Here is a 109654-nt window from a genome sequence, read left to right as displayed (position 1 = left end):
GCTTTTATCCAAAGCGACTTACATACTCAATACTGTAGACCAGGGGCGTCGCCTGGACCTGAAAACATTCGGGGCTTAGCGCACAGTGGTGGCGGCCGCGGCACTACAGTGGAATTTTCTACTGCAACACTCCCCACACACACACACACACGGTACACTCGCGACTGTTACAATGAAGGCTTGATAATCAGCTCACGGCATATAGGCAGGGGTAAAGTGTTATTTGTTATGAGTGTGGGGCGGACCTCACCTCCTCTAGGGGGGTCCGGGGGCATGCTCCCCCAAGAAGATTTTTTTTAAATATTGAAGTTAAAAGCATCAATCTGGTGCACTTTGAGTGCAACATGAAGAGATCTATGGATACATCTCTCAACACCCATATGAAACAGAACTGTTAACAGATTTTATTTGTCTTTATGGATATTTTACAAATCACTCCCCTTTCAAACTCTATTCTTGTTTTACTGCCATATAGACTATAATGATCATATGAAGGTGTGCCGCGGAAATAATCTTTTGAATAATTTGTGACCAAACCATTTGAGACTATTAGAGATTTGTAGGGATTACTAGTCCGCATTCCAAATCTCTGCACGTCCCTAACAAGCTGGTTATCATACAGGAAGGAATCCAGAGCATACAATTAACCGTTTAACAATAATCTATTTTAATGGTAATATAACAATGCAATACAATCAATACATTACCATACAAAACCATATCATATCATATGCGTAATGTCAGGAGTAGGCCTACTCCTGGCCCTTGTTCACAGGCCACCACGACCTTCCGGTCCGAGCGGCGCGAGAAGAGAGAGACAGAACAAAAGGCTGAATAGCCTTTCATACCCACAGAAACAGGAAGGGGTGGAGTTTAACTGATCGTCTTTTCCGGTCATCTCAAACAAACACCTCTGACATTCACTGTCTCCTATTTCTGCAGCCTCCACACATACACACATCCCCCACATTCCAGAGACTACAGTGGGGTCTTGCTCCACCTCCCCCACAGAGTAATAAAACCCCTGTTTACTCTAAACAGTTCTTGTTTATAGCCATTTTAGTCCCTCACATTTATGAAAGGATAAAACAGAGAAATCAATATAAACACAAACACAGGTATTTTTGAACAGTATTCACTTAACTGCTACTATTGATAATTACCAGAGGAACTCAAAGGACCTCTTTTAATATCTGGAAATTGCAACAAGACTGTCTGCCAATTTCAAATGTAACACACTTCTTAAATATCAGATGCTGCAATCCCCCTTTTGCACTCTTCTAAAAGAGTGCAACTTACACAAGGCACTTGAAACATAACTATTGTCATTCCTCTCCAATATCATCAGAAACTGAGATCCAAAGTATTTGAAATCGTGAAGGAACAGAACATCACTTCCCATGGCAGTGAAGGAACCATGAGGGGGCAGCTGAGTGCTAAGAAGCAGTCTCCTGGTGGTGAATCATCAGCCCGCCTTTCCGCCCCCCCCCCCCAAAGGAATAGCCCACACGACAGCTGATAGGGAGGGGGAGATGCGGCTTTCCCTTCACGGGTGGAACTGATCAGAGAGAAGTAGACTCCTCTGCTGCCTCGACAAGTCCCCCAGCCCACTGCCAGCCGCTTCCAAGTCGTCTGCTGCATGGATGTCCTCGAGGTCCTTCTCCTCCAGTCCGCTGATGACAGCATCCGTGTCGACCTCCATGACGAGACCCAGATCCGTCTTGATGTCGTCCCCTGGTCCTAGCAGGTGGTTTCCCCGCCGCACACTGGCTCCCGTGGTACGAGCTGTCCCCCTTTCCTCCTATGCCTGAGAGATCCGCTGGGTCACTCGGTCGGGGCCGGAGCACCTGGGGTTGATCCACCTTGTCCCGATGACCTTCAGCCTCCTGCGTCTCGGGTCCCCCTTTTGGCGTCAACAACCTGGTGGAGAAATCTGATACAAAATCCCTCAAGCCTACGCTCCGGGCTCTGGGGCCCTCAGCCGTTTGACCTACCACTGCGTAGGCAACTTGGAGCCTGTTGGTGGGGTGTCTTAAAACAACAGACGTCTGTGAACAGGTTTTCTAAATTAATTGTGCGGCTTCAGAATCTTAATACTTGGACTGTAATATGTTCTTTCTACATTTCAAACCTCAGTTACTTTAATACCTGTTGAAACATTACTCACAGGTCAGCTTCTTCAGTATTCCATTCTGGACTTACATCTCTCTGGTAGCCCCTTGGCCACTGATTCTTTATCTGTGTTACCTGCTATAACTCAATCAATATTAGAGACATGTCAACATTTATCATACAGCCTCTTATCCCCAGATAGGGAGCAGGTCAATTCTAAAACTGTCAATCAATGGTCAGATTGAACAATCGAATTGGGGCAGCCGGTTACTTTCAGTCCCTAAATGAAAAATGTACATTGTGAAGTTTACACTCCCCCTTTTTTACACATTATCTCATGTGTAAACAAAATCCTGTATGGGAAGAAAACCTTCAGGTCATAATGGATTATAAGACAATACCAAACATTTTTCCCAAATGTACATCCATCATTTCCACAGTAAACACTTCAGTGTAATGAAGTGTTTCTCTCCATCTTTCAGTCCTAAAAGAAACAGAATCTTCATGTTTTAGTTTGAGTTTCACATTCTGCAAACTGCCACCTCCTGTGGGAGTGAAATATCCTCAAGCAGATTTGAAACAGTTTCCCCTTTTGTGCAATGTTAGGAAACCTCTCATTTCAAACATTATTATCACACACAAATAATGTGTTAGTCCAAAACATGCTTGATTAGTCATTGTTTTAAATCATGCAGTTGCACTGATCAGATGCAGACATACACTCACTCACACTCACACTGTCAGGTTGTAAAGTCAGGTTTGGTCAGGTACACCTCAGAGTCAGTCATTGACAGTGCCTTCCCAAGTTACCCTGTCGGTCAGGGTCAAAGGTCGGTTGGTCTCAGTCTTTTTGGCCATGTGTCGTGCTCTGCAGAGATGTTCCAGCACAGGCCAGCATCCTCCGTCTATAAAACTCTGTATATATGGAGCGCCATCATTTATTAATTCACAATTACAACTATAATGTTCAAGATATCTCCAACCCCTCCTTGCTGTTTCCCACATTCCCTGAAAAGTGTCTAGCCAAAAAAAAAATGTCACTTCCTTAGAGTACTACTACTACTACTGCAATTCATTTACACCTAATCAGTATTAAAATGACTAATAGATCTATTTCAGAAACTTGTGTACATCACTATTATCTTGTGTCAAAACATTACTAGGATCTGTAAAGGTCTGCTATGTATTCCATAACTCATTCTATCAATTTATCTTCAATTCTGGTGCACTTAAAGAACAATGTTACCTTCTTTAACGATGCGTGGAACTCTGGGTGTCCGAACATGCAACAATTACTCCCTATTTCATCAAGGATTTAAAAACAGAAGTCATTTCGTATGTCCATCCGAACGCCCTCCTATGGTAATAACTATGCCACAATGGTGAAACCAGTACCTCAAATTGAAATACTATATTTTGGTTTCGAACCAGCTTTCCCTTCAACATGACCTATATAAATAAATATTTATCTGATCTTATAGAGCTGTTACTAAAACTCTCCCTTTGAACTGATCAATACTGTAACAAATTAAAACACTACCAAATTCACACACGAATAAAAAGTCCAGTGCATACTTCCTTCATGCCCCCCCCTTTCCTATCAGTGTGTTTTAGAATGATTTTCCACTTCACTTTAATAGTTCTCCTCTTTTCCGCTATTTTTTATTTACCAATTGACTAATTTATGGTCAATACATCTTCTTATCTTCACTTATTTATCAAGTCAATTCAAGTTCTTTACAATACATTAGTAGATACCTTGTGGAGTATTCACAATAACTAATCCCCTCTAGGATATGAAATCCATTCATCTTTACGCAGATACTATTTCCTTATTTATCTTTTGTTCATGATAACAATGGTATAACAACCACACGTTTTACCCATAGCTAGTTTCTATAACAAGATTATTATGTGTGACATAATAATCAGATGTCTTGTTTGCTAACCAAGAATATTAAACTTTAATATTTTCAGCATTCCAGACCATCATATAAACAAGCAGCCTCCTATCTAAACACTAAGCATTAAGGTTCCTACACCACCAACTGGGAAACTCTTGCACAATTATGCTGTAAAATCATTGCATCATTCCTCCAGAACAATCTGAGACAAGCATGTCTCAAGATCTTGTCATAATGAGCACAGTCAGTGATGCAGCTGTTCAATCAGGAGAGACATGATGTATGGAATACATATTTATTATCGGTCACATTATATCAATGAAACATAATGATGACAGTTCATCACAAATGAATGAAATGTTGTTTTGGCGATTAGGCCCAGGTTTTTGTAGGATATCAATCGGGAAGGGAAGAACCGTTTCCGATGAACCCCCAAAAGAATGAAGTATGAAGTACTGAATGTGAATAATCTTACCTTGTGGGATGCAGCGGAAATCTATGGATGGAAAGGAGAGGTTAATACATGTGAGGATTTAAGCGACTGATGCCTCCCGGGCATCCTTCCTGGACGTACAGGGCTTCCCGGACGTACGGGGCATCCCGGATGGGGCATCCTGGACGTGCAGGGCGTCCCGGACGTACGGGGCATCCCGGAGGGGACATCCTGGCCGTACAGGGCGTCCCGGACATACGGGGCATCCCGGGTGAGCGAGGACTACCCGGACGCACCGAGCGACCCGACCAGTGCCCTGGGGCACCCGGAACGTGCGAGGCTTCCCGAATGTGCGGGGTAACCTGACTTTAGCAGGGAAACAGTATACGGACCGGAGGTTTCACGACCCGGACATACGGGGTTTCCCGGACGTACGGGGCATCCTGGACGTACAGGGCAACCCGGACATACGGGGCATCCTGGCCGTACAGGGCATCCTGGACATACAGGGCATCCTGGCCGTACAGGGCGTCCCGGACGTACGGGGCATCCCGGGTGAGCGGGGACTACCCGGACGCACCGAGCGACCCGACCAGCACCCCGGGGCGCCCGGAACGTGCGAGGCTTCCCGAACCTTTTCTCTTGCGGGGCAACCTGCTTTAGCAGGGACACGTTATACAGACCCGAAGGTTTTACAGCCTGGACATACAGGTTTAGATATGCAGAAATAAACATGAGCCGCGAGGCGACATACGTGCTGACATGCTAAGAACCACCACCAGTTATATGCATACGTACCAATTTGTTAAGGTTTGGAGAGACCTTTGGATAGCCAGCACGGCATTGAGGTCGGGGCGAATGTAGGATGAGAAAGCGGAGGAGGACCACCGTCCGAGTTGTTGCAGGGATGAGGATGAGACACCTTGATTAGCAGCGGAAGTAGCTGCGCCTATTCTAAAGGAGTGCCCCGTGTATAGAAGAGGTGATAACCCGGATTTAATGAGGACTTGTTTTAAATAGACATTGAACTGTCGTTGCGTTAAAGGAAAATTCCCTGAGATAAGGAATAATGGTGAGAGAGGATTAGAGGTAGGTCTAAGCCGTAGGAACTTGATCATGGCCTTATAAGGGCAGAACTGGGAGTCGATGCAGGCGGCGATGACGGAGCAGGCGCCGCCGCATTTGGAGTGTTAAAGATATAAACTAAAGTGGCTAGCGTGAAAGGATATGTCAGAAAGCTGACGTCTCGATTGGAATCGAAAGTAAGGGAAGCTGTGGTAAATTCGCCTGGTCTGAGAAAGGCATAAAAGCTAGGAGAAATAGAGCATCGAGTAGTGCATCGATATAAGGGGAGAATAACCCACTTCTAAGTTTGGAGAGCATGAGGCATAAAGTGGAGAGTGTAATAGGGCGTCTCCGGTCTAAGACGGGGGAAAAGTTTTAATGAGACCTTTGAGGATGAGTTTGACTGACTGGTTTGTGAACAGGCTGGGAAAGCCGGGATCGGAACGCGAACGTTAAACTGAACTCGTGCTAAGAGGCCCCGGATGTATTGGGGTTTGAGGTGGCGATCAGTGGCGCAGTAGCACATGAAGGCACACACGGTGGAGATGAGAACAGGTTTAAGTGTGATGCCTACGGAAAAGCAAAACGTCGCAAATGTTCTCAAAGCGAATCATAAGTTTTGAGGGTGGACGCGCTAAGCCCTTCCTCATAAACCTGCTGATTCGAGGTGCCTTTCTAGGGGGCTTCTATTTAAGAGAGAGAGAGGAGATGCAGGGGAGGAATCCTGACGGGTTGAGCGCTGGCTCCTGGGCAGAGGTTCCGGAACGTCTTGTGGGCTGACTGCGGTGATCTATGGATGAAATGAGATATTAACATGTGGATTAAACAATCGGCCGGAATCACTGCCGGGCTTACTGTACATCATAAGATGCTGACCCGAAGGTCGACGGCCGGAATCAGCGCCAGACTTACGAGAACACTACCACTAAACAACGGCCGGAATCGCTGCCGGGCTTCCTGTTCTCTGCTGGGCTTACTGTACATCATAAGATGCTTGACCCGAGAGCCACCGGCCGGAATCAGGCCGGTCTTACGTACTACCACTGAACAACGGCCGGAATCGCTGCCGGGCTTACTGTACATCATAGGATGCTGACTCGGAAGTCGACGGCCGGAATCAGCGCCGGGCTTACGTGAACACTACCACTAAACCTTGCCGACACGATGGTCGATGACCTGCGATGCAGGGTTAAACATGCACAGATGAACACTACCACTAAATGTATATATACCAGGAAAGAGAGATCTTGGATGGCCGTCTGGTTGTTGTAGGGATGAGGAATAATTACCTTGATTGCGGCAGGGTTGCTGCACCTATCCTGGACGAAGCCCTGAAATGCTATTAAGACACCACCACCAGTTATATGCATGTTTACCATAGGTAAACTGAGAGATCTAGGATTGCCGGCACGAGTCGATGTCCGGGGGAAGAGGGAGATGTAGACAATGTAATGCAGCTGTTAGCTTGAGTACAGTGATACATGAATGTTATACCCTGGCTAATCGTAAGCCATGTGAGCATGAACCAATATAAATGAGACAATATGCGCAGCACAAAATGATGTATGCTTAGGTAAATACTGAAAGATGACCCATGATATGGGACTAGCTTAATTAGCAGTTTAATTATGCCACGGTGAGACATAGATGCACTTGATTGGGTGATTAGACTGTCTTCTATCATCTTACGTGAACTTCTCTTTCTCCCTGAAGAAACTCCCCAAAAACCCCACGGATGGGCAGCATCCGTGAATAAAAACGAAGACTCATTGAGTGTCTGAGTGAGTAGATACGGCCGCTGCTAATGTGTGGCGTTAATGGGGGTAGGGGGGGGGGGGTTTGAAAGATTATTTTCCATGTGGTTCCTGGCGCGAGGTAGCCTACTGGCAAAGCTGCGGTTGCGCCTGGGGCAGACAGACCTCGGATGAGCGTCCTTGCAGGACTGCAGATGTGGAGGAATGTACGATATGGGTGGTAGCAGACGTTTTCGTTAAAGTTATGACAAATCTTCTCCTCTTGCCTATGCTGCACCTGACGGCTTTGACTATTATTCCCGGAAAACAGCATGGGAAAGACTCTAGCCCAACAAAATAAAACACTCAGTTACCTCTATGTTAACCCATGTTTGTATAATTTAGTGAACTCTGTGTGTTGCTGCCAGCATACATGACACCTGACGTGGAAACGTTACTCGTGGATGGGGCTACAGAGCTGCTAGACAGTCGAAAACGGTGCATTCCTCTGTCTGAATGTGCTGCACTTTGATAAATGTTTAGACAAAAGCTAAACTCTTATTGCACTTTTGGCAACGAGCATTCTCCACGTCGAGACGGGTAAAGTTTAACTACACCTCGGAGCGCGTTCTCTCCGCCACCTCCGCAGAGTGCTCTGCTGCATGTAGCAGCTGCGTGTGTGTAAACTGCCCCGCCCCCTCGCACGCAGACCGGGGAGAGAGATCTCGTCTGATCGAAAATACATCATAGACGCATTTGTTTGTCTTTTGCATATTAGAAATGAGTTGGCGCCATTCATTTCAGGTAACGCTGTGTTGAAGCTTGAAACTGCGTTAGTTACTGAGCATTGTAATGGGTAGTAATTACCCAACTGCATTAGTAATGCAAGTAATACGTTACTGAAACTCCATACTGTAACGCGTTACACCCAACACTGCCTGGAACTCACCTTACCCCTCTTGCCAGCGCTACTCTGACGCCTATTTTAGAGTGAGGCGCAGGAGGAAGTAGCTTCAATGGGATGTAGCTTGAGCCCTGCCTGCCTGCAGGAGGGGTTGTGGTTTGAAGCCAGAATGGGTAAAGCTTCGCATGCGATGAGAACCCGTTCCGCGTGAAGCCGGAAGCGCCGCATTTGAGCGGCCCTGAAGCCAGTGATACCCTCTTGAGAGACTGAAGGCGTACGTCAATTGTTTGGGTAAAGTAGCCCGTTTCCATTAAGCCGGAGGAACTTCCGTGGAGCCCGATTTCCTTGTCTTTTCCTCCCGCGTCCGGGTTTGCGGGGCGGCCGGCTGGAACCGCTAGCCGACTGGGGAACGCCACCTGTAGCTTAATCCGCCAGACTGCGGAGCTGATGAATAATGCCTGGAGCTGGGACGAAGCTCTGCTGCTGGTTGCGCGTTGACACCTGGAAGACAGCTGATAGAACAGGGGAGAGCATATATAGAGGGATTAACAGGTGCGATCATTAGGCTTGTAAATGGAGGGGCGTGATAGGTTAGCTGAGGAGTGGCGCTCCCTGTCATTTAGATGCAGGGAGCAAGTATTGCCATGACGAGCAATACGGAGTGTTAGGTCTTCCTGTCTGAACTTGCGCTAAGCTTCATTAGTCAGTGGCAGGGTCCCCAAAAAAGCTAGGACCGGCCCTGGTCAGTGGGCTCCAAGGAAACTCTCCCTGGCTTTGAGATGAGGGAAGGAATCACTTGGCAGACACACGTTGTCCTCTATACGGCAGACATCCCCCAAAACCGCAGTACCTCTTCACACCACTGTTGCCTTGACAACGAGGCACAAGCATAATGTCAATATCTCCTCAGAGATGCATTCTTTGCAAACTTCTTCTGTTCGCAGTGAGCAACTCTTCACCAACACACTGATTCAGAGAACCCAAAAGGTGGTGCAGAACTATCCAATGCTGCTGTAATCACATTCAGCTACTGAGAAAAACTCAATTTAAATCTCTCTCCCAACGGGTTACAAAATAAAACGGCTGAGTGTCTATATGGTCAGGAATGCTGAAACATGTGAATGTTAAAACAAATCAATGGCAGTAGTCTACCCAGATTCTTTACTCCATTAAAAGTAGTAAAACCACATTTTAAAATCTCTTTTGGCTAGTTGAAGTCCTGCTTACTTCATCTTTAAAATCTTCTTTAATTTGAAACCAAAAAAGGTCTTCCTTCTCCACCATGATCCTGTCTCTATATCAAAGTCCATACAAACTGATGATTTATCTTTAGAAACCATGAGGAATGACAGTTCTCATAAAACACTATTCTTCCTTACTTCAGTTCTAAACCAAATGAGCCAAACAGGAAACCCCCTTTACCACTTGCTTATTCTATCTACTTGGTTAATTCTATTCATTTTCAAATTGTTTATCTAAGTTGTGTTACAAGCATGGTGAGGTTACAGAATACACAAATAACTGTATTCAATCCGCGCCGTATTTGAAAACTGTAATGAATTGAAATCAATATTTAAGGACGTAATATAAGTTAAATATATTGTTAAGCTAATTACTGTTTTATTGTGAAGGCATCTCTGGCGAACAGCGGCCTTTTGCTTTTATTGTGAAAGGCCGTTCCGGAACAGTGAGTTCGTTATCTAATGTTTAACAAATTCTCATCTTTCTATGTGTAGTAAAATGATCAGTTAATGACGAATAGTATGAAATTCACAATGCAATGTTTCTTATTTATTTAAATGTACAAGCCTTTTCTTTAGCTCCCTGTTTGATTCCACTTCAAATCAATCTCTTAATCTGTTCCCATTGCTCCCGGTAACTCCCTGGAATTTCAGAATTGTCTTAACCATTCTGACGTTCCATATTCACTTCGCTTTTATTTATCTGACTTAATTAATATGTGTTCACTTGTATTAATATACTGGGCTATTGTCGTCGTTAACGTGCTTCCCCCCCTTTCAGCCACTAGATGGCAGCAGCAGAGCACAAATGAGCTTCACTCTTCTGAGCGATTGTCTGAGTTCCACAGACAATCGCTCACACAGGTTTTTTAGGTAAAAATCACACAGATTTATTCCCCGTACAGTTTGTCCAGCTTGATAATGTGATGTGTATTTCAACAGACAAGCAAGACCGCGAATGATGAACCCAGGTCTTAGCGAGCCCTTTATCACACGTTAGCTTTTCAAATTAAGTTTACAGACAAAGGGAAATTGAGAGCCGGTCCCGTCACAATTTCGGTGAGGTTTGCGTTCTCTTTCCCCTCGATTCAACATATACCAAACCGCTGGCACTTAGCTTTTAGCCTTAGTCTGATATTTAACCCCAGTTTTAAACGGCGACCCAATCTAAAATATCGAGTTTCCAGGTTTTGTCGTGCAGGAATATAACCTCGCAACCCACAAACTGCACCGTTTCCACGCCACTCAGGAATAAGCATACCTGAGGTCCACGCCAAACTGCTCTACTTTTCGTTACGCCGGACTTTCTGTCTACCTTGCGATCAACGTTCACGTGTTTTATATAACTTTCCTAACATAGTAAAATATGCATTGTATATTCCATTTAAACTTCAAAAACACTGTGAAACGCCTACAGACAATCCTAAAGTTTTACCTTATTTGTAGTTGCAGGGCCCTGCTGATTGTCTGAGATGTCTAAAAGTGTTTGTTCCCGACCCATTCCGGTCGTCCGGATTCTTCCACAGCTCTGTTTATCAGGCACGTCGGGTCACCATTTATTAGAGATTTGTAGGGATTACTAGTCCGCATTCCAAATCTCTGCGCGTCCCTAACAAGCTGGTTATCATACAGGAAGGAATCCAGAGCATACAATTAACCGTTTAACAATAATCTATTTTAATGGTAATATAACAATGCAATACAATCAATACATTACCATACAAAACCATATCATATCATATGCGTAATGTCAGGAGTAGGCCTACTCCTGGCCCTTGTTCACAGGCCACCACGACCTTCCGGTCCGAGCGGCGCGAGAAGAGAGAGACAGAACAAAAGGCTGAATAGCCTTTCATACCCACAGAAACAGGAAGGGGTGGAGTTTAACTGGTCGTCTTTTCCGGTCATCTCAAACAAACACCTCTGACATTCACTGTCTCCTATTTCTGCAGCCTCCACACATACACACATCCCCCACATTCCAGAGACCACAGTGGGGTCTTGCTCCACCTCCCCCACAGAGTAATAAAACCCTGTTTACTCTAAACAGTTCTTGTTTATAGCCATTTTAGTCCTCACATCTATGAAAGGATAAAACAGAGAAATCAATATAAAACACAAACACAGGTATTGTTTGAACAGTATTCACTTAACTGCTACTATTGATAATTACCAGAGGAACTCAAAGGACCTCTTTTAATATCTGGAAATTGCAACAAGACTTTCTGCCATTTCAAATGTAACACACTTCTTAAATATCAGATGCTGCAAGACCCACTGAGATAACGGTGCATTCACACCAGCCTTTTATAGTCCGGTTGAATCTAACCCTGGTGCGTTTAGCCGCTTGGTGCGGTTCATTTGGGTCGGTGTGAACGCGGTCCGAGACCTCTGAAGTGAACTAAACAACCGGACTCTGGTCCGCTAAAATAGGTGGTCTCGGAACGCTTGCTTGCAAACTCTGGAGCGGTTCATTGCTGGTGTGAACGCAGTCCTCACCAAAACATAGGAAGCGTAGTATTTACGTGTCACAAGAACGCGGATGTCTTCAAAAATCTTTAGCGAAAGAGTCTTTCAACACATCCGCGGTTGTTAATTTTAAGAGTGAAGCAGAATGAAGTGTTGAACAGTGTCGTGTAAAGTAAAAATGCTCCGTCAACTCGGCCTACATAAAAGTAAGAACACCTGTCGTCGGTGAAACGCCCCTCCTTACTGCAGAACGTCTCTCATTATGTTATAATGTTTTTTAACGGACGTTGTCTGATTATATAATCATATGCACGGGCCGCTAGTGTCTGTTGATCTCCAGATTAACAGCAGCATGAGAATAACCTGCCGAAAGTGCCGATGCTCCATGGCGGAGGCTCCGGTAGAAATTGCCGGGATTTGCGTTTTTACCCCCTTAATATCTCACCAATTGTTGAACAGCATTTCCGTACACATGACTTGTGTTTAAAGATCAAATGCAAATATTTTTTTATAATTGCCAGTAAAATCAAAATCATATAGCTACAACATTATCTAAGATATTGCAGTATTAAAATCAATATTTATTTAGTTCAACCCCCAACACCAAGTCCGACGATTTATTTCTCAGCCGCTCGTCTCCGCAAGATGGCGTCGCGTGACGTCAGAGTGTACAAACATATTTCCACCTGGCTTATCGCTCACAGCTGCTTCCGCCGATAGTACAACTTAGTTTAGTTATCATGTCTGATTCTGAGTCGGAGGCCACCCAAGATCTGGAGTATGTTGAGTATGTCTGGAGTATGTTGTCCAAACTATGTTGTTCCAAACTATAACATATAATAAGTACCCTGTATCAAGATTGATGCAAAACAAGTGCAATGTGACCTTTTTAGAGAGGTTTAGGAAAATAAAGTCCAGGCGGACTCACCTCTGGGTAATTTGGGAACCATCAGTTCCATTTGAACTCTTTCACTGTAAAAATCATTGTATTGCTTTGAATTATCACTATAGGTATTCATTCCATCCAAATACAACTGTTGTGAAAAAAATAAAATAAGAATAAAACATACTCTGTTATCCTCTTAGGCCCCACGGGCAGGAAACGACGTCTAAGGAACCTTAATATTTAATAAACTATAAATATTTTATATCCATATAACGGGAAAAATTAATTTAACTGATCTTTTTCATTTATTTAAAAAAAAAAAACACAAGTGACAGTGAGCCTCTGAATTAGCACCGAGCGAAAATTGCTAACCTATTACTGCACCGAAAATCACTCCTAGCTCCCTTATTACTTATCCTAGCTCCACATCCAACACATTGTTTATGATCGTAAAGACCCAGAATCTAACGGTGCCCACCTGAACACTGAAAGATACAAACTCGCGAGGTTATCAACAAAAACGTACATCAAAACAAGTGGCGCTTGGTACTAACATGAGCTAGGCTAACATGGCTTACCTTCCTCTTTGTCTGGTCTAAAATGGCATTAAAACGATAAAAACGATGATGTAGTTAATCCACAGGTTAATATCCAATGTGAAATGTTCTGATAATCTATAAGCAATAAAACTGCAATTCCATTATCTGTTGTCCGCTCTGTGCTCCGTGCGCTTTGAAATCAAATCAAAATGTGTTTATCTCAATTCTTTGGCGCTTCTGCATTGCCCCGCTCTTTCGTTCTTTCAGTTGTTTTTTGTGCTCAAATATGGAGGGGACAGCAGATAGCTTACACACCTTCCGGCGCAGACTGAAAACTCATCTCTTTCGACTCCACTTCAAGCGATAGAACTATTAACAAAGCACTTATATACTAATAAAGGACTGGCTTATCTAAAGCCAGTTGAGTAGCACTTGAAATGTTGTTGCTCTATGAAACCTGATGTACTTGTATGATTCTGTTTTCTTCAAGTTTGTATTTTGTTGGTCGAACGCACTTATTGTAAGTCGCTTTGGATAAAAGCGTCAGCTAAATGCAATGTAATGTTGTTTGTGTATATATGATGTTTAAAACAAACAAGGTATCTACCACGACTGTTTAAATGGGCAAACTTTTTGGGGCTGCTAAGCCATTGACACAGTGCAGTGCTAACTGGGCTAACTAAGTTGCTAGCGTTTCCATATATCAACTCCAATACCAGCAGATGCCTTACATGTATCTCTACATGTAACAATGTTTTCCCTAGCATGTCTAGCTCTTGGAAACCTTCTTTTTTAGCTCGGTAGCATACACGCTAGGAACGCCAACTATAATGTAATTAAGTTTCGCAACTGACCGTACGCGTCGAAAGGAGCCAGTTGAGGTGGTTCGGGCACCTAGTTAGGATGCCACCTGGGCGCCTCCCTACCTAGGGAGGTGTTTCAGGCACGTCCAGCTGGGAAGAGACCAAGGGGTAGACCTAGGACCAGGTGGAGGGATTATATCTCTTCGCTGGCCTGGGAGCGCCTTGGGTCCCCCCAGTCAGAGCTGGTTGATGTGGCCAGGGAAATGAACGTTTGGGGCTCTCTGCTGGAACTGCTACCTCCGTGACCCGACCACGGATAAGCGGGAGAAGATGGATGGATAAAACATGATAAATAGTATAGCAATATCCTGTACAATTATGTAAAAACATGAATACATCTAAATATCTTCAGATGTTATACATACATAAGTGTCCTACACTAATAATACACAGTTATTATTTGTATGCTGTGTGTACCTTGTGTGCACCGCCTAGTGGTTAAAGCATGTTATTTAATTATTTTTATTGAATAATGTTATTTTTGTTGAATAATGTTATTTGATGAAAACATATGAAGAGTACATACTTTCATAGGGGGAAAGTAGAAGGTCTGTGATAGACATATAGAATATAAAAATTCAAGAAGATACTATAAGTGATCTCTACAATAAAACAGTTTAGTGCACGATGTACAAAGATATGAATAGGATGATGTGCAAAACAGACCAACTAATTAACCTTTATTTAAACATTAAATAATACTTTAGGTTAAGGTCTTCTTTCAAATAAGAAAAAAGCTTTGGGGGTATCTATCTACAGATAAATATTAAGCCTGACAAAGTACTTAACGTCTAATATATTGCTTTCCTGCAATGTTAACTATGTTGAAGCAATTATTTGAACTGATATTCTACACATTAATTATACTCTTATGTATGTAGATAGTATACGAAATGTGCAGAATTTGACAGCTTAATGGTGGAGGTACACACATATTGATAGATGTCTTGTAATGCACTGTTGAGGAACCTGTGACCCAAGTGTTGTATTCATTGCATAACTACACTGTAGTTGTGTATATGATATGTCAATAAACCTTTGAAATCTTGAAAGGGATGTGCAAAATACCAATTAGATACAGTCTTTAATGAACTATTAGTAGAGAATAACGAGTAATGAATATACTTTATAGAGATCTGCAGATAAATGTTTAGTCTTCTCAAGCACTAACTATCAAATATCTCTCCTGATTGTTGGCACTACACAATCACCTTTCCCTGAATTTTACTCAGGTGTAACTAAAGTCTGCTTTAAGGGTTGTTTATATTTCACATCATTAATCAGAATCTTCAAAATAACTAAAATAAATGTAGTGGAGTAAAAATATCATGTTAACCTCTGAATTGTAGTGGAGTAGAACAAAGTACATGCTGCTGTAACAAAAACATTTCCCAACTTGGGATCAATAAAGTATATCTTATCTTAAGATGTTTGATGGCTACTGCCATATTAGCAACATGTGCCTCTGAACCTTGACAGGTGCATGTTTCAGGCTTATCAATGAACAACGGGAGGGGTCACAGACATAAGACCAGCTGCTAAATAAAGCTATTCTGACCTTAGCTGTCATGTGGTATTAATGCTGCCCATTATGGACACAAGCAATTGTCACCCATTTATTAATTATATGTTTTAAATTTGATAACACCAATGTGTTTCGTATTCCCTAAACCTCCAGGGGTGTAAACAGTTTAATACTGACAACTTCTAATTGTGGGAAATACGAAAACGTCTTTTAAAACTACAATTCCCAGTAGAGACGTGCCATAGAACATGTTGCGAAACACACAATAGCCAGCATGTGTAGTTCTGTTTAGTTTCCAATTCCAGTTTTGGAAAGTCTGCCATGGCTCCATTCCATTTCAAAGAGCTGTTTGACGCTCGGCGTATAACCTTGTCGCACTGCCACTCCAACATCCAATCAAAGAGCTTGAGCACTAATCACAGGGTTTGCAAAGCAAGGCGGATGTTGTAGTCCCAAACGATAGCTGGGGATTCTGGGTAGTGTAGTGTCTTTGGAAACTATGTAGTGTCTAAACTCCGAAAAAACTATTTGCTTCTCCGAATCGAAGGTTAAAAACACAAAAGCATTGTACACAATTGAAACCAATCAAAATTGTGTAATTAACAAGGATAAACTGATGTTTTTTAGTGGATGAGTAATGCAGATATCACTGTAATCATTTGACAGTGAGGGGAATACATCCGGTTTTATTATGAAAACCGGAAATACTGTTTTCACCCCGTGAGGATTGACACTAACTTTACATGGAAGCTGCCGCATGTACTAGTTATCCTGGCGAGACCTCAAATCATCTTCGTAATATCTATCAAACTATAGATCCTACCCATCCACTGGACGTAGATTACAAAAGTACAATATACACTTCTCGCTAGAAATCTAATCAAAAAGCATTGTAATGGCCAAACTATTGCACAGTTTAGGATTTTCCAGAGAGGGTTATTTGTGAATAAACGACCCTCCGGAGCGTTTGCAATCACGCATGTTGTTTCTTACACGACCACTAGAGGTGCTACACTTTAAAACGTGACTCTGGGTCGTATTAAGCTGCTGAACCATCGACCGATATGGTCGTTTTTTGTAGGAGGACAGGCTGGACTTTGTTATATAACAGCAGGTTGAGAATCATCTTCATCATGTTAAATATTTCATAAAGAATGTATATCTTCAATGACAGATGACAGGAAGTGTAGCGAGAATGTCGTTTTTTCATTACTGGATGTCATACTCTACCAGATTAGTCTCTTTGATTGTTTTGTTTAATCCAATGCTGTTATTGCAGGTAAATAAAGAAGTATAACAACATGCACTTCTGATCAGATCCATTTACTTTTACATTTAAATCAAGCACAAACATTATATATTATTCGTGTTCGGGAATTTTCTGTTTCAGGTTTGTCAATAAAATGCTGAAAAATGAAAGTTTACCAATCATTTATAAATGACATTTAAAAAAAAAAGCCACTTGTGGAGGATGCTAGCCTCAATCCACTGCCAGTCAAACTGAAGGGAATAAAACCAGACGCTGTCGCTGCAATAATGGACAATTTACCTGGTTTTAAAAAGTCTCCAGGAGGCAGACACAAGCAGGTGGACTTTGTTATATGACAGCAGGTTGTAAGTGTAATCCGTATGCAATATTTGGAAACTTCACGTCAAATATTTCAATAAGAATCTGTTTTCAGCGACAGGAAGTGTAGCAAGATTGTAGTTTTTTCATTACTGGATGTCATCCTCTGCCAGATTAGTCTAATATTATGTTTAATCCAATGCTGTTATTGCAGGTATATAAAGTCATGCAACAGTTTACGTGTTTACATGCTCTACAGATCCATTTACTTTTATATTTGAATCAAGCACAATACACTATATATTAATCTGTGTTCAGGAATTTTGATTCTGTTTTGGTTTGTCAACAACCTGCTGAAAAATAAAGCTTTACCAAACTATTATAACTGGCAGATGTTATTTTTTAGAAGTCAAAATAGTAGGCTTGGTTCAATAAAACACAAATGGCACCGTCTGTCCTGTTGAAGGCCTAGGCATCACAAAGGTCCTCTCTGTTTAGCTGATACAGGACACATCTTTTAAAAATGTGTTGGTTTCTTCTTTTCTAAGGTTTCATTGTTTGGTCGTCTTACATAATGCACTTAAAGGGGCCCTATTATGCTCAGGTTCATGCTGGGACATGTCTCCAGGCTTTAATGTTCAAAAGCTCTTTATTTTCCTCATACTGCCTGTGCTGCAGCACCTCTTTTCACCCTCTGTCTGAAACCAGAGCCCAGTCTGCTCTGATTGGTTAGCTGGCCGGCTCTGTTGTGATTGGTCAACCACTTAGAGATGTCCCGCCCCTTAGCATATCATGTACAATGTGTTGGAGCACTAGCCAATAGAAGAGAGTGAGTGTTATATAGTGATGTCACTATGTTCAAGAAGAACACAAAGGAGTCTAATGGAGGCTTTTCAGGCAGGGAGAGAGAAACTCCCTCTGGAGGAAACACATTTTAGACGTTGCACTAAAACCTATAGAACACACTACAGCAGAGGGAAAACCCCAAAAAGCACAATAAGTACAACAAAACATTTATTTCCGCTTTATTTGCATTGCATTTGATATTGAGGTAATAAAGTTACGGAAAGTAATCAGGTTACAACACTTTAATATGTTGATACCCAGATCAGGTTATTGATTACAAATGTTGTACAGGTATGTAGTAATTGTAGCAGAATACATTTTAAAGTAATGCATGGATTTAACCCTGAGATAATGATAACTTAGTCACATAGAGATGGATCCAGTAATACAGAAAGGAATGTGAAATATGAATATAATCATTTCAGTGCTGGGCTTTACCACATTACTGTATTTGCCCGTGTGAATTGCAATGAACTTTAACATATATTTAGTAGATGAATACTCAATTCTGATTGGCCTAATGGGACATTCCAAAGGTCTGAGAACAAACCGTTGCTCGGGAGGATGTTAGGAAACGAGCAACAATGCTTACTTTCTATTCTCCTTTATCCTTTACGATAGAAAAGAGAAATGCTGTCCAACAATGCCTCGCGACTGCAACATTCAGACGTTCATGGAAACAACCGACAGACGCAGTTGATTTAAGTTACGCGGCTTATCCAGCATTTTACAACTTATGACTTGCTAGAGCACATGTGTCAAACTCAAGGCCCGGGGGCCAAATCAGGCCCTTGGTGGATTTAATTTCGGCCCACAGGATAATTTGTAATTCCTATTAGATCTCGCCCGCCGGTATATTGCACGCACACCTTCACTCCATCCTGAGGGTCTCCTCCGCTCAGAGCCTGAGCCCAAACATTGATGACCTTGCACCCGAGATGAGACGCCAAGTATCTGAACTAGCATCCCAGAGCAGCACACTGAGTTCAATGGATGCTTCCTTCTGCACTTTCTCTCTCACGACAGCAGGGCATGTTTGGTTTCTCTTTGAGGGGAATAGTTTTGTTGAAGCTGTTGTTGGCCTGTGGAGAAATGTACTCATAAGAAATGACTCTGGAAAAGCTGCAGATAGAGCCATGAGAAATGAATGCAGCTGATTATTAAATGTTGGTTTTATAGGCAATCATTTAAGCTTAGTTAGTTCCAGGTTTAATATGTGCAATAAGTTCATTTCAATAAGTTCTGCAATAAACATTGAACCAGTCCGGCCCTCCACTAGCACCCATTTTTTAATTTTGGTGTTGAACCAAAAGGTGAAAGATGGACATTTCAAGCTATTTCACTGAAGTTTGATCTTTTGGGAGCATGTGTATGATACATGTATTTCGGGACGCTGAGTGCGAGCACGTTTTACTTACATTTTTTCATTTCAATTTCAACCATGGTAATGAAGACTATATTTGTCAAGGTAGTTTATAAAGCAACCGCATATAAACAAACGGGGCGAAGTATCTAGGTGCACTTTTATTAGTCCACTGTATGGAAAATTGTAGTTTTCCCACGACAAACGCACATCAATACCATCGAAATGGTGCTTCTTCTTCTTCATCATCATCATCATCATCATCATCATCATCATCATCATCATCATCATCATCATCATCATCGTCGTCATCATCATCATCGCTCAGTCAGATTCTCTCAGTGTTTGTTCCTAAATCCTCATGAATTCTCCTTCACATCTTTCCTTAACCCCATGACGTTTTTGAAGGAATAGTGGCGAGGAAAATCCTTTTTTTCCGGACAATTCACTCTGAGTCTGACTCCTTCATGTGTTACACAGCACCGGACGTGATGAAGACGTAGATCTTGGCGAGGAAGGTGCTGAGCGTGCCTTTCCTGAGCAGCTTCATCTCCACGTGGATCAGGAAGTCTTTGGGCTCTTTGACTTGTCGCTGCAGGAAGACGGCGCCCGTGTATCCGTTCAGTTTCCTGGTGCTGAAGAAGCCCTGCTCGTTTCCTCGGATGATGCTGATGGAGATGTGGTCTCCGGAGTAACTGGGCGACGGTCCGATCCGGAAGATCTGGGCGGGAATGATGATGTTGGTCTGGAAGCTGAGCTGATAGTATGTGATCCGGACCGGAGAGTTCTGACAGTCTAAGGAGTTACAGCTGATCCGATCACAGCGTCTGAAAATCACATTTCACACGTTCATAAGTTTGTCTTATTGGTAACAACAAGGCAAGGCAGTACACATTTACAGTAACACAATGTAAGCAGGATATTATATATGAATTGTGCAAGGAATGGATTATTATAGATAGATAGGTAGATAGATAAATAGATAGATAGAGGGATAGATAAACAGATAGATAGACGGATAGATAGATAGATAGACAGACAGATATATAAATAGATAGATATATAGACAGATAGATAGACAGATAGATAGACGGATAGATAGATAGATAGACAGATATATAAATAGATAGATAGATAGAGAGATAGACAGACAGATAGATAGACAGAAAGATAGACGGATATATAGATAGATAGATAGATAGATCGACAGATAGATAGACAGATATATAGATAGATATACATATAGATAGATAGACAGATAGACAGATAGATAGACAGACAGACAGATAGACAGAAAGATAGACGGATAGATAGTCAGATATATAGATAGATATACATATAGATAGACAGACAGATGGACAGATAGATAGATAGATAGATAGACAGAAAGATAGACGGATAGATACAGACAGATAGACATATAGATAGACAGATAGACAGATATACAGATAGATAGATAGATAGATAGACAGATAGACAGATAGACAGATAGATAGATAGACAGATAGACAGATAGACAGATAGATAGACAGGTAGACAGATAGATGGATAGATAGATAGACAGATAGACAGATAGACAGATAGATAGACAGGTAGACAGATAGATGGGTACTTTATTGATCCCAATTTGGGAAATATTTGCGTTGCAGCAGCAGAAAAAACAAGGCAAAGAGTAATTGAATATATATATATAGAATAACCTGACTCACGTGTCTGACACCTTGTTGTAGTTTTTGGGGCAGTGGAAGGAGAGACACCTGAATCCTCCCTGCAGGTTGAAGCAGCTCTGATCGTACGAGCAGTTGTGGTTTCCAGCCGTGCATTCATCAATATCTGCAGAAACATAAACATTAAGCTCAATTCAACTTTAACCCGATTTGATTTTTGAACAGTTCCTTTGAACTTTGAATGTAACACACATCAGCAGAAACAATCCCATTGCTCTCAAAGTCCTACTACATATTTGTAAAGACTTTCAAGCTTTTCAATTAGTGGCTTTAGTGAAATGACTGCAATCAATACCATGTTACAAAATCACGTGGATCCAAATTACAGGCCGGAGCCTAAACGCCAAACTATATGCTGCCGTTTCTTTTCATTAGTAACTATATTTCTTGAGGTTTTCTGTTTGTTGGAATGATGACTACTTCCATTCTGGAGAGGATCCCAGATACATGGATCCTGAGACTGAAGCTCAAGCCGGGGACCAGTAATATTTTTCTAACAATTATTAAAAACTAAAGAGTCTTCAGTTTTTCTATTTTAAAATGTCCGGTGTTAATCCGTGTTCTGTGAGGCCTCACCTTTGCAGGAGCGTTTGTTGGCAGACAGGGTGAATCCCTGAGGAGGACAGGCACACTGGTAGCTGCCCGCCACGTTCACACACCTGAAGGTACAGAGACTCCCGATGCTCTGAGAACACTCGTCTATATCTGTGAGAAAGAGAGGAGAGTGTCTGTTATGTGTTTGTGCCCTGATCAGGCGCTCCTAGTGTGATGTGTCATGTCTAGCTGTAGTTTCCTGTTATGGTTTTGTAGTCCTTATCGTTTCTCCTCCAGGTGTACCCATTTGTAATGAACCCAGGTGTGTCTTGTCTCGTCATTACCTCATGTATAAGTATTCTGCTTTCGCCTTTGTCTGGGGCTGATCCTGTCTGTGCAGTATGTGTTCTTGTCTGTCATTACTTTATATTTCCTTTGTTCAACCATGGTGGTAATTATTAATTAAATTCTTTTTTTGATTACTTCGGCTACTGTCTCCTTTATTATGTTGCCTTGACTCGACATTGAGCCTGCTATCAGTCAATGGTAACGTAATAGTGTCTATCAAAACTATTATTATATTTGTAAGGTGGGTACAAATTCGTGGATTCCTGTTTGCTGTATGTGGACAGTCCCAATATTCAACCATCACAACAAACAGTAAATGGGGCATTTTTAGCCAACAATGCTAATTTCCAGCTGTATTTATATGTAGAAATCTGTGTGTTGATTCATATTTGTATATATATATATATATATATATATATTTTGTATTCGGGATTGTGGCAAACGGTATTTCGATCTCTCCGTCTGTAGCTACACACAAACTGAAACATTGACAATAAAGTTGAATTTGACTTGTCCTCAGCTAGATGATAATAGACACCTTTTTAAAATCCCAATACATCGACAGCATTAGTTATAAAGAAAGGATGAAAGACAAGTAGATAGAAGCGAAAGGATAAAAGAGAACAATCAAATGCAAACAACACACGCTACTACATACATGTCACATATAGCACGTCACAATCACACGACAGAAAGGAGGGGTCCATGATCACAACATGTGACACACACACCATATCCAACGTGTACCTCTGACATATCATTGGCTTATAATAAAGTGGTTTTTACACATTAGAAATCTTTTCACAGTGAGACCTGGTGAATTTGAGGTAGTGTTCAGTAAATGTTCACAATCACTTATAATTGTCTCATCTCCACACACTCTCCCAGTCTCTACCTGGACCGTTAGTAGGAAATACCTTCACAGGTGTGTCCGTCGTCCTTCAGGTGGTAACCCTGGCGACAGTAGCACTGATATGATCCGTAGATGTTGGCGCACTCCTGGCTGCACGGTTTCTTGTCACATTCGTTTATATCTAAGCACAGGAAATAAAAGACACAATTATAAAATCCTTATTTCTGGGGCTGTGCATTGTGGAACGGCCACTTCGGCCATTTTGAAGGTGAAGGGAAACTGTTTTTAGTGATGACACAGGCTTAAAGAGGACACCTTTAACCCTCCTATTGTCTTCGTTTCCGCCCCCCCCCCTTACTTTGGTTTTCCCGGTCAAATTTGACCGATCCTGTTTTAACACAAAAAACATTAATGATCATCAAATTTCATTAAACACCCTTTCAAACTGTACATATTGTATCAGACTACTGGTGTACATGAACAACTGCAGTACATATACAAACAATAGACACTGGACATGTATTGCATGTGCCAGGTGTGATCCATGTGGGGGGAGGGGCACATAAGGGGGGGAATGTGTGTGTGTGTGTGTGTGTGTGTGTGTGTGTGTGTGTGTGTGTGTGTGTGTGTGTGTGTGTGTGTGTGTGTGTGTGTGTGTGTGTGTGTGTGTGTGTGTGTGAGTGAGTGAGTGAGTGAGTGAGTGAGTGAGTGAGTGAGTGAGTGAGTGAGTGAGTGAGTGAGTGAGTGAGTGAGTGAGTGAGTGAGTGAGTGCGTGAGTGAGTGAGTGAGTGAGTGAGTGAGTGAGTGAGTGAGTGAGTGAGTGAGTGAGTGAGTGCGTGAGTGAGTGAGTGAGTGAGTGAGTGAGAGAGAGATCCGATCCGGATGGTTACCAATTCCTTTTCTTTATGGCGGTCATGTTTGACCGGGAACACCATGGTGTTACAAAGTTGACTAAATCATCCAAAACTCAATGAAAGTGGAGATCAGCCATTGTACATGTTCAAATGTCTCCTGTGAAGGATATCATGAGGCCTTAATGCAATCAAATGTAAAACAAAAAGTTATGATTGATGAAAGTAGTAAATCGGTCAGATTTGACCCGAAGACAACACGAGGGTTAATCAATATATATATAATATAATCTCTTATATCTTTATGTCAGAGAAAATGAATGTCCGGCTAACCTTTACAGTTCTTGCCGTCCAAAGCCAGGGAGAAGCCCTCCGTGCAGGAGCAGTGGAACGAGCCGGGGGTGTTTTCACACGTCTGTCCACACAATCTGCCGGGGAAACGCCAGCACTCATTTATATCTGGAAGAGCAGGAGAGGCAAGGTACGTTTACTTATAAAGCACCTTTCAACACAAGGCGATGCAAGGTGCTTTACAAAAATGAAAGCCATTAAGAGCATTAAGAAATAGTGCAACAGAAACATATTATAAGACGGCATTTAAAAACACTAATTTCAAAGCAAAGATAATAAAACATAAAAGATGAGGGAGCTATTAGACCACAGACTGACACCTCGGGGACGATAAACACTCCAGAGCTCATTCAGAAACACAACTGGTGATGTGTGGAGAGACTTTTTCACCTTCAAAACAAGCTATGTTAGCGTGAACATGTACAGTTTGTGACGCAGGGACTCGTACCGGTGCAGAGTTTCCGCAGAGAGTCGTACTGATATCCCGTCTGACAGTCACAGGTGTAGCTGCCAGGAAGATTGTGACAAATCTGACCGAGTCCACAGCGGTTTGTCCCCATCTGACACTCGTCAAGGTCTACACAGGAGAGAGAAGGTCATCAGGGTTTGGTACGTACTGTAAAGGTTTCATTTCATTTGTTCCGTTCATGGTGTCCACAACTTAATGTATAACAATTACTTACAAAGCATGTCTCGATAACCACACCGTACCCGAAACGGAGCAGGGAGAAGAAGATAATCTGATATGACCTGCCGCTTTCTAGAAATAGATGGTCTGTCCTTCATGTTTTCTTATTCACAGCTAATCATAACAGTATCGTAGGAAAATAAGAGACACACAAAAACGTACAAAAATATACTTAGTTCCCACTTGACTGTTAACGGAAAGAAAAACCAACAAAACATCAAAACATCACATGAACAAGGAAGAGTGCCACACCCTCATCGAGTCCTACTGGAGTAGAAGGGGGAAGTGTGAATCTAATCTTCTACTGCCTGAATCTGCTTCATGGTTTCCACTTTCTTTGCTTCATTTGTCCTGTTTTTAATTCAGCCGGTGAACCTATATGTTCATAAAATAGTGTGTGTGAGCTTAACTGTGTGTGTTAAACTAAAACAGGGTTTTCTGTCAGCTCAGATTTTATTTCTGCTTTTTTAAACTGTAGTATGTGCTCATGCAACCCAGCCGAATTAGTGTTGATACTGCAAGGAGACGCATTGTGTGAAGAGAAATTGAAGATGTTGTTTAATTGTTGATATATTTATGATCCAGGTCAAGTATTCAGTTTCGGCGGCATTTCTAATAATGCAGCCGAACCGTGTATTACAATGCCGTTATGTGATGACTTTCAAAGAGAAAAGCAAGAACACTCTTTTAAGTATTATTTTTATTTATTATTTTAATCTTTTAAAATGTTTTCCGGATTTCATATAATATAAACACCAAATCCCAGCATGCATTGCGACTAAAACATCCAATCAGCGAGCTTAAACCATAGCTGAGGATCTTGGGTAATCACTCGAAATGCCTACGTCTGTTTCCAGTTATTTTAATTTTGAAATTCAGTTCCTGACGGACGCCAAAAAAGCCCGAGATTATGGAATTAAACCAATAAATAAAAGCAAGGATAATTGTGTGTTATTGGTGAGTAAATAACTGTGTTATTTTGAAAAGAATAACAAATTAGAAGGAAAAAAAGATTTAAAAAAAATACAGATTTCAGTATTCTGAGGCTCTGAGCCATTTCTTTTCCTCACAAGACGGCAACAAAAGTCTGAAATTATACGATTTAAAATAAAAGTAATAATTGTCTCCCACGACCCGACCGGAGAAAAAGACGTGCTGCAGGCACGAAACACATTACCAGTATAAATACATTGCTTTTAAAATCGTGCTGTGCAACACGAAACAAAGGGGAAAATCGTGATGGTGAACACGAGTCAATAGATTAAAAATCGTGTTGGTGAACACGAAATGCCGTGAGACTGGGTTGGCTCATGTGTTTCAGTGATGGTGTGTAGGCTGCTGCCTGGATGTGCTGAATGAAAGGCAGGTTTTACTGTCAAACCATTTCTGATCCTAAATATCTTTGTTTCTTCTTTCCTAAGGTCACATCGTTCTGCTGTCTTACCTAATAAGTAAAACACATCTTATTGATATTGCATTGCATTTGATATTGAGGTAATCCAAGAGTAAAGGAAAGTAATCAGATTACTTTCATATTGTGATAGTCAGATTAGGTTACTGATAACATTTCTTTACAGGTAACTATTGTAACCGAATATATTTTTACAGCACTAGCTTTACGAGCTGATATTCAGGCTCTTTCTCCTCTGATATGGGATTTTACAACTAAACATTTGAGAAGAAACTCTTCAGCCTCAATGCTCTCATCTCCATCTTTCTGACGTTGTGCTGCTGTGTTTCAGAGGAGCTTCTCACCGACACACGTGGCTCCATCAGAGCTGGCGCTGTACCCCGGGCTGCAGGAGATGGTCTTCTGCTGGCAGGAGAAGGATCCCACCGTGTTGATGCAGTTAAAACCAGAGCTGCACAACTCTCTGAGGCACTCATTGATGTCTAAAGAGACACACACAGAGAGAGACAGCCGAATAACTGATGTGTTTACTTACCGTCTTCCAGAACACACTTAGGTAAAAAACACCGTATTGATATCTATTAACGCTCATTCATTTAATTTACCATTTGATGCTGAGGTCATCCAAAAGCAGAGGTGAGAGAAGTACTCAGACCTTGTACTTCAGTAAAAGTAGAAGTACTCAGATCTTGTACTTGAGTAAAAGCAGAAGTACTCAGATCTTGTACTTGAGTAAAAGTAGAAGTACCCAGGTCTTGTACTTGAGTAAAAGTAGAAGTACTCAGATGTTGTACTTGAGTAAAAGTAGAAGGACTCAGATCTTGTACTTGAGTACAAGTAGAAGTACTCAGATCTTGTACTTGAGTAAAAGTAGAAGGACTCAGATCTTGTACTTGAGTAAAAGTAGAAGGACTCAGATCTTGTACTTGAGTACAAGTAGAAGTACTCAGATCTTGTACTTGAGTAAAAGTAGAAGTACCCAGGTATTGTACTTGAGTAGAAGTAGAAGTACTCAGATCTTGTTCTTGAGTAAAAGTAGAAGTACTCAGATCTTGTACTTGAGTACAAGTAGAAGTACTCAGATCTTGTACTTGAGTACAAGTAGAAGTATTCAGATCTTGTACTTGAGTACAAGTAGAAGTATTCAGATCTTGTACTTGAGTAAAAGTAGAAGTACTCAGGTCTTGTACTTGAGTGAAAGTAGAAGTACTCAGATCTTGTACTTGAGTGAAAGTAGAAGTACTCAGATCTTGTACTTGAGTAAAAGTAGAAGTACTCAGATCTTGTGCTTGAGTAGAAGTAGAAGTACTCAGATCTGGTTCTTGAGTAAAAGTAGAAGTACTCAGATCTTGTACTTGAGTAAAAGTAGAAGTACTCAGATCTTGTACTTGAGTAAAAGTAGAAGTACTCAGGTCTTGTACTTGAGTGAAAGTAGAAGTACTCAGATCTTGTCCTTGAGTAAAAGTAGAAGTACCAGAGTGTAGGAATACTCTGTTACAGTAAAAGTCCTGCATTCAAAATGTTCCTCAAGTGAAAGGAGAAAAGTATTCTCATCTAAATATAGTGAAAGACAGTGAAAGTAGTCGTTGTGCAGATTGGTCCATTTCAGAATAATATATATGATATGTTTTATAATGATTGATCATGAAAGTGTTCTCAAAGCTGGTGAAGGTGCAGCTAGTTTTTTTAATAAAAGTACAAGTATCTCAAAATTGTACTTAAGTAAATGTATTAGTTCCCACCTCTGTCCAACAGTAACGGAAAGCAAATATCATTTTTTATTTTATTTTTAAAAAACCTTCCCACTCTGGAAGTACTCATGGCCATACCTCCTGATATTACAACAGGAAAGAGGGATTTCATTTGTTAACTTTATACAACAACTAGAGTAAACATGATGAACTGTGGTTTTATTGGACTGATTCTTGTCACTGTGAGGTTACCATTCAAACAAAGACAGTTACTTACCGATACAGTTTCCATGGGAGTCCTGTGAGAATCCGGTGATGCACTTTGGTTTGTGATTACAGAGGAAGGAGCTGAGTGTGTTCTCACACACGAAGCCAACGCCACAGTTATGGGTTCCCAGAACACACTCGTTAATGTCTGAGAGTAAAAGAACAGAAAACAAACATTTCATTTTTACATAAATAGTCAAACACACTTTTAGTCAAATGTAAAAAGTTAAGGACCCAATTTCTAATACCCACTTTCACTCCGTTGGCCCGTTTGTGAGGAGGGTCCAACAGATTAACAATGTGTTGGAGCGCTAGCCAATAGAAGCGCAAGTGTTCAATAGTGGTGTCACTATGTTCAGGAAGTAAACAAGGGAGTCCAGTCGAGGCATTTGCACACAAACCTATAGAACACACTACAGGGGAGGGAGAGCCACCAAAAGAATAGAAAAATGCAATTTTGTAATTTAGTTTTTTATACTTTAAGGTCATATATTGTATACCCGTGTCTAATCTAGATAACTGTAGACTTGGGCATTTGATTGTAAAATAAACATCACATAGGAAAAGAGATTTGCAATAAAAATAAACGCCACTAGAACTTTCTGTAGTTTTATTACAATTAATAATTATTAGTGTTGTGCCCATTTGTATGTTTTGTTGTTGTTTTGTGAGCACTATGGTGCAATTAGGGTATTCAATAATAATAATAATAATAATTCATTACATTTTTATTGGAGCGCTTTTCAAGGCACTCAAAGCGCCTTACAATTACTACACATTACACATATTAGACAGGTAACAGTTATTATTTAGGTGACCTCAGGCTGTGTGAGCATACCGGTTTTTTTCAGCCAGAAAGCGCTGTTCTTGGGTTTTAAATACATGGTATTAATAGCAACTAGAGAATGCAATTCCTGAAGAAATTGCTAGTGGGAATGCTTTATGCTGAAAAGCTGACGCTAAACTGCTATGCTGAAATGTAATGTGTAAGAAGAAAGTGAAGAATTTAGATTAAAATGAAATGTGTAAGAAGAAAGTGAAGAATTTAGATTGAAATGATACATGAACACAGTGGGCTTGAATGTGTGATGAGAGAAGAAAAGAAGGTAAAAAGGCTTGGAAAAGCAGCAGAATATTTGAACTGCAAACTTCTGAACTAACTTGATGGCGAATGATCTGTCGCCATGGCAACGGCATTTGATGACACCCCATAATACGCTTAGATGCGTTGATGGCTGCATTGTTACCAAACCTGTGAAGTTTTGGGGCGTTTGGAGCAGTTTCACTGAAGTTATGAGAAAACCGTGTTTCATGGCGAGCATTGTGTTGCCATGGCAAAGGAATTTGAAGAAATCTCAAAACTGTCCCATAGATGTCTTCACGGCTGGACTGTTAGCACAAATGTGAAGTTTGAGCACTTTTGAAACATTTTCATAGGAGTTATAGCGACATCCTGTTTTATGGCGAGGGATGCGTTTCCATGGAAACGGCATATGGTGAGATCTCAGATTTGGCGTAGAGCTGTTGAGGCATGGACCGGTGATATACAAGTGAAGATTGGGGGACGATTGGACCATGTCGATTGGACTTACAGCCACATTGTGTTTCATGGCGAGTGGTCTGTCGCCATGGAACGGCATTTGATGACACCCCATACTACGCTTAGATGCGTTGATGGCTGCATCGTTATCAAACCTGTGAAGTTCTGGGCTGTTTGGAGTATTTTCACTGAAGTTATGAGAAAACCGTGTTTCAAGGCGAGCATTGTGTTGCCATGACAACGGCATTTGAAGAAATCTCAAAACTGTCCCGTAGATGTCTTCACGGCTGGACTGTTGGCACACTGCTATCTGAAGTCTGCTCTCTGAGCATGTCAGGTGGAGCGATGACATCATCGTGTTCCATTACACAGGTGTTTATAGTTGAGCTAACGAGCTCTCTAGAGTTCACAGGTTTCCATTGTTCTGAATGAGATGAACCTCTTACATGTGAACGTTTTGTGGAAGAACCGTAACAGATATCTGTGAAATTTCAAAACGTGAAGCATGTCAAGGAAGTTGAGTTTCTGAAGTGTTTTTGTGTAGTTTCGGGTTAATAATGTGGCCTTTTTGGCAGTTTAACTAAAGGTGTGCGGCTGCTACCGTGAGGAAATATCTGCCTGAAATTACAATGGGCTTCAATGGAGGAATGTTGAACGTTTTTGTCACTTCATGCCCTCAAGAGGCATTTTGTTGAATTATTTTTGCCTAATTATTTGTCATTTTTCAAGCTACGAGATATTTTCCTACGTTTATCATGAAAAATTATGTCCCAGGAATGTAGGGTTTGGGAATTATGGCAGTTTTGAAAAAATATATGAAGGCACATTTCAAGATTGCTTACCCTCTAGCTGTGACATCACGCACTCTAGTTAATGTTAAAATGTGAATAAAACCTCTAAAACAAGGTCTGAACAAATGTTAATATCTCTAAAAGTAAGAATCAGATTTAAAAGTTGTTTTACACGAATGTGAAAATGTCAGAAAGAGTTGTAACATTTTAAAGTTGGAATGAGGTTTCTGAGTGAAAGTATGAATGAACAGTTAGCAGTTGAAGTCGCATGAAGATTTGTTGAAGTCTGAAGATTTCCTCCATTGACTTCAATGTTAAAAATGTGAAGTATTATGGGATGTATCTCTGGAATTATGAAAGTTATGAATGAGAAAAGTAATAGCCATCGATTCTCGACCGAGCTGAACGTTTTGATGTTCGAACGGAGTTTCTGCGATGTTCAATGCAGGAGAAGAAGAGGGCCAAAATACCGGCGGAATAATAATAATAAAAATGTTGTCCGTAGAAGAACAGTTAGTTGGAATGCAGCATTCCCACTAAATAATGTCGTAATTGGAGAGTGCAGGCGTCTAACTAAAAGTCACATTTTCAATGCATGGTGATATTGAGTGACAATTGTCACCGCAATTAGTTTTAGTCCAGGTGGAAAAGTTAGGATCGTTTCTGTTTTAGCCAGACATGAGGGGATTAGATCCAAAAACTGGCTGCTGTATTTACACTTCCTACTTAAAGGTCCCCTATTATACTGTTTTTCATCAATATATATTATAGCTCTCCGATATATACAGAACCTGTCTCTGAAGTGTTTGGCTACAAACACCAAACAGATCATTGCAGCATTACCCATAATCCCCTCTGTTTCAGCCCTGTTTCCAAAGTGCTGATTCTCTGTCTGTTACTTTAGATGAAAATAAGGAGCCCCTCCCCACGCCCCTCTGAGAGACATTTGGTTACAAAGAACTCAATGGTGCTCAAGGAGGAGATTCAGGTGATAAGGGGGGGGGGGGGGGGTACCTTGGTTGGTGATTGGCTAACGGTTACACAAGCCAAAACATCATTATGACATCATAAAGTGGCCAAAATCTGATCAGCTCATTTTCAGACAGGTTTTTATAGAAATGGATCAGGACAAAAAGAGAGATAATCTTTGTTCCTGAAACTTTCAGAGTCTCTTTCCACAGAGGGGACACATGTTTATGTAGAAGAGACATGAAGAAGAGGGGACACATGTTGATGTAGAAGAGACATGAAGAAGAGGGGACACATGTTGATGTAGAAGAGACATGAAGAAGAGGGGACACATGTTGATGTAGAAGAGACATGAAGAAGAGGGGACACATGTTGATGTAGGAGAGACATGAAGAAGAGGGGACACATGTTGATGTAGAAGAGACATGAAGAAGAGGGGACACATGTTGATGTAGAAGAGACATGAAGAAGTGGATTTTGCATAATAGGTGACCTTGAGCCTGATTCAGCTGAGAGTGAGACAACAGACAGATTTCACTCCATCCCAGAGTCTATGTACTGCAGGTGGTTGGTTTGAAACTGGGTCTAAATGTGCTGTCAACTCTCATTCAGTACACCGTACAGTAGGTGGCACTGTGAGTCAAGCAAAGAATAAAGATGTGCAGAATCACAAAAACATCACAGTCAAAACTTTAGAAAGAAATTCCCCACCTATACAAATCTACATTTAACAGAAGTTGAACAAAACTTCCTTAATGACAGTTATTGAGTCTCACGTTCCCGGATGAGTCCTGAGCAGAAGGTGGGGCTTTCCTCTACCAATCATCATTAGAGGGAGGTGCTCCCAGCATCGCAGCACTGATCTCTCCTTTCTTTCATGGAGCTAATTAGTGTTCTCCCTGTTGGATGGTCGGCTAAATATTTCCTCTATTATCTTAGCTACATGTACATTGATTAGCCCTCCTCTGTGCAAAGTGCTTTACCGCCCGCACAGAACCTTCTCTGTGGATGATTATCTTGTCAAAAACTGAATCTGGGCATCTGCTGAAGCACAAACAACACGGCAGGGGCCAAAATCATGAGAATACATCGCAATGACTGAGCGAAAATAATGACTACAGTAGGAAGGAAGAAATTAAGAGAGAGTTTGTGTCTAATGCTGATGGCTTTCATCTAAATGAGGTGTCTAAATATAACCTGGTCCTGTTAAAGAGCAACTATCTGCCATCAATAATGCCAGGGCTGCAGTCGAATAGTCCGTTTAGCTTAGGAACCTTCCTAACGGAGTGAAATGACCCAGAAGTCCCTCAGTGGCAGCCATGATAAGAGCCGTTCGAATTCTCTAGATGATAGGAAAGGAGGTTTCAAACTTCCTTTATAACCTCCTTTAGCTTAAGAACCACTGGACCTCCCTAACCGAAAGGAGAGGAGAAAGTGCTGCCCCACAATGCATTGCAGCCGCAGCATTTGCCGTCACACAACAGTCGGCCGTTCACGGAAACAACCGATTATGACAGAGAAATGATATCATGAAAGTTACGGTGCCTATTAAGCTTTTTAAAACGTATGTGGTAAGTTGCCAAAGTGCTTTGTTTTGAACGTTCATCAGTATTATAATCAAAAAGAGAAATATGAACGTTAGTTTTTACTGAAATGATCAAATAAAGTCAACATCTCACAGTCTTTACTGAGCTGTGTGGAGTTTTTTCAACTTTTAAAAGATGTTTGAATGGTGATATACACAGTGATAGATGTTAAGGACTAACGTTTATAATAAATACATTTGTATTGATTTTAAGATATTTTCATACAATCAAACGTATTGGGATCATTTGTATTAATGTGGACCGGAGGGAGAGGGTGACGACGAGCATAAGTTTCACTTTCCTTTTTTATTTCAATTCCAACTTTGGTCATGAAGAATATGTTTCTCTGTTGTCCACGTTCATAAAGCATAAAGCAGCAGCATCAGAGCACGGTGCAGAGTCTCTAGATGAGTTCACAGTAGTCCCTCGTTCTTATTAAACATCCATGTTGTAGTCCGCTATAGAAAACTGTAGTTTCCATAGTTTCCCCACAGCAGCAGACGCACATTCATGACTTCCGCTGGCGCATCATAAACACGTCGGATAGTGAAAGTGCAGTCGGATTCTCTAAAGTATCGCAGTCTCTTCTTCTAAGTCCTTTGGAATTCTCATATCCACTATCCCTTAACCCCGTGACGTTTCACACAGAGGTCAAGGAATAGGAGATAGGGTTAGAATTTAGGAGCTGATTTTTGGACTATTCGACTGCAGCCCAGGACTCTCCACTAGCCTCACCACCACCTGTAAGTAATGGGAACAGTGATGCATTGTGGGACATTGCGGCCATCTTTGTAGGACAGCGTCTCTAAAGAAACAGGAGCAGCTGTCAATATAAATCCGCTTTCCAGGTAATCTGTCAGCGGTTTTGCGTCCAATATGCACTTACAAAGAGAAGCTCCGCGCAGAAACAGAGGAGTGTTATATAAACAAATAAAGTTGTTTAGTGACGTCCCTATTTCAAATAAGAGACGAATGGACCGATCGCTGTTACTGATGTCGGTCCTCTGGTGTTTTCAGATAGGGTCTACATTGGAATTTTACAAACGATGGATACAGGACCTTCAAATGTAAAGGACAATAATCCAGACTGAGTAATGTTATGCTAACTAAATGCTAACAAAATGACGATTTATCATGCATAATTGTTCTACCGGTGTATTTATGTATACTGAGATAATAATGTTTTGAATCTTATTCCCTGTCTAGTATGTTTACTGTAGTTCAGCAGTAAACGGTTAGCAGTTGACTGACAACTTATTCAGGGTCTCATGCTAATGTTGGCTATCTCTCCCTCCGTTTCCAAGCTTAAATGAAATGCAATCCCATGGGTTGTTTTGTTCGTTGTTCAAAGAAGAGGATGTTACAGCCACGACATCAACAGTGTCTTCAGACCATGTTTAAAAGTTTTATTTTGATGTAATTGATGTATGTGAGCCCACACAACTCTGAAGACGCTTATTGATTTAAGTATTGACTGAAATATTCTTAGACTAATGTTAATTGGTTATCATAAATTGATAAAAATAATGGAACTGTCAGAGAATATTTCAATCCGATCTCTCTGTGTCTAGAGGTTCTCAGTATTTCTGAGAAGCTGTTAATTTACAAAGATATGCTTTTCGTTAATTCGCATATGCTCCTGCCTGTAACTTGAGGAGGACACAGGTCAAGAGGTCCTCTGGCTTCCTGTGGGGGAGAAGGTTGGCCCATGTGAGTTGGTAATACAAACTGGTCTTTGTTCCAATGTCTGGTAATGATTAAGGTAGGAAGAGCGGGCTTTTAGGTCCCTCCCTTTTAGATATACAGATCCATGTTTTGACTCTTTGTCTTCAGAGTTTGCTAGGTGGCTCACATGAAAATGTGATATACTCTGTGATCTCTCCGGCCGTATTCTACTCTCAATAAATATCAGTGTTTGACTAAAGCTGCTCCTGCTTCCATCCTTTCCTGAGCATTGGCTCTGCATTGTTACACAGAAGTTTCCATCACACTTAACTTCAGTATTTCCATGATATGCTACCCTTTACTTCTACTCTACTTTTCAGAGGTACATGGTGTACTTTTACTCCACTACATGTATTTAATCTCTTTAGTTACTTCACATATGTGGATGAATGATGTGAAATATAACCAAGTGTTAAATCAGACTTTAGTTCCACCTGGAGTAAATCCACAAGCTACCCTGCAGTCTACAAAGTACTTCAGACTAGCTGCACCTTCACCAGCTTTGAGAACACTTTCATGATCAATCATTATAAAACATATCATATATATTATTCTGAAATGGACCAATCTGCACAATGACTACTTTTACTGTCGCTACTTTCACTATATTTTGATGATAATACTTTTCTACTTTCACTTGAGGAACATTTTGAATGCAGGACTTTTTTACTGTAACAGAGTATTCCTACACTCTGGTACTTCTACTTTTACTCAAGTACAAGACCTGAGTACTTCTACTTTTACTCAAGTACAATATCTGGGTACTTCTACTTTTACTCCAGTACAAGATCTGAGTACTTCTACTTTTACTCAAGAACAAGATCTGAGTACTTCTACTTTTACTCAAGTACAAGATCTGAGTACTTTACCACCTCTACTCACTAGCCCTACAGGTGAAGTCAATAGATTGCAGTCCAAGTATCCTCTAAAGATGGACGACCTGATGTTGATAAAACACATTTCCATTCCCTTTTCATGATACACTTGTTTTCATGGTTTTGTGAGTGCTTAAGGGTTCCTTTAAGGACAGATCCTTCTCTGTTTCTGGAGATACTATTAGAAAGAGCAATATCATTATGCATAGCCTCAGTTGGAGCCAGGGCTGTTGGACCTGATGTTGGATCCTCTCTAAATTACTGAGAACCTGGCAACACTAAATAACTCCAACACAAACACAGCCTTGTGCCAAGTTGTGTAATGAGGTGGGAACACAAAGGAGGTAATGTTGAGAGCCTGATACCATGACGCCTGTAAATACATATCAATGAGAATCAGAGGTTTAAGCCACCCAGAATCCCTTTGCATACTGAAATAATCTGCAGCTCATGACTCACGCCACGGTTTATTTGCCATAACAATATGTTCCTAACCTCTTAAACATGTTAAGCCCAAGAGACCCTGGTAATGGGGCCTCCTGCAAAAAAAAAAAAAACCCACAATGCTAACGCTGAGCCTCTGAATTAGCAACGAGCGAAAAATGCTAACAGATGACTGCACCGAAATTCACTCACAAAACCTTATTATTTATCTTTTCTGCACATCTCAACCCATCGTTTCACATCGTGAGGGGACACAGAATCGATGGGTACCCTCATTATCACTCAATTATGCGAATTCTCTGAGATAATAACAAGAACACACATCAAAACATATGGAGCTAGTTAGCTAAAAACGCTAACATGGCTCACCTGTGTCATAGTCTGGTCAAAACTGATCTTCAATGGCATTAAAACGATAAAAACGATTCTGAAGTTAATCCATAGGTTAATACAATGTGTCTGTGTCCCTTTGAATGATTTCTGATAATCCATGAGCAATACATCTGCTTTTCGGTTTTGAGATGTCAGACCTAGAGACAGCTTCACTCTGGAGCAAAACTGTGTGCGTGAAGCCCCCACCTTTTTGTTTTACCATGTGTGTGTGTGGGGAGATTCCCCTTCGATTCTATTGGCTCTAACGGTCAGGAAGAGATGTCACATGTCAAAATCGAAGAAGGTGGGCCAGAGATTTTTTGCTAAATCTGTCTAAAAAAGGTCAAATATAACTTGTTTTGCATCAATCTTGATACAGGGTACTTATTATATGGTGTACTTTGGATTCCTAAAGCTTTTAGTCTACCTTACCATCATCCAAGGTTAGTTTTCACTATAAGTACAACATATCTTTTGGATGGACACTATAATGTACAGTTTTTTTACCATGTTGTATCTGAATTTTCTTTAAAATAAAAAACATCTATATTGATTCTGACTTTTCTACATCCAACTCACAGGTGTAACCTTACTTTGAGAAAAACGATTATTAATTTAACCCTTTTAGAAGGGAAGATATGGTCATTTGTTCTGAGAATGTCATTTTCGAGCCTGAGACGTGAGAAACAGGCTTGGGGCCTAACAGGTTTTAAAGGGGCTCTATTATGCTCATTGTCAGGTTTGTATCAGTATTTAGTGTCTCTACTGTGACATATTTCCATGCTTCAATGTTCAAAAAGGTCTTTGTTTGTGTGATGGAGAAACACAGGGATTTTCATCTTTGCACAAAAACCTGTATAACAGACTCCAGAGAATGGATAACTCCTAAAAGCATGATAGAATGTATAAGGGATGACGTATTTACCCGGAAGTAAGCTGCATGGGTTCCCTCGACAAAAAAGCAATGGGATTTCTCCATAGGATTTTGGAAAATAGCTTGAAATAAGGTCTGTGGAGAACGAACCTGTTTGATAAATGCACGTTTTGTTCAGCCGGATAATCTCCACATGTCTACCCTACTTTTATCATTTTCAAATCATAAATCTAATGGCCAGAAGCAAAATACTAACGTTATGCTATAAACGAACTACAGCCGAGCCCAGCAGCACGACTTCAACGTCGAGCCAACTTAAGATCCATATTCAAACATACAGATTCTAAATGGTACGAGTTGAAGCGTTAGTTTAACAGTCTGCAGGACTCGGAGGCAGGTACTTGCTTTCAAGCAGAACAGGGCAAACAAACGTGTCTGAGTGTTTACGTCTTCGGCGTAATGACGTACAACGTCCTCGACAACTTCTGTAGTCCTATTCAGCCACTTGTTAACAACCATCGTTTTTCAGACACGTAAACTCTTCAGAAATCACCAGCAGGGTCACTGCTGATGTATTTAATGTCGTAGAACAAAACGTGATCCCTCTCTTCAATATGTATCGACCACAGACCTTATTTCCAGCTATTTTCCTAAATCCTATTGAGAAATCCCATTGGCTCTGAGACAAGGGAACAGGAAGTGGTACAATGCTGACTCACTTCCGGGTTTTAGGACTCGTCACATGACTTCACGTCACCACCGCTAAGCTAAAGGTGGCTAATGTTGGGCTATAAAGGCACTACAGCACGGTCACATGACTTGACGTCACCACCGCTAAGCTAAAGGCGGCTAATGTTGGGCTATAAAGGAACTACATCACGGTCACATGACTTCACGTCACCACCGCTAAGCTAAAGGTGGCTAATGTTGGGCCATAAAGGAACTACAGCACGGTCACATGACTTCATGTCACCACCGCTAAGCTAAAGGTGGCTAATGTTGGGCTGTAAAGGAACTGCAGCACGGTCACATGACTTCACGTCACCACTGCTAAGCTAAAGGCGGCTAATGTTGGGCTATAAAGGAACTACAGCACGGTCACATGACTTCACGTCACCACCGCTAAGCTAAAGGCAGCTAATGTTGGGCTATAAAGGAACTACAGCACGGTCACATGACTTTACATCATCACCGCTAAGCTAAAGGTGGCTAATGTTGGGCTGTAAAGGAACTACAGCACGGTCACATGACTTCACGTCACCACCGCTAAGCTAAAGGCAGCTAATGTTGGGCTATAAAGGAACTACAGCACGGTCACATGACTTTACATCATCACCGCTAAGCTAAAGGTGGCTAATGTAGGTTGAGTGGTATACTGGTAGTATTCATGCTGTAATTCCTCTCTGTATAATGTGCGCTCCACCATATTACTAATATTGTGTCACATTTGTTTTTGTAATTTCTTTCAGATAAACTGTTTGAGGAAACTTTCAGCAAGGCGGATATCACAGGATCGGTCTTTGGTGGAGTTTTTGTGGGAGCTTTTATACTTCTTGCTCTGCTTGTTGCTATAGACCAGTGGTACTCAAACTTTTTTGTCAAAGGTCCACTTGTGAAGGTCAATGGTCCGGATCAATGCCAGTAAAGCCTCCCCCCCCGGAGCGGAGCAACAAATCTGAAATTAAGAAGCAGTTTCGGCACATGTCGTTGCAGTAAATTAAAGGGTTTTCATGTTGTCGTTGCTGTGGACCTTCTTTGTCTCTTTTTTGTTTTTATTGTATTTATTTTTGAGCCGTCAGTAGATTAAAATATTTAATCACGATTAATCGCATGATTGTCCATAGTTAATCGTGATTAATCGCAAATTAATCGCACATTTTTGATCTGTTCTAAATGTTCCTTAGAGGAATATTTTTCAAGTTTTTAATACTCTTATCAACATATGAGTGGACAAATATGCTTTATGCAAATGTTTTTTATCATTTGAACAATGACAAATATTCACATGAATATTAAACACAACAACCTCTGAACATTACAAATATTCGCCTCAATTCAACCTGGAACCTCTCTCATACAATAATACAATACAAATGGTGTGTGTGTGTGTGTGTGTGTGTGTGTGTGTGTGTGTGTGTGTGTGTGTGTGTGTGTGTGTGTGTGTGTGTGTGTGTGTGTGTGTGTGTGTGTGTGTGTGTGTGTGCGTGTGTGTGATGGATCGTTGGAGCTATGTGCAACTCAAGGCATATGCTCGAACGGGAGCTGCCTGGACGTGTGCTGACTTCTCGTACAATGTCCCACTGTCTGCTTCCTGCATAAAGTCAAGTGCTCGGTGCAGTTGTGGCGAAATGTCGCTCCTCTGTTTTCATTTAAACAGCTCCTTATAATAATATATTGGATTTATATCCGTTAGCGCAGCTAGCTAGCACCAGATGCCAACAACAACAACAATGCACGTAAGGTCTCTCTCTCGCTCGCTCGAGCCACACATCCACCCACCCTCCCGGTCCTCCCGATGGCCAGTCGGTGCCTGCCGGTGAGCGTGGAAGTGTGGTCTGCCACAAGCGGGCGGCAGGAGCGGGGCTGTCAGCATCAGCTTGTGGATGGTATTTTAAACTCGATGCGCTCTGAAAATACCGGGTGGCCGAGGAAAAAAAATACACATGTGTTAATCACGTAAAACAATTAGTTATTACCGCGTCATTACCGCGTCATTGGCGCGTCATTGACGCGTCATTAACGCGTTATTAACGCGTCATTGACGCGTCATTGGCGCGTCATTGACGTGTCATTAACGCGTTATTAACGCGTTAACGCATTAACTTGACCGCATTATTACCGCGTTATTGACGCGTTATTGACGCGTTATTGACGCGTTATTCACGCGTTATTCACGCGTTATTAACGCGTTAACTTGACAGCCCTAATTTATTTATTTTATTTAATTAATACATTTTATGTTTTGTTAGCTGAGCTGTTTGATTGTATATGTTATGTATCTCTCTGTACAGCACTTTGGTCTCGAGGTTTTAAAGTGCTATATAAATAATGTCAAAAACTATTCTTTAAAATCGACATTTCATTCTCAAGGTTTACCTGCCTTGATGTGGTTTAAGAGTTGTTCTCATCACAATAATTTATATCATCATTCTTGTATTATTATAAACATGGAGAAAGCTTTTGTTAAGACTGTTCATCATAGGATTAGTTTTTTCAAAATATCAAATGTTGCATTAAGTGTCTTAATAAGGGTTTTGAATATCCTTCACTTCCATGCTTTTTTAAATTGTAAAACCTAATAAAACAAGGTGGAAAAAAAAAACTTTTCTGAATAAAAGATATAGCCACAAATTACAGTTTAAATGTTTTGATTATCTCCAAAAGAGATCCTGTGCAAGGGTTTTGTACTCGACAATGACATGTGTTTGGAAAACTTTTTCTGTTGTAGTTGAAGGTGAAATGTGTTGTTGATCTATAAAACAGAAGCTAATTGATCAAGAGCCGACGAAAAACCTTTCAAACTTTTATCACTTTGATTAAATACTGATGAAAAAGAACTGAACGCAGACTTCATCTTGTATCATATTATATATCAGGGGTGTTTCTAGAAAGATATAGTATGAGGTGATACTGATACACTGATACACGTTTTAACTGATGTGCCACTTGACAGATATTTGGTTTGTGAAACACTACGTGAGCCTACAAGTTTACATACAATAAATCAGTTTATATTTCAACTCAAACACCACTTCAACCTTTAATCCAGCAATAAATCTGCCCTTTGGACTGAGACACTCCCTGAGTCACACGAGAGGGGACAGAGTTCAGCAGAGGAGGCGTGACAGAGCTCACCTGACTTCACTGCAGAGAGACAGACGGACTGAAAAACAGACGATCACATTCACCTTCAGACCAAACTAACAACTTCCTCTGAGTTCAGCTACAGGAGAGAAAAGTGGAAACTACAACACTGCTGCTTCAACCTGCGGACCCTCCACCCCCTGAAGGTGAGTCTGACTCCAAACATCACTCAAGTGAATGTCAGTGAAGTTAGTAGAGGAGGGGGAGGGGAGCCATGACTGACTGTACTTCCTGTCTGCTGTGTTTCAGCTTCACTCAGAGACAACATGGCTTCCAGGTTAGAGGAAGATCTCTGCTGTCCGGTCTGTAAGGACGTCTTTAGAGATCCTGTTCTTCTGTCCTGTAGCCACAGCTTCTGTAAAGCCTGTCTGCAGACCTGGTGGGATGGGAAAGAAGAAAAGGAGTGTCCAGTTTGTCGGAGAAAATCCTCCAAAGATGAACCTCCCTGTAACCTGGTGTTGAAGAACCTGAGTGAGACCTTCTTACAGGAGAGAGGTCAGAGACCTTCAGAGGCTCTCTGCAGTCTGCACTCTGAGAAACTCAGACTCTTCTGTCTGGACCATCAGCAGCCAGTGTGTCTCGTCTGCAGAGATTCAAGAAGACACACCAACCACAGATTCAGACCCATGGATGAAGCTGCTCAGGAACTCAAGAAGAAGCTCCAGAAAGCTCTGAAGCCCTTAAAGAAGAAGTTAAAGACTTTTGAAGAAGTTAAAGTGGAGTTTGATCTAACAGCAGGACACATGAAGGTCCAGGCTCTACACACAGAGAAGCAGATTAAGGAGCAGTTCAAGAAGCTTCACCAGTTTCTAGAAGAGGAAGAGGAGGCTAGGATGGGTGCACTGAGGGAGGAAGAGGAGCAGAAGAGGAGGAAGATGGAGGCTGTGAGCAGAGAGATAGCAGCTCTTTCACACACAGTCAGAGCCACAGAGGAGGAGCTGAGAGCTGAAGACGTCTCCTTCCTGCACAACTACAAGGCTGCAGTGGAGAGGCTGCAGCGCCCCCTGCTGGAGGCTCCACAGCTGCCCTCAGGAGCTCTGATAGACCAGGCCAAACACCTGGGCAACCTCAGCTTTAACATCTGGAGCAAGATGAAGGACATGGTGTCCTACTCTCCTCTCATCCTGGACCCAAACACTGCTCATCCATTACTCATCCTGTCTGAAGATCTGACCAGTGTGAGACGAGTAGAGGAGGAAGAGGAGGAAGATGAGGTAGAGGAGGTAGAGGAGGAAGATGAGGAAGATGAGGTAGAGGAGGTAGTGGAGGAACAGGAACTTCCTGATAATCCAGAGAGGTTTGATAGTTTCCCCTGTGTCCTGGGCTCTGAGGGCTTTAACTCAGGGACTCACAGCTGGGATGTCCAGGTTACCGACAGTACATTCTGGTCACTGGGTGTGTCAGCAGAGTCTGTCCCGAGGAAGGGACTCATGGAGTCTGGATTATGGGGAATAGGTTTCAATGGAGGTGAATACTCAGCAGAGTCACCACCAGATCCACCCACTCCTCTCCGCCTGAAGAAGGAGCTCCAGAGGGTCAGAGTGAGTCTGGACTGGAACGGAGGAAAGTTGTCGTTCTCTGACCCTGACACCAACACACACATACACACCTTCAAACACACTTTCACTGAGAAGATGTTTCCATACATTCTCACTCTGGAGGAAGTGAATATATTACCGCTGAAGGTGTGGGTGACAGTGGATCAGAGCAGGTAGAGATAAACAGGATCATTATATCTGTGATGTTCGTCTCTGAAAGGGATCGTTCACTGACCTCTGAACCTGTCCTCCTGCTGTCTCTTTATTCTAAACATGTTTTTATTCTTGTTGTTATTGAGTTTGATAATCTACTTTTTGATCATACTGTCAACCTTTATTAAATTGAAACACATGCATTTAGCTGACACTTGTATCCAAGTAACATCATGTTCATCAAATGTGCTGCACTGCTTCCTTTAGAGGAAATAAGAGATATATATTCTTCACATTTTAAATGATCTCACCCAGATTCAGATCTTTATGTCAGGTTAGAGTTCAACCTTCTCTGTTTTATTGAAACAATGTTGTTATCAATTGTTCATTTGTGATTTGGGCATGATGGCAAAATATATAAATTATGTTTAATCCAACTGCAAGTTTGAGCAGCGAATCATTTATCAGATCCAAAATAAAATGCATTTTAATTTCCAGTCCAGACAATATTGTTTTTAAATAGTTGAAATTAGAGTTTTATTACATTCCATTTTTATATTTTAAACTTGTATAATCATATGAAATATACAGAGCTACTGGGTTTAAAGTAACTCCCTGACAGACCTCTTCGTCAGGGAATAAAATACATGTTTTAAAGAGATTTCTAAGTATTTAAATACAGAGTAAATGTTAAACACAGTTTGCCCAGGAGAAGCCTAAACAGAGAGGACGACCCATTGCTGTTCAGCGTGGATTATCAAATGCACACGTTTATAAACTCTAAAGGATTTCATCTCAATCTAAAATACTGATTTCTTGGCAGCGGTGTGTTATCGAGTTTTAACAACCTCTTAAACTTCTAATTTGACCAATCAGAGTTGAGTATTCAGCTAAGACGTTTAATACAATATAATAATATATAGTAAAGTGAAATATATATTGGAGAAGACAAAGTAATGTGTGCACTATGGATATATAAAAACATGTATGTCACAATAGAGCTGTGCATTAATATGAATAATGATATCACTCAGATTATTAAAGCAGCAACAATCACATGTAATGAGAGAAGAGCAAACAGATGTTACAATGCTGTCAAATAATAAACAAACTAACATTTCTGATTACATCAGTTTCACAAGAACAGAGGTTTCTTCAGACTGAAAACAAGTTGCTTCTTTTCCTCATTGTATTCATGTTTATTTCCTTCCTGACATGACACGTCTCAGAATAAAAAGTAGAACTAGAGAATGCAATTCCTGAAGAAATTGCTAGTGGGAATGCTTCATGCTGAAAAGCTGACGCTAAACTGCTATGCTGAGAAATCGAATGTGTAAGAAGAAAGTGAAGAATTTAGATCGAAATGATAAATGAACACTGGGGGCTTGAATGTGTGATGAGAGAAGAAAATAAAGTAAAAAGGCTTGGAAAAGCAGCAGAATATTTCAACTGTAAACTTCTGAACTAAGTTGATGGCGAATGATCTTTCACCATGCCAACGGCATTTGATGACATCCCATAATACGCTTAGATGTGTTGATGGCTGCATCGTTACCAAACCTGTGAAGTTTTGGGCTGTTTGGAGCATTTTCACTGAAGTTATGAAAAAACCGTGTTTCATGGCGAGCATTGTGTTGCCATGGCAACGGCATTTCGAGAAATCTCAAAACTGTCCCGTAGATGTCTTCACGGCTGGACTGTTAGCACACGTGAAGTTTGATCACTTTTTGAACATTTTCATAGGAGTTATAGCGACATCGTCTTTTATGGCGAGGGATGGGTTTCCATGGAAACGGCATATGATGACACCCCATTATTGACGTAGAGCTGTTGAGGGCTGGACCGTTAACCATTATCTGAAGTGTGGTGCTGTTTTGACCATTTTCATAGGCGTTATGGCGAAGGATGCGTTCCCATGGAAACGGCATATGGTGAGATGTCAGATTTGGCGTAAAGCTGTTGAGGCATGGACCGGTGATATACAAGCAAAGTTTGGGGGACGATCGGACCGTGGCCATTGGAGTTACAGCGACATTGTGTTTTATGGTGAGAGATGTGTTTCAATGGTAACGGCATATGATGACACCCCATAAATGACGTAGAGCTGTTGAGGGCATCACCATTAACCATTATCTGAAGTCTGCTGCTCTGAGCATGTCAGTTGGACTTATGACATCATCGTGTTCCATGACACAGGTGTTTATATTTGAGTTAACGAGGTGTCCAGAGATCAAAGATTTCCATGGTGATGTGCAGTAATCAGTGAGAGGAGAGCATTTTCATTGTTCTGATTGAGAGATAAACCTCTTACATGTGAACGTATTGTTGAAGAACCGTAACAGCTATTGGTGACATTTCAAAGCGTGAAGCATGTCAAGGAACTTGAGCATCTGAAGTGTACTTGTTGTGTACTTTCGGGTTAACAATGTGGCCTTTTTGGCAGATTAACTAAAGGTGTGCAGCTGCTGTGGTGGGGAAAGATGAGGCTGAACTTACAATGGGGTTTAATGGAGACAGGTTGAACGTTTTTGTCACTTCCTGCCCTCAAGAGGCATTTTGTTTAATTATTTTGCGAAAAAGCTACGAGATGTTTTCCTACGTTTCTCATGAAGAATTATGTCTCAGGAATGTAAGAAAATATGAAGGCAACATTAAATCTGTCCACCACTCTAGCTGTGACATCACGCACCCTAAAATCTGAAGAAGGCCTCTTTACGAAGGTCTAATATCTCTAAAAGTACGAATCAGACTTAAAAGTTGTGTTACACGAATAATCTCAGAAAGATGTATAACATTTTAAAGTTGGAATAAGGTTTCTGAGTGAAAGTATGAATGAACAGTTAGCAGTTGAATCTCATGAAGATTTGTTGAAGTCTGAAGATGTTCTCCATTGACTTCAATGTTAAAAATGTGATGTATTATGGGATGTATCTCTGGAATTATGAAAGTTATGAATGAGAAAAGTAATAGCCATCGATTCTCGACCGAGCTGAAAGTTTTGATGTTTGAACAGAGTTTCTGCGATGTTCAATGTGGGAGAAGGGGAGGTGCAAAATAACCCTGCGGAATAATAAAGAATTTCGTGCGTAGCATAACAGATAGTTGGAATGCTGTATCAGCATTCCAACTAAATTAAGTAAATATCATTTTAACTAGTACTTGTAACAGAATATATTTGTTAAGTAACCTTCCCAGCCCTGTTAAAGCTGAACAAATTGTTAACCAGGAACACGGTGTATCTGTGTATCTGTCGGCAGTCCTTTGCTGAAATGCCTTTCTCAAAGCTTTTGCTCCAGGGAAATTGAATGAACTTGTGATCACCTTCCCTCGGGATCCAGAGTTAGGAAAATCCAGAATCTGAGGTTGTCTTCAGCACCTGGTGTGTGAATAACAACCAGGAGCTATTTTCCCACAACGTTTATTTTACCTAACCACTACACAAGCATCACCTCTCACAACACGGGACATAGAAGGCAAAAGTACACACATCCTTTACTCAAGTAGAAGTACAGATACTCGTGTTTAAAAATACTCTGGTAAAAGCAAAAGTACTGAAGAGGTTTGAAATGTCACACGAGAACTTCTCTATTCTGAGAACCGTTATACTATCTACAGCTCAAGGACAGGTGTCTAATACCGTGTGAAGACAGATTTCTGAGCTTCCCTCCCTTTGCTGTATATAAGCTTTGTGACTATATTGTACTGCGCACACTCCTGCAGACTATCCTATACTCTGTGAGACCTGTGTCTTTGTATTGTATCTTATTTATTTGAAGCTTCAAATAAATAACCAGAAAGACAACTCTGTCTGTTTCACCATTTATGTGTTTTGATCACTCTGACTTGTACTCTCCACAGTATTGGGTCTCAGATTTCCATAACACATGTAAGAAGTAGAAAGTGCAGGTATGTGTGTTCAACATGTAAGAAGTAGAAAGTGCAGGTGTGTGTTCAAAATGTAAGAAGTAAAAGTAAAAAGTCGTCAGAAAAATAAGTAGTGGAGTAAAGTACTGATGCCAGAAAAATGTACTCTGGAGTCGGTGGACGCGCCGGCGCGTCCAGGTGCGCATAATTTTACGTAATTAATCATATGTTTTCGATTATAAGGAGTAGAATATGATTCAGATATCCGCGGAATCGCTGGAAGAGTAGCTTTCCAGTGGTATCTCCTGTGAGACTGTAACCAGGGCACAGCAGCCAATATGGCCGCTCAAAGCAGCTTGACTTTACACTGTGGGATTGGTGGATTCGTGTGTCCGTCAAGGAAATCTCGGCCGGCAGCCATCATGGTCTGAAATGACCAATGGACATCGAGAAAACACTAAGGACCTACCCACCAAGTAAAAAAAACATAAACCACGTGAGAGAGACAGAGAAAATGGCTAAAATAACTTTACAGTCGCCGACTTCGCCAGAGATTTGTTTCGCTAGCAGCAGTGAAGATAGAGCCTCAGAACCTGAAGTCTTCGACTCTTCTGAAGAAGAAGAATACAAAGACAACAACAACAAGGATCCATTTGGACATGGGTAAGTGTAAATATTACAGTAATAGTGTACTGGCAATGGGTGGGGAATACCGCGAAAATGAACAATAGGTTTATTGATATATTTTTTTTATCGATAGTCATGAACTTTGTCTTGGGACAAAATAGACTCTCCATTAGCAAACGTTTACTCTGTGTTAACGTTATTTTGGTGTGTAAAAGTGAGATTACATGTGTAGATGATTAAATTAATCATGTATTCGTCCCACAACGGAGACATTTACAGTGACATGTTTTTGCCATTGATTATTTTATCATACTGTTCTGTACAGATGAGACTTTGTCATAGATTTATTTATATGTGTGCCTGTTATTATTTTACCGTCCTGTACAGATGAGACTTTGTAATCAGATGTAGCCTATGTATATGTGTGTCTGTGATTTTATACTGAATGTAAAGTAACTGGAAATGCCTGTGTGTGTGTGTCTGTCTGTCTGTCTGTCTGTCTGTCTGTCTGTCTGTCTGTCTGTCTGTGTGTGTGTGTGTGTGTGTGTGTGAGAGAGAGATAGAGAGAGATCGAGAGAGACTCCTTCTCCAACCTCCCAAACTTTCTTTTTATGTGTGCATTTTTATTTGTGCTTGAGCAACATTTTACTTGAACTTTATTTCAATGGAATTAGTAGTAATTATTGTCCTACATTTTAATTTGTTTTACAGAGATGTTTCAGACCCACAGGCGGAGTTTATCCAGCAGCCAGAACATCCATCTGTGCCGGCCCCCAGGTCAAGATCTACTGTGGCTCAAGGGCCTTCACCACCAAGGACCAGCAGACCAGCATCACTACAGCTGCCTCCACCTCCAACTGCGGCTGCCACCAGGTCAAGATACACCTCAGCACAAAGGCTCCACCACAGCCATCACCTTCAACCCAGCCAGCAAGGAGGTCTCATGGAGGTCTCGTATAGCACTTGTACACCCCACCTACACAGCAGCCCATGCACCATCACCCCCACCTACACAGCAGCCAGACCCACTGTCTTGGAAGACAGACAAAGACCTTGACACTGTCTTGACATTTATAATGAATAGTTGGTTGAAAGTTCTGATGTTCAATATTGTAAATAGTTAGATTTTCCAGTTTCTTATATTTATATAAATAGTTGGTTGAAAAAAACATATTTATAATGAATTGTTGGTTGAAAAAAAAGGTTGAATGCTCAATTTGTATTTTTACACATCACATGAATTATTCAGTCCTAATGTATCTCAGTCCCTGCTGTGGTGAAGGTAGAGTGATAAACACCTGTTTTACTCAAAATTCTAATTACATTTTTTCCATTTTAGACATGAATATCACATTTATATACAGTTTAATTCAAATATTTCACTGCTTTTGTGATCCTAAGACTTTGGTAACCAATTCTAAAACACCAAAACAATTCGATCATGAGTACATTTGTGTTTTCACAAGAGTTTTGAAGATTTTCTGAAAATCGGATGTCAAATTTTAAGCTTTTGAGCTACTTATCTCATCAAACAGTGCTCTAAGGTGAGTAATTTGCATATATAGAAATACCAGAGATTGTCCTGAACATTTTGATATTCAACACATGGGGTGCCATGTTAGAAGAAATACATTTAAAAAGGTGATTTAAGAAAACATCTAAAAATCGAGAAAATACCTTTAGACTCCAGAGGGTTAAGTACAGTAACAAAGTATTTGTACTCCACTACTTCCCATCTCTGCCACAGGATATTTTATTGTATCTTATTACACGACTTAGTTGAATATTTGATTGAGATTGGTTGTACATTCCAGAGGTCTGTTATTTTTTGCTGACAGACCGTTGCTAAGGAGAACAAACCGTTGCTATGGAGGATAAAGGGACAGTTTGCAGTCATATTAATCAGCAGAAAAAAAAGTCTGGTCAGTTTAACATCAACTGTGGACAACAAACAAAAAATGTTCCATCAGAAATCACTATTTCATTTCATTTCAAACCTTTATTTAACCAGATTGGTCCCATTGAGATCATAGATCTCTTTTTCAAGGGAGACCTGCAGCATATAGGTTCGACATGAAACATAAAACAATAAAGGACATTATATTTACAGGATACATAGTTATAGACATTTACAAGTGCCCATTGTATCAGCAAGCATTTCATTTACCCTAGCTTTAAAAACATGCAGAGGAATGAGATTGCTCAGTTTCAATTCTTGCTGAAGATTGTTCCAAGCAAGTGGAGCTGCGCACATAAAAGCTGTCTTACCTAAGACAGTCCTTGCTCTTGGCACTTCTAACAAGACTACATCATGTGACCTCAGACAATAGCTGCTTGCAACTCTCTGTGTTATCAGCGAGCAGATATAATACGGGAGTTTACCCAACAAAGCTTTATAGATAAAAGTGTACCAGTGACTGAGCCTCCGTACAGAGAGAGATGGTAAACCTGCCTTGGTATACAGTGTACAGTGATGTGTAAGCGCTTTACAATTTGTGACAAATCTCAGAGCACTGTGATACGCAGCATCCAATTTGCTCAGGTAATTGGCAGATGCATTCATATAGACCAGATCCCCATAGTCCAGCACAGGTCAAAGGTCACAGTGACTAGCCTTTTCCTGGCCTCAAGCGAGAAACAGGACTTGTTTCTGAAAAAGAAACCTAGCCTAACCCTCAGTTTTTTAAGCAGGTTATTGACATGAAGTTTAAAAGAGAGACAATCATCAAGCCAGATACCAAGGTATTTGTAACAGGCAACAACTTCAAGTTTTGTTCCTTGCGTAGTTACAATATCTAAAACAGGCTCTGGTGTCTTTTTAGCTTTTGAAAAGAGCATTACCTTGGTTTGATCCACATTTAAAAGAAGCTTTAATTCAGAGAGCTGAGTCTGAAGTGTTAAAAACAGCCTGTAATTTAACAACAGCCTCCTTAATGGAGGGACCTGCACAATACATCACAGTATCATCCTCATAAAAATGTAAAGTAGCTTCATCCACATTATCACCTACACCAGGGGTGCCCACACTTTTTGGGCCGGTGGGCTACTTTTGAAATGACCAGCTCACCGAGGTCTACCAACCAAAAATAAAATCCCAAATTGCAAGGAGCTGAATAACACGTGTTATGTATACATGGGATAACTACAACAACTCTATTTGGGTTCTTGAACAGAAACAAATACATGAATACATAAAACTAAAATGGCATGTTAACCTCTCTCTATTTCTCTCTCTCTCTGTTAAGAAACACATAACAAGCAGGCTAAGAAACCACTCTCCATGTCCTGAAATCTTAAACATAAAAAACAAATATAAGTACAAGGAATACAATAAACGAGTAGAACAGTCAACTTAGACACCAGACTCAAATGGGTCCTATGAACAGTCTCTCAAAGTTATAATGAAATATACATAGGTCCAATATAGGCATGTTATATTATTTCTCTCTCTCTCTCTCTCTCTCTCTCTCTCTCTCTCTCTCTCTCTCTCTCTCTCTCTCTCTCTCTCTCTCTCTCTCTCTCTCTCGATTACAGATTTGAAAACATCGTTGCTTGCACAATGTGCACAAAGTAGCACGATTGCTGCAGCCCAGCAGCTGATCTCAGAGCACGCTCCCCTCTCCTGCAGGGGGGCGTGGTCAGCTGCAGCTCACAGAATCAGCCCCCTGCAAAAACAGCGCCGGAAAGAGCAAATGGAGCGAAATGAGGCATGGCATTTGATTTAATTATAAAAGGTATAATATGTGGTAAACTGAAGAGCCCTTTGGGAGCCGAAAGAGCCGGCTCTTCTTGGTGAGCCGAGCCAAATGATCCGGCTTTTTCTGTCAATCAAGTAAACTCCTGAATTAAGTGGCAGGGAGGACAAGGGAGGAGGGATCAAAACCTGTTTTGTCTATTTTAACGGAGCTTGATTTTTTTTATTTTAATGAATGACTCGCGGTCTACCAGCATTGCCCCCGCGGGTGACCGGTCGCCCGCGGTCGACGTACTGGGCACCTCTGACCTACACTGTTAATATATATGGAGAATAAAAGTGGTCCTAAAACAGAACCTTGTGGTACACCATTAGAAATGTTTAACCATTCAGAAGACAGTCCATCAAAATGAACACATTGGGACCTTTCAGAGAGGTAGTTCACAAACCACTCCACTGCATTGCTGGATATGCCAATACTGAGTAGCCTCTGCTTTAAAATGCGATGATCGATGGTGTCAAACACTTTCTTTCTGAATCCTGACTGATGTTTAGACAGGATGTCATTTGTACATAAAAACTCCTTTACTTGTTCACTCACTAAGCGTTCGAGCACCTTGGCCAGAACTGACAATTTAGAGATTGGTCTATAGTTATTTAAAATAGTTGTCTCCCCTCCTTTCAGTAAAGGCAAGACATAAGCAGACTTCCATACTTTTGGAATTGTGTTCGTGCTGAGGGAGAGGTTAAAAAGAGAAGTAAGAGGTGGAGCAATAAAATCTGCAGCTATCTTTAAAAAGAAAGGTTCTACGTTGTCTGGGCCAGCCGGTTTCCTAGGATCCAACTTGGATAATGCTTCATGAACAATACCAATAGTTAAAGGAGTAAAACTGAAAGGGTTTTCCAGACCACATTGTTCAGAGTCAAGGATTGGAGCGTTCACAGGAGCCACACAGCCAAACAGAGAGCCACAAGACACAAAATGCTCATTAAAGCAATGTAGCATAGTAACCCTGTCTGATATAATGCCAGATGCTGTGGTAAGGCACGGAGGTAGCTCATTTGGGATATCACCAGTGGAATCGATTTTATGGCTTTCCAAAATTTCCTAGGATTATTCAGGTTTTCTGTGGTAACCGACAAATAGTACTTTGATTTAGCACTTTTTATTTGAGATGTGAAGCTATTTCTTAGCTGCCTAAAACGTAGCCATTCTACCTCTGAGCCTGATTTCCTAGCCTTAGCCCAAGCATTATTTCTCTCATGAAGGAGACTGGACAGCTCAGCAGAAAACCAGGGATTGTTTCGTCCCTTCACTCTAAATGTACGCAGAGGTGCATGTCTATCTATAATATTCATAAAACCAAGATAAAAATAAGACCATGCAGTTTCTACATCAGCACACAAATTGATTTTACCCCAATCAAAATCAAACAGATCATGTAAAAAACCCTGCTCCACAAAGTGTTTTTTGTCTCTCTTTGTGATGATACGTGGTCTAACCTTTTGGACCTTAGTGTCCCTAATTGTGGCTACAACACAGTGGTCACTCACATCATTAGCAAATACTCCCACAGATGAGTATTTATGTGGAACATTTGTTAAAATTAGATCAATTAAGGAGGATTTATTTGGGGACTTAATATTTGGGCGAGTAGGACTGTCTATAATCTGGGTAAAATTCAAAGAGGTACACAGGTTTTTAAAATCCTCTGACACAGAAGTTAACCAGTCCCAATTAAAATCACCAAGCAGCACTATTTCCTTGTAGGAAAGTTGTGATAACAGTTTTGCCAATGACGATAAAGAGTCCTTGACAGCCGAAGGGGCCCTGTAGCAGCCCACCACCATGAGCTGTTGACCCTTTGTTACCTCAATATTCACGGCTAAAAATTCTAGCTGTTTACTAACAGATTTGGAAACCATATTAGTTACACAAAACTTATTTTTCACATAAATGGCAACGCCACCACCTTTTTTAGGCCGGTCAGTACGATATACACTGTAACCATTTATGTAAATGTCAGAGGCCAAAATGGATTTATCTAGCCACGTTTCTGATAAGACAATGACATCAGCATCAGTCGAACTCGCCCAAATACGGACAAAATCTAATTTAGGTAACAGACTACGCACATTTAAATGAATTAAACCTAGCCCAGATCTAGATATAAAATCAGCAGGAGTAGCTATTTGACTAATACTGCTCGGTGGACCTGGATTTGGCTGTACATTTCCTGATAGTAATAACAATAAAAATACCAAGCACCTTTTCCTCTTAATCAACACACATACATTGTCAGCTGTTCTAGAGTCACCAGCAAACTTCGCGAAAGTGAGATTAGAGTTTAAAAAACAATTCTGAAGGACCATCGTGGCAGGCATGTGAGAAAGACAAACATTTTCCGAAATGAATGTCCGCGACAATGCAACCAGCAATTGTTTGTGCAACACCTCCGAAACTGTACAGGGGATGTCCACTGCGGGCGGCAGAACATACCCGAATCCAGTAGATCTTTCAGGATGACTAGCGATCTTCTCCTTGTCCAGCACAGCCAAGAAAAGGCACAGCAGAAACACGACACCCGCCATTCTCCCAGTCCAGCACAACAGTATCCACGCTGTTCCCGGAGCAAGGTGGAACCAGGCCTCAGCTATAGCAGCACAGCAGAGTAGAGAAGGTAATCCCACCGCGTTACACCGGCTATTTAATCCACTTTACATCTCCGCCGGTAGCACAGGCGCGGAGAGGAGCGGCGATACGCGGTGTGAGGAGTGGCGAGAGGAGCGGCAAGAGGAGCGGCGATACGCGGTGTGAGGAGCGGCGAGAGGAGAGCCGGGACCACACTTCCAACTATTGAATACTATTGGTTATTCACTTTTATATTTGTGGAGAGCAGGAAACTTTAGATTCATGATGGAAGTGGAACAGACTATTTTCTCCTCAGAGGAAGCAATAAGATCATTTAAAAATCTATACTGTTAGTCAAGTTGTTGATTTATATCTATGTATCCGTGTGATAGGGATATTCTGCAGTGAGTTGGTCATTCATTAAAATATAACACCCCCTTGCTGCCCATTCGCCCTTAAAATGTGGAGCACACATTCATCTTCAAGATGAACCGTTTCCCTTTTTTAACATTGTGTAACTCCCTGTATGCTCTTACTGACTCATTCAGCTCAAGTAACATATGTTTTGGGGCCTTCCTTTGCAAATGTCCCCATTTTCCCCAACCTAAAGACATTTGTTCTCTTCGTTTTAGGGGCAAAATACACATTAGTGCCCTGTCCACATTGTCCCCTGAGCCCTTCTTGCCATTAAGCCTTGGGACGGAAAGTACTTTTTTCCTATGTTTGTGTTTTGCCAATGGTGCGGAAAAACACCTTCTCCATCTGCTATGGTGGCCATTTTATTTGCAGTTCCTCAAGCTCTTTACCTCCCCTGACTCGGTCCCTGAGGATGAACTCAAAATGGAGATTATCGTAGAAATGTCTCATAAGTCTCATTTAATTATATATAATGTCACTGTAACATTATTTTGTAACAGTTTAAATGCACGTCTAGCTACTAAATGTTCTCAGACAGAAGGGTTGACCATTGTCAGGCAATTCATATGGATCTTAGGTTTTGTAATTACCATGTATGCAAGTTTCGCCCGTCTGACCAACATTTCAATGGTCTGTAATGACCTCCCCCCTTTTGTCTTTTTCCTCTATAAAGTGCTTGTTTTTCTGTTGTAACACGGAGAGATTCTTGTATCACATCAGTGTGCAGGTTATCTGTCCTTCCAGCTGGAAATAGATTGATTCTGTTAAATACTATAACTCTTTATTAAACAACACAACTTTGGTTTAAACTTGTATCTGTTCATTTCTTACCAGAAGGTGATAAGTGTGGAATTTCCACCAGCGATCTTTACACTTCTGTTCGCCCTTCTCTCCATCCTTGTCATGTGAACCTGTCTATCTCAATTGTTAGGTAGTGCTATTTGCTCTGTTTCGTTCCAGTCCAAACCTAAAAATGACCACCCACCTTTCCACATGTGGGAACACTTTGAGTCCTCCCTCTGCTCACTGAATGGAAGAAAACCAGAGGGGAAACATGAACTCTTATGTAGTTATTATGCATCCAGAGGCGACTGCCAGACGGATTGAATAAACAGGACAGGGAAGAACTCTCAGTGTATGAGAAGTTTTTCATGCAGGCCCGTATTTAAGCAGCTCATGATCTGAGAACAGGAATTCTTAAACTGTTAATATCACTAATTCTGGACATTTAGAAGCACTGTACATGTGGTGTATGAAGGAGCAACATAGTGTGTACTAAACTCCAGAAGTATTTGCCGTTTTTCAAATTCATTGATGAATCAACCATCTAGAATGAGAAATAAAAGCATGGATGCAAACAAACTATCTCCAACTGAACAGTGTCAAATCAGACATCATCATCATCGGCCCCCCATCCCGTACCAAAACCATCCAGAATTTCAACTTCACCCTTGACGGCAACACTCTATCCCCCCCCTCACATCCGCAACCTCGGAGTCATCTTCGACAGTCAGCTCAAATTCAATCACCACATCAATCACATCACCAGGACCGACTTTTTCCACCTCAAAAACATTGCCCATCTCCGCCCATCACTCTCCTCTGCTGCCGAAACCACGACTCAACTAGCATCCTAGTCTACGGCATACCATCCAACCTCCTCAATAAACAATAAACATATCCAGAACCACCTGACTGCTCTCACCTGCTCACTTGTTTTCTTTTTACATGGACACAGAGAGAAGGGGTGAGTCGTGAAGTAAAGATTTATTTTGACAGCAACTTTTCCACTTCAATCGCCACCACAATAACACTTCTATTGCAACGGTTATTGGTACTGGATTGTATTGTATTTTTACTTGTTTTTCTGGAATAAATGGTTAAAGGTCCCATGCCATCTCTACTGATCATAGTTCCATCGTTGAGGTCTACTAGCATAGATTTACATTGTTCAATGTTCCAAACTCACATTGGTTTCTCACAGCATCTCTGTATAGTCTGTGTATTCACTCTCTGTCCTACACGGCTTGTTGGAGCTCCTGCCCCCCCCCCCTCCCTGTGAGCCCAGTGTGCTCTGATTGGTCAGGACGTTGCGAGGCTCGTTGCTGCGAGGAGCGGACAAGTTTCCGGGTCGGCGATACAGCGAGAACAAGCGAAACTCATCCTGAGCACACACACACTCACAGCCGAAGTAAAAACAATAAGTGTGGCTTGATATTGAGTAAAAGGTTTATAACGCTGTGAGAACGGGTCTGCGGAGAGCATTTCTCTCCATCCCAACTCGTCTATACCAGCGTTCAGGGAGCTCTATGCAAGGCAATGGGACTCCCTGTGAGTTAGCCAAGGGGTCCTGGTGTGGGAGGGGCTCCCCGGATTGGTCCATTTGGGCCAATCCGGTCATTTGTTGTTGATCTGGGTGTTCACACGTCACAGAACCCAGGAAGCAGCAATGGAAGAAGAGAAATGTCCAACGAGGCGTTCTGGGGCAGCAGACAGGTCTTCTCTGTGTTAGAGTTTTACTCGCTACAGGGTGCACTTTGAGGGTTTGAGACTGCAGACCGTTCACATGCAGAAAGACCTTCATAACACGAGGGGACGGGTGATCACCGGAAAAGCATGACATGGGCCTTTTAAACGAATGCAAGGAGTGGAGCTTCTTTAGTTGTGAGAATCCTTCTTCCCGTGATTAGCAGCTATTTTGGACTCCTGACAGACGCAATAATATACATAGGAAATGTGGTACTTATTAGAAAACATTGCGCTACCCGGTGTTTCTTCACCAGTGAGCACATGCTTTGTTTTTGTCATTGAATCTGCAACAAACTGCAGTCTCACCTGTCAGAGATGCTACTTGTGTACCAAGTTTCCACAGAGATCATGATGAATGGAGTGTGTGTCGTGTTTGTTACTCCAGCTGCCAAAGAGTAATTGGCTATGGTTGAATAATGCTGGAGGAAACACGCTCAACCACCAGGAAGTGGTTCATTACGGTTGTGTATTGTTTAGTATCACAAAACCAGCATGCTTCTCCATCATCGGTGACGGCATCCAATTAAAATGTGTCCAACAACTGTTCGTGTTATACAGCGGTGAAAGGTGTTGATGAGTAATGTTGTTTGTAACCATGTGCAAAACCCCTGGCAGAGAAATCGGATGAGATTCATACGAGCTCCATTAGCCAGCGATGCACAACGAGAGAAAAGCAGCTCTTACCTTCACACTTTCTTCCATCTATCTTCAGTCTGAACCCAGGGAAGCAGGAGCAGAGAGCCCGGTCTGCGACTGCTAAACACCGCTGACTGCAACCTCCATTTTCTGAAAAACACAAGCAGCAAGATCACCACCATAATAATAATAGTGTTATAGAAATAAATATAAAAATATCACTGGTCCCCGGCTTGAGCTTCAGCATCAGGATCCATGTGATCCTCTCCAGAAGGGAAGGAGTCATCACATACAGAGCATCAGCTAGTTCCTGAGCAGTGTCCTTCACATGCTGATATCCAAGAGAGGGAGTTACACAGTCACAAGATGGAGGAACAGAAAGCAGTATTCAATGTTTACTTCAGATTATCTCCACGTCAGAAATGAGCATGCTTGATGTCTCTCTCCATAGAGGCTCTAATCATCATGTTCATCACATAGCTATCATATGCCTCAAGCAGTCCTGATGCTCTTCCAGGTCATCTCACATCCGGTCATGTTCACAGCTACAGCTGGGATACCTTTGTTAGCATGCTACTCTGATGCTGGAAGAGGCCATTCAGTTATTTCACAACAAATACAATACATTTGTATCGTGCCTTTCAAAGGTACATGGAGAACAAACAAACAAACAAACAAACAAGAGGGGCAAATAATAAAGTAAAATGATAAATAGCAGTAGGAGTGGAAGCAGGGGGACTGTGATGGGTTAGGGGTCAAAGGCCATGGTGAACAGGTGAGTGTGTAATGAAGACTTGAGGAAAGAAGTGCATTCCAGATGGTGGATTCCTCACATACGCCTCCAGGACACTCAATCACTCACAACGTCTCAGACTTCTGCTCCATGAGCTGTTTCTCTGCTCACTTGTGATGCACTGCAGTGTTGTTGCTCCCTGAGGCTCCCACCTGCACACTGATCATAACTCTCTGAAACAAGGAGCCATTCACGAGCCATTGAATTCAACACAATCAACTCTCGCAATTTGACGGCATGAAAGTCTCGCTGCAAAGAGGCCGAGGCCACAAATCCCCTGGATACTGTGATTAGGATATTCTTATAACGAACAATGAGAGACACGGAAGGATCCGGGCCTTGCTTGCATGCAGATCTGATGGATTTCAGCAGGTACTTCCTGGGCTGGAGACTGCCCCGTCTAATTGCCACTCTTTAAAGTTCAAAACAACCATTTCACATTGAGCTGCAACACAACACTTTAGCCGAGGGAGGGATCATCGTGAAAAGCCTCACAGCAGGAACAGAAACGATTGCTATTTGATTTGGCAAAGGTGTTTTTTAAACATTACATTTTCCCTTTTTTCAGTTAGTTCTTGCATTTCTACGCTGCATTACCTCCATGCCAGTTAAACATATCAGGGTGTGATATAACAATAGCATTGATGGTTTATTGACTGATTGATTAGTTGATTGAGTCATTGATTGGTTAATTGACTAGTTGATTGATGGTTTGATTAGTTGATGTATAGATGAATTGATATATTGACTAATTAATTGGTTAATTGATTGATTAGTTGATTTACTAATTGATTGGTTAATTAGAGCAGTATGCCTCAAATATAATTGAATGTGCATTTGTATTATAATGTACAGATGCTGAAATGCTTGTGTAGTGTGATGTTGGGGTTACCTGAACATGGATTGATGCGCACAGGTCTGCTGGTGGTGGTTCTGGTTGAACTATCAACAGTAGTGGTAGCAGGAGTTATTGTTGGGATGTTAGCAGGACGGAAATCCTTCACTCTGTTCTCCTCATCAGGATGCGCTGCACATGGAAACAGGAAGAAAGGTAGTGTGGGTTTATGTAGCACTAAGGCTAAGGGGCGGGACATCTCTGAGCGGTTGACCAATCAAAATAGAGCCAGCCAGCTAAACAGAGAAAACTGGGCTCTGGTTTCAGACAGAGGGTGAAAAGAGGTGATGCAGTATGAGAAAAATAAAAACCTTTTGAACATTAAAGGTCTCCTATTTTTAGGCATATATTATGGGTCTCAGAGATATACAAATATATCAAAAACATGTCTATGATGTGTTTTGCTCAAAATACCAAACAGATCATGCATTTAAAAACTGGCCTGGCCGCTTGAGGACGGTCCAGGACGCTTAAACGGGGCTACCCGCTGCAGTGGAAATGCGCCATTAGACATCCCTCATACCCCTCTATTTCAGCCCTGTTAGAGAATGGCTGATTCGGGGTCCTTAGCTTGAAAAAGGAAAAAAGAGGGGGGGAGCTTGTGCAGGAGAATTCTACCCAGATTCTCAGCCAAATGCTGCCGTGATTAAACGCCATATCATGTTCCAAACCACATCAAGGATTATTTCTGAAACCGTATGGAGCTCAAAGGCTTTTTCTCTCTCAGGTTTCCCACAAGGTGAGTTCCTTTTTTTATTTCCTGCTTCTTTACACATACTCTCTCCAGTACAGGTTAGCTCTGAGTGTTAGCGATGCTTGCTAATGTAAACACAGACTATTTTACGTCCAAAACACGTCGGGCATTGTTTCTGATAGCAGCGTTTCTGATTGGGCCGTGGGTGTAAAGCCAGCCCACATTTCAGATATTACGTCACATCGGACGCAAATCTGGATCAGCTCTGTTGTTCCCCCGTTTTTAGAGATTTAGGTAGGGAGGAAAAGAGAGGGTTTTAGTTCCCTGACACACCGGGGACACATATCTATGTATAAAATACATCAACAAGTGCATTTTGCATGACAGGAGCCCTGTAAAGCATGGAGACATGTCCCAGTAGAGACACTAAATAGAAATATGAACCTGAAATGAGCATGTTGAGTTACAGTAGCTCACCTGGAGCACAGAGTCTCCCGTCCCCCTGCAGGATGAATCCCTGATGACAGCCACAGTGGAAGGATCCCCAGGTGTTGGAGCATGTTTGCTGGCACAGTTTCCCCGCGTGGAGCAGACACTCGTCTACATCTTTCTGCTCCTCCACTCCGTTGGCAGTCTCATCTGTGGCACCGATGGCGAAGGCCTCTCTGGGGAACGTGCCTTCAGAGTCTGGCAGGAGTGAGAGGAGGGAAAAATATCCCGAACACTTACCTCATGAACTGATTCAACGACACAAAAATGCATCTACTCCTCCTTACCAGTTACTTCAGAGTGTTTAAGTGAGCTGTTATCATTACGAACAACCACAAGTAACATGTGTGTGGGGACCGTTGCCACTTCATATCACAGAGGGGTGGCTAAACCGGGTAATCTAGCTGGACGTGTGCGCTCTTAATGACGACAACGTTATTTGCTTGATATACCATTTGTTTTACAACCAACAACAGCGTGTGCATGGCTACACGGTCAATGTGTGTGTGTGTGTGTGTGTGTGTGTGTGTGTGTGTGTGTGTGTGTGTGTGTGTGTGTGTGCGTATGTGTGTGTGTGTGTGTGTGTGTGTGTGTGTGTGTGTGTGTGTGTGTGTGTGTGTGTGTGTGTGTGTGTGTGTGTGTGTTTATCCCAGCCCCTATCACTGCCACCAGTACTGTTGAAATCAATTGTATACGCTTTTGCACCTATATAATTATTGTAATGGTGCAAATATTCACTATTTTTCTTTTTGTATTTACTTATTATTTTTTCTGTTATTCTGTTTTATAGAGTTGCACTGTTGGAGGAGCCTATGACCTAAGATTTCCATCGTCATAACTACACTGGGGAGCCTATGACCTAAGATTTCCATCGTCATAACTACAATGGGGAGCCTATGACCTAAGATTTCCATCGTCATAACTACACTGGGGAGCCTATGACCTAAGATTTCCATCGTCATAACTACACTGTAGCTATGGACGTATGACTAATAAAAGCCTTGAACCTTGAACAACAAGCAACGGCAGGGCTTTGGTCGTAGTGCATTTTATCATATTAGACATTTGTGTTTCATTTTCATTATTAGTGTCTGCAATTTTGAGTTATGGAGAAGAACGTATTTTATGAGTTCCTAGACATTTGTCCTTTCCAACAAAATCCAATCAGCATGGGTCCAAGTGTTCGTTTGTGCCAAATTTGGAGAAATCACCTTAATGCATTCCTGATATACCACACTCAAAAGACTGGGACGTATATGAGTTTACAGAGACATTCAAACCCCAAAAACAAATCAGTTTATCCTTGAGTCCAAGTGAAAGTTTGTGCCAAATACCTAAGAGATACCTTCAGGTGTTGGTATGAGAAGAACTGACAGAATAACACCTTTGGCCCCGGCTGTCATGGGCATACAAATATCAAAATAGAACTATGACAGTGATCACAATTATCTTTTCAATCAAGATCTTGAACCTGCTGCTCCGACTCTCCAGGCCATCTTAAGTTCCCTTGATCTCCTTTCTCGAGATCAAGACCCCGACATTCTTGAACTCGAGATAAAGACTCATTCCCTACTCGGACTAGAAAGTAGTCCATCGGTTTCCTGCTGCTGATTTCAATGTAAATACTGCTATATTTGTTAATGCAATTATAGTTTTCTTCAAATAGTTTTCTATCTGGGTTTTTAATTTTAGTTTAACTTGTATGTATGTCAAATTCCTCGTACGTGTCAACCTACCTGGTAATAAACCAGTTTCTTTTTTTCTTTTCTTTTTTTTTATTGAGTCAGGCACAATGAGTTTACATTTATACAGTCAATATTTTTATTTATTTTTCCCCTTTCCCTCCCTCCCGGTCCTAGCTAGTAAAATAAATAACTAACTAAATAAATAAGATAGATACCTGTATAGGTAAAAGTAAAGTAATATAGAAGATATATAATAAACCAGTTTCTGATTATCATCAAAGCAGCGACCAAACTCTGCCAAACTGCCCTCCATTTTAAAACACCCTTATATATTACTCTGTATTTCCTAAAGGTATACTGCAGCAGTAATTGATCCAGAACTGGTTAGTCAGTTATTCTCACAGTCATTACCTAGGGTCTAAATTCAATTCAGAGGAGCAAGGCCCTTAAAAGTTTCCCGTTTTAATTAAAAGGCTCGAACATGTCCCCCATGCAAATAATTACATCTCATCCACATTTTCCTCCAAAGCAAAGGCGTCCGTCATGCATTCTCAGAGACTGTGGGTGTGTGTGTGTGTGTGTGTGCGTGCGTGTGCGTGTGTGTGTGTGTGTGTGTGTGTGTGTGTGTGTGTGTGTGTGTGTGTGTCACTTTTAATGAGAGCATGGCCAGTCTTTGCAGCTCCTAAACCTTTCACAGGGTTCGGCAGGTTATTTGATTCAGAATGACATCATTCACATTTCCTCTTTATTGCTGGAGGAAATTAGCTGCAGTCGATGGTTAGAACAGAGCCCATTAAACCGTGTGGGATAAGGAGGAATTCCTCTGAAGTTATGAATGAAATAACAGGCTGAGGCACACTGACCTTACCTCACCATCACAGCTGGACTGCCGTTAAAGGACAACCACAAAGGATGCCTAATAATGAACTGGAAATGTGTGTCTGGTTCCAATACTTTAACTAAATAGGGATCGCACATTTCCAAAACAATAATCTGGGGAAGGTTTTTTTGGCTGATGCAGGAAGTTTCTTTTTTTAAATCTTCGTTTCTTGTTTTTTAAGGTTTCATTGATTTGTTGTCTTACATAATGCACTTAACGGGGCCCTATTATGCTGATGTTCAGGTGTATATTAGTATGTAGTGTCTCTGCTTTAAAGAGTCCTCTCCTGCTGATGTTCAGGTGTATATCAGTATGTAGTGTCTCTACTTTAAAGAGTCCTCTCCTGCTGATGTTCAGGTGTATATCAGTATGTAGTGTCTCTGCTTTAAAGAGTCCTCTCCTGCTGATGTTCAGGTGTATATCAGTATGTAGTGTCTCTACTTTAAAGAGTCCTCTCCTGCTGATGATCAGGTGTATATCAGTATGTAGTGTCTCTACTTTAAAGAGTCCTCTCCTGCTGAGGTTCAGGTGTATATCAGTATGTAGTGTCTCTACTTTAAAGAGTCCTCTCCTGCTGATGATCAGGTGTATATCAGTATGTAGTGTCTCTACTTTAAAGAGTCCTCTCCTGCTGATGTTCAGGTGTATATCAGTATGTAGTGTCTCTACTTTAAAGAGTCCTCTCCTGCTGATGATCAGGTGTATATCAGTATGTAGTGTCTCTACTTTAAAGAGTCCTCTCCTGCTGAGGTTCAGGTGTATATCAGTATGTAGTGTCTCTACTTTAAAGAGTCCTCTCCTGCTGATGTTCAGGTGTATATCAGTATGTAGTGTCTCTACTTTAAAGAGTCCTCTCCTGCTGATGTTCAGGTGTATATCAGTATGTAGTGTCTCTACTTTAAAGAGTCCTCTCCTGCTGATGTTCAGGTGTATATCAGTATGTAGTGTCTCTACTTTAAAGAGTCCTCTCCTGCTGATGTTCAGGTGTATATCAGTATGTAGTGTCTCTACTTTAAAGAGTCCTCTCCTGCTGATGTTCAGGTGTATATCAGTATGTAGTGTCTCTACTTTAAAGAGTCCTCTCCTGCTGATGTTCAGGTGTATATCAGTAAGTAGTGTCTCTACTTTAAAGAGTCCTCTCCTGTTGATGTTCAGGTGTATATCAGTATGTAGTGTCTCTACTTTAAAGAGTCCTCTCCTGCTGATGTTCAGGTGTATATCACTATGTAGTGTCTCTACTTTAAAGAGTCCTCTCCTGCTGATGTTCAGGCGTATATCAGTATGTAGTGTCTCTACTTTAAAGAGTCCTCTCCTGCTGATGTTCAGGTGTGTATCAGTATGTAGTGTCTCTACTTTAAAAAGTCCTCTCCTGCTGATGATCAGGTGTATATCAGTATGTAGTGTCTCTACTTTAAAGAGTCCTCTCCTGCTGATGTTCAGGTGTATATCAGTATGTAGTGTGTCTACTTTAAAGAGTCCTCTCCTGCTGATGATCAGGTGTATATCAGTATGTAGTGTCTCTACTTTAAAGAGTCCTCTCCTGCTGAGGTTCAGGTGTATATCAGTATGTAGTGTCTCTACTTTAAAGAGTCCTCTCCTGCTGATGGTCAGGTGTATATCAGTATGTAGTGTCTCTACTTTAAAGAGTCCTCTCCTGCTGATGTTCAGGTGTATATCAGTATGTAGTGTCTCTACTTTAAAGAGTCCTCTCCTGCTGATGTTCAGGTGTATATCAGTATGTAGTGTCTCTACTTTAAAGAGTCCTCTCCTGCTGATGTTCAGGTGTATATCAGTATGTAGTGTCTCTACTTTAAAGAGTCCTCTCCTGCTGATGTTCAGGTGTATATCAGTATGTAGTGTCTCTACTTTAAAGAGTCCTCTCCTGCTGATGTTCAGGTGTATATCAGTATGTAGTGTCTCTACTTTAAAGAGTCCTCTCCTGTTGATGTTCAGGTGTATATCAGTATGTAGTGTCTCTACTTTAAAGAGTCCTCTCCTGCTGATGTTCAGGTGTATATCACTATGTAGTGTCTCTACTTTAAAGAGTCCTCTCCTGCTGATGTTCAGGCGTATATCAGTATGTAGTGTCTCTACTTTAAAGAGTCCTCTCCTGCTGATGTTCAGGTGTGTATCAGTATGTAGTGCCTCTACTTTAAAAAGTCCTCTCCTGCTGATGATCAGGTGTATATCAGTATGTAGTGTCTCTACTTTAAAGAGTCCTCTCCTGCTGATGTTCAGGTGTATATCAGTATGTAGTGTGTCTACTTTAAAGAGTCCTCTCCTGCTGATGTTCAGGTGTATATCAGTATGTAGTGTCTCTACTTTAAAGAGTCCTCTCCTGCTGATGTTCAGGTGTATATCAGTATGTAGTGTCTCTACTTTAAAGAGTCCTCTCCTGCTGATGTTCAGGTGTATATCAGTATGTAGTGTCTCTACTTTAAAGAGTCCTCTCCTGCTGATGTTCAGGTGTATATCAGTATGTAGTGTCTCTACTTTAAAGAGTCCTCTCCTGCTGATGTTCAGGTGTATATCAGTATGTCGTGTTTCTACTTTAAAGAGTCCTCTCCTGCTGATGTTCAGGTGTATATCAGTATGTAGCATCTCTACTTTAAAGAGTCCTCTCCTGCTGATGTTCAGGTGTATATCAGTATGTAGCGTCTCTACTTTAAAGAGTCCTCTCCTGCTGATGTTCAGGTGTATATCAGTATGTAGCGTCTCTTCTTTAAAGAGTCCTCTCCTGTTGGTGTTCAGGTGTATATCAGTATGTAGTGTCTCTACTTTAAAGAGTCCTCTCCTGCTGATGTTCAGGTGTATATCAGTATGTCGTGTCTCTACTTTAAAGAGTCCTCTCCTGCTGATGTTCAGGTGTATATCAGTGTGTAGTGTCTCTACTTTAAAGAGTCCTCTCCTGCTGATGTTCAGGTGTATATCAGTATGTAGTGTCTCTACTTTAAAGAGTCCTCTCCTGCTGATGTTCAGGTGTATATCAGTATGTAGTGTCTCTACTTTAAAGAGTCCTCTCCTGCTGATGTTCAGGTGTATATCAGTATGTAGTGTCTCTACTTTAAAGAGTCCTCTCCTGCTGATGTTCAGGTGTATATCAGTATGTCGTGTCTCTACTTTAAAGAGTCCTCTCCTGCTGATGTGCAGGTGTATATCAGTGTGTAGTGTCTCTACTTTAAAGAGTCCTCTCCTGCTGATGTTCAGGTGTATATCAGTATGTAGTGTCTCTACTTTAAAGAGTCCTCTCCTGCTGATGTTCAGGTGTATATCAGTATTTAGTGTCTCTACTTTAAAGAGTCCTCTCCTGCTGATGTGCAGGTGTATATCAGTATGTAGTGTCTCTACTTTAAAGAGTCCTCTCCTGCTGATGTCAAGGTGTATATCAGTATGTAGTGTCTCTATTGTGACATGTCTTCATGCTTTAAAGTTCAAAAAGCTCTTTATTTTTCTCATTCTGCCTGTGCTGCAGCCAACCCGGTATCACGGCAAGACGTGAACATGTGAAGATTTACCATGCTGGGAGACGTGAAGATGTCACGATTTCGTCCCTTCAAACATGACAGTTACACGGTATTGTTAACCAGTGGAGAAAAACCCGGAAATGCCAAGCAAATGCTACCCCGATGGTCGGTTGTTATTGTCAATATTAATATAATAATTATTTATTTTGTAATAGTCACACTCGATTACGCCGATGTTCTTGTTGCCCCAGTCACATGTTCACGTCTTGCCGTGATACCGGGTTGGCTGCAGCACCTCTTTTCACCCTCTGTCTGAAACCAGAGCCCAGTCTGCTCTGATTGGTTAGCTGCCCGCCTCTGTTGTGATTGGTCAACCTATTTAACACACTACAGGAAAGGGTAAAGCATACCAGGTACTCTTTAAAGTCTAATTTCACCCATCACATCTCTGTTGTCGTTGATAAGAAAAACTTGCAAATTGCTTGTCATGGAGCTTAAAGATGCAAACAAGATAAACCAGTCATATGCAGAGGCAGAACCGTTCAAAAACAAACTGCTTCAAAGACGTTCCTGTAGATATGAGGAGATGATAGTTGGTATTTCGCATTGAATCATGACCTCAGCTTCTTCAAAACCCATTGATCTAAATGTCACAGGCAGAACGTTGGAAAAATGTTGCTGGCATTTGTATACCGACAGCAGCCTCCATCTGTTCCTGATTCATCACAGCTTGTGTACATCTTTTACCATTTCTCTTAATGACGCAATCAACCCAGAGCATCTGTCTTTTGGGAGATCAAACACGCCCCATGTTCTTCCTCTGACATCAACTTTAATGAGGACTAAACAGCATTGGTTCAACACAGAACAATTCCATGTTCACGTGGAAGTGGGTTGTTAAAGCTAGTTAAAGTGAATACACTCTTGATGGAGAATTAAGTAAATGTTCTGTACTAACTGGTATGTGAACCTGAATTACTGTTGAATGCCTCCATCAATAAGGAGTTAATGACAAAACAATGTTTTGTTAGCTCTTTGATGTTTGACCTTTCCTTAAAATGTATAATCAGTTAAGCCTTGGTGGACGTTTGTGTCAAATTTGAATCAATCAATCAATCAATGTTTATTTATAGCCCAATATCACAAATGTTACATTTGTCTCAGTGGTCTTCACAGTATGTACAGAATATCAGTATGACAATACGACACCCTCTGTCCTCAGACCCTCACATCGTACAAGGAAAAACTTCCGAAGAAAATTTGAATACATTTCCTGCCTGGGGTACATGCTAAAATATGCCTGAAACACCTCCATTGGACTCCTTTGTTTACTTCAGAAACATCTTGACGTAACTATAGCCGCGTTCACACCGGAGTACTTTTCCCCGTACTTTTCCCCTTTAGTTCCGTTAGTACCCCTTATGTTGCGTTCACACCAAAAACAGTACTTAGTGCCGGGAACTTTTACCTCCATTTTTAGTGCCTGCTAGAGAGGTGGTACCATCCTGGGGGGAAAAAGTGCCCCAGTTCTGATTGGCTGGGCGAATTGCAAACCACGCCCCGTAAAACTCTGAAAAGTTTTGTGAAGCCGCCATTGTATTTGTGGCATTAGCATTATTAGCATAAGCATTAGCCCCGCGCACCAACGGAGAGAGAATAACTTATGGCGACACAAAAGAAAACATGGGAGGAGGTGTCGGTGCTCTGGCGATTTACTCGGAAGGCTGCCAGTCCCCAACTCCGGGGACTTCCGGCCGGGGACTTCCGGCGACAGTATACGCCGTGAAGTTGTTTGCGACCTGCCAGTAAACCCAAAGCAGAAGTAGACGAAGTGACGTCAGCGGCTCATTTGTGTAATCTTCCCTCAGGGAAAAGTACTCCGGTGTAAACGCGATTGGTACTTAGTGCCCTGGGGTAATAAGTGCCGGCACTAAGTACTGCAAAGTATGCAGTGTGAACGCGGCTTATGTAACACTCGCGCTTCTATTGGCTACTGCTCCAACTCATTGTACGTTTTAGGTTATGGGGCGGGAGATCTCTAAGAGATTGACCAATCACAACAGAGCCAGCCAGCTAACCAATCAGAGCAGACTGGGCTCTGGTTTCAGACAGAGGCTGAAAAGAGGTACTGCAGCACAGGCAGTATGAGAAAAATAAAGAGCTTTTTGAACATTAAAGCATGGAGACATGAAACAGTAGAGACACTACATACTGATATACACCTGAACATCAGCAGGAGAGGACTCTTTAAAGTAGATACACTACATACTGATATACACCTGAACATCAGCAGGAGAGGACTCTTTAAAGTAGATACACTACATACTGATATACACCTGAACATCAGCAGGAGAGGACTCTTTAAAGTAGAGACACTGCATACTGATATACACCTGAACATCAACAGGAGAGGACTCTTTAAAGTAGAGACACTGCATACTGATATACACCTGAACATCAGCAGGAGAGGACTCTTTAAAGTAGAGACACTGCATACTGATATACACCTGAACATCAGCAGGAGAGGACTCTTTAAAGTAGAGACACTACATACTGATATACACCTGAACATCAGCAGGAGAGGACTCTTTAAAGTAGAGACACTACATACTGATATACACCTGAACATCAGCAGGAGAGGACTCTTTAAAGTAGAGACACTACATACTGATATACACCTGAACATCAGCAGGAGAGGACTCTTTAAAGTAGAGACACTACATACTGAAATACACCTGAACATCAGCAGGAGAGGACTCTTTAAAGTAGAGACACTACATACTGATATAAACCTGAACAGCAGCAGGAGAGGACTCTTTAAAATAGAGACACTGCATACTGATATACACCTGAACATCAGCAGGAGAGGACTCTTTAAAGTAGAGACACTGCATACTGATATAAACCTGAACATCAGCAGGAGAGGACTCTTTAAAGTAGAGACACTACATACTGATATACACCTGAACATCAGCAGGAGAGGACTCTTTAAAGTAGAGACACTACATACTGATATACACCTGAACATCAGCAGGAGAGGACTCTTTAAAGTAGAGACACTACATACTGATATACACCTGAACATCAGCAGGAGAGGACTCTTTAAAGTAGATACCCTACATACTGATATACACCTGAAAGTGAGCATAAAATGGCCGCTTTTAGCAGGATTGTGGTTTGTGATGCTATCAAACCGACAATATAAAGTATACTCAAATATCCATTGTGAAACTGTGAAATGTGTGGTTAAAAAGTTGTTAATGAGGACTTTTTCTTTCTTTTTTTCGTTATTTCCAGTTAGCAAATTGTATGATTTGTTTGAGATGTGGCAGGACTGTGCAGAATCAATCACTGCACCATACATGCAGGTAACATTTCTGTATGATGTGCCTCGAAACATGTAAACATCAGCACTGATAACATCAATTTCATTTATCCCATGAGTAGCTCTGATTTCAAACGGGTGTTTGTAAAATACAGTCAATCCTAACTTAACCATCATGTAGCCATAACTCAAAATTGCAGATACTAATAATGACAATTACACATCACAAATGTCTCATATGATAACCCATGACAATGATAATATAGTTGCAGAAGCATATATAATTGTACAGGTGCCAGTGATTGGGTAAATGATCACTAAATAAATGGTATATCAAGCAAGTAGCATTGTCGTTATGGAGAGCGCACACGTCCAACTAGATAGCCCTTGGACTCAAGGATGAACGGATTTGTTTTTGGGGTTCACATGTCTCTGTAAACTCATCAGTGTGTGAAAGTACCTTCTCTAGGAATAGACGTTGGTGTGGGTTTTCTCCTCAGCGAGACCTTGCTCAGTCCTTCCTCCTCTTCGCAGCAGGTGAGGAAGATGTGACCGCAGGGATATCCCAGGAACTGGTGGATTTCACATCCCTTTCCTTCACGTCGAACCTGAAGTCCGAGCGCACAGCAGCTGCAGCAAACCTGAACATCAGACACACAAGTCATCTCTGCTCCGTAGCTTCTCTTGGATAACTAGACTTAAAATCACTCTGTTCATTTTATATTACATGTAATCTATTATTGTGTTTAACAGTCTTATGGCCTGTGGGATGAAACTGTGTGTCTTCCTTACATGTCTTTCAAAGCCCACATCAAACATATCACCAAGACCTCCTTCTTTCACCTGAAAAACATTTCCCGACTGAAGCCCTCACTCTCAACTGATGACATCAAACAACTGGTTCATGCACTCGTCTTCTCAAGACTAGACTATTGCAATGCACTCCTCTCCGGTCTCCCAGCCAAATCCATCAACCACCTGCAACTTGTCCAGAACAGCACAGCCAGAGTTCTCACCGGTACAAAAAGGTCCGCACACATAACCCGCACAACTACACTGGCTCCCAGTCCACTACAGGATCCAGTGTAAGGTTCTGCTCCTCACGTACAAAGCCCTGAATGGACAAAGCCCAAAACACCTCTGTGACCTCATCCGTACCCAGACATCTACCCGCGCTCTCCGCTCCAGCCACGCTCCTCTTCTTTACATCCCCCGCACACGTCTCCGAACAGTGGGAGACCGAGCCTTCTGCTCATTCGCCCCGCGCCTCTGGAACTCCCTCCCAGATCAGCTGAGATCTGCCCCTTCCACCGAGGTCTTCAAAACCGGCCTCAAGACCCTCTTCTTTCGGCAGGCCTTCCAATCAACTTTGAGCATGGTTCACCTGGAGTACTGCCATTTTTATCGCTATCTTCGACTTTTATTTGTGTACTCTATTTTATATTTTATATTTTGATTTCTTATTATTATTACAATTATTTGTTTAATCTCTCAAAGTGTATCAGTATCCCTTGTTGTGAAGCACTTCGAGATTTGTCTTGGCAGATGAGAAGCGCTATATAAATTAAATATATTATTATTATTATGTCATGCAAGGAAAACCAGACTTCCAGCTTCTTTTACTTTGCTCTAAAACAATGATCTGGCACAATGCTTCAGCTTGGACTCCTCAACAGATGAACAGTTGGCTCAAGGGCCAGACTACCAGGTTTTCTCTTGGAGGAAAGGGGAATGCAATTGGCTCTGAGCTAAAACACGAGTCCTGTTTCCTCATGAGAGAAATCACAGCAGTTCTTTATCAATATGTTTAAGCTGTTTGCCAATAAAGTTTCCTTGTAATAAAGTTTCCTCTACAAAATACTCTGTTGGCATAGGTGTCTGAAATTGCTATCTCATTCTGGCCAAAACAACAGTGTTATTGACTCAGCATAATACGGTAGTTCCAAAGGAATAAAAGTACCTTTGTACACATGACATTCAGCTGACACTTTAATCCAAAGAGACGTTCAATAAGTGCATGAAACACAATTTAAAAAAAGCAAGAATCCTGCAGCCAACCAATGTGAATGCTACTTCGTTAGCCTTTGAATAAGCCTAAACTTTCTAGGTAAGATAAGATAAGATGAACCTTTATTAATCCCCGAGGGGAAATTCAGTTGTACAAAAGCAGCAACAGGGTAAGCGTGAAAAATAGTACAGCAAAGATTCACACAGATCAATAAAATCTCAAATCTAAAATAAATAACATAAAATCAAGGAAATAATGATAATAATAATAAAAGACTATAAAAATAGGAGATATAAAAATAAGAGTAAAATAACTGTCAGCATATATACATATTTCGTCATCATCTAAGTGCGGCATACAGAGCAACATATATTTATTTATTTTGGCCGTGGTCCGTTCTAACCTTTAAATATATAAAAAAATGAAACACAAAAACTGTCATTATTGTCTATTCTTGTCTATAGCGTATTTGCTGGCTATTGGTCTGGCGCCTAATTAAAAGCTCCAAACAACCATCGCCCATAAAGCTGAAGCCAAGGGAGCGATCCATTAAGAAGAGTCCCACCGCAGGGAGCCCAACATAAAGTAATCATGCTTTATTTTCGGACCTTAAAGGAATAATTGGTCCACCAACTGACCATTTATAAACCAATACATTACCCATTTGAAACGTATATCAAAAAAACAGTAAATATTATTTTCTGTGTCAGTGTTTCTCAAGCTTTCGAGTTAACCTTACTGTTAGTGTTTGTATTTACTGACCTATTTTATGTCGTACGGATAAACGTGAAAGTCTCTTCAGCTTGTTTTAACCACATACGTTATATAAGACCACAAACATGTTCATAAACTGTTGACTTCAAAACGAGGGAACCTGGAAGTCATTTCCAATTTACAGACTCATTACTGCAACACTATATTAATCTTAAAATAGTTTTATGGACAACTTCCTTCCTCTTGTTTCTTCTGAGTGTTATCTATTAAAAAAACTTCTACGGTGCATGCTTTCACTTTTATTCACTTTTAAAGGTCCCCTGTTATGCAAAATCCTCTTCTTCATGTCTCTTCCTCATCAACATGTGTCCTCTCTTCTCCATGTCTCTTCTACATCAACATGTGTCCCCTCTTCTTCATGTCTCTTCTACATCAACATGTGTCCCCTCTTCTTCATGTCTCTTCTACATCAACATGTGTCCCCTCTTCTTCATGTCTCTTCTACATCAACATGTGTCCCCTCTTCTTCATGTCTCTTCTACATCAACATGTGTCCCCTCTTCTTCATGTCTCTTCTACATCAACATGTGTCCCCTCTTCTTCATGTCTCTTCTTCATCAACATGTGTCCCCTCTTCTTCATGTCTCTTCTACATCAACATGTGAGGGGCTCCTTATTTTCATCTAAAGCAACAGACAGAGAATCAGCACTTTGGAAACAGGGCTGAAACGGAGGGGATTATGGGTAATGCTGCAATGATCTGTTTGGTGTTTCAGCCAATCAGAGACAGGTTCTGTATATATATATGAGACCTGTGATATATTGATGAAACACAGAATACTAGGGGACCTTTACGAGTTCCCTTGGCAGTGAGACAGTAACTTACCTGGTGAGAGTGGTCTGGGCACCGATCCTCCTCCCCCTCACAGGTGTCTCCTCTCCTGGCTGAAGTCATGCCTGATTGACATTGGATCTCCTTCAAAGAGCTGAGGCAGCACTGCTTTTCTGCAACACTGACACACAAACAACACAACACACACAGACACACACAAACACACACAGACACACACAAACACACACAAACACACAAACAACATGGCGGAACGATTTGATTTGAGTTGTTACATTAAACTGCAAAGGTGCTCCAATGCTTCCATGTGTCGTAAACACAACGGTTGCTAAGACACGGCTACATAAACGTCGAAATACTGCTCAAAAGACGGCGTACGGCATGTTTTTAAATGAGGCCCCGGGTCACTCACCTGCACATCGACTGCTTCTCATTGGTCGGCATGTTTTTGCAGTGTTGATGATTTGAGGCCCATTTCTGTCCGGCAGTACAGCAGCTCTGCAGCAGGTCTACAGCGGGGACACCTGAAACTACAGGACAGAGACATGAAACTACAGGGGAGAGACCTGATACTGCTTTAGGCTGGTGTAGGTCCGATCTATCTGAACGCTCTCAGTTTGTACGTGTTAACGATGAATCTTCCACGCAAACCAAAGTTAGCCATGGAGTGCCACAGGGCTCAGTGCTCGGACCTATTTTGTTCACATTATGTATGCTTCCGTTAGGCAATATTATAAGGAATCATTCTGTAAACTTTCATTGTTATGCGGATGATACTCAACTATATTTATCAATCAAGCCTGATGAAATTAATCATCTCAATAAAATTCAAGACTGCCTCAAGGACTTCAAAACGTGGATGACCTTAAACTTTTTGATGTTAAACACGACCAAAACTGAAGTTATTGTACTTGCCCCCGAAGAATCTACGAAACAAATTATCTAAAGATATACCAACTATGGATGGCATTCATTTGGCCTCCAGTGAGACTGTAAGGAATCTTGGTGTTATATTTGATCAGGATTTATCCTTTAACACCCACATAAAATCAATTTCAAGGACCGCCTACTTCCATCTACGTAACATTGCAAAAATCAGGCATATCTTGCCTCAAAACGATGCAGAGAAACTAGTCCATGCATTTGTTACTTCTAGGCTGGATTATTGTAACTCTTTATTATCAGGGTGTAACAAGAAGTCAGTCAAGTCACTTCAGCTGATTCAAAATGCTGCGGCTCGTGTACTAACCAGAGTTAGGAAAAGGGACCACATTACTCCTGTTCTGGCTGCCTTACACTGGCTCCCTATAGAACACAGGATAGAATTTAAAATTCTTCTTCTCGCCTACAAAGCCCTCAATGGGCAGGCGCCATCTTACCTTAAAGAACTCATTATACCCTACTGTCCTACTAGGGCATTGCGTTCCAAGAATGCAGGGTTGTTGGTTGTTCCTAGAGTCTCTAAAAGTACAATGGGAGCCAGAGCCTTTTCTTATCAAGCTCCACATTTGTGGAATCAGCTTCCAGTTTGTGTTCGGGCGGCAGACACCCTATCCGTTTTTAAGAGTGCGCTTAAGACCTTCCTTTTTGATAAAGCTTATAGTTAGGGTTGATTAGATTCAGCCCCTAGTTTTGCTGATATAGGCTTAGTTTGTCGGGGGACATCTTACTTCTTCCTTCTCTCTGTCTGTACCTGTGTACTCTCATGTTCCGATTAACCCAGCTTCCCCACATGTCTTTCTTTTTGGTGTCTATATACGCCGGGATCCGGAGTCATGGATGATCCTGCGGTCCTGTGTCCTGCATCGCGAGCCCTGGATCTTGAGTCGTGGCTGTGGTCCTGGATCATCGGTCCTGGATGGATATCCTTGTGGATTCATCTTCCTATTATACACACATGCATTTCCAAACATTTGGACTACCTATGTTGCAAATGTATTATCTTTTCAATTTACACACGGCATCTATTGCACGTCTGTCCGTCCTGGGAGAGGGATCCCTCCTCTGTTGCTCTCCCTGAGGTTTCTCCCATGTTCCCTTTAAACTGTGGGTTTTCTTCGGAAGTGTTTCCTTGTACGATGTGAGGGTCTAAGGACAGAGGGTCTAAGGACAGAGGGTCTAAGGACAGAGGGTGTCGTATTGTCATACTGATATTCTGTACACACTGTGAAGACCACTGAGACAAATGTAACATGTGTGATATTGGGCTATATAAATAAACATTGATTGATTGATACTACAGAGAGAGACCTGAAACTACAGAGAGACCTGATACTACAACAGAGAGACCTGATACTCACACAGAACTGATGAAACGTAAACACTTCAGTTATAAACTGTGACGACGTAACCAAAGTGAATTAGACAGAAGCATATGGTAGACTGCAGCGGGCTTCGAAGGCGCCTTCGACATTTCTACAGCCATTGCCAGAATGCAGGAGCCCATTTTATTATTGGAAACTTGTTACTCAGGTCTGGGAAACATGACAATTCCTTCTAAAGATAGTTTTCCTTAATATAATGCCAGTCCACAAAGAGAGTGTGACACATTGGCGAAAAGTCCGTTTCTGAACCTGTGAACCCACGGGTTGTTGAAAGAAAGTCAATTTAATGTTATGAAAAGCAGTGGTGTAAAGAACTAAGCAAAGTATTTCAATGTTATGCTACTGTGTACTTCTACTCCTCTACAGTCCAGAGGTACATGGTGTATTTCTACTCCACTACATGTATTTAATCTTTAGTTACTTCACAGATGTGGATGAATGATGTGAAATCTAATCAAGTGTTAAATCAGACTTTAGTTCCACCTGGAGTAAATCCACCAGCTACCCTGCAGTCTACAAAGTACTTCAGACTAGCTGCACCTTTAACACTTTAAAGCATTTCCGTGTCTTCGCCCGCTCATCGTGGGCAACGTCAGATCACTGGCTAATAATGGACAAGCAGGTGGTAGCTAGCAGTCTTATGGCATATCAGAAGTGTATTACATCGCTTAAATCAATGGATTCCATCAACGTTTCCGTCAAATACGTTTCCATCAAAAACTTCGAATCTTTCTGAATTGTTCGGGCAACACGAAATAAACATTTCCATCAACAACGTTTCCATCGAAGTTTACATGGCTTCCAGACTGTTCGGTTAACGTTTCTTTCAATGGCGTCTTAATGAAGTCTTCATCATGCAGTGTCCGGCAGTGGCACAGTCAGTGGGGGCTTGGACTGCGAGCCGTAGCGTTGTCGGTTCAAGTCCCCGACCAGACCTAAAATATGGAGTGTGGACTGCTACTTGGAGAGGTCCCAGTTCACCTCCTGCCCTGCCGTGGTGACCAAGGTACCGGACACCCCCCTTCCCCCCCTGGGCGCTGTACACTAGCTGCCCACTGCAGTACCAGACTCCTGGCACTAGGATGTGTTAAATGCAGAGAACACATGTCACTGTCTGCATGTGTGACCATTACTGAGGGGTTCATCCCTCCCAATTCTATGCGTCTGCGTTTTATTGTGTTCGTCTTGGAGTGAAAAGGCAACTTGAGCTCTTATATGCCACTGAATATTGAAGAAAACTCCTGTCAGCCTGCTGCATTGTATGTGTTGTATGATTATGGCAGTCACATGTTGTTGTAAAGAAGGAGTGAGTCAGTTGTTGAGGCAGCATGTTGATAAAGGGCAGGGAGCTCAGATGCATCCTTGCATTGTTCTCAGCCATTACCCGCTCGGGCCTGCTCTTATTATTATGTTGGGAAAACAACACTCCCTAAATGCCTTCAATGCTGTGACGATCAAATCATACCGGCTGCACAAAGAAACCGAGGCGGGAGGAACACAGTTCATCATGTTTCCAGTCTGAGAAAGCTCAACAGGAAACAAGGCTTTTCCAAAACATGTGCAGACGGTGTAATTTAGTCTTGATCCAGACCGTATGTTGGAAGAGGTGCTTTGGCCAAATGTTAACAACCCATGAATGTATCATCCGATTGGACCATTTCAGAATAATATGATATGTACATGAGGCTTATGGTTGAAATTAGTGCTCCATCATTTTTAAAATATATAATATGTAGTTTGTTTGCAAAGACTGAATTGTGATGGATTAATAAAGTTATACGGCGATATATAGACATGCGTTCGTGCCATTAAAGAAAGAGACAAAAGCACTGTGGGGACTGTAATGCCGGCATAGTTGTTACAGCCACAAAGTTATTATTTCGAGTCATAATTTGATGATGGAAAATGATTTATATCGCCATGGTGAATATGTTTTGATGAAATGATTGTTAATTTTATATCGTAAATAGGATCTGTTTCCGTGTACCTTCCGATGTGTATTTAAGTGAGGACAGCCGGCGTGCTCGGAGACCCGATGAGACGGGGGGCGGAACAGTTTTTCGACCGCAAATTGCAGACAGAGATTAGTGTTGCAAATTTGACTGCACACAAAGTATAGTTTAGTTTATATAGGAAAGCATATCGCCGAAATATTGTTTGAATATTTGTTATTTTGAGACTATTTAATACTTTTTCGTAAATAGATTACATATTTTTTGACTGAAAACCTTCGGCTGCTTATTGCTTTGGATTGCGTGCCGTCAACCCCGCTCGATAGTGGCAAGAGGAAAGCTTGGATGCCATTATAATAGTATTGTTTGTGATTGGCTTGCATCCATCACATCTCAATTTTCTTTTGACTGAGTGGAAAACTGTTCCATCCGGAGGTCGTACTCTGCATGTATTTGTTGGCAGATAGGCCGGTTCCTAATTCAAGACAGACAGGTAACTTGAGGAACAACAGCCTCGTTTTTCGTCATGCTTATTTAAGGCCGGTCCAGGGATTGTTGAATATCCTGAAACCACACAAGGTTTCAACGTGAGCTCAGGGGAAACATGTATCATCTGCCCATCTTCTCACTCGGCCCCCCAGGGTCTCATCTGTAAAGCAGATGGGAATAGAATCTACTGTAAGCTTTGAAAGGACTGTCCTCCTCACACTGAGTTTATGCCGTCTCTGAACTATCTGGTTTCACTGAAATAAAAAACGGTTTGAACAGAACAGCACTGCCTTCTCTTTGTCTCACATTCAGGAGCAAATCAACGACTCTCAGTGTCTCCTGCTCACTCTTTACTTCTTGTTTCTGGAACAACAGAGGTTTAGTGTTAGAAAAGTCTCACTCGTCCCCGGCTTGAGCTTCAGCCTCAGGATCCATGTATCTGTGATCCTCTCCAGAATGGAAGGAGTCATCACATACAGAGCATCAACTAGTTCCTGAGCAGTGTCCTTCACATGCTGATATCCAAGAGAGGGAGCTACACAGTCACAAGATGGAGGAATACCGGTTCTTCTCTGTAATCATACATCCTGTCATTTTCAAAACACAGACTTTTTTCTAAAAATTCTGATTTTTTTTTTTACTTTTTTCCCAAAATTCTGATTTCTCTCAAAATTATGTATTTTTTTCTCAAATTAAATTTTTTGGGACTTTCTCTCAAAATTATGCCTTTTTTTCTCAAAATCTCAAAATTCTGACTTTACTCAAAATCTCAAACAGTGTCCTTCACATGCTAATGTCCAAGAGAGGGAGTCACACAGTCACAAGATGGAGGAATAGAAAGCAGTCTTCAATGTTTACTTCAGATTAGCTCCATGTCAGAAATGAGCATGCTTGATGTCTCTCTCCATAGAGGCTGAGTCATCATGTTCATCACATAGCCATCATCTGCCTCAAACAGTCCTGATGCTCTTCCAGGTCATCTCACATCCTGTCATGTTCACAGCTACAGTTGGGATACCTTTGTTAGCATGCTGCTCTCATTGGAAGAGGACATTCAGGATTTCCCCAACATATAGCAGCCTTTGTTCGACTGCTCTGTGCCTGGAAATGCTAATCTCCTACAACGCCCAGCCAGCCCTTTTCATGTCTGGCAATCTATCAAAACTATACCCGTCAACATCAGTCTAACCTGGGCCCGTTTCCAGCTGCCTCGTGAGAAATGTTGGCAGCTGGTCCAATTATGAGACAGCAGTGCAGCCCACACACGCAATCGTATTCATGTCATTGTACATGCAGGTCAATAAGGTCTACATCTGATTTAATTGTAATTGTTGCCAATCATGTTCAGAGAGTTTTATTTTGTAGTATGGTTGTTTCTGTATTCTGCTTATGCCTTTTGCGCCGAACCCTTAAAGGTCACCTATTATGCAAAATCCACTTTTTCCTGTCATCTATACATAACTATGTGTCCCCTCTTCTCCATGTCTCTTCTACATCGACATGTGTCCCCTCTTCTCCATGTCTCTTCTACATCAACATGTGTCCCCTCTTCTCCATGTCTCTTCTACATCAACATGTGTCCCCTCTGTGGAAAGAGACTCTGAAAGTTTCAGGAACAAAGATTTTCTCTCTTTTTGATCCATTTCTATGAAAACCTGTCTGAAAATGAGCTGATCAGATTTTGGCCACTTTGTGATGTCATAACGATGTGTTGTCTTGTGTAACCATTAGCCAATCAGCAACAAGGTAACCCCCCCCCCCCTTATCACCTGAATCTCCTCTAGAGCTCCATTGAGTTCTTTGTAACCAGATGTCTCTCAGAGGGGTGTGGGGAGGGGCTCCTTATTTTCATCTACAGTAACAGACAGAGAATCAGCACTTTGGAAACAGGGCTGAAACAGAGGGGATTATGGGTAATGCTGCAATGATCTGTTTGGATCACATTCAGAGACATGTTTTGAATATATTTGAGAACTAAAATATATTGAAGAAAAACAGCATAATATGGGAACTTTAAGAAAGTGTTCTTCTGTGCATTGCAAATTGTCGTAGTGGCCAAATGGTGGTACTACAACCTCTGTATCAGTCCATGACATGGTTGGGCCCAATGCTTTGTTTTGTGTTATTGCAGAAACGTCTTTGTTTCTTACATGAATTCACGTGTATGTACGTTGTTGTGCCGCATGTATAACCTGTGCTCTGTAAGTCAAAACGTTTCAATATACTTTGCTCTCTCTCTGGAGCCCTGTGGTGATCAATTATCCACAACACAACAGTAATGTCGTAAAACTCTACCATGGCAGCGTACTAACAGCAATCCATGAGCAAGTTGGAATGGTTTATACACTGTAACCTTATTAACATCAGAAGAAGTGAGTAATGAGTAATATCCTTTATATTCTGGAACATGCTCTCTCCATTATGTCACACTTCATTATGGTCAACACTGCCAGGGTCTCTGGGAGGAATCCAGCAGCAGAAGTCTGATTAGATCTGAGCTGAAGACCAGACGTGGCCCTGAAGTCTGAGACAGCTTCCCGTCTGGCAACACAATGCAAGACTCTCTTTTATAACGATCGAATCTGACAATTAGATCTGCCGCACTAAGGAGACATTCAGTCATAGGGTGAACATGTGAAGAAAATACATATTAAATGCATGTATTTTTTTTTACCAAATGTAAAAACGACTTACTTCCTACCAAGCTTCACTTTTTTATTTGCTTCTACCTCCCTTACCATCCTTCTTTCCTTATCTCTTTCCTCCCTCCCTGCCTTTCTGGTTTTTGTTTGTCCTCCTTAGCTCCCTTCCTCTATTAACTCTGATAACTGTAACCCATTGCACCCTTCCTTATCTCCTCATCTTCCTTTCTTTGTTTCGCCTCCCTTGTTTCCTTCTTCCTTCCTTCCTTCGTCCCTTCTGTATGACTTATTACTGAAAACTTGAATGTTTCTAATGTGTGCTTTCTTACAGATTTACCTTTGGGAGCAAATGTGGTTCAGTTTTTCCCAAGAATGCATTGACATGTTGACTGTAAGAACTAATCTGAGTTTATGCTACAAAATCCATGGTGACAAAACGTATTACAACAGGGCTTGTTGCTAGGGCTGAACGATTAATCGATTTTAAATCGAAATCGCGATTTTAAATGATTATGAAATCGCAAAGCCTGCGATGATTTTTAACCATTTTTTTTTCTTTTTCTTGTGTGTCAGTCATCCACACCAATCAGAAGTGCTGTGCTCCACATGTACCAGCCATTGTTAACCAATCAGAAGTGGCCCCTGATAGAAGGTGATAGACAGATTGATCCAATCACCCGCCAAGTGCTTTTGAAAGTGCCTGCCCTTTCCAAATGGCTTCCAATGGAGCTTTCCTAGATGGTTTGGTGAAACAAAGCATCTGAGTTAGGTTAGTAATGCTCCATCACGTGTTTCTATGACAGGGTGAATCGTAATCTGAAGCTTGACTTTAAAGCAACCCAACAGAAGTTCCATGTAAGTTTAGTTCTTTCACTCGTAGCTCGGGCTGCGGGGGTGCTAGAGACGGGAGCACGTTGATGCGACCTTCCTAGCCGGAGTTATGGCCGCATTTTACAATAACCTTCCATTGGGTCGCTTAAAAACAAATATCGCAATTCGAATCGCAATATTTGTCAGAAAAATCGCAATTAGATTTTTTCCCAAAATCGTGCAGCCCTAGTTGTTGCCACGTAAGCTTTTGTTTCATTCATAACCTCCAGACCTTCTTGAGAAGAAACAAAGATGTGTTGATTCTGGACAGCTGATCCAAGTGTTGATGACATATAAAGGTTGTTCTTTAATACTTTGCTGCTTGGTGTTTCAATGTACAGTTGGAAAATGACATTGTAACTCAACATGACTGGGGTCATTACAAATAGTGCACAGATCCAAGCTATTTCCCAGAGATAAGGAGAGCGACCAAAGTGAGAAATGAGGGACCCACTCTACATCATCACCCGCTTTATTTAGGCGATTTGTTTCCTGTCGACAGCCTGAGTTAAAAATAGCTTTGACATTGGCTGAGGAACTAAGTAGGAGATACCTCACTGACAGGCGAAAGCTTTACCAGATCTACTTAAGATATGCAAAAGGAAAGCCACCAAGCAGAAGTTATATGCAAGAAAAATAACAGGATGAGAATAAATATCATCCATTATTCACGATGTCTATGCCGGTGGCTTTTAACGCTGACATCTTAAAAGTCACTCTCTCCCTTGTTGGGAATAACAATAGCAATACAAAAACATGTCTCTGATTTTTTATCCAGAGCTGGGGAAAAAGCAGGCGATAGAAATGAAAATATATATCATATGTTCTTTTGTGTCTTACATTATGCTTAGACGGTAAGAAACCATGGTACAAATGGGATTCGTCCGAGTTAAGAGGAGTTATTATTACTTTCTGGACAGTTTCAACATGTACACAAACGTTAGGCAACACCAGCATACTGCAATGTGATATGTCCTTGGTCTATATTTTTAGGTTGTCATGTGTGCAGTCTATATTCTAAGCTGCAGGAAATGCTGTATTGTTTTGGTGATTTCGGTCATACAGTAGCCTCTTCTGAAATGGGCTTTACGTGTGCAGAGGACCCTGATAACAGAAGTATTATCCATGGACAGCAGGAAGCATGAACTGTCAAAGCTTTAGTGCAGGGGTGTCCAAACTTTTTCCACTGAGGGCCACATACAGAAAAACATACGAAGAGATGGGCCCCTCACTAGAGGTGAGGTATATCTCCTCTTTGGTTAACTTTTAAGATAGCAAAATAGATCAAATGAAGATAAATTATTCTTTATACTTGAAGATGCTTTCAGAACAGCTTTCCATAGGGATTCATTTAGTTGACTGAATTGATCTGAAAAGGGGGCTTATTAAGACATAAATACTGTGGGCGTGTGGGCCGCAAATACAAAATGGCCCACGGGCCGCAGTTTGGACACCCCTGCTTTAGTGGTTCATAATGACTCCTCAAAGCAATAACAGAACTCTCCAATCTATGAAATGTAGAGCTGCTTTCAAACAACAACAAAAACCCTTCAGGTAACTTGAAGATCTTGAGCTAAACAGTGAGATTGGAGCTGGCGCAGACAGAGGGTCGTCTATCTTGAAGTTAATAATCAGACGACGCTTTCACTGACATCGTAAATATCTGGGATTGTGTCTTTTTGGGTCCGTTTGCCTTTGAGTTACCGTCACCCTTCCTCGTCAAGTCAATACTGTTGGCAACACTCTGAGGAGAGACGGATGATTTGTGACTGCTGCTGAAAAGTCTTTAACACCATCCAACACCCGTCACTTTAGCAGTATCTTCGAAAACCTAATCTGCACGTTTTAAAGGTGACCTTGATGTGAAGGAAACTGGTATGAGAGCACAGATATGTATACATGTGTCTGTTGATTGTGTATATAGATATTTATATATTACATTACATGTTATTAGTTAGATGGTTTTATCCAAAGCGACTTACATACTCAATACTGTGGACAATCCCCACAGGAGCAATTTGGGGTGAAGTGTCTCAAGGACACAACGACATGCTGACTGCAGTGGGGTTTGAACCAAGGCTCTATCCACTGTGCCACAGGCTTCCCTTATATATATTTGTATTTTGTATTCGGGATTGTGGGAAACGTTATTTCGATCTCTCGGTCTGTACACAAACTGAAAGATTGACAATCACGTTGACTTTGACAGATTTGGGGGCAGTACTGGTTGGGTCAGGAGGGTAAAAACAGGATGATTTTGTCTTGATAACATTGGAGCTGATCCGAAAAACAAACAGCAACAGAGACGATATCCACCTGAACATCAGCAGGAGAGGACTCTTTAAAGTAGAGACACTACATACTGATATACACCTGAACATCAGCAGGAGAGGACTCTTTAAAGTAGAGACACTACATACTGATATACACCTGAACATCAGCAGGAGAGAACTCTTTAAAGTAGAGACACTACATACTGATATACACCTGAACATCAGCAGGAGAGGACTCTTTAAAGTAGAGACACTACATACTGATATACACCTGAACATCAGCAGGAGAGGACTCTTTAAAGTAGAGACACTACATACTGATATACACCTGAACATCAGCAGGAGAGGACTCTTTAAAGTAGAGACACTACACACTGATATACACCTGAACATCAGCAGGAGAGGACTCTTTAAAGTAGAGACACTACATACTGATATACACCTGTACCTCACATCACTCTACACTCGTCGGGGCAGGGCTGCCTCTCTTCCGTCGGCGTGGATAGGAGGTTTACCTGTGCTGTTGTGGGGAGGTTTTTCCCGGGAAGTCGCGGAGTGACGGAGCGGCTGCACGTTGTTGTTTGGGCCCCCTTTTTCCACCTGCCCAGTTGTGCTGTGGCGGGGACCTGCTTCCACTTGTCGTGTGCTGCTGTCCTGGCGAGATTTTACCCCGGGGGGCGTAACGGAGAGACCGGAGCGGCTTCGCGTTTGGGCTGCGGCCTGCTTTACACCTGCTGTAGCGGAGGCCTGTATCCACCTGCTCCAGCTGTCGTGCTCTACGGTGCCGAGGACGTTTTACCACGGGGATATCGCTGAGAGACCGGAGCGCCTCTACGCCTCAAGCTGGTCCTGCTTCGCCTATCCTGCTGTAGGCCTACTGAGGAGGTTCTGCACCGGGGATATCGCGAGGAGAACGGAGCGCCTCCACATTTCGGGCCTGCTTGCACGCCTATCCGGATGCTCTGCTGGTCTGGGAAAATGGCCCATATCGGGATTCTGCTGTGCCTGTTAACTGTTTTGGACTATGAGAAGATCTCTAGTCATTCTGAGAAGACTACTGGATTCAGGTCTGTTCTGCCACCTGCAGTGGGCATCCCCTGCAAAGGTTCGGATGTGTTACACAAACAATTACCGGTTGCCTTGTCACAGACAATCTGCTCGACAAAATATGTTTGTCTTTTTTATTTTCCTGCGATGATGGTTCTTCAGGACTGCTTCTTAAGCTCTAATCACACTCTCGCAGACTTTTCCGGTGTTTCTAAATTAGATGACAATGTATGTGTGTCATTTAAGAGGAAAAGATGCCTGTTTTTGTTGTTGTTATTACTGTCAGGAAATGTACAACCTAACCCTGGTCCGCCCAGTAGTAGTAGTCAGATCGCTACTCCTGCTGATTTTAAAGCTAGGTCTGGGTTGGGTTTCATCCACTTGAATGTGCGCAGTCTGTTAGGTAAACTAGATTTTGTCCGTATCTGGGCAAAATCGACTGACGCTGACGTCATTGTCTTATCTGAAACATGGCTAAATAAGTCTATTTTGGCCTCTGACATTGCCTTAAATGGTTTTAATGTGTATCGTACCGACCGGCCTAATAAAGGTGGTGGCGTTGCAATTTATGTTAAGAATAAGTTCAGTGTAACCACATTAGTTTCCAAATCGATCAGTAAGCAATTTGAATTTTTAACCTTAAATATAGAAGTGGCAAAGGGTCAACAGGTCATGGTGGTGGGCTGCTACAGACCCCCCTCAGCTGTCAAAGACTCCTTGTCTTCACTAGCAAATCTTTTATCACAACTAGACTACAAGGAAATAGTGCTGCTTGGAGATTTTAACTGGGACTGGTTAACTGCAGTGTCAGAGGATTTTAAAAACCTGTGTATCTCTTTAAATGTTACTCAGATTCTGGACAGTCCTACTCGCCCTAACATTAAGTCCCCTAATAAATCCTCCCTAATTGATCTCATTTTAACTAATGTTCCCCATAAATATTCTTCTGTGGGAGTATTTGCAAATGATCTGAGCGATCACTGTGTTGTAGCCACAATTAGGGACACTAAGGTCCAAAAGGTTAAACCTCGCATTATCATTAAGAGAGACATAAAACATTTTGTGGAGCAGGGTTTTGTGCATGATCTGTTTGATTTTGATTGGGGTAAAATCGATCTGTGTGCTGATGTTGAAACCGCATGGTCTTATTTTTATCTTGGTTTTATGGAGATCATTGATAGACATGCACCCCTGCGTAAATTTAGAGTGAAGGGACGAGACAATCCTTGGTTTTCTGCTGAGCTGTCCAGTCTCCTTCATGAGAGAAACAAGGCCTGGGCAAAGGCTAGGAAATCAGGCTCAGAGATAGAGTGGCTGCGTTTTAGGTAGCTAAGGAATAGCTTCACTTCAAATGTAAAAAGTGCAAAGTCGAAGTACTATTTGTCAGTTACCACAGAAAACCTAAATAATCCTAGGAAATTTTGGAAAGCAATAAAATCGATATCAACCGGTGAGATCCGTAATGAGCTACCTCCGTGCCTTACCACAGCATCTGGCTCTATATCGGACAGGGCCACTATGCTAAATTGCTTTAATGAGCATTTTGTGTCCTGTGGTTCTCTATTTGATTCTGTCACTAACTCTGCTTCTGTAAACACCACAGTCGGTGACTCTGAACAACGTGGTCTGGAAAACCCTTTCAGTTTTACCCCTTTTACTGTTGATGTTGTTCATGAAGCCTTATCTAAGCTAGATCCTAGGAAACCGGCTGGCCCGGACAACGTAGAGCCTTTCTTTTTAAAGATAGCTGCAGACTTTATTGCTCCACCTCTTACTACTCTTTTTAACCTCTCCCTCAGCACAAATACAATTCCAAAAGTATGGAAGTCTGCTTATGTCTTGCCTTTACTGAAAGGAGGGGAGGCAACTATTTTAAATAACTATAGGCCAATCTCTAAATTGTCAGTTCTGGCTAAGGTGCTCGAACGCCTAGTGAGTGAACAGGTAAAGGTGTTTTTATGTATAAATGACATCCTGTCTAAACATCAGTCAGGATTCAGAAAGAAACACAGCACCATCACTGCCACGATGAAAGTGGTAAATGACATTACTAGTATTTTAGATAATAAGCAGAGTTGTGCAGCTCTGTTTATTGACCTTTCCAAAGCGTTTGACACCGTTGATCATCTCATTTTAAAGCAGAGGCTACTCAGTATTGGCATATCCAGCCTTGCAGTGGGTGGTTTGTGAACTACCTCTCTGAAAGGTCCCAATGTGTTAATTTTGATGGACTGTCTTCTGAGTGGTTAAACATTTCTAATGGTGTACCACAAGGTTCTGTTTTAGGACCACTTTTATTCTCCATATATATTAACAGTGTAGGTGATAATGTGGATGAAGCTTCTTTACATTTTTATGCGGATTATACTGTGATGTATTGTGCAGGTCCCTCCATTAAGGAGGCTGGTGTTAAATTACAGGCTGTTTTTAACACTATTCAGACTCAGCGCTCTGAACTAAAGCTTCTTTTAAATGTGGATCAAACCAAGGTAATGCTCTTTTCAAAAGCAAAAAAGACACCAGAGCCTGTTTTAGATATTGTAACTACGCAAGGAACAAAACTTGAAGTTGTTGCCTGTTACAAATACCTTGGTATCTGGCTTGATGATTGTCTCTCTTTTAAACTTCATGTCAATAACCTGCTAAAAAAACTGAGGGTTAGGCTAGGGTTCTTTTTCAGAAACAAGTCCTGCTTCTCACTTGAGGCCAGGAAAAGGCTCTGTGACCTTTGACCTGTGCTGGACTATGGGGATCTGGTCTATATGAATGCACCGGCCAATTGCCTGGTCAAGTTAGATGCTGCGTATCACAGTGCACTAAGATTTGTGACAAACTGTAAAGCATTAACCCATCACTGTACCCTGTATGCAAGGGCTGGTTTGCTTTCACTAACTGTACGGAGGCTCAGTCACTGGTACACTTTTATATACAAAGCCATGCTAGGGAAACCTCCATCTTATATCTGCTCCCTGATCTCACGGAGAAGTGTAAGTGGCTCCTGCCTGAGATCGCATGCTGTGGTTTTATTAAATGTGCCAACTGCTAGGACTGTCTTAGGGAAGCAGCTTTTAGATGCAGCTCCTCTGTCTTGGAATAGTCTGCAAATTAAATGGAAACTGAACAATCTGGTGCCACTAAATGTTTTTAAAGCTCGGTTGGATGCTACTCAATCGGAAGCTATTGGTACCTGCTTATGTGGATAATTATGTAAATGATGCTGGATGATGTCCTTTTGTTGTTCTGTTTATGCTTTTATGTTTCATGTGGAACTACTTGAACAGGTCTCCCTTGGAAAAGAGATCAATGATCTCAATGGGATTTTATCTGTATAAATAAAGGTTTGAAATGAAATGAAATGACATCAGCAGGAGAGGACTCTTTAAAGTACAGACACTACATGCTGATATACACCTGAACATCAGCAGGAGAGGACTCTTTAAAGTAGAGACACTACATACTGATATACACCTGAACATCAGCAGGAGAGGACTCTTTAAAGTACAGACACTACACACTGATATACACCTGAACATCAGCAGGAGAGGACTCTTTAAAGTAGAGACACTACATACTGATATACACCTGAACATCAGCAGGAGAGGACTCTTTAAAGTAGAGACACTACATGCTGATATACACCTGAACATCAGCAGGAGAGGACTCTTTAAAGTAGAGACACTACATACTGATATACACCTGAACATCAGCAGGAGAGGACTCTTTAAAGTACAGACACTACACACTGATATACACCTGAACATCAGCAGGAGAGGACTCTTTAAAGTAGAGACACTACATACTGATATACACCTGAACATCAGCAGGAGAGGACTCTTTAAAGTAGAGACACTACATACTGATATACACCTGAACATCAGCAGGAGAGGACTCTTTAAAGTAGAGACACTACATACTGATATACACATGAACATCAGCAGGAGAGGACTCTTTAAAGGAGAGACACTACATACTGATATACACCTGAACATCAGCAGGAGAGGACTCTTTAAAGTAGAGACACTACACACTGATATACACATGAACATCAGCAGGAGAGGACTCTTTAAAGTAGAGACACTACATACTGATATACACCTGAACATCAGCAGGAGAGGACTCTTTAAAGTAGAGACACTACATACTGATATGAGCCTGAAAATAAGCAGAATATGTCCTCTTTAATGTATGAGAAATGTGCTTCAACATTATACAACTGTGAGGGATGTGATAAATGTCCAGTAAATCCAGTTGCAGCCACTTCAGCAAACATCAGCATTTAATTTCATGTCATAAAATACATCGCTCAGTTTGAAGCATTTGTGCAGTAATTCCTTTGAGCAGTTAAATCATATCCGTCACCAATCCAGACATAAAGCCGTGTCGTATAAACTCAGCATTTGCTATTGGATATCCCAGAGGAAGCATCGTGATTACACATATGGAAACGTTTGTCTTACATTCACTGAACACATGCACAGTACCTTGACACAGAGGTTATTCAGAAATAATTATGTGAACACTATTGCTGTCTCTTTGTCGTGTAGCATCATATGAGGCATGAGCAGTCCAAATGTTGTAAATCGTACATCATGACCGTGCTTTCTGTCAGGGTCTGGGATTGTGACTGGCATTTTGATTGCAGTTTTTCTCAGGGAACCGTCTGTGGCCTTGAATCTGGATCCAACAAAGTGGATTTGGAAGAATATAGCATCCATTGAAGGAAAAAACATGTTTACTACTACGGAGAATTATAGAAGCTGTTTTCTCAGTTGTGTTATAAATATTGTTTGTTAGCTCGATAGCAGGTGACCTTAAAAAATCTGTTGGCTGTTGACTGGATTTACCAGTGACTCTACTAGCTTAGATTTAAGGTCTTTTAACACCAGGCAAAATGATAATGATAGACCATCTTCTGTCCTGGGAAGACCACGATGAATATATCTGTACGATAAAGGGTCTTGATAATATTGTCTTCAGTGATTGATTCAGTTCTTGTTTCTTGTCTTAATATTTGCACTTATTGATGTTGCAATTGGAGCTGCTGTAATTTAAGAGGCAAAATATGTCGGACCTGATCTGACTGAATAAAATGTGTTTGTATAGTATTGAATCTTATTGTCACGTATGTTATCGCATCGTGTAGTGTTTTGGAACACCTTACAGTATAGAGCAGCGTTAACAGCTCTAGTGTTGGGTCGTTTGCTCACTTTTATTTCACTGACAGCAACTAGCGCTGTACCTGAAGTTATTTCTCTTAGTTCTTCATTTTTTTTTCATAGTTTAAAGCCGGCTTTTATCCTATGCTGTGCACAATGACTTGAACAAACATGTTTATGATTCGACTGATAAAATGACATTTTAATTGGCGACTTCTTCACTGTTGACTGTAAATATCTTGTCAACATGTCTATAACGACATAATGGATCATCAGCTGTTACAGACTTGTGGCCTGGGACACATGCATTTAATTTGGCTGAAGTCTTTTAGCATGATAGCATGAAAGCGTTAAGTGCTTTGTGTAGGGTGCTCATTTTTTAAACAGTCATCTAGTGCAGTGCTTCTCAAATGTTTTCAGTAATGAAACATTTTCTCAGCCAAGTACCCCCTGACCGACCCCGGAGATTTATGATTAAAAAAAGCTTATATAAACAATATAGTGATGTTCCATCAGTGTGGGATGTATACACTCCTTCATGCATGAATTACAACAAACTAAGGATAACATTAACAAATTAAAACTGATTAAAACGGATTTTTCAATTGAAGTAATATGTGTTTAACAAACCAATGATATGTTATGAAAAACTATAAATACAATACACAAATGACATGTTTATATGAGGACCCCCTTAGTGGTTATAGGAATATTTTATATACAATTGTGTTTTCTATTTAACTTTTTGTACTAAGATTATTTTTGTAATCATGCATGGTATTTTTTGTATTAACCTTTTTATCTCACGTACCCCCTGCAGTACCGCAACGTACCCCTAGGGGTCCGCGTACCCCCACGTACCCCTAGGGGTCCGCGTACCCCCATTTGAGAATCACTGATCTAGAGACTAGCTTATCTCAAGTCGCCATCTAAGTACTGATAGAAAATGACATTTCTTTTCAAATAAATGCAATCAACTGTCAAATTGAATTTAATAAAATCAGCGAAGTTTGAATGATTCACAAACGTCTTTTCAAAGCGTCCGGAGCAGATGGAGATGTTCACGCTTCAGACAGCTGGTGTCATCATGCCTGATTTACTGAGTCAGGAACCTTTGAAAAGCTCTCCAGGAGTGACTGAGTCCAGAACAGGCTGGTTACTTTGGTTTTAATCTCCGTTTCATTACATTTATTAGAGCACTTTTTCGAATGCTCAAAGCGCTTTACATTACATATTACACATATCAGACATGGAACAGTGAATGCAGCAAATTAAGTGTTTTGCCCAAGGACACAAAGTTAAGGGTACTTTTTACTTAAAGGTGGGGTAGGTAATTTTGGAGAAAGCAGCTCGAGTGCGCTAGAATTTGAAAATACACAGCCGGAACAAATCTGCCACTTCCTCACAGAGCCCCTCCTCCAACACACACGAACGCGCCCCTGACCAATGAGGGCACGAGATAAGTTTGTGCCCCGATGGAAGGCTGACAGGCAGGTAGGCCATCCAATTAGTTTAGCCGGGCCGGCTCAGATGATTGGTCGTGCTTTTTACAGAGCCACGGCTTCCACTGATGACATGTTTTATGGATTTTGTGTCAAAGCACTTCAGATATTCATTGCTATCGGGATGTTAAGAGCATTCCATGGAATATAACTAAAAGTGTATCTCGAGCCGGTTTCTCAAACTTACCCCACCTTTAAGTATATTTCGAAGCCCATACTTCTTTACTTTTACTTGAGTAAAGAAGTATAGTCAGTACTTCTACCAGAGTATTTTTAAACATGAGTATCTGTACTTCTACTTGACTAAAGGACGTATGTACTTTTGCCATCACAGTACCGTCCGTAGAGTTTAATTGAACAGCTCAGACATCGTTATACTGACAAATATATAGTTTCAAATATTCCAAATGAAGGTTTTCAAAAATCCTCCTGAAATGAAACCATCTAAAGGCTGGAGGCCAGAGAGATCATTTATAACCAAATCCAGATTCTCCAGCTCCCGTATCTGTCTCCTCGGGGAGTTTTGAGGCAACGCGCAGTAAAACAGTGACTAAGGAGTGAGCGATGGTGCTGACGGCTATAAGACTGCTGTGAGAGTGTTTTCACCACATGAGAGTTTGACTCGTTGCTCCAGACAGACCCTGAGACCTATTTATGTTCCTGTGTTATACCTGGGGACCTCCACTGCTTCTATACACTCATGACATATGGCCTGGAGTTATACTTCCAACAGGACGGACAAAGGGAGGATTGTTCTGCGACTGTTAAACATTAAGACGTTTAAATGATTTACGTAAGATTCCGATTCAGGGTACTAAAGTGCAGAAATAATTCTCTGAGCAATAGAGTTCAGATTGATTAAGTGCTGGAGCATTCCACACAAGTATTTGCCATTATTGGAGAACTGTTTTAGGGCCTGTGTCCACATATTAGCTTAGAGTCTTTTTTGATATATTCCAATGAAAACAGAGTGCATGACGTCTGAAGCTTAGAGCCTTTTTTGTACGACCGCTCCCAGTGTTTCCATTTGAAAATATTTAAACTTTTCAGACAGGTGACATCACTGTGGAGGAGAAGCTTGTTTTTCGCCATGTCTGTCAGATGGAAACTATCATAACAAAAACCTAAAGCCCGTCGGTTTGGCCGGGAAGACCGTGTGTGACTTTTATCTCAGATTTCATATGTCCGCAGATCGTCACACTCGCTCTACAGCTGTCAGACTGAGCGGTGAAGCTCAATCTGTCAAAGTGTGAGAGCAAGCATCTTCTGGTGGGTGAACATAGTGTAAAAATAACTTCAAACACATATATAGTAACACAGACAGATGCTAAAATCCAAGAGGGGGAAGTCAGTCTGTTGAATGTTTTTGCCAGAAAACTGAGTTATGTGGACACAGATCTATAACCATTTGGAACAACAATTACTCATGAGTGTAAGGCGTTGTGGCTTCCCCCCCACATATCATGGAAAGATAAGCCGCTTGGCACTGGAGTAATTCATAATGGCAGTAGTTGATAGAAAGTATACTCCAACTAAGACCAAAACAGAACCTGGGAAATCCACATAACTGAATGAAACTGAAGCAAAACCAATAACAAGTGCCGCCTTACAGCAAGCCGCCAAACATCTTTGTTCCATTTAGGAACGTCAAGTCGAGTCAAGAAATGTAATTTAAAGAATTTTCTCTGCTGTTCAACGCACTTTAAGTTGGTCCGTCTGGTTTTGCCTATCATTTCCTCTCAGATCCTTACAATCAGCTCACCTGGTTCCAGCCCCTCTCCTCACCTGCTGCTCATTCCCTCATTAGCCTCACAGCACATACACCACCTCCCTTTCACTTGGTACTGCCAGATTGTCTGGTGTGTTTCTGCCAAGCTCAATTCCAGAGAGTTAGGGCCTGTGTCCACACTTTTCTGGCAGAGCGCTGGGGAAAGCCTCAGCCCAACGTTTGGGTTTTATTATCTGTTTGTGCTACTATATTTGCTTGACATCATTTTTGCTCCCACACTTTATCTGAATGAGCTTCAGTGCTCAGTCTGACAGCTGTAGAGCGAGGAGGCCAACCAAGGTAACATCCAGGTTTCCAGTCAACTTTTCCGCAATTAATCATAGGGGTGGTTCATTTTTGTATAGTTATGATACCCACAAGTATTCGGGAGAGGCCTCATTGAAAAGGAAGAGCAGCAACCTATACTATATGCCCCATCATCTGTATTTGAACTGTACTAGTACCTAAGCAGCCAGCTTGACATTATGACTTGCTTGTCATTGTGTTTTCATGTTTTTTTAAAGAAAGATGAACTTGTCCACATTGCTTGCCGAAAGGGCAGATCAGCTGGCACTAACAATGTCTCCTTCTGTGGAGAACACCCTCTCGCTAGGGACAGAGGTAGCAGATACAGCCAGGTAGCGCTTTGCTACCATGGCAACATAAGGATAGTTGGCGTTTGTAATAGCTTTGGCTCGGTCTGAACTTTTTCACACGTGTACTGAACCGAAGGGCCCATGCCGAATAATTTCGGTACGAATACCGTTACACCCCTATTGTCTACAAACCAGAGGGTTGGTGTTTTAACTCTGACCCTTTTTAGTCAACATGTCAAAGTGTCCTTCGGCGCGATATTGAACACAAAAGTCTGCTCCTGTATTATTGCACTGATAGACACTCATAATGTTGTAATTCAATATGTTTAGGCCAAAAGCAAAAGATATGTCATATTGAGGTATTTTCGTGGAATATGTTTCCATCATTCTTCAAAGCACCCTCATCTGTTTTGACATGCCAACTTCTCTTACTCATAAATGAAGTTGATATATTGTGATAGTTTTCTAAATCTGTTTCAGACTCCACACTGAAATCGACAATGTGTGTGAACAGACACTTCATTATGGAGAATAGAAATCACCATCAATCAAAGCTTTGACTTACCTCCATCAGTTTGGACGAGCAGAGGACGGTACTTTCTCTCCTCTTCCTCCACCTCCTCTTCCTGGTCATCACTGTGAAGGTTAACCAGCCTCTCAGATGGCTTTCTGCTGGGCTCACTCTGCTGCAGATTGACCCTTATTGCTGCCTGGGTATTGCTCATGTCTTGGGTCACAGGGGTTGTCAGGATGTCAGGCGTCGTGGGGGAGTTGGTGGTGGGCTTTGTTGTGATCTTTTCCTTTCGACTGGTTGGATCTCTGCCCTCTGTCTCCTCCTGTGGTGCTGGATTGATCTTGTCGGGAACATCCAATCCTTCAGGCCCAGTGACACTAATAGATGTTTCTAGTTTTTCTTCCTCTTCATCCATTCCTTCCTCGATGTCCGGTGCTATGGTCCCCTGTAAGTCTTCTTCAACATGTGGGCTTTCTGGGCTGCTCTGCATATAAAGTGGAACATGTTCTTGATTGGTTTGACTGTCTGTAGCTCTCACTGTATGACTAACATTGATTTGATTCTTTGAACCGATAGTGGTCACACCCTCTGATGCACTTTGGTTATAAGTCTGAGTCTCAGAGCCTATCTGCTGCTGAACTGCACTCTCTGGACTCAAACGAGGGTGTTTTTCACTCCCTAATTCCCGAATGAGTGGAAATGTGACTCTATCTGAACTCTCAAACGCATGCAGAGGATTCTCCAGATCTTTCTTCGTTGTGATATCACTGACTGAAACGCTTTGAGCACTTGTTAGACTCTGTGAAGGCTGCCAAGAAGTGGTGTCCATTTTCGTTCGTGGCTTAATAGTCCTCTGCTGTTCTCCTATTGGACTTTCCGTCACTTCCTCTCTGTCTGCAGGATGTTCGTGAACTTTGTGTCGCTCTCTCAGCTCCAGCTTGGTTAGTCTATCAAAGCTCTTAAGGGCGGTGGTTCTGTCAGAGCCTCGAGACACAGATATGCGCTTGTTGGAGGAAGAGGACTGGGTGGGCAAGGCTAGAGATTGAGGGTATGGCTCTGGAAAGTCTGTAGGATTGTAATCATAATCGTCTGACTCCTCATTCATCGAGGGCAATATCCCCTCCGAAGGCAGTGTTTTGAAGAGGGGAAGGTTGGGAGGAAGTTGATGTGGTGTTGAGAATTGATCCGTTCGCCCTTGTTGGTCAAACCTTTCGGCGTGACTCTTGCGTTTGTCCTCGTCTGTTGGTTCAGCTAACATGGGGTGATGGACCTTGTTCTGGTCACATTCTGGCACAGGGTAACACATCATCGTCCCTCCCTCTGGGGGACAGTGGCACACCTGGCAAGGGTCAGTGTTTAAGGAGTGCCCGGCGTCGTACTTTTGCCCGTCGTAGATACAACCAACTCGTTCGCACTGCATGCAACCGTCCACAGGCTCCGAGACATCGATGCAGTTTGGCGGCAAATCGGGACAGCTGATGAAGTCACAGCTGATTCTTCCTCCTCCTGTCGGGCAGAGGCACTCTGTACTGCCGTAGTCAACAAAGTAAGACTCTCCCTCTGCCACCTTGCCGTTCTTGAAGCCAGCGTGGAGGCAATCATAGTATTGGTAACCCTCACACATGCATCCTTTCTGCAAACATGAAGAGCAACAGCTGCCAGTGTCCAGCACTTCTTCGATACAGTTGTCCAGCTGAGGACAGTCCACACCGGTGCAGTCTCGCTGACACAAGCACACACTCGAGCAAAGAAAGAGGATTGTAAACCTGAGAAGAAGTACTTCAGCTTTTAGAGCAGCCATGGCACCAGGTGGGTACAGTAATAAAAGCAGATCCGGTTTCATTCAAGGGTTTATCTTCAAGGATTCTGGAGCATTCTGTGAACCATCTTTACTCTGCAAGAAAAAAGAGAAAGAGAGACAGGTAGACACAGGCTTCTTTCACAAAATGAAAGCAGACCAACATCTGGCTCGATAGTTAATCTCACAAGTCTACCGCGTACCTGATTTTCTCTACAGGCACAATTTCCTCGACAATCTTGGTTGCAATGAAACCCTAAATTGTAACTGCTGAACTTAGAGAGTGCAGTTTGGAGTCTGTGGGGAAATGATAACACTTACTGGAAAGTGCATTCTCTCAAGAAATGTGTGAAGGAGAGAACAAAGAACGCAGTCTTCTTGTTTTGAAATGAGTTTGAAAAGTTGATCAGACTCAAAGTGTTGCAATTATCTCTTATGTTAATTCTGTTTTGTAACACATCATTCTTATTCTAAACATTTGTGAGTTTTCTTTCTGAGCTTTCCAATAAGCTACACATTACCGTCTTTGCCAACGTGTTTTTAGCCAGCTCTTCTGTAAGACAATCTGCATATGTTCCCATGGTAGTGGATGCTTGCTGGCTGGCCATCTTTAAAAGTAAACAAACCCCCCCACATCAAACTCAAACTGCTCTAATCCTGGAGAGATATTCATGATGTATCTCTGAAGTGCTGAATGTAACACTGATCCGTCACATAGGTCCTGTCAGAAAGCATTTCATCCACATCGCCCTGGCACTGCTTCAGACAGAATGATCCCAACATGTGAAAAGCCAACCACCGGAGAGGATGTTGTGACTACAGCTTATAATAGTACTCAGATGTTATAGTTAAGTAAAATGGCTATATACAATTGTAAAAATACTCTGTTATAAGGTCAAGTCTTTCATGCAAATCACTTAAGAAAAAGGACACAAGTATTGTCTCAAAAAATACTTAAAGCATCAAAAGTAAAACTTCTCGTTATGCATTAAGTCCCATTTCAGAATCAGATTGAATGACTGTTTTATGATTATTGATGAATGGATGTGTTCGTCACAGCTGGTGAAGATGGACCTAATATTAATGACTTTATTCACTGCTGGATATCGTAACATATAATTATACATCATGTTAATTTATGTTTAAATGTACAATTGTGGCTCCCAAAATGAAGTGGAAACAAAGTAGCATAGCATAAAATAAAATACTCAAGTGAAGTACAAGTACCTCAAACGTGTGCTTAAGTACAGTACTTGAGTAAAACTAAATTCTACCACTGGTTGTGACAAAGTGAAATTCTAACTAGTTTTTTGTATTTTGGTGTGAACAAATATACATTTAAAGTACTTTAATGGAAAGAAAATAATGGCTTTGTTGGTCACCAGGCAGTCCATCTCCAACCAGCAAACTGTAGTGTAACCAGTGTGTTAAACTATTACAGCCTTTTTCCATGCTCTATGAAGGTCTTTCTTTATTGTTTTTCCCACACCATCAGAAGGCTGTTTTTAATATGTTATAGTGTCAAAGCCAAGCATATCTAACAAACAATGACAAGCAGAGAAATAGAAGAAGGGTTGAATAATTTGCAATCTGTATGCAGTTAGCTACATGAGAGACTTTCGAGCCCTATGTTGGACCAAACAGACTAGGAGGTGGAAGAACTACTCAGATGTTATACTGTAAAAATACTCTGTTACAAGTAAAAGTGCTGCATTCAACAGCTTAGTGCAAAAGTAATGGGATCAAAATATACTTTAAGTACCAAAAGTATACTTGATATGCATTACTATCATTATAGATGCATGAATGTGTTCATCACAGCTGGTAAGGGTGGTTTTAATAACTGTATTTACTGCTGCTGGAGATCTTAATCTATAATTATATGTTGATTTATTATTTGATTATAATTTGTATTTACTAATAATCTGACTCTGTAAAGTAACTAAAGCTGCCATTTTTTACATGTAGTGGTGTAGAGAAAAGGGATAGCTATTATATTAGATATAAAAGTACAATATTAGCTTCTGACATCTTAAAAAACAAATAATTGGTTAAAGTATGTCAAAATGTACTCGGGCACAGTACTTGAGTACATCTACTTCATAACATTGCACCACTGAGCAGACTGCATAGATTTGGTAGAATTTGTCATCGTTTCTCACCTGAAAGAACTCACCAAACTCAAACACTGGCCCCAATTGCAGCGAAAAGTGAAGTTGAACTCCTTCAACAAACTTTAAAAGCTAACCTCCTCTGTATCGAAGGACTCTACGGTGCTACCACAACATCCGGGGATTAAACTGCATGCTCCAAATCCTCGATACAAAGCTGTTCGAAAGTCCAAGGAGTTCGTAGAAACCGGGTTGAGTTACTGGAGACCTGCGGGCTGTCGGTGCTCTGCTCTCCGCTCAGAGTGAGTCTTCAGACGGTCAGAGAGCGACTGGAGCCCCGGGCAGACACACCCACTAAAATACAACTCAACCCCCTCCTCCGACAACTTTTACTAACCCCTACCCAGACTTTCTCTCTCTCTCTCTCTCTCTCTGTGTCCGCAGATACAGAGACGTTCTCAGGCAAATGTTGGTGGGAGCACCGCTGGAGGAAATCTCCTCCTAATGTTATTATAGTGTTCTTAAAATAGTTCTCTATCTGTGTTGTAAAATGTTGGTTGACTTGTATGTATGCACCACGACACCAAGTCAGAGTCCTCGTACGTGTCCACCTACCTGGTAATAAACCTGCTCCTGATTCTGATTCTGATGTGTAATGAAGAGCAGACACATAGATGTGCAGGGTAACTTTTAAAATGTATTCCGTTCCAATTACTGGTTAACTGTAGAAATCAGTAACCTATTCTGAGTATCAAAATATAAAAAAGCAATGTAACCTGATTACTTTTCACTTTTGCATCACCTCAATATCAAATGCAAGAGAAAATGTATATCAATAAGATGTTTGTTTGTTTCTCATTAGGTAAGAATAGAATAATGTAACCTTAGAAAAGAAGAAACTAAGATCAGAAATTATTTTATTGATAGGAAAAGCTGCCTTTCATGAAGCATATTCAGCCCATACACCAACAATGAAACTCATGAGCACATACTACAGTTTAAAAAAGCAGAAATAAAATCTGAGCTGACAGAAAACGCTCCATTTCAGTTTAACACACACAGCTAAACTCACACACACTATGTTATGAACATACAGGTTCACCTGCTGAATTAGAAACAGAACAAATGAAGCAAAGAAAGTGGAAACCATGAAGCAGATTCAGGCAGAAGAAGTATTCACTCTTAAAGTATTTTCCTACAGAACAGAACAGCTCACAGAGAAGAGATGAAAACTGAAATGTAACTGAAATGTAACTGTAATCAGGATTATGAAGTTACCTTTCTGTATGATTACGTCATCCTGTTACATGTAATCCATTGCTCCCAAAGCCTGGGCCTGGGGTGGAGTTGTGGTTGGTCACATGATCACAGATAAGACCACTTTCAGAGGAGTGGGCCGGCTCACTAATAGAGATACAACAATGGAGAGGACTTACGTTCAGAGTGAAGACCTGTCACAACTTGCTCACATATGAAAGGGGATTCGGCAGTGACAGAAGTTCACTGCAGTGTCGTCAGAGTTTCTCACAGACGGCGGTGTAGGAGAGGGAGATGATGTTATATATGTATTCATGTATTTAACAGGGGCCGTGCTCATTAATCAACATCTCCAGGCTGAAGACTTTCTTTTCGCCGCTACTTTTAATTGAACTATTCACATCTTACACTGCACTGTAACTTTTATTCATGCACCTGTATTAATCATGTTTTAATATCTTTGCTTTTAATGTTTCTAATGTGTTTTATGCTCTTAATGTCGTTCCTTTGTGTAAAGCACTTTGAATTGCCGTGTTGAAAAGTGCTATATAAATAAACTTGCCTTGCCTCTGTAAATGTAAGAGGCTATTTATCATCTGTCAGATTTTGTATGTCAACCTAAAGACACACTTCATTTTAAACAAGTACAATCAAATAAAAACATGCAGCGTACAGTAGATTCGAGAGGGGGTTGCCATGGTGTGGTGAACAGCCTCTGATGTTGCACTCGTAACACGATCAGGCTATGAAACTCTGCGTGGGACTTCAACAACGCATGGGTGAGATTTGTAGAATCCCTGTGTGATCCACGGGAGATCTGCCAGATGCAGACCAGTGTGTGAGAGAGAAACACACTGCTGCCCCTCGTATGGTTTATTGAAGACAGGCCAGCTTTTAGTCCTCTGGGCAATTACAGTATGTCCTGGAACATTGGCTGCAAAGAGTATTTCAAGACTGTTCCTAAAATGTGAAAGACACAGACTGAAGATTGCCCAGAATGGGTTTCATATCAGTCCACAGGGAAATGGAACACATTTTAGAAAACTTTAAACTTTAGCTAAGATGACTGACGATCACTCTCTTCTGCAAAAAAGCTGAAGCTTAAGGAGAGTAAGATCATGTTATATTGTATATGCAAAATCTACTTAAAGAGGTCATATTCTGATCATGTTCAGGTGTACTGTATATCAGTGTGTAGTGTCTCTAATGGGACATGTCTCCCTGCTCTAATGTTCAAAAAGCTCTTTATTTTCTCATACTGTCTGTGCTGCATCACCTCTTTTCACCCTCTGTCTGAAACCAGAGCCCAGTCTGCTCTGATTGGTCAGCTGGCCGGCTCTGTTGTGATTGTTCCACCGCTTTGAGATGTCTCACCCCTTAGCCTATCACGTACAATATGTTGGAGCGCTAGCCAATAAAAGCCAGAGTGTACAAAGTGATGTCACTATGTTCTGGAAATAAACAAGGGAGTCCAATAGAGGCGTTTGCAGACCATTTACATGCACACAAACCTATATAACACACCCATAGGAAAGGGAAAACCCCCCCAAAAGCTTAATAGGGCCTCTTTAAGGTTTTGGTTATCAAACTTTGTCAACCAACTTCCTCTGCTGGAATGCATGTTATCAAGTCCTCATGCACACAGACAGCACATAGACCATCAACAGTGTTGGTAGATGATGCTGATGTTGGATCAGAGGGTGAATGAGAAGGGTCGTCTCTCCTTGTTTGTCAGCCAAACGAGATCGAAGTTTTGTGAAGAATGTGAAAAACAAAGCTTTAAAATCCCAGCTTCTTGAACACCTGTCGAATGGCTGTGTGGAGTTGGCCTGGTTGTATACTTTTGGTTAGAACATCCAGAAACCCTCGCCAAACCCAATGACCCAAATATGATTATGAACAATCGTATGCAACCTCAGTGTTTAACGCTCTGCAGGAAATAAGACTTTGCAGCTGATCTGGAGCCAGGAGCTAATTGCAACATGCTGGAGACATCACGGCCATCCAGAGAAGGGAAGATATTCTCACAGTGAGTCGACGATGCGAAGAAATGGTGCCCTAAATATTCTCTTCAGAAGACATCTGCGCAGTTTTGAAATGCGGTCTGCTACAAATACCTTCATCAGTGCGCTATAGACGCTGATGTTTTAAAAGCACAATTGTGATACATGTATGTGTGTATCAGAATATGCAGATTATGCCTCGACAATCATTGAGTTGCAGCCACACAAGGATACAGTGATCTGTGTGTGAATTTCTCAGCAGATGGAGATCAAATATAGAATGTACTTTATTGATTCCAAACTGGGAAATGTTTGCGCTGCAGCAGCATACAAAACAAAACAGGCATTCCTCTGTTGTTAACGCTTGCAGCAGAAGCTAAGGAAGACTACTATCCTATGCTATAATTCCATATTTACAAAGTAATCTGACAAGCAGAGGTGTCTTTTTTTACCCCTAAGACTTCTAACCTGTATGTTTAACAAAAAGTATGGGTCTTTATATCTGAGATGGGTTTTGTTTGAATGCAAACGTTACCGGGACCTTGGCACCCATATCACTTAGTCAGCCCCTGATTTCATGAAATATTGCATGTGCTAGCAGCAGGCGCTCTGCAGGGAGCTTTGGTTTCTATGGGATTCTGCTCGCTACGAAGAGGGCATCCCAGGAGCAGCTTCGCTCCAAATTGGCTCCCTGTGTCGTCTTCACCACTGCAGAGAAACTGAGTCGTTGCCTTAAGCCTATCTCGTTCACAGTGGGCGTAGAATAAGGAATATATTGCGTCAGATCCTTCTCTTTACTCTCTCTGGAAGATCAAATCTAAATGGCTTTCTTAATCCCCAGGGGGGAAACAAGGTGTTGTGATTCCACTATAATGTACAATAAAAGTCCTTGTAGCCACTTGGAAATAGCCTCCAAGGCAGAATGTCCCAAGACTCATAGTGAAGACATGATGAAGGACTTCTTCCATTTTATTAGCCAGTGATCTCACATTGCCCAGGATGAGAGGGGAAGACATGGCTTGTATACTTTACTCCACGAATTGTCTTTACCCCGCATCCTCTATGTCCTCCAGGTTTTCAGTATGGATAGCCGTTGTTCCACCACCATGCAAGAGTGATCAGCTGTCCCTGATGTAAACAAGGCAGCCAACTGTGGCATGGACGCACCACAGCAGCAACATACATACAACATCTCTCTCATCGCCATCAATGGGACTACGGTGGAGAGTTAGCAGCTTCAGGTACACTGTCGCTACTGTGCACATGACAATAAAGCCTTACATCTTGAATCCGGACAAGGAGGTTAAGAGAGGGCACTGCTTAATAAGTCAATAATATAATTTACTAATAAAAAAATAACAAGTAAGATAAATGGGAAAGCTAAAAGTAATAAATGGTACTAGCATCAACTGCCACAGGCTGCATACTAGAGGTCAACATCCCAAAGCCTTGCAGATGAGTTTGAACATGTTATCCCGGGGGTCAGTCTCATCCTCTCAGGATTACGATGCAGGTATCTGGTGATTCCATAATACCTTTCTTTTTTTCACTGAGTCCTGAAGGAGCTCCAGCGCTGGAGAATATCTGCCTGGATGCCATCTGGGCTTTTCCCCCATATGCACTGTCTCTCTGCCAGCACATATCTCCCTCTGCACAGGGAGGAGGAAGAGAGCCGACTCCACAATGGAAACGGCTCTTAGATCTTCTTTTGTCTGTCTGCAGAATGCTGTCAAAACATGAAGGAATCCAGTTTCTGAGATGGTTCAGTCTTTGCAGGATTTAATTGTGTCCAGAAGTACTAAATGGCCTTTAAACACACACCCCCCCCCTTCCTGAAACGCCTACATTGGACTCCTTTGTCTACGCCTTTTTTATTGAATCCACTATCTAGGGCTGCACGATTTTGGGATTTTGGGAAATCTAATTGCGATTTTTCTGACAAATATTGCGATTCGAATTGCGATATTTGTTTTTAAGCGACCCAACGGAAGGTTATTGTAAAATGCGGCCATAACTCCGGCTAGGAAGGTCGTATCAACGTACTCCCGTCTCTAGCACCCCCGCAGCCCGAGCTACGAGTGAAATAACTAAACTTACATGGAACTTCCGTTGGGTTGCTTTAAAGTCAAGCTTCAGTTTAAGATTCAACCTGTGATAGAAACATGTGATGGAGCATTACTAACCTGACCAAACCATCTAAAGCTCCATTGGAAGCCATTCACCATACCATGCTGCGAATGGATCTGGCCCTTCCTACATCCAGGACATGGTTAAACTGTACACCCCAGCACGTGCACTCTGCTCTGCATCAGCCAAACAACTCGCTGCACCCTCGCTGCGAGGGGGACCCAAGTTCCCATCAGCAAAAACACGTGGGTTTGCTATCCTGGCTCCAAGATGGTGGAATGAGCTCCCATTGACATCAGGACAGCAGAAAGCTTACACACCTTCCGGACTGAAAACTCATCTCTTTTGACTCCACCTCGAGCGATAGAATTACTAACAAAGAACTGCTAACAAAGCACTTATATACTAATAAAGGACTGGCTTATCTAAAGCCAGTTGAGTAGCACTTGAAATACTTGGCTCTATGAAACCTGATGTACTTATATGATTCTGTTTTCTTCAAGGTTGTGTCTTCCTGGTCGAATGCACTTATTATAAGTCCCTTTAGATAAAAGCGTCAGCTAAATGCAATGTGATTTAATGTTCGAATAATTTGGAAAGGGCAGGCACTTTCAGAAGCACTTGGCAGGTGATTGGACCAATCTGTCTATCACCTTCTATCATGGGCTACTTCAGATTGATTAACAATGGCTGGTACATGTGGAGCACAGCACTTCTGATTGGTGTGGATGACAGACACACAAGAGAAAAAAAAAGAATTGTAAAAAAAAAAAAATCGCATCATTTAAAATCGATTAATCGTTCAGCCCTACCACTATGTAACATCCGCGCTTCTATTGGCTAGTGCTCCAACAGATTGGTGATAGTCGAAGGGGCGGGACATCTCTAAGTGGTGGAAGAATGCATGTCAGCATTTCACAGTTGATGAACATGAGCATGATAGGTCCCTTTATGGTACATATGGTTAATTTGTGTGAGGGTAAAATGTATCTGCTTATTGATTTATCTGTTTCCTAAAGGTCCCATGTCATGCTTTTCCGGTTATTACCCGTCCCCTTGTGTGTTATGAAGGTTTGTATGCATCCGCGGAGCCAGCCAGCTCACTGAGCAGCGAGCCTCGCAACGTCCCGACCAATCAGAGCACACTGGGCTCACAGGGAGGGGGGGGGCAGGAGCTCCAACAAGCCGTTTAGGACAGAGAGTGAATACACACACTTTACAGAGATGCTGAATGAGAAACCAATGTGAGTTTGGAACATTGAACAATGTAAATCTATTCTAGTAGACCTCAACAATGGAATTATGATCAGTAGAAATGGCCATGACATGGGACCTTTAAAATCATAGTTATCATGAATTCCTTTATTTTATTTGTATTTATTTGTGTATTTCTGTTAGTTGTTTCAAAACCGTACATATTTGTATTGATAAGAAGACCAATGTGTAGAAATATATATCTGTCTATATTGTGTATATAAGTACCCAATGCAAAACTCTGTCATATATTTGCATGTAATGCCACCTGGAGGGGTGAGGGGTCAGGGTTTACAACTTTATCACGAAAGCTCAACCATTTGTGCTGTAATGTAATGAAAGACGGATATATCAAGTTGCATAATATATGCTTACAGCATGTTCTCAGAGTACATCATGTGATCCAGAAACCCTTTTGTGTCGCAGATATTCAGAGTCCCTCAACTTGCTGCACTCTTCCCGGACTGAGTCTCCTTTCTCCAGTTATAGTTGAAAGCAGATACATACGGGAAGTAGAGACTTTTCTCTAGACTTTATAGATTCTGTGATCTCTCCTCCAACTCTGCAATGTGAGCATTAATGATGCATGGGGGAAGAAATCTGACTCAAAGGCGAGTTAAATTCCGAAGAGGATGAGCTACAAGGACAGAAGTGCTTGAAGCATTCATTTTCAGACATCTCTTCCTTCAGTTCCAGCATCAGCAGTGGCTTTGATACCTGGTCAAAGTCCCTGACTGTCCCTGACTGTCCCTCTATTCCAGGCATTATGAGGGATTTTTCAAAAGATTGCAGAAACGCAGGGGGCATCTGCTGCTTTCATGGTTTCACTGACAATATGGCAGCTGAGTCAGGAGAGACACCATTCTGTTGTTAAACATTCCCTCTCAATATGGGACAGATTTAGGAAGAATTATGTCGATGTAATGTTAAAGTAACAGCAGACACTTATTTTCTTTACTCTAAGGATCTATATGTGAAACAACTACTTTGATTACCATAAAACAACCATAATATGTCATCAGAGATTAAGGAAAATGGACTTCTCTGACAACGATGCTACACACTGCTTTCACATTTCTGTTCATGTTTTTTACATTAGGCCTGCGTGATCCTGTCAACGTCCATTTTAAAACTGAGGGATGCCAGATATTTAATAACTTGGCACGCATACAGTATGCTGCGAGCAAGGAACAAGCAAATGAAATTGGATGAACAGACGCAGCATAATATATTGGATTCTGACCAAACCCCAAAAGCCTCTGCATCTTTCTGAAGCTACACGACCACAGACATGGTAAACTAAAAAGTGGTGCAGAGATCACGTATTTTTGTAAGCTAATCTGGAAGTTAGCATCGCAAGTTTCCCTCGACCACAAAAATGGGACGTTTCCATGTGATTTGGAAATTGCAGAAAATAAGCTCTGTGGCAAACACACATTATGATACTTACAGGTTCTGTTCAGCAGGAATATATCCACATATAAACAACACGAAAAGATAACTTTAAGCTATAAATCAACTACAGCACGGTCACATGACTTCACGTCCCCACCGCTAAGCTAAAGACGGCTAATGTTGGGCTTTAAAGGAACTACAGCACGGTCATATGACTTCACGTCACCACCGCTAAGCTAAAGGTGGCTAATGTTGGGCTATAAAGGAACTACAGCACGGTCCAAATGACTTCACGTCACCACCGCTAAGCTAAAGGTGGCTAATGTTGGGCTATAAAGGAACTACAGCACGGTCACATGACTTCACGTCACCACCGCTAAGCTAAAGGTGGCTAATGTTGGGCTTAAAGGAAACTACAGCCCGGTCACATGACTTCACGTCACCACCGCTAAGCTAAAGGTGGCTATGTTGGGCTTTAAAGTAACTACAGCACGTCACATGACTTCACGTCACCACCGCTAAGCTAAAGGAGGCTAATGTTGGGCTATAAGGAACTACAGCACGGTCACATGACTTCACGTCACCACCGCTAAGCTAAAGGCGGCTAATTTGGGCTATAAAGGAACTACAGCACGGTCAACATGACTTCACGTCACCACCGCTAAGCTAAAGGCGGCTAATGTTGGGCTATAAAGGAACTACAGCACGGTCGCATGACTTCACGTCACCACCGCTAAGCTAAAGGTGGCTAATGTTGGGCTATAAAGGAACTACAGCACGGTCACATGACTTCACGTCACCACCGCTAAGCTAAAGGAGGCTAATGTTGGGCTTTAAAGGAACTACAGCACGGTCACATGACTTCACGTTCACCACCGCTAAGCTAAAGGAGGGCTAATGTTGGGCTTTAAAGGAACTATAGCACGGGCACTATACGGTGGTAGTGGAGCACGCTCAGGTACTGTGGAGCGCATAAAGCTTAGCAGACTCTTCACGCTAACGAAGGATCACTTCTAGGCTACTGTCCCACAGCTCTGCCTCTCTGTTGGACTCTGCCGCAGAGGGGGCTACTGCTGTGGTGCGGAGCGCACAAAGCAGACCTTCCACAACGAAGGATCACTTCTTCTTCAGGGCAGGGAAGGCTACGCAGTACGCAGTCTACTTGTCCCGCAGCTGCTGCCTCTCTGGTGGACTCCGGTACTGCACATTGCTCACGAGAAAATGAGTTGGGGGCGAACGCACTAACCACTCCGCCAACGCCACAGTCACCCCCATAGACATATAAAGATGTATATGTCTATGGTCACCCCCGTCGGTGCGGGCCAGATGAGAATGTCTGGCGGGCCGGATGTGGCCCGTGGGCCGTCAGTTGATGGTCACTGCTTTACAGGCAAAAATGTACACAACGCCTAACCTTGATGAATAAAACACTGTATGATGAATAATAAACTATTTAATTATCACAAGAAAATATCTAGAGGTTAACACATGTTTACGCTTTAACGGAACACGATTAGGGCTACGTACATTTTCTCGAAAATCCGAGAAAAAAAGGTGACATTTTCTTTTACTCTTCAGACTTTTTACTTTTTTCTCAGAATTGTAACTTTCTTTCTCATCATTTTTGGCTTTTTTTCAAAATGCTGTCTTTTTTAATGCTTTACAATTAGGGAGACAACAAGGCAAGGCAAGGCAAGTTTATTTATATAGCACTTTTCAACACAAGGCAATTCAAAGTGCTTTACAAAAAACGAAAGACATTAAGAAAATGGCATTTAAAATCAGTCATTAAAAAGAAAAGCTAATAAAATAAACATTAAAAGAAAAAATACATGGATAAAAGTTACAGTGCAGTCTAAGATATGAACAGTTCAATTAAAAGCAGCGACAAAAAGAAAAGTCTTCACAAGGAATGCACTTATTCTACTGTTTTTGTTGTGTAGCATAACTCTACTCACATTTGATCTTCACATTTTACTAGCAGAGCTATTGATAAAACACACACTCACAAACAGCCATGCATGGGTTAAGTGTCTTGCACAAGGGCATTACTGTACATTAAGTACATTACTTCTAACCTCTGTTTGGATGCAGGCTCATACACCTTCAAACACTTCCTACAAATGCAATCTTCCCAGAAAGAGGAATGAGAATCTCTCGAAACAGATTTACTAATAATGTTGTTGCAGTAAATCTCTTTCTCTACACACTGAAACACTGCGGTTTGTCTCTGTGAGAAAATGATGGATTGTTGTTTGGTTTAAATCTAGGCAGGGAGCCACGTCTCCGTGGTTTGATGTTTCCCGTCGGCATCTCTCCTACATACATCTTCCTCAAGGTCATCCTTTATTCTGAGGAAATAGGGGTGCATAACAGTAACCGTGGAAAACTATGTTGGGTTAAATTGCGGACACAAGGAAACCCTTTAAAGTAAACTGTCTTAATTTATAGCCTTGGAAAGCAGGGCGATGACTGTGCACCAGCGCCAAGAAACACAGTAAGGGATCAAGGAATGTTTCTTTTAAATATGAGCATGGAGAAAGTGTATGCTCCAGCTGTGAACTTTTATCTAAATAAAACCCCTCCTAAGAATAATGGAATTAAACCTGATAGTTATCTCCATTTTCTTGACTGTACCAGTATTCTGATTACATGTTTTCTTATGTAACTGCAAAGGAATAGTTACTTTATTGTTGTATCCTGATCAAATAATCCCGTTTCATGTAACCTGTTGCTCCTCAAGTCTTTCGTTTTGCTTCTGCCGCCCGAAAACATTTCTGAAGCAGAGTCTTGCTTCACTCCCTTCGGCAAACTGTCAAAAATACATCATATTAAGTCAGACTGTGTGCAATAGTCTTCCCTTTCTAAAACACTGGAGCTGTGAAAACAATACAGAACTTCTCTACTTCTACTTCCCACAAACCACGGTTATCAGAGGCAGGAGGCCACGTTGAGACTTTAATTCTTTAATTGAATTCCCCCTTTAAATCGAAGTTTGTAAAAAAATTGTTTTTCTCAGTCAGCTCTGTGTTTTTGTTTAAATACAAGGTTTCTATGTGACTGGAAGACAGTATTGTGAATTAGCTGATGGTGGACAGGCAAAAATTACAGCTTGTAGTGGGAACTAATCCAGATCTCACATTATGCAAAGCATGTCAGTAATTGCTTGTTTTAAACACCTGAGCTAATTCTTATACAACTGTCTGATCATATTTCCGTTGTGAAATAGTGAATGTTCTCCTCCAACATGAGAGTGACATGATAACAAAGGTATCAACTGTAGCTGTGAACATGACAGGATGTGTGATGACCTAGAAGAGCATCAGGACTGTTTGAGGCATATGATAGCTATGTGATTAACATGATGATTCAGCCTCTATGGAGAGAGACATCAAGCATGCTCATTTCTGACGTGGAGCTAATCTGAAGTAAACATTGAGTACTGCTTTCCACTCCTCCATCTTGTGACTGTGTGACT

At 41.5% G+C, this 109654-nt stretch overlaps 2 protein-coding genes across 3 annotated transcripts; one reads left to right on the top strand and one right to left on the bottom strand.

The window, feature by feature from the left end:
• Nucleotides 1-18249: 18249 nt before the first annotated feature.
• fbln2 (fibulin 2) lies at nucleotides 18250-98454 on the bottom strand. 2 transcript variants are annotated; one of them, XM_034083625.2, is made up of 16 exons: nucleotides 98192-98454; nucleotides 94283-96125; nucleotides 73511-73628; nucleotides 73135-73261; nucleotides 69987-70167; nucleotides 60161-60370; nucleotides 58987-59121; nucleotides 57350-57451; nucleotides 28182-28319; nucleotides 26558-26695; nucleotides 24563-24691; nucleotides 24097-24222; nucleotides 22977-23093; nucleotides 21754-21882; nucleotides 21160-21283; nucleotides 18250-20277 (listed from the first exon to the last, which is right to left on the bottom strand). In XM_034083625.2, exons 2-16 carry the CDS (start codon nucleotides 96072-96074, stop codon nucleotides 19923-19925), a joined length of 3921 nt encoding a protein of 1306 aa, XP_033939516.1. In that variant the 5' UTR covers nucleotides 96075-96125; nucleotides 98192-98454; the 3' UTR covers nucleotides 18250-19922. The 2 variants fall into 2 exon arrangements, with proteins under 2 accessions (XP_033939516.1, XP_033939517.1); XM_034083626.2 differs by having other exon boundaries at nucleotides 98206-98454.
• LOC117447043 (E3 ubiquitin-protein ligase TRIM39-like) lies at nucleotides 41223-43313 on the top strand. Its single transcript, XM_034083627.2, has 2 exons — nucleotides 41223-41357; nucleotides 41461-43313. Exon 2 carries the CDS (start codon nucleotides 41478-41480, stop codon nucleotides 42924-42926), a length of 1449 nt encoding a protein of 482 aa, XP_033939518.1. The 5' UTR covers nucleotides 41223-41357; nucleotides 41461-41477; the 3' UTR covers nucleotides 42927-43313.
• Nucleotides 98455-109654: the final 11200 nt, after the last annotated feature.

The sequence above is a fragment of the Pseudochaenichthys georgianus genome, chromosome 5, assembly GCF_902827115.2.
Source record: "Pseudochaenichthys georgianus chromosome 5, fPseGeo1.2, whole genome shotgun sequence".
NCBI lineage: Eukaryota > Metazoa > Chordata > Actinopteri > Perciformes > Channichthyidae > Pseudochaenichthys > Pseudochaenichthys georgianus.
Note: the sequence above shows the minus strand (reverse complement) of the source record. Positions and strands in the feature narration are given on the sequence as shown.

Bases quoted from the DNA above. Each gene is read 5' to 3' on its own strand.
- LOC117447043 (XM_034083627.2), top strand. From the start codon at position 41,478: ATGGCTTCCAGGTTAGAGGAAGATCTCTGCTGTCCGGTCTGTAAGGAC.
- fbln2 (XM_034083625.2), bottom strand. From the start codon at position 96,074: ATGAAACCGGATCTGCTTTTATTACTGTACCCACCTGGTGCCATGGCT. The intron at 60,371-69,986 runs GTACTTTCACAC...CACTCCTGCCAG, and splicing joins AACGTCTATTCCTAGAGAAG to ACTCTGAAGGCACGTTCCCC. The intron at 20,278-21,159 runs GTGAGTCAGGTT...TGTGATTTTCAG, and splicing joins TACAACAAGGTGTCAGACAC to ACGCTGTGATCGGATCAGCT.